Source organism: Xenopus tropicalis, chromosome 4 (assembly GCF_000004195.4).
Source record: "Xenopus tropicalis strain Nigerian chromosome 4, UCB_Xtro_10.0, whole genome shotgun sequence".
Lineage (NCBI taxonomy): Eukaryota > Metazoa > Chordata > Amphibia > Anura > Pipidae > Xenopus > Xenopus tropicalis.
In genome coordinates, this window is record NC_030680.2 from 2,418,391 (window position 1) to 2,561,381 (window position 142,991).

Here is a 142,991-nt window from a genome sequence, read left to right on the forward strand (position 1 = left end):
CCCCCCCCAGCCCAATAAATAGTGACTGTCTGTGGCACCTTACAGCCCCCCCCCCCCGGCATTCCCAGTACCCAGAGGCACAAACAGCCCCCCCAGCCCAATAAATAGTGACTGTCTGTGGCACCTTACAGCCCCCCTGGCATTCCCAGTACCCCAGAGGCACAAACAGCCCCCCCAGCCCAATAAATAGTGACTGTCTGTGGCACCTTACAGCCCCCCTGGCATTCCCAGTACCCAGAGGCACAAACAGCCCCCCCCCCAGCCCAATAAATAGTGACTGTCTGTGGCACCTTACAGCCCCCCTGGCATTCCCAGTACCCAGAGGCACAAACAGCCCCCCCCAGCCCAATAAATAGTGACTGTCTGTGGCACCTTACAGCCCCCCTGGCATTCCCAGTACCCAGAGGCACAAACAGCCCCCCCCCAGCCCAATAAATAGTGACTGTCTGTGGCACCTTACAGCCCCCCCCCCCCGGCATTCCCAGTACCCAGAGGCACAAACAGCCCCCCCAGCCCAATAAATAGTGACTGTCTGTGGCACCTTACAGCCCCCCCCCCGGCATTCCCAGTACCCAGAGGCACAAACAGCCCCCCAGCCCAATAAATAGTGACTGGCTGTGGCACCTTACAGCCCCCCACAGCCCAATAAATAGTGACTGTCTGTGGCACCTTACAGCCCCCCTGGCATTCCCAGTACCCCAGAGGCACAAACAGCCCCCCCAGCCCAATAAATAGTGACTGTCTGTGGCACCTTACAGCCCCCCTGGCATTCCCAGTACCCAGAGGCACAAACAGCCCCCCCAGCCCAATAAATAGTGACTGTCTGTGGCACCTTACAGCCCCCCTGGCATTCCCAGTACCCAGAGGCACAAACAGCCCCCCCAGCCCAATAAATAGTGACTGTCTGTGGCACCTTACAGCCCCCCCGGCATTCCCAGTACCCAGAGGCACAAACAGCCCCCCCCCAGCCCAATAAATAGTGACTGTCTGTGGCACCTTACAGCCCCCCCGGCATTCCCAGTACCCAGAGGCACAAACAGCCCCCCAGCCCAATAAATAGTGACTGTCTGTGGCACCTTACAGCCCCCCCGGCATTCCCAGTACCCAGAGGCACAAACAGCCCCCCCAGCCCAATAAATAGTGACTGTCTGTGGCACCTTACAGCCCCCCTGGCATTCCCAGTACCCAGAGGCACAAACAGACCCCCCAGCCCAATAAATAGTGACTGTCTGTGGCACCTTACAGCCCCCCTGGCATTCCCAGTACCCAGAGGCACAAACAGCCCCCCCAGCCCAATAAATAGTGACTGTCTGTGGCACCTTACAGCCCCCTGGCATTCCCAGTACCCAGAGGCACAAACAGCCCCCCCCCAGCCAATAAATAGTGACTGTCTGTGGCACCTTACAGCCCCCCTGGCATTCCCAGTACCCAGAGGCACAAACAGCCCCCCCAGCCCAATAAATAGTGACTGTCTGTGGCACCTTACAGCCCCCCCGGCATTCCCAGTACCCAGAGGCACAAACAGCCCCCCCAGCCCAATAAATAGTGACTGTCTGTGGCACCTTACAGCCCCCCCGGCATTCCCAGTACCCAGAGGCACAAACAGCCCCCCCAGCCCAATAAATAGTGACTGTCTGTGGCACCTTACAGCCCCCCTGGCATTCCCAGTACCCAGAGGCACAAACAGACCCCCCAGCCCAATAAATAGTGACTGTCTGTGGCACCTTACAGCCCCCCTGGCATTCCCAGTACCCAGAGGCACAAACAGCCCCCCCCAGCCCAATAAATAGTGACTGTCTGTGGCACCTTACAGCCCCCCTGGCATTCCCAGTACCCAGAGGCACAAACAGCCCCCCCCCAGCCCAATAAATAGTGACTGTCTGTGGCACCTTACAGCCCCCCTGGCATTCCCAGTACCCAGAGGCACAAACAGCCCCCCCAGCCCAATAAATAGTGACTGTCTGTGGCACCTTACAGCCCCCCTGGCATTCCCAGTACCCAGAGGCACAAATAGCCCCCCCAGCCCAATAAATAGTGACTGTCTGTGGCACCTTACAGCCCCCCTGGCATTCCCAGTACCCAGAGGCACAAACAGCCCCCCCCCAGCCCAATAAATAGTGACTGTCTGTGGCACTGTATAGCGTAGGGATTTAGTGCTGCCCTGTGCTTTGGTTGCCAGCAGGGGGCAGCACAATTAGAAGATAAGCAGCCTGTTATGACCCAGTGGAAATGGAGGAAGGGAAGGGTTAGGGCTGGAGAATAAAGGTCCCAGGAGGGAGGCACAAAAAGGCGTGACATGGGGCACTACGAAGGAAGGGGAATGGGGCAATTACCGAACTAGGGTCCCTGGAGATTGTGTTCATAACAAATAGAAAGGGACCCCTAGCACTGCATAACTGCCCCTTAATCCTAACAGACTAGCCTGTTTTAGCAGGGTTTGGGGGCCCAGGGCCCGGAGCGGGTTGGCTGCCTGGTATCAGTTGTATAGATATGGGCCCCAAAAATCTCTGATAGTTACTCTATAAAACTGGAGTTATTTCTGGCGCAATGGGCATATAGGAAGGGGCAGCTGTGGGACTTGTGTATGGGCATCGCCGATGGGCCTATCTGACCAAGATCTGGCCTAACATTGGGAGACCAGTGTATGAACAGAGAACAGTATAAGGCCACCTTAACTGTACTGTAAGGGGATCATAGGAAGGGGCAGTTGTAGGACGTAGTTGGCCAGCCTGAATATATTGTGTTGGCCCAGGTGCCGGCACACAGAACTTAGGAGGGGATCACCCAGCTTAGAACACTGAACGGATTTTTTTTTTTTGCCCGTTCCTTCACATCAAAGTCCAGAACCAGCACCTTGTGTGGCCAATATGCCAGTGCTCCCCATTTCGATGCAACCGAAAAGACTAACTTTGTGTTAGAGACGAGTAAATGAGGAGCAAGAGTTTCTTCTCTCTTAGGAACAAACAGATTCTGCAGAAATTGCCCCGTTCTCCAGTCCCACAATGTGACCCTCCCAGTGCCAGTCCTGCCTATGAGGAAATCCCCCCGGAGAGCTAAGTCATGGGCATATGGGTCGAATCCATCGGGATCCTGCAGGAGATTCAAGCGCTGCCCTGTTTCGACGTTCCATATTTCAGCAGCGCGGCCGCTATTTACCACTCCCAGAATGCTGTTCTTCAGAGTCATCAAAGTCGTGTAGGGCTCATTCCCAGTTATTGTGCGAGTGCGCTCTAATGTCGCCCCGTCCCAAACGCCTATGGTTCTGCCCGGGCATAGAAGGCTGACTATGTGCTTCCCATCAAACTGTACAAATGTAATGAATGCACCGGAGTGCAGACAAACAGAGCGCAGACAGGTTTCTGTCTCAGGGTCCCACATTTTCACTATATGGCACAAATCTTCACTCACCAACCTTCGGCCATTATACCAAACCCACATGACAGAAGCTTCGTGCCCCAATAGGGTGTGTAAGCACTGTCCTGCCTCAATGTCCCAAACCCGGATGGTGCGATCTGAAGAACAACTCGCTGCTCTTTGCTCATGGAGATGCACATTGTGTATGTGAGAAGTATGGCCGCCCAGCGTGTGGATACATTCCCCGCTCTCTGCATTCCATACTTTTACTGTACCATCCTCATATCCACTAACAATCATGTGATCTCTCATTTGCACTGCTGTGACACTAGCTCTGTCTCCCACAAGGGTCCTTGGACACTCGCCTGTAACTGCCGACCAGACCTTTATTATTTCATAATGTATTGTACAAACCAATTCCTTCCCATTAAACCCCACACGGTGTAGGTCGAGATAATCCCTAAGTAAATCCAGTGTGATTGTTCTGAATCTCCCTCGGTGCCAGTTGGTATCGACCCTGAGCTGATTGGTGTAAGTGCTTTTCCATGGGCGGGGCCTAGAGCCTGTAGCTGTGCTTATGTGCAGCGGCTCCTCAATCCCATCAGCCTTGCACTTTCCCTGCCACAGGCCTTCATCCTCAGCCAACTCTCTCCAGCGCTGGCAAGTCTGCGCCACCTGCAGGATATCCTTGGCATCAAGGTACGAGAGGATGCGCAATGCCAACTCATCAGGTAACCAGGAGGTACAGTCCTGGGGCTCCCCGGCTTCCATTCTGCTCTGCCTGGCACAACCCATAGTGCTTCCGGCTCACTGCCGCTCTGGGGCAATTTTAGTGCTGCTGAAAGGACGGTTGGTGCCCACGGTGATGTGATTTTACCGCTGAGCTTGTTAAATAAAGGCCCCTCAGTGTCCGACAAAAGAAATGCCAATAACAAGCTCCAAACAGAAAGTTGCCCAGGAATGGAGGCTGCTGGGAGGATACACAGGAAGTTGCCCAGGAATGGAGGCTGCTGGGAGGATACACAGGAAGTTGCCCAGGAATGGAGGCTGCTGGGAGGATACACAGAAAGTTGCCCAGGAATGGAGGCTGCTGGGAGGATACACAGGAAGTTGCTCAGGAATGGAGGCTGCTGGGAGGATACACAGAAAGTTGCCCAGGAATGGAGGCTGCTGGGAGGATACACAGGAAGTTGCTCAGGAATGGAGGCTGCTGGGAGGATACACAGAAAGTTGCCCAGGAATGGAGGCTGCTGGGAGGATACACAGAAAGTTGCCCAGGAATGGAGGCTGCTGGGAGGATACACAGAAAGTTGCCCAGGAATGGAGGCTGCTGGGAGGATAAACTAGTGGTTCCCCGGGATGAGAGCAAGTTTGAAGAAACTGAGAAACAAATTGAGAAAGAGATCAGTAGACTAACCCCACCCAGAAAGTTCCTCTGCAGCAGAGGCTGCTGGGAGAATAAACACAGGAAGTTGCCCAGGAATGGAGGCTGCTGGGAGGATAAACACAGGAAGTTGCCCAGGAATGGAGGCTGCTGGGAGGATAAACACAGGAAGTTGCCCAGGAATGGAGGCTGCTGGGAGAATAAACACAGGAAGTTGCCCAGGAATGGAGGCTGCTGGGAGGATAAACACAGGAAGTTGCCCAGGAATGGAGGCTGCTGGGAGGATAAACACAGGAAGTTGCCCAGGAATGGAGGCTGCTGGGAGAATAAACACAGGAAGTTGCCCAGGAATGGAGGCTGCTGGGAGGATAAACACAGGAAGTTGCCCAGGAATGGAGGCTGCTGGGAGAATAAACACAGGAAGGAGACATCGGGTTAATGTTGGTTCCAGCCTGGGGTCTGACAGGAGGACACACTGATATAAACACCGGACTGGGAAATGCTGAATTTGCAGACAGTCCCTAACTCTGCAGCTGTGTCCCCGCCCACTGCCTGTGAAGCCGGTAACGCCCCTTCCCTGCCGTTTCTTTCCCGGCCAACCCCAAGGAAGGGGCAGATGTGGGACAGGGGGGGCAGCTACCGAGAAGGGGCAAATGTGGGATGCAGGGGGGGGTATTTGTACTGTAGGGTATTAGGAAGGGGCAGTTAAGTTACTGGAGGGTTAAATCTTTTGAGGGGAGCCCATTGTTTCCAGGCTTACTCAGTGCTGATTGGTGGGGGGGATTTCTGTGAGGGGGGGGAATGAGAGCCTATGGGGATGAGTGGATGCGCCCCAATTCTGTGCATATACAGTAGCCGGGAATCCTGCCAACTCCCTGAGAGGCATCGGCTGCACTGTCTGTTCTACCCGCCGGCCCTGAGCATAGGGACTGTCATTCCCCCTTCCCAGGCACCATCCTGCCTGACTGGCCCACAGCCCCTCCCACACACAGCCCCTCCCACACAGCCCCTCCCACACACAGCCCCTCCCACACACATCCCACAGCCCCTCCCACACACATCCCACAGCCCCTCCCACACACAGCCCACAGCCCCTCCCACACACAGCCCACAGCCCCTCCCACACACAGCCCACAGCCCCTCCCACACAGCCCCTCCCACACACAGCCCACAGCCCCTCCCGCACACACATCCCTCCCACACACATCCCACAGCCCCTCCCACACACATCCCACAGCCCCTCCCACACACAGCCCACAGCCCCTCCCACACACATCCCACAGCCCCTCCCACACACAGCCCCTCCCACACACATCCCACAGCCCCTCCCACACACAGCCCCTCCCACACACAGCCCCTCCCACACACAGCCCACTGCCCCTCCCACACACAGCCCCTCCCACACACAGCCCCTCCCACACACATCCCACAGCCCCTCCCACACACAGCCCACAGCCCCTCATAAAGTACAGACTTTGCTGTAACAAAGAATCAGCCCCTGAATTCCCTCCCTCCCTCCCTCCCTTACTTGCTCCTTTGCCCTGTATTTTTCCCGACATTCCCCAGTTTCAGGAGATTACAGATACTATTAATAAGAATATTACAAACAGGCTCTTAGGAAGCAGTGGGAAAGGATACAGGGAAAGTACGGGGTTCCCGCGCAGGGAATGTGTAGTTACAGAAACAGCAAATAATGACACAGTTTTACCCCAATCAGAGCCTGCTGCAGGCCAGCAGTCACATGGGGCTACCCAGTAGCCAATCACAGCGCTTATTTGGCACGCCTGAACTTATTTCATGCTTGCGCGGCCCCCAACACTTTGTAAATCTGAGCTCACAAGAAAGAAAGCTTGGGGGTCCCTGGTCTAAACTAGGACTTGTTGATGCTTCTTGTTATGTATAAAGTATTCCCACTGCTTATGGCACATTATTCCCTCTTTATACAGCTGTGTGTCTTTATATGTCATTTTCAATGGTTTATAATCACATTTCTGGAATAATCAGTGTATATGTAGCCAACTGAATCACTATTGGAAGTACCGCCCCTTTAATATGATTGGCTTTGTTTCCTTTATACATACCTCCCAAATGTGCCAATTTTAACAGCTCAGGCCGCAGTCCCGGATTCTTACTGAAAAGTCCCTCATTTGCCTTTGATCTCCTGCGCTGAACTCTAAAAAGGATACAAAGTTTCTCAAACTTAATTAAATAAGTAGCTTTTGGCAGAGCCCAGAAAACTTTACAAGCAACTAATAAGCTAAATAGTTCTCTTGGGGGACACTCACAGCTTAAAGGGCAATTTAGCCTGTGACTAAGTGCCCCTGGGGGCACCAAACCCATAAAGCTATTCCTTGTGATTACTTTGAATAATGTAAAAGAAACTAGAGTTTATGTTAATCTAACAGCTGCTTATAGTTCTCTACTCATTGGGGTCCCCAGGAATGGAGGATTCTGGGAAATAAATACAGGGAGTTTAAAGGGGATACAAACCCAGCCATAACGCTGCCCCACTGCCCCCCATAGTGTTGCTATAGAAGCTGCCAGAAGACATATTTATTGATGCAAGAAAATTCACCAATGAGAATTCTGCTGAGCAAAAACATCATTATAAATGCAGAAGAACTGACCAATTCATTTCAATGCTGCCAATGCGGGCCCTAGGGAGCTGGGAAAGTTTTATTGGGCAATATTGCTTTAAGAATACAACCCTGATGTTGCTGGACTACAGCTCCCAGCATGCCTCACCCTTCATTATATGTTACATTAGTGCAGTCCAACTTCTGTGGTACCAAGGGCCTGAATTTTTCTGGCCTACGTGGGGGAGGGCCGATAATGGAAGCCAGTTTTGACCACTCCCCTTTTTAACCACACCCACTTCAAACCTCACCTATGTTGTCACAAGATTTTTAGACCATACCCACACTAATGGTGGCACCACAGGAAAATCCCAAATGGTTGGTGTAGGGATATCCCCCTTCATTCATATGTGAAAGAATTATATTGTCATATTAAGACACACCCTTAAATCCATATGGCTCCTCCTCCCCTGTGGAAAGCACAGCAACACCCAGTACATAATTACACACCTTATGGCACACACAGGCAGCATAGGGCAGGCAGAGTATGGCACACACAGGCAGCATAGGGCAGGCAGAGTATGGCACACACAGGCAGCATAGGGCAGGCAGAGTATGGCACACACAGGCAGCATAGGGCAGGCAGAGTATGGCACACACAGGCAGGGTAGGGCAGGCAGAGTATGGCACACACAGGCAGCATAGGGCAGGCAGAGTATGGCACACACAGGCAGGGTAGGGCAGGCAGAGTATGGCACACACAGGCAGCATAGGGCAGGGAGAGTATGGCACACACAGGCAGCATACGGCAGGCAGAGTATGGCACACACAGGCAGCATAGGGCAGGCAGAGTATGGCACACACAGGAAGCATAGGGCAGGCAGAGTATGGCACACACAGGCAGGGTAGGGCAGGCAGAGTATGGCACACACAGGCAGCATAGGGCAGGCAGAGTATGGCACACACAGGCAGCGTAGGGCAGGCAGAGTATGGCACACACAGGCAGCATAGGGCAGGCAGAGTATGGCACACACAGGCAGCATAGGGCAGGCAAAGTATGGCACACACAGGCAGCATAGGGCAGGCAGAGTATGGCACACACAGGCAGCATAGGGCAGGCAGTATATACAGTGACACAATGCTGGCACTGCTCCTACAGTCTGTTGGAGGTGTGAACAATGCAGGGATTAAAAGGTGAAACAGTACAGGGGATTACATGTTTACACAATACAGGGGGATTACAGCCTGAATCTAAGAGGCCAGTTAATCTCAGTACTGATACCATTTAAAGCTTACACAAAGGTAAGACACCAAAGCAGCCAGACAGGTGGGGGGCCACACAGAGGGGAGCTGCGGTCCACCAGTTGGACAGCACTGTGTCTGCAATTTAATTAAAGTTGGTTGAGAATTCTACTGCTTCATTATCTATTTTACACAGGGACCAAGTTTTACCTGCAACTTGCTTCCTTTTAAGGTTAAAACTCCCAAAATATTGCTCTATTTATAATGGGTGAGTGCAGAGGGGCTCTTTAATCTGTCCATATGGATTTTGTGGTCATAGCCTCATTGCATCCCCGCCTAATGGTTTAATAGGTATCGGTGAGCAAAACTTTCCCTTTTTTGCTATATATATATATATATATATGGACAGAGAGCCGCACACATAAGGACTTGGTAGAAAAGTGAAAAAATTTATTGAAAAAGATATATATATATATATAATACTACAGTCCAAAGTAGATGCCGCACTCACAGGACTTAGTGCAAATAAAGAAATATTTATTTGATGGAAAACACATCAAAGTTTGACGTGTTCATCAAATAAATATTTCTTTATTTGCACTAAGTCCTGTGAGTGCGGCATCTACATTGGACTGTACTATTTCTATTATACTGCACCCAGGCACACTTGGACTTGGTTAAACGTGAGTGCCTACTTGCATGCATGTTCTATATATAATACTATATATAATACACCTGGCTGATTCCTGGCTTGCAGAGAAATGCAGACTGACAATCTGCCCCTAAAGCTGCTTCATGTGCCTGCACCCAGAGTCATGGTGTTGGCCCAGGTACAGGCACACAGAGCAGATTTTGCCACAGAACTGCATAGTCAGGAATCCACCGTGTGGCACCAGCCCAAGGAGGGAACCACCCTCCTTTTTTTTCTTGCCCGTTCCTTCACATCGAAGTCCAGAACCACCACCTTTGTCCAGTTTACAAACACATAGATATGCTTTGTGTTAAAGACGAGGAAATGAGGCTCACGGTCATCTTCTCTCTTAGTAACAAACAGATTCTGCAGAAACTGCCCCGTTCTCCAGTCCCACAATGTGACCCACCCAGTGCCAGACTTGCCTATGAGGAAATCCCCCCGGAGAGCTAAGCATTTGCTTTGGATGTTGAACCCATCGGGATCCTGCAGGAGATTCAAGCGCTGCCCTGTTTCGACGTTCCATATTTCAGCAGTGCCGTCAAAATTTACCACTCCCAGAATGCTGTTCTTCAGAGTCATACTAGCGTAGGGCTCATTCCCAGTTAATGTGTGAGTGCGCTTTAATGTCTCCCCGTCCCAAACGCCTATGGTTCTGTCCGGGTGCAGAAGGCTGACTATGTGCTTCCCATCAAACTGTAACATAGCGAGTGCACCGGTGTCCAGACAAACAGAGCGCAGACAGGTTTCTGTCTCAGGGTCCCACATTTTCACTATATGACTCAAATCTTCACTCAGCAACCTTCGGCCATTATACCAAACCCACGTGACATCATCTTCGTGCCCCAATAGGGTGTGTAAGCACTGTCCTGCCTCAATGTCCCAAACCCGAATGGTGCGATCGTAGGAACAACTCGCTGCTCTTTGCTCATGGAGATGCACATGGGGCACGCAATCAGTATGGCCGCCCAGCGTGTGTATACATGCCCCGCTCTCTGCATTCCATACTTTTACTGTACCATCGTTATATCCACTAACAATCATGTGATCTCTCATTTGCACTTCTGTGACATAAACAGTATCTATGTGTTCAACAAAGGTCCTTAGACACTCGCCTGTAACTGCCGACCAGACCTTTGTTATAAGACCATTTGATAAGACTAATTCCTTCCCATTCGACCCCACAAGGTTTGAGTTGGGTAAAGAAACAAGTGAATCCAGTGTGATTGTTTTGAATCTGCCTCGGCGCCAGTTGGTATCGACCCTGAGCTGATTGGTGTAAGCGCTTTTCCAGGGACCGGATCTAAACCCTTTAGCCCTGCTCCTTGTTACCTGCAGCGGCTCCTCAATCCCATCAGCCTTGCACTTTCCCTGCCACAGGCCTTCATCCTCAGCCAACTCTCTCCAGCGCTGGCAAGTCTGCGCCACCTGCATGATATCCTTGGCATCAAGGTACGAGAGGATGCGCAATGCCAACTCATCAGGTAACCAGGAGGTACAGTCCTGGGGCTCCCCGGCTTCCATTCTGCTCTGCCTGGCACAACCCATAGTGCTTCCGGCTCACTGCCGCTCTGGGGCAATTTTAGTGCTGCTGAAAGGACGGTTGGTGCCCACGGTGATGTGATTTTACCGCTGAGCTTGTTAAATAAAGGCCCCTCAGTGTCCGACAAAAGAAATGCCAATAACAAGCTCCAAACAGAAAGTTACCCAGGAATGGAGGCTGCTGGGAGGATACACAGAAAGTTGCCCAGGAATGGAGGCTGCTGGGAGGATAAACACAGGAAGTTGCCCAGGAATGGAGGCTGCTGGGAGGACACACAGGAAGTTGCTCAGGAATGGAGGCTGCTGGGAGGATAAACACAGGAAGTTGCCCAGGAATGGAGGCTGCTGGGAGGACACACAGGAAGTTGCTCAGGAATGGAGGCTGCTGGGAGGATAAACACAGGAAGTTGCCCAGGAATGGAGGCTGCTGGGAGGATAAACACAGGAAGTTGCCCAGGAATGGAGGCTGCTGGGAGGATAAACACAGGAAGTTGCCCAGGAATGGAGGCTGCTGGGAGGATAAACACAGGAAGTTGCCCAGGAATGGAGGCTGCTGGGAGGATAAACACAGGAAGTTGCCCAGGAATGGAGGCTGCTGGGAGGATAAACACAGGAAGTTGCCCAGGAATGGAGGCTGCTGGGAGGATAAACACAGGAAGTTGCCCAGGAATGGAGGCTGCTGGGAGGACACACAGGAAGTTGCCCAGGAATGGAGGCTGCTGGGAGGATAAACTAAGGAAGTTGCCCAGGAATGGAGGCTGCTGGGAGGATAAACACAGGAAGTTGCCCAGGAATGGAGGCTGCTGGGAGGATAAACACAGGAGGTTGCCCAGGAATGGAGGCTGCTGGGAGGATAAACACAGGAAGTTGCCCAGGAATGGAGGCTGCTGGGAGGATAAACACAGGAAGTTGCCCAGGAATGGAGGCTGCTGGGAGGACACACAGGAAGTTGCCCAGGAATGGAGGCTGCTGGGAGGACACACAGGAAGTTGCCCAGGAATGGAGGCTGCTGGGAGGATAAACACAGGAAGTTGCCCAGGAATGGAGGCTGCTGGGAGGACACACAGGAAGTTGCCCAGGAATGGAGGCTGCTGGGAGGATAAACACAGGAAGTTGCCCAGGAATGGAGGGTGCTGGGAGGATACACTGAAAGTTGCCCAGGAATGGAGGCTGCTGGGAGGATACACAGGAAGTTACCCAGGAATGGAGGGTGCTGGGAGGATACACTGAAAGTTACCCAGGAATGGAGGCTGCTGGGAGGACACACAGGAAGTTGCCCAGGAATGGAGGGTGCTGGGAGGATACACTGAAAGTTGCCCAGGAATGGAGGCTGCTGGGAGGATACACAGGAAGTTACCCAGGAATGGAGGCTGCTGGGAGGACAAACTAGTGGTTCCCCGGGATGAGAGCAAGTTTGAAGAAACTGAGAAACAAATTGAGAAAGAGATCAGTAGACTAACCCCACCCAGAAAGTTCCTCTGCAGCGGAGGCTGCTGGGAGAATAAACACAGGAAGTTGCCCAGGAATGGAGGCTGCTGGGAGAATAAACACAGGAAGTTGCCCAGGAATGGAGGCTGCTGGGAGAATAAACACAGGAAGGAGACATCGGGTTAATGTTGGTTCCAGCCTGGGGTCTGACAGGAGGACGCACTGATATAAACACCGGACTGGGAAATGCTGAATTTGCAGACAGTCCCTAACTCTGCAGCTGTGTCCCCGCCCACTGCCTGTGAAGCCGGTAACGCCCCTTCCCTGCCGTTTCTTTCCCGGCCAACCCCAAGGAAGGGGCAGATGTGGGACAGGGGGGGCAGCTACCGAGAAGGGGCAAATGTGGGATGCAGGGGGGTATTTGTACTGTAGGGTATTAGGAAGGGGCAGTTAAGTTACTGGAGGGTTAAATCTTTTGAGGGGAGCCCATTGTTTCCAGGCTTACTCAGTGCTGATTGGTGGGGGGGATTCCTGTGAGGGGGGGGGGGGAATGAGAGCCTATGGGGATGAGTGGATGCGCCCCAATTCTGTGCATATACAGTAGCCGGGAATCCTGCCAACTCCCTTCTACCCGCCGGCCCTGAGCATAGGGACTGTCATTCCCCCTTCCCAGGCACCATCCTGCCTGACTGGCCCACAGCCCCTCCCACACACAGCCCACAGCCCCTCCCACACACAGCCCACAGCCCCTCCCACACACAGCCCCTCCCACACACAGCCCACAGCCCCTCCCACACACACCCCACAGCCCCTCCCACACACAGCCCCTCCCACACACAGCCCACAGCCCCTCCCACACACAGCCCCTCCCACACACAGCCCCTCCCACACACAGCCCACAGCCCCTCCCACACACAGCCCACAGCCCCTCCCCCACACAGCCTCTCCCACACACAGCCCACAGCCCCTCCCACACACATCCCACAGCCCCTCCCACACACAGCCCCTCCCACACACAGCCCACAGCCCCTCCCACACACAGCCCACAGGCCCTCCGACACACAACCCACAGCCCCTCCCACACATCCCACAGCCCCTCCCACATGCAAGAATCAGCCCCCTGAATTACCTCCCTCCCTCGTTTGCCTTGTACTTTTCCCTACATTTCCCAGTTTAGTTTGATTCAAATAATATCTTAAAAAAGCAGTAATTTTACTAACAGATCCAACTTGTAGGAAGACTAGGGAAACAGAGACCTTAGAAATGGCAAATAATCCCAAAAGGAAGGTATCGGGGGGTATACTCTCTGTATGTGGGTGCAAGGCATTCTGGGACAGATCCTTCCCTATTGATAAGTCTCCGGTACTGACAGAGAGGGACTGACCCGACTTCACATCGTTGGGGAAAAGAAGTGAGGTGGGTGTTCCATCGGGGCACAGGGCAAGCGGATTGGTCTAAACTATGACTCGTTAATGTCTCTCGTTAGGTATAATCTGTTATATAACCGTGTGTCTCTGCAAATCATTATCAATGGTTTATAATCAACTCTCTGGAATAATCAGTGTATATGTAGCCAACTGATCCTGCACGGAATCCTTATTGGAAGTACCGCCCCTTTAACGTGATTGGTTCGGCCTCCTTTATACAGTGTGTGTACAGAATGGTTATTTAGCCTGTGACTAAGTGCCCCTGGGGGCACCAAACCCATAAAGCTATTCCTTGTCATTGGAGGATTCTGGGAAATAAATACAGGGAGTTTAAAGGGGATACAAACCCAGCCATAACGCTGCCCCACTGCCCCCCATAGTGTTGCTATAGAAGCTGCCAGAAGACATATTTATTGATGCAAGAAAATTCACCAATGAGAATGCGGGCCCTAGGGAGCTGGGAAGGTTTTATTGGGCAATATTGCTTTAAGAATCCAACCCTGATGTTGCTGGACTACAGCTCCCAGCATGCCTCACCCTTCATTATATGTTACATTAGTGCTGTCCAACTTCTGTGGGACTAAGGGCTAGAATTTTTCTGGCCTACATGGGGGAGGGCCGATAATGGGAGCCAGTTTTGACCACTCCCCTTTTTAACCACACCTACTTCAAACCACACCTATGTTGTCACAAGAGCTTTTTAGACCATACCCACACTAATGGTGGCAGCACAGGAAAACCCCAAATGGTTGGTGTAGGGATATCCCCCTTCATTCATATGTGAAAGAATTATATTGTCATATTAAGACACACCCTTAAATCCATATGGCTCCTCCTCCCCTGTGGGTAGCACAGCGACACCGAGCATATAATTACACACCTTAGGGACCATTTAATGGCTATTTCCAACTGCTAACAAACTCCCAGAACTAACCCCTGCCAGGTTCACCTCCCACAGGCAGCATAGGGCAGGCAGAGTATGGTACACAGGGTCATGGGACAGGGAGAGTATGGCACACACAGGCAGCATAGAGCAAGCAGAGTATGGCACACAGGCAGCATAGGGCAAGCAGAGTATGGCACACACAGGCAGCATAGGGCAGGCAGAGTATGGCACACATAGGCAGCATAGGGCAGGCAGAGTATGGCACACACAGGCAGCATAGGGCAGGCAGAGTATGGCACACACAGGCAGCATAGGGCTGGCAGAGTATGGCACACACAGGCAGCATAGGGCAGGCAGAGTATGGCACACACAGGCAGCATAGGGCAGGCAGTACATACAGTGACACAAAGCTGGCACAGCTCCTACAGTCTGTCGGAGGTGTGAACACTGCAGGGGGTGAACAATACAGGGATTAAAAAGTGGAACAGTACAGGGGATTACATGTTTACACAATACAGGGGGATTACAGCCTGAATCTAAGAGGCCAGTTAATCTCAGTACTGATACCATTTAAAGTTTACACAAAGGAAAGACACCAAAGCAGCCAGACAGGTGGGGGGCCACACAGAGGGGAGCTGCGGTCCACCAGTTGGACAGCACTGTGTCTGCAAGTTAAGTAAAGTTGGTTGAGAATTCTACTGCTTCATTATCCATTTTACACAGGGACCAAGTTTTACCTGCAACTTGCTTCCTTTTAAGGTTAAAACTCCCAAAATATTGCTCTATTTATAATGGGTGAGTGCAGAGGGGCTCTTTAATCTGTCCATATGGATTTTGTGGTCATAGCCTCATTGCATCCCCGCCTAATGGTTTAATAGGTATCGGTGAGCAAAACTTTCCCTTTTTTGCTATATATATATATATATGGACAGAGAGCCGCACACATAAGGACTTGGTAGAAAAGTGAAAAAATTTATTGAAAAAGATATATATATATATAATACTACAGTCCAAAGTAGATGCCGCACTCACAGGACTTAGTGCAAATAAAGAAATATTTATTGGATGGAAAACACATCAAAGTTTGACGTGTTCATCAAATAAATATTTCTTTATTTGCACTAAGTCCTGTGAGTGCGGCATCTACATTGGACTGTACTATTTCTATTATACTGCACCCAGGCACACTTGGACTTGGTTAAACGTGAGTGCCTACTTGCATGCATGTTCTATATATAATACTATATATAATACACCTGGCTGATTCCTGGCTTGCACAGAAATGCAGACTGACAATCTGCCCCTAAAGCTGCTTCATGCGCCTGCACCCAGAGTCATGGTGTTGGCCCAGGTACAGGCACACAGAGCAGATTTTGCCACAGAACTGCATAGTCAGGAATCCACCATGTGGCACCAGCCCAAGGAGGGAACCACCCTCCTTTTTTTTCTTGCCCATTCCTTCACATCGAAGTCCAGAACCACCACCTTTGTCCAATTTACAAACACATAGATATGCTTTGTGCTGAAGGTGTGGAAATCAGGATCACAGTCTTCTTCTCTCTTAGGAACAAACAGATTCCGCAGAAATTTCCCGGTTCTCCAGTCCCACAATGTGATCCTCCCAGTGCCAGTCCTGCCTATGAGGAAATCCCCCTGGAGACCTAAGTCATAGGCATAATGGTCGAATCCATCGGGATCCTGCAGGACATTCAAGCGCTGCCCTGTTTCGACGTTCCATATTTCAGCAGCGTGGCCGCTATTTACCACTCCCAGAATGCTGTTCTTCAGAGTCATCACAGCAGTGTAGGTCCCAGGTATTGTGCGAGTGTGCTCTAATGTCTCCCCGTCCCAAACGGCTATGGTTTCCTCCGGGCATAGAAGGCTGACTATGTGCTTCCCATCAAAGTGTGCAAATCGTAAGTATGTACCGCAGCGCAGAGAAACAGAGCGCAGACAGGTTTCTGTCTCAGGGTCCCACGTTCTCACTATATGGCTCAAATCTTCACTCAGCAACCTTCGGCCATTATACCAAACCCACGTGACAGCAAGTTTATGCCCCAATAGGGTGTGTAAGCACTGTCCTGCCTCAATGTCCCAAACCCGGATGGTGCGATCTGAAGAACAACTCGCTGCTCTTTGCTCATGGAGATGCACATTGTGTATGTGAGAAGTATGGCCGCCCAGCGTGTGGATACATGCCCCGCTCTCTGCATTCCATACGTTTATTGTACCATCCAGATATCCAGTAACAATCATGTGATCTCTCATTTGCACTGCTGTGACACTAGCTCTGTGTCCCACAAGGGTCCTTGGACACTCGCCTGTAACTGCCGACCAGACCTTTATTATTTCCTTATGTGTAGTACAGACCAATTCCTTCCCATTAAACCCCACATGGTCTGGGTTGCGATAATCCCCAAATAAATCCACTGTGATTGTTTTGAATCTCCCTCGGCGCCAGTTGGTATCGACCCTGAGCTGATTGGTGTAAGCGCTTTTCCATGGGCGGGGCCTAGAGCCTGTAGCTGTGCTTATGTGCAGCGGCTCCTCAATCCCATCAGCCTTGCACTTTCCCTGCCACAGGCCTTCATCCTCAGCCAACTCTCTCCAGCGCTGGCAAGTCTGCGCCACCTGCAGGATATCCTTGGCATCAAGGTACGAGAGGATGCGCAATGCCAACTCATCAGGTAACCAGGAGGTACAGTCCTGGGGCTCCCCGGCTTCCATTCTGCTCTGCCTGGCACAACCCATAGTGCTTCCGGCTCACTGCCGCTCTGGGGCAATTTTAGTGCTGCTGAAAGGACGGTTGGTGCCCACGGTGATGTGATTTTACCGCTGAGCTTGTTAAATAAAGGCCCCTCAGTGTCCGACAAAAGAAATGCCAATAACAAGCTCCAAACAGAAAGTTGCCCAGGAATGGAGGCTGCTGGGAGGATACACAGAAAGTTGCCCAGGAATGGAGGCTGCTGGGAGGATACACAGGAAGTTGCCCAGGAATGGAGGCTGCTGGGAGGATACACAGGAAGTTGCCCAGGAATGGAGGCTGCTGGGAGGATACACAGGAAGTTGCCCAGGAATGGAGGCTGCTGGGAGGACAAACTAGTGGTTCCCTGGGATGAGAGCAAGTTTGAAGGAACCGAGAAACAAATTGAGAAAGAGATCAGTAGACTAACCCCACCCAGAAAGTTCCTCTGCAGTGGAGGCTGCTGGGAGAATAAACACAGGGAGGAGACACAGGGTTGGACTGGGGGGTGCAGGTGCCCCAGCCGCGTCCCCTAACCCCCCCCCCCCCAGGGCCCCCGCCTGACGTCCTCCCCGAACACGTATAAATTGAACGCGTCGGGGAGGAACAGTCAGTAGGGGGAGCGCCGGTAAGGGTCGGACTGGGCCCCCCACTGGGATTTTTCCCGGTGTCCCGGCGGCCCAGCCCGACCCTGATTGGAGAAATCGGGTTAATGTTGGTTCCAGCCTGGGGTCTGACAGGAGGACGCACTGATATAAACACCGGACTGGGAAATGCTGAATTTGCAGACAGTCCCTAACTCTGCAGCTGTGTCCCCGCCCACTGCCTGTGAAGCCGGTAACGCCCCTTCCCTGCCGTTTCTTTCCCGGCCAACCCCAAGGAAGGGGCAGATGTGGGACAGGGGGGGCAGCTACCGAGAAGGGGCAAATGTGGGGGGGGGGGAATGAGAGCCTATGGGGATGAGTGGATGCGCCCCAATTCTGTGCATATACAGTAGCCGGGAATCCTGCCAACTCCCTTCTACCCGCCGGCCCTGAGCATAGGGACTGTCATTCCCCCTTCCCAGGCACCATCCTGCCTGACTGGCCCACAGCCCCTCCCACACACAGCCCCTCCCACACACATCCCACTGCCCCTCCCACACACATCCCACTGTGCCCTCCCACACACATCCCACAGCCCCTCCCACACATCCCACTGTGCCCTCCCATAGCCCCTCCCACACACATCTCACTGTGCCCTCCCACACACATCCTACAGCCCCTCCCACCCACAGCCCACAGCCCCTCCCACCCACATCCCACAGCCCCTCCCACACCACACACATCCCACAGCCCCTCCCACACCACACCACACACATCCCACTGTGCCCTCCCACACACATCCCACTGTGTGCCCCCTCAGCCTTTTCCCTCGCAACTCCCTGCCCCCCTCAGCCTTTTCCCTCGCAACTCCCTGCCCCCCTCAGCCTTTTCCCTCGCAACTCCCTGCCCCCCTCAGCCTTTTCCCTCGCAACTCCCTGCCCCCCTCAGCCTTTTCCCTCGCAACTCCCTGCCCCCCTCAGCCTTTTCCCTCGCAACTCCCTGCCCCCCTCAGCCTTTTCCCTCGCAACTCCCTGCCCCCCTCAGCCTTTTCCCTCGCAACTCCCTGCCCCCCTCAGCCTTTTCCCTCGCAACTCCCTGCCCCCCTCAGCCTTGCTCCTTACACCAGGGATAGCAGACACTGTGCGTAGGGCAGACATTACCAGTCAGGTTACCAGTCAGGGTAGAAACTCTGTGGAGAAAAAAAGCTTTCTGTGAACTGTGCTGCAGTTCTGTACCGCCCACCATCCTGCCCCGGCCAATCATTGCCTTTCCCTCCTTTTTTCCCCCTCAGCTGGGAAGAGGCTGCACACAGAGCAGCTAGAGAGGCAGTTGGCTGGCAGACATTCCCAGCATTCTGTCTCCTGCAGTTTATCTGGCCAGTAATGTGCCCGGGGTACTACCCTGTGTATGAGTGGCACTGGGCATGGCCGCCCTACACTAGCGCCTCCCGTGTGGAACATGTAGCAAACAGTATTGTGCAGCGCTTACAGTTGCCACCTTTTCTGGGAAAAGAAAAAACAAGAAAACTCCGGCCTTACTATATTTATTTGGTTGGTTTTCCCCTAAGAACAATGGCGTCAAACAATATTTTTACTGGCCAGGTGGCATCCCTAGCAGTGTTGGAATGGCCCCCATGGCGCCTGTCATGTTCCAAGCCCAATCCATTTAATATAAATATTAGTTGCTGAGCCTGAGCGTAAGGGCAGGCCGCACTGGGCCACTCTGGTTGTGCCTCGTAAGGGCCCCTTCTTGTGAGGGCAGGGCAGGGAGGGCAAAGATATTTATTCTTTGTGGGAGCAGGAACTGAGCCCCTCGTACATCACATGGTGCTGGGAAATGCAGGGAACTCGGGGTACGAGAGTGTGTGTAGATTTACGGTTCCCCCAAAACCAATGCCAATGTTATGCAGTCCCAGACTTGACAGCAGTAGCCTTACAGCAGGAAGCCATGAGCAGCTCCCCATATAGGCAGATAACTGTATAGAGTTGCAGTAGCCTCACAGTAAGACAACAGGCTTTGGTATAATGAGGCAGAATTCATTGGGCAAACTAAGTCTGTGCACTCTCATTCATACATAGTTCAGCTCAGTGAATTTCATTTGCTGTTTTCCTGTCCAATCAAAACAGTCCTGGTGGCGCATCATATTTTTACTGAGGTGGGGAGCAAATGTGCACTTACCTTGAATCGTTCATCTAATCTGAGCAATCAGTTCCCAGGCCAGTGGCCCAAACCATTATTGTAAATAGAGGGGAGCCTATTGCTTCCTGGCTTAGATGATACCGATTGGTGGGAAAGAAGGTTGGGGCTTCCCATACATGTAAAGATTTGGGTTTTTTTGGCAACATTGCTGTTATGCCCACCTTGAGGTTTGTAATAAGGGGCTGATAATCAAATCGTAATTTCCGCTATGCAGGCCCTCGGGATGGGGATTGGGTCAATGAGCAGATTTGGTCCTTGATTTGATGGCAAAAAATCAAACCGGTCCAATCAGCGATGGGATTGGTGGATGCATCCCAAGCCTGCGTGCTGGCCTTGGGCACAGGGTGTGACACTCCGAATCATAGGAACTGTCATATCCCCCTTCCCAGACACTATACACTTTGCCCCACACTTACAGCCCCTTCCAATCATATCCCACCATGTGATGCTTGTTCCACCAATCACCGTGTCTCCAGCATTTTCTGCTTTATCAGATAAGCACAGTCTGTTAATACAATTAGTGTCTTTATGGGAATATTTAGATTTAATAATAACACAGTGAGGTCTTTCTGCCTCTCTCCAACTTGCAATTTACATTTAATTTCATCTTTCACTTAAAGGAGAACTAAGACTTACACCTTATGTTTTGGGGTTCTGTACCAGCCCAAGAACACCACAGCCCTCTACAAGTGCAAATCTGTGCCTCCAAAGATGCCCCCCCATCTTTTTTTCTGCTGATTCCCAGCACATGCTCTGGGCTGCTGGCACTTAACTGAGCTGAGGGATCCCCGCCCCCTAAGCTTAGCTCCTCCCCAGCAGCCCACTGAGCATGTGCAGTGCCACTGACAAAGGAAAGGCGGCCTAACAAGATCCAAGATGGGAATCTGATGGGGGCAATTGTTAAGACCTGGATCATCACTGTTATGGGAATGCTGCACCTAAGTGATAACTGGCAAGTGTGGGAAAGGGACACAACTCTTGGATCACAGGAAAAGGCAGAAATGAATTGTTGAGCTGTAAGAGACTGACCAATCACATGCACACAACTAGCGACATTTATTTAAGTATAAGGTGAGTGAAAGCAACGGGTTTAACCAGCAAATGGCATTTTCTGCGCATTACTCGCATAGATCAGTATTGTACTAGAGACCAGTCTATTAAAAATATATATATATATACACATTTTAAAGGTAAAAAAAAAAAATCATTTTGGCGGCCAAACTTGTGATTTACTAAACAAAGAATAAATACATTATACAATTTATACACAGAGGTGATTTACATGTTAAAACCCTAGACGTCGGTTTAACTGCGTGTTATGGATCAGAATCGCCGTGGCAATGGAAGGGCTGATACGGAAATAGTAGTCACAATATATAAAAAGACCGGTACCTACTGGGCTATTTACACGCTACTGCTGCCAATAAAATAGAATTCTCTACGGAAGGAAAGACTTTGGGATCTTTCTAAAACTTTGGTTTTATAGAAAGAAATGTTAGCGAAGACGCCAGAGTCTCTTCTACGGGTTCAGAACCGACCCGGTTAATAAAATAGCTTCTTTATTAAAGGTACGGAGAGGCCACAGCGGCCAAACAACAAACGTCTACAGACAATTGTTCATGAGTAACAAGTAGGACGTACGGCGACACATACAGCGAAATCTCGCTTACCTTCTTACGGGCGCGTAACGTCGGGCGCGAGAGCCGCCGCAGCCCCTAGATTTAAACAGAAAGGAAGGTTCTTTCGCTCATTACAAAAAAAAAAGAGAGCCCTGTATGTGGAGCAGATACAAGGCAGGCACTGTAAGGCTTGGAAGTGCTTCTTAGATGGAAACCAGGGATTATTGCGAAGCGCTCTAGCACGGAGATTGTCTCTTCCCTAAACAAATACAGCGCATACCAAAACCATGGCAGGTTCTCATGACTTGGGCACAGTAAGGTGTACGAGGTGCGGGGTAACCTGATAGGACTGAGCAGGACACAATTGTGCTTTTGGAAAGTGCAAGGAGAGTAGCACCAGTGGGTGGTGGGGGTTGCGTTGGCTTTACATGGCGCAAAGGCATCCATTTCGGTGTGGAATGGTCAGTGAGAGAGATGCCACAGCGGGGAGATAGGGCGGGTGTATAGGGCAGCACAATGCTAAGTCAGATACCAGGGATTCTGGGTAGAAATGTGGAGGCTTCCAGTTGTGGAACAGCAGATGCCCTCATAGAACGGAATAGTGGTTACCATTGTGCAGCAGATTAGTGGGACACAAGGTGGGGGGGGAAAGTGGCTTGCCCGAGCAAATGAGGTGGTTCCTAGAAAAGCACTGGAATAACATCCTCATCCAGTAGTTCCTGTAGCCAACAGGAGATGGAGGACGTCTCTAGGAAGGAACGCCCCCCCCTAGGCGTTTGCGAAATTCCATAACAAATTCTCCAGGAACGATACAAAAATAGCCTTCTAATAGGGGTAAAATCTAGAGCGTGCGATGCACAAGAACAGCTGTCGATTTCACAGGCGTTGGTCCAAAAAAGTTCTCGCTTACAAGGGCGGGGGGGGGGGGGGGCGCGAAATCTCATAAGTAGGGCACTTCGGTAAGTTTGTACCATTTAACAGTCTCCTGGTTCAAGTTAAAATCCTTCAAAGGCAAAGTTACTCCCCCGAGGAAAAAGTTCTCGCGTAAAGACTCCGCACTCAGGACACTCAGCTGCAGCTCCCGTTGCCTCAGGGTCTCCTTGTTGTACCCCGAATACACCAGCTGCAAAGGGAAAAGGGGGGACGCTCAGGTCATTTCTCTGCTAAAGGTACAAATGCCCCCCCCGGCATTACCCACAGATCTTACCATTTCATTAAAGGTCGGGTTGCAAGTTTTCCGGGAGACCTTGGTTTTGCGCTTTGATGTTTTGTGTGGGTCGGGCAGAAGGTACGTTTTCACATACGGATTTGGGTCAGTGTTGTCCTCTATGACCTGCAAGAAAAGCACCGTTACTGGTAAAATAACGGATCATTTCTATTGGATAACAATATGATTATCAGGGAAGAACCAAGTTCAGGGGTTGCTTCGTTAATTAGCCAAGTGATTTTTGGAGGATTCTGATTGGCCCAATTCTTGGAGTGCCAGGTTGAACACATAGGGGAAATATAAGCCACATTTAACCTGTGGAAGTTTAGTGGTTGAGCTCATGTCATGTGACTTGAGATCCCAGATAAGGTATCTGTAATCTGAATCTCCATACCTTAAGTCTACTAAAAAATCATTTAAACCTTAATTAAAGCCAATAGGATTGTTTTACCTCCAATAAGGATTTATTATAACTTAGTTTCCATTAATTACAAGGGACTGTTTTATTATTACAGAGAAAAGGGAATCATTTAACCATGAAATAAACCCAATAGGGCTGTTCTGCCCCCAATAAGGGGTAATTATATCTTAGTTGGGATCAAGTACAGGTACTGTTTTATTATTACAGAGAAAAGGGAATCATTTAACCATGAAATAAACCCAATAGGGCTGTTCTGCCCCCAATAAGGGGTAATTATATCTTAGTTGGGATCAAGTACAGGTACTGTTTTATTATTACAGAGAAAAGGGAATCATTTAACCATGAAATAAACCCAATAGGGCTGTTCTGCCCCCAATAAGGGGTAATTATATCTTAGTTGGGATCAAGTACAGGTACTGTTTTATTATTACAGAGAAAAGGGAATCATTTAACCATGAAATAAACCCAATAGGGCTGTTCTGCCCCCAATAAGGGGTAATTATATCTTAGTTGGGATCAAGTACAGGTACTGTTTTATTATTACAGAGAAAAGGGAATCATTTAACCATTAAATAAACCCAATAGGGCTGTTCTGCCCCAATAAGGGGTAATTATATCTTCGTTGGGATCAAGTACAGGTACTGTTTTATTATTACAGAGAAAAGGGAATCATTTAACCATTAAATAAACCCAATAGGGCTGTTCTGCCCCAATAAGGGGTAATTATATCTTCGTTGGGATCAAGTACAGGTACTGTTTTATTATTACAGAGAAAAGGGAATCATTTAACCATTAAATAAACCCAATAGGGCTGTTCTGCCCCAATAAGGGGTAATTATATCTTCGTTGGGATCAAGTACAGGTACTGTTTTATTATTACAGAGAAAAGGGAATCATTTAACCATTAAATAAACCCAATAGGGCTGTTCTGCCCCAATAAGGGGTAATTATATCTTAGTTGGAATCAAGTACAGGTACTGTTTTATTATTACAGAGAAAAGGGAATCATTTAACCATTAAATAAACCCAATAGGGCTGTTCTGCCCCCAATAAGGGGTAATTATATCTTAGTTGGGATCAAGTACAGGTACTGTTTTATTATTACAGAGAAAAGGGAATCATTTAACCATGAAATAAACCCAATAGGGCTGTTCTGCCCCCAATAAGGGGTAATTATATCTTAGTTGGGATCAAGTACAGGTACTGTTTTATTATTACAGAGAAAAGGGAATCATTTAACCATGAAATAAACCCAATAGGGCTGTTCTGCCCCCAATAAGGGGTAATTATATCTTAGTTGGGATCAAGTACAGGTACTGTTTTATTATTATAGAGAAAAGGGAATCATTTAACCATGAAATAAACCCAATAGGGCTGTTCTGCCCCCAATAAGGGGTAATTATATCTTAGTTGGGATCAAGTACAGGTACTGTTTTATTATTACAGAGAAAAGGGAATCATTTAACCATGAAATAAACCCAATAGGGCTGTTCTGCCCCCAATAAGGGGTAATTATATCTTAGTTGGGATCAAGTACAGGTACTGTTTTATTATTACAGAGAAAAGGGAATCATTTAACCATGAAATAAACCCAATAGGGCTGTTCTGCCCCCAATAAGGGGTAATTATATCTTAGTTGGGATCAAGTACAGGTACTGTTTTATTATTACAGAGAAAAGGGAATCATTTAACCATTAAATAAACCCAATAGGGCTGTTCTGCCCCAATAAGGGGTAATTATATCTTAGTTGGGATCAAGTACAGGTACTGTTTTATTATTACAGAGAAAAGGGAATCATTTAACCATGAAATAAACCCAATAGGGCTGTTCTGCCCCAATAAGGGGTAATTATATCTTAGTTGGGATCAAGTACAGGTACTGTTTTATTATTGCAGAGAAAAAGGAAATCATTTTTAAAAATTAGAAATATTTGCTTATATTAATTCTGTGGGAGATGGGCTTTCCGTAACTCAGAACTTTGTGGATAATGGGTCCCAAACCTGCACTACTATTTAACTATACTGAGGTTTCTGAGGAAACACCAGTTTTACCAATGCAACACAACAGTACGTTATATTTTCATTACTATTTACCACTTATTTTTTGCTGTTTCTTACCAAGTTCTTTATGTGCATCACCATGATAAACAAGGTGCCGTTTCTGTAGGAAACTGAAAGCTTTATTTCCCCTTCAATCCTTCCTGACGTTGGGCTCAGGGGAGGTTCATCTGTAACAAACCAAAGGCAACCAAATCAGTGGGGGCACAGGGGGCTTTCCCTACACAGAGAAGTGGCAGAATCCCCAGTAGGTCAAAAATGCTAAGTATTTAGGGTACACTGCATTACCCTTATGGTCAGTGAAGGGTTAACAGCTGGAAGATTTGGAAGTGCAAATGTTTTCTAAGCACAAAGCAATAGGAATCTTAAAGAATAAGAAGAGTAAATATAAATTCATCCCTACCGAGCGGCGCGACGATTGCATCACTTCCCTCCGATTTATCGTCTCGCAACAGCGGGTGGAAAAACGTATAAATCAGGTCGCACTGTGGGAAGAAAGTGTCAGGTTAGTGAAGTGTATTGTTACATGAACCCGGGGTGCCAGTGGAATGGTCTGCAGCTCCAGCTGCCCTATTACATTCTGTTACTGGGCCTACTTGCCCCTTGGCATTGATTACTTACAGTGGCTTATAAAGCAGTTGGCTGAAAATCTATGTAGACCGTGGCTGGATATTGTAGATTGTAAGCTCTTTTGGGCAGGGCCCTTTTCCCCTCCTGTATCGGTTACTGATTGCTTTATATGTTACTCCTTGTAGAGTGTAAGCTCTTTTGGGCAGGGCCCTTTTCCCCTCCTGTATCGGTTACTGATTGCTTTATATGTTACTCCTTGTAGAGTGTAAGCTCTTTTGGGCAGGGCCCTTTTCCCCTCCTGTATCGGTTACTGATTGCTTTATATGTTACTCCTTGTAGAGTGTAAGCTCTTTTGGGCAGGGCCCTTTTCCCCTCCTGTATCGGTTACTGATTGCTTTATATGTTACTCCTTGTAGAGTGTAAGCTCTTTTGGGCAGGGCCCTTTTCCCCTCCTGTATCGGTTACTGATTGCTTTATATGTTACTCCTTGTAGAGTGTAAGCTCTTTTGGGCAGGGCTCCCTTCCCCTCCTGTATCGGTTACTGATTGCTTTATATGTTACTCCTTGTAGAGTGTAAGCTCTTTTGGGCAGGGCTCCCTTCCCCTCCTGTATCGGTTACTGATTGCTTTATAAGTTACTCCTTGTAGAGTGTAAGCTCTTTTGGGCAGGGCTCCCTTCCCCTCCTGTATCGGTTACTGATTGCTTTATATGTTACTCCTTGTAGAGTGTAAGCTCTTTTGGGCAGGGCTCCCTTCCCCTCCTGTATCGGTTACTGATTGCTTTATATGTTACTCCTTGTAGAGTGTAAGCTCTTTTGGGCAGGGCTCCCTTCCCCTCCTGTATCGGTTACTGATTGCTTTATATGTTACTCCTTGTAGAGTGTAAGCTCTTTTGGGCAGGGCTCCCTTCCCCTCCTGTATCGGTTACTGATTGCTTTATATGTTACTCCTTGTAGAGTGTAAGCTCTTTTGGGCAGGGCTCTCTTCCCCTCCTGTATCGGTTACTGATTGCTTTATATGTTACTCCTTGTAGAGCGTAAGCTCTTTTGGGCAGGGCTCTCTTCCCCTCCTGTATCAGTTACTGATTGCTTTATATGTTACTCCTTGTAGAGTGTAAGCTCTTTGGGACAGGGCTCTCTTCCCCTCCTGTATCGGTTACTGATTGCTTTATATGTTACTCCTTGTAGAGCGTAAGCTCTTTTGGGCAGGGCTCTCTTCCCCTCCTGTATCGGTTACTGATTGCTTTATATGTTACTCCTTGTAGAGTGTAAGCTCTTTTGGGCAGGACTCTCTTCCCCTCCTGTATCGGTTACTGATTGCTTTATATGTTACTCTGTATGCCCAATGTATAAACCCACTTATTGTAGAGCGCTGTGGGGTATGTGGGCGCTTTATAAATAAATGTTGTTAATAATAATAATAATAATATTACCCTGGGGGGGTGCAATACTCCAAAGCCAAAAAGCAAAGGTACTGTATTGGCCTACTATTGTGTAACTGTGGCTTGTAATGATAGAAATAGCAATGTATATGGATTTCTGGAGCTGAAGTCCCTGTCTCTTGGCTCCAATCCCCTTAAAGGAGACATATCCTATAAAAATTAACAATGTACCAGGGAATTATACTCCTCTAGATATAGAAGGATTGTGCTTAAAAAGTTGTGTTTCTGACTGATTTATTGAGAAATTCCCCCAAAACCCCACCAGCCCCGCCCATCTGTTCCACTTCCTGCTGGCTGAATTCTCTGGATGAGCTGGGGAGCCAGCGGCACTGTAGGATAGGAACCAATCAGCAGCTAGGCCTGACCTGATAGGGAACTGAAGCCTGTCTGTGCTTGTGTGAGTGCAGGGATGTGATTGGCTCTCCCCCTCCTACTGTGCTTCTGGCAGGGACCATTAGGACACGCCCACCCCTCATGTGAAACCCAGACAGGGACCTGAGAGGATCTATAGGGAGCTCCAATAAAGGGGCCATTGTTACAGATAGGGTTAATGTTTAGCCCAAAGGGAAACCAGCACCGTATATTATTCATAATTGCCTACAAAATTAGGGTTTTCCTATTTATCCTATATGTCTCCTTTAATGTGTGTTGGGGGGGGGGTTATGGAAAGGCGTTACCTCTGCAACTTCCGGGGTGCTTCCCATCAGGCTCTGAATGTAACTGTTCAACTCCACTTTCCTTTTGGCTGCCACTTCCTTTATGTGGGTCCTGCCCAGAACCACTTTGCTTGGGAATCTAGAAACGGACAAGAGGCGGCAGAAATTCAGATTCATTTGATACTGCAAACTGGCAGTGGCTACAGGATGGCTGCTGTGCCAAGGAGTAAACAGCCTGCTGGCCAGACACTATCCCTTGGCACAAGGAAACAACATCGGCAGGAACTTACCCTGGGAGTTTCCAGAGAGGGAAGAGGATGCTGAGTTTGTTGTGCAACTCCTGGAACTCATCAAACGTGCGGAAAATGAAGGCCGAGTTATCCTGCCCCTCTCTCACCACTCGCACCACGTAGATCTGCACGAACGAACCGTTGGTAAAACAGAAAGTCATTTTGAAACGTTAAACATGCGCTGGAATGAATATCTGTTCCCCTACTGATCTGGCTGACTACGTTGAGAGTCAGTAGTAGACTGCCCTCGGCCTGCATCCTCCCAATCCCACAATTCCCTGCACACATGATGTCAATGAGGAAAGGAACATCCCAGTGCAATGCATTGTGGGTTATGTAGTTAATACATGCTGTCTGTAAACTGTAGAGAAGTTGTTACAATTTGTAACATCAATGTTTTAGTCCCTCCTCCCCTGACAGGTATTCAAATGATGCAGAAAGCTGGATTTATTCATACTTTTGAATGAACAGATTCCAGTGATAGGTATAGTAAGGGTTTCTGTGCTGTGTGGGCAGGGTTGGACCGGGCTGCCGGGACACCGGGAAAAATCCCGGTGGGCCCCAGCGGCCCAGATCCGCCCTTGCAGCGCTCCCCCTGCCCGACTGTTCCTCCCCTGACGCATTGAATTTACGTGCGCTCAGGGGAGGACCCCGGGGGGGGTAAGGGGACGCGGCCAACAGTGGCACCCCCAGTCCGACCCTGTGTGTGGGGCTCAAATTAATTTTGGTTCCCTTTTAAAATATATTAAATTCCACATTTCCTATAATAAAAAAGAACAGCAGCGACCTCTAGCGGCCTCAGCCTTTCCCCACTGCTCCCTGTGTGGGGAGAAGAGAGAATAGAAGGGATTAGACGTACATAGTACTTATCAGGGTTGTATCGCTTGTGATACGTAAAGATCGTGGCTTCCTTGATGCGGCCATCTTGTTTGAGGCTGTACGTTTTCGGGGTGAAGGACAGAATGGCCTCGTCGTTGGAAGGCAGGCCGGCAAAGCGCTGAGCCAGGTTGTGGATAAAGAAGTTAAACTTGGTGGCGACGCTCCCCAGACTCGACTCTATTAGCCTAAATGTGAATAAAACTCACAATTAGAGCTTTTATTAATTACAGAGAGAGAGACGCTTATTAATTGGGGAGACAAGAAGGAGTTCAGCGATTGGCTCTGTACCTGGTGAAGAAGATGGTGGCTTCCGTGTCGGTCGCTTGCGGCTGGAGGGCGTCGTGCACATATTTCAGATCCTGAATCCCAGTCAGCTCCGGCAATCCCGAGGGCAGCATCTAAACGAGATGAAAAGGGCATGGGGGTCAGAGTTAAAGGGGAACACACAAGTAAAACTTGATGCCAATGAGTAGAAAACCTGACGGGGCTCCTGCGTGTATACATTAAGGGGTTGTTCACCTTTGAATTAACTTTTAGTAGAGAGTGATATTCTCAAACAATTTGCAATTGGTCTTCACTGTTTATTTTGTGTGATTTTTTTTTTTAATTACAGGTATGGGATCGGTTATCCGGAAACCCGTTATCCAGAACGCTACAGGAAGGCTTTCTCCCATAGACTCCCTTTTGTGCAAATAATTCAGATTTTTAAAAATGATTCCCTTTTCTCTGTAATAATAAAACAGTACCTGTACTTGATCCCAACTAAGATATAATTACCCCTTATTGGGGCAGAACAGCCCTATTGGGTTTATTTAATGGTTAAATGATTCCCTTTTCTCTGTAATAATAAAACAGTACCTGTACTTGATCCCAACTAAGATATAATTACCCCTTATTGGGGCAGAACAGCCCTATTGGGTTTATTTAATGGTTAAATGATTCCCTTTTCTCTGTAATAATAAAACAGTACCTGTACTTGATCCCAACTAAGATATAATTACCCCTTATTGGGGGCAGAACAGCCCTATTGGGTTTATTTCATGGTTAAATGATTCCCTTTTCTCTGTAATAATAAAACAGTACCTGTACTTGATCCCAACTAAGATATAATTACCCCTTATTGGGGCAGAACAGCCCTATTGGGTTTATTTCATGGTTAAATGATTCCCTTTTCTCTGTAATAATAAAACAGTACCTGTACTTGATCCCAACTAAGATATAATTACCCCTTATTGGGGCAGAACAGCCCTATTGGGTTTATTTCATGGTTAAATTATCCCCTTTTCCCTGTAATAATAAAACAGTACCTGTACTTGATCCCAACTAAGATATAATTACCCCTTATTGGGGGCAGAACAGCCCTATTGGGTTTATTTCATGGTTAAATGATTCCCTTTTCTCTGTAATAATAAAACAGTACCTGTACTTGATCCCAACTAAGATATAATTACCCCTTATTGGGGCAGAACAGCCTTATTGGGTTTATTTAATGGTTAAATGATTCCCTTTTCTCTGTAATAATAAAACAGTACCTGTACTTGATCCCAACTAAGATATAATTACCCCTTATTGGGGCAGAACAGCCCTATTGGGTTTATTTAATGGTTAAATGATTCCCTTTTCTCTGTAATAATAAAACAGTACCTGTACTTGATCCCAACTAAGATATAATTACCCCTTATTGGGGCAGAACAGCCCTATTGGGTTTATTTAATGGTTAAATGATTCCCTTTTCTCTGTAATAATAAAACAGTACCTGTACTTGATCCCAACTAAGATATAATTACCCCTTATTGGGGGCAGAACAGCCCTATTGGGTTTATTTCATGGTTAAATGATTCCCTTTTCTCTGTAATAATAAAACAGTACCTGTACTTGATCCCAACTAAGATATAATTACCCCTTATTGGGGGCAGAACAGCCCTATTGGGTTTATTTCATGGTTAAATGATTCCCTTTTCTCTGTAATAATAAAACAGTACCTGTACTTGATCCCAACTAAGATATAATTACCCCTTATTGGGGCAGAACAGCCTTATTGGGTTTATTTAATGGTTAAATGATTCCCTTTTCTCTGTAATAATAAAACAGTACCTGTACTTGTTCCCAACTAAGATATAATTACCCCTTATTGGGGCAGAACAGCCTTATTGGGTTTATTTAATGGTTAAATGATTCCCTTTTCTCTGTAATAATAAAACAGTACCTGTACTTGATCCCAACTAAGATATAATTACCCCTTATTGGGGCAGAACAGCCCTATTGGGTTTATTTAATGGTTAAATGATTCCCTTTTCTCTGTAATAATAAAACAGTACCTGTACTTGATCCCAACTAAGATCTAATTACCCCTTATTGGGGGCAGAACAGCCCTATTGGGTTTATTTAATGGTTAAATGATTCCCTTTTCTCTGTAATAATAAAACAGTACCTGTACTTGATCCCAACTAAGATATAATTACCCCTTATTGGGGGCAGAACAGCCCTATTGGGTTTAATCAATATTTAAATGATTTTTAGTAGACTTAAGATATGGAGATCCAAATGACAGAAAGACCCATTATCCAGGAAAAACCCAGGTCCTGAGCATTCTGGATAACAGGTCCCATCAGCATCTATCTGGTTGCTAGGGTCCAAATTACCCTGGCAACCAAGAAGTGATGTGAGGAATATTAATAGAAAGATAAGTAATAAGTTATTATAACAATAAAACTGGAGCCTCACAGAGAAATAGTTTGTTGGCTTCTGGGGTCAATGACCCCCATTTGAAAGATGCAGAGAGTTGGAAGAAAAAGGCTTATAATTTAGAAACTATAATAAATAAAAAATGAAGACCAATTGAAAAGTTGCTGAGAACTGGCCATTCTAGGGCTCAGCTACATGGAACTGCCATCGGCCGTATTCAGCCATACGACTCTGCAGCTACAGGAAAGGAGACAAAAGCTGAATGGATTTAAATCTAATGTTCAGTATTTATCTAGATACAAATGATGTGATTTACATTCTAAATAGCGACAAATAAAGATATTTACCAGGGACAAAAGGTTTAGGAAAAGGCTTGTGTGTTTCCGGAGCAGGTTGTAGGCTTGGCAGCACAGATCCACAAACAGCTGGAAGCGCCGGGTGGGTTTCTCCCCCCCATTAATAACATAGGCCATGTCTGACGTCAGCACGAACGGGGCACGGTCCCTGGTGAGAACATGGAGGTAATGGGCTGAATATAAATGGTAAACAGGACTGAATATGCCTTGTACAGACCCCCATAAAACTATAGGGATTCCCCTGTACTAAGCACAATTCAGCAGGAACAGCCCCCTAAGTTTGCCCATAGCCTGTACAGAGAGATACCATAAAACTATGGCACATAGGGATTCCCCTGTACTAAGCACAATTCAGCAGGAACAGCCCCCTAAGTTTGCCCATAGCCTGTACAGAGAGATACCATAAAACTATGGCACATAGGGATTCCCCTGTACTAAGCACAATTCAGCAGGAACAGCCCCCTAAGTTTGCCCATAGCCTGTACAGAGATACCATAAAACTATGGCACATAGGGATTCCCCTGTACTAAGCACAATTCAGCAGGAACAGCCCCCTAAGTTTGCCCATAGCCTGTACAGAGAGATACCATAAAACTATGGCGCATAGGGGTTCCCCTGTACTAAGCCCAATTCAGCAGGAACAGCCCCCTAAGTTTGCCCATAGCCTGTACAGAGAGATACTATAAAACTATGGCACATAGGGATTCCCCTGTACTAAGCACAATTCAGCAGGAACAGCCCCCTAAGTTTGCCCATAGCCTGTACAGAGAGATACCATAAAACTATGGCACATAGGGATTCCCCTGTACTAAGCACAATTCAGCAGGAACAGCCCCCTAAGTTTGCCCATAGCCTGTACAGAGAGATACCATAAAACTATGGCACATAGGGATTCCCCTGTACTAAGCACAACTCAGCAGAAACAGCCCCCTAAGTTTGCCCATAGCCTGTACAGAGAGATACCATAAAACTATGGCACATAGGGATTCCCCTGTACTAAGCACAATTCAGCAGGAACAGCCCCCTAAGTTTGCCCATAGCCTGTACAGAGAGATACCATAAAACTATGGCACATAGGGATTCCCCTGTACTAAGCACAATTCAGCAGGAACAGCCCCCTAAGTTTGCCCATAGCCTGTACAGAGATACCATAAAACTATGGCACATAGGGATTCCCCTGTACTAAGCACAATTCAGCAGGAACAGCCCCCTAAGTTTGCCCATAGCCTGTACAGAGAGATACCATAAAACTATGGCGCATAGGGGTTCCCCTGTACTAAGCCCAATTCAGCAGGAACAGCCCCCTAAGTTTGCCCATAGCCTGTACAGAGAGATACTATAAAACTATGGCACATAGGGATTCCCCTGTACTAAGCACAATTCAGCAGGAACAGCCCCCTAAGTTTTGCCCATAGCCTGTACAGAGAGATACCATAAAACTATGGCACATAGGGATTCCCCTGTACTAAGCACAATTCAGCAGGAACAGCCCCCTAAGTTTGCCCATAGCCTGTACAGAGAGATACCATAAAACTATGGCACATAGGGATTCCCCTGTACTAAGCACAACTCAGCAGAAACAGCCCCCTAAGTTTGCCCATAGCCTGTACAGAGAGATACCATAAACTATGGCACATAGGGATTCCCCTGTACTAAGCACAATTCAGCAGGAACAGCCCCCTAAGTTTGCCCATAGCCTGTACAGAGAGATACCATAAAACTATGGCACATAGGGATTCCCCTGTACTAAGCACAATTCAGCAGGAACAGTCCCCTAAGTTTGCCCATAGCCTGTACAGAGAGATACCATAAAACAATGGCACATAGGGATTCCCCTGTACTAAGCCCAATTCAGCAGGAACAGCCCCCTAAGTTTGCCCATAGCCTGTACAGAGAGATACCATAAAACAATGGCACATAGGGATTCCCCTGTACTAAGCCCAATTCAGCAGGAACAGCCCCCTAAGTTTGCCCATAGCCTGTACAGAGAGATACCATAAAACTATGGCACATAGGGATTCCCCTGTACTAAGCACAATTCAGCAGGAACAGCCCCCTAAGTTTGCCCATAGCCTGTACAGAGAGATACCATAAAACTATGGCACATAGGGATTCCCCTGTACTAAGCACAATTCAGCAGGAACAGCCCCCTAAGTTTGCTCATAGCCTGTACAGAGAGATACCATAAAACTATGGCACATAGGGATTCCCCTGTACTAAGCACAATTCAGCAGGAACAGCCCCCTAAGTTTGCCCATAGCCTGTACAGAGATACCATAAAACTATGGCACATAGGGATTCCCCTGTACTAAGCACAATTCAGCAGGAACAGCCCCCTAAGTTTGCCCATAGTCTGTACAGAGAGATACCATAAAACTATGGCACATAGGGATTCCCCTGTACTAAGCACAATTCAGCAGGAACAGCCCCCTAAGTTTGCCCATAGTCTGTACAGAGAGATACCATAAAACTATGGCACATAGGGATTCCCCTGTACTAAGCACAATTCAGCAGGAACAGCCCCCTAAGTTTGCCCATAGCCTGTACAGAGAGATACCATAAAACTATGGCACATAGGGATTCCCCTGTACTAAGCACAATTCAGCAGGAACAGTCCCCTAAGTTTGCCCATAGCCTGTACAGAGAGATACCATAAAACAATGGCACATAGGGATTCCCCTGTACTAAGCCCAATTCAGCAGGAACAGCCCCCTAAGTTTGCCCATAGCCAGTACAGAGAGATACCATAAAACTATGGCACATAGGGATTCCCCTGTACTAAGCACAATTCAGCAGGAACAGCCCCCTAAGTTTGCCCATAGCCTGTACAGAGAGATACCATAAAACTATGGCACATAGGGATTCCCCTGTACTAAGCCCAATTCAGCAGGAACAGCCCCCTAAGTTTGCCCATAGCCTGTACAGAGAGATACCATAAAACTATGGCAAGAAAGGGATTCACAGTAAACCAGTCCAATTAAACATCTGACTATAATTACCTTTTAAAGCTGCCAAACATCTGAGCGTGTCCTAGAAACTTGCCAAAGTCAATATGAAACATGTGGCCCGTGGTCCTCAGCATTATGTTGTCATTATGTCGGTCACAGATCCCAAGCACGTAGGTAGCCACACAGCATCCGGCGCAGGAGTAAATGAAATTCTCAGAGGCCTGTGAGGGCAGAAAATAAATCCGTTGTTATGGGGAAACCTACCTTATAATCAACTTTAATTGTCATAATGCACCATTATCCCTAATTGTATGTATGTATATTCCTAAAATAAATTACCTCCACTTCCTCCAACTTCTACCCATCTCAATGCTAAACTACAACTCCCAGCACACATACAGTGGAACGCTGACTTACAGACGATATTGATTACTCTCCTCCAATATAAGCGTGACCAATAACACATTAAATTCATGCACATCCTGAGACCTCAGGGGGTCGAGCCGCAAAGCTAGAAGGAGACCACCAATCCTGATCATCCACTCTAGGCGCAACCTACCTTTGCATAGTCTTCTTCAGATGGGTTGTACTTCCTAAGCCATTCCGCCAGAGGTTTATCCTTGAAGGAGCCGGTCACCCCGTACTCCACCTGGATCTTTCTCAGGGTATCGGCGGAGAGAACCAGCTCCACCATACCTTAAGGATCAGAAGGGAAAATCGGTTCATGTTGGTGCCAAACTATAAAACCCTGCAATTCAGTTACATATGCTGCAAAACTATATTCCAGTAAGGTTGCACGGCATGGAAAGGGTTACGTAGCACATAAAAGCCCAAAGCAAAGTGCATAGGGATTGTAAAGATAAAATAGGAGGAAATAAAAGAATTCATTCATAATCATTCCCACCTCTGTCTCTGCCAGTGGACAAGCACTTAAACAGGACCATTCGCAGGTCCAGGCCTTCCTGTAGCCACAGCTTGTCCATAATCTTAATCATCTGCAGAGCTAACATGTCCTGCCGCAGGTCTTCTCCCACCTGAGAAAGAAACAAAAATCAAAGAAAAATGTTTAAACCGCTAGAGCAGCACCCCTAGTGGTCATATAGATTATTTCTCCCATGGCCCATACTTTGTGTAGAACCAGCCCGATATTGCCATGGAATGTTATGCCCCCACTGCTCAGTAATTACCTAAACACAAAGAGGAGGTCCATTCCTATAATCAATACCCACAAAGGGACTTTGATGATTCTGGCTGTAGGGCCGAGAACCTGAATGAACAAGGGGACAATTCCAATTCCCAGTAAGGGGTTAGTTTCCCCTATAGAACCTTCCCATGGCTCTGGGTCTGAATAAAGGTCCCCATACATGGGCTGATAGTAGCTGCTGATATGGGTCCCTTGGACCGTTTCGGAAGCTAATTGGCCCGTGTATGGGCACTCCCGATGGGCCTGCCCGACCGATATCTGGCCTGAAATCGTCCAGATCTGGATCGGGCAGGTTAGAAAATCTAGTCGGATCGGGGACCGCATCTGCTCGTTGATGTGGTTGCTGGACCGACTTTGCCTATGCCTGTCAGGGCCAAACAATCGAATTACCCCGGATTCTCCCAATATAGCCCACCCGTAGGTGGGGGATATTGGGAGTAGATCCGCTCGCAAATCCCCCAGGGCCAAACGATCGAATTACCCTGGATTCTCCCGATATCGCCCACCCGTAGGTGGGGGATATCAGGAGAAGATCCGCTCGCTTGGCAACATCGCCAAGCGAGCGGATCTGCCCGTGTATGGGGACCTTTACTGTGTGCCCCACTTCGTGAATTCCCCTGCACCCAGGGATGGGGTAGAGGGTTTTTTTTATTACCTTGAACATGGAGTTAATCTCCTCCCCTAAAGGATCTGCATTGACCATTGTCACTTTGAGAGGAACGGCATTAGAGCTGAAGAAGGAACAGGCCTGTAGGGAATAAAATCAGACAGAGTTGCACCAGAGCTGCACAGAATGCAAATCCCACTGCTTCCTTACATTTAAGGGTGAAGACACAATCTATTCCTTCAAAAAGTAGGAATAAATACCATTTTTATATGCTGAAATCCAGCTGCAAAACAGTTCTTCTCTTTCTGGATCATTTGAAATCCTGGCAGCTTACAGACAGCCTGCAGGAACTACGTAACCCACAATGCATTGCACTGCGATGTTTCTTTCCTTATTGACATCACGTGTGCAGCAGGGGATTGTGGGACTGGGAGGATGCAGGCTGAAATCCCCTGCCATAGACAATACTGAGAATTGCCTCTGCTAAAACACACGTAGAGACAGTTATCAGTAAATGGTCAACATTGTCTGTCTCTGTAGCTGCTACTAGTAGCTCTGTGTGTCTTCACCCTTAAGGTCTTGGTCACTTGGGCCAAGAGAACCACACAACCGGCCCTATGTCCCATACTGAATATATGAAATGACCCATTTACAGCAGAAGCCTACCTTAATGTTCAGTTCTTTGGCTACCAGGCTAGGGCTCAGAGGCAGGCGACACTTGGTTTTCCTGAACAGGAGTTGGACTCGCTCCATTCCTTCCTGAAGAACAACCTGGAGACACAAATCAGGAGTCAGGTGACTGGGCCCAAAACTGTACAGCTAATTGGGCATAATGTAGCAATGACATGTAGTGTACTTATTGTTCCAAGGTCACATGCTGTTATATCCCTAAGGGTGAAGACACACAGAGCTACTAGTAGCAGCTACTTTTTCATGGCTACTAAACTCCAGAAAATCCCCTGCCATAGACAATACTGAGAATTGCCTCTGCTAAACACATGTAGAGACAGTTATCAGTAAATGATCAGCACGGTCTTGTTTAGTAGCCAGAACAAGTAGCTGCTACTAGTAGCTCTGTGTGTCTTCACCCTTAATCTGAATTTCCTCCAACACTAAAGGTCCCCCATACACCATAAGATCTGCTCATTTGGCAATGTTTTCAAGCGAGCGGATCTTCTCCCGATATCCCCCACCTACGGGTGGGCGATATCGGGAGAATCCAGGGTAATTCGATCATTTGGCCCTGGGGCCAAACGATTGAATTATAGCTTCAGGTATAGGAAAAGTCGGTCCAGGTACTGTATCAAAGAGCCGATGCGGTTCCCGATCCGACTAGATTTTCTAACCTGCCCGATCGAGATCTGGACGATTTGAGGCCAGATATCGGTTGGGCAGGCCTGTCGGGATTAGGCAGATTAGCTACTATCGGCCCGTGTATGGGGACCTTTAGTCCTAAACAGAAATAAAGGACACTAACAAAAGAGAGAAGATCCTACCTGTCGGGCTGAGCCACTGGCTTGCCGTACTTTTTCTGCCACAACACCCAGAAGTTGTGTGAGTCGGGTCTGCTTCTCCAGCTCCTCTCTCAGGCCCTTCCCGCACACTGACAGGAGGGCTCCGAGGATGCGCTCGTATCTAGTGCCGAAATAGGGATCATTCAACGAGTCTTTCAGTAGCCTGGAACAGTGACGGTCCAATCAGTTTGGGGCACTGCGGCACTCGCTCCCATGATAAATCCATTACAATAACCAAATACATTCATCCGAAGCTGCGCCAACTTACCAGTACAAGTAATGGGTGATCCGAATGTTCCCCAGAGCTCGAGTTAACAGGAATCTCACTAAGGAATTATCCAGATAAAGTTCATATTTTAAAGCCTGAAAGACAGGAAAGAGACATTACAGGACACACTGAATGAATACAGTTACACAAAGGTTGGAAAATGGTTATTACCTGTACAAACTGCGGCAGGAAATCCACCAACTCGTCGTCGCTTAAACCCTCTTCCACCCATTTTACCGCCACTGTGCGAACTTCCTGGTCAGAGAACCTAAAGGGCAACAAATCCAAGTGATCTTAGTGCAAATGTAACTAAAGGTCCCCACACACCATAAGATCCGCTCGTTTGGCGATGTCGGCAAGGATTCCCAAAAAGTGATTGTTATGCCGATTGCTTCCTTTGTACCTCACCTGGAATCCAGCAGCTCCAGGGCACTCACTGCAGTCATTGGTGGCCATTCGTGGATCAGGGCGTAGATATCGCTCAAATAGGCTACGTCCCAATTTGGAGCACTAGCCAAGATTTTTGGAAGGCTGTTCCGGTGCTCGAGGCAATAGTAACGCTTCTCCCATAAAAATGCTTTCTCCTCCTTAGATAACCTGCAGGGAATAATTATATGCAACATGTGAGTGGGAAGCACTGGGGCTGCAAGGAGTCAGAACCAGCAGTGCAGAGAAGGGAAAGGGACAGACACAGTGACAGTTACACATAACTATAAACCCAGTGAGAATGAGGAATGAATGGATATTGGGGAGTTGTATCAGGAGTCAGAACCAGCAGTGCAGGGAAGGGAAAGGGACAGACACAGTGACAGTTACACATAACTATAAACCCAGTGAGAATGAGGAATGAATGGATATTGGGGAGTTGTATCAGGAGTCAGAACCAGCAGTGCAGGGAAGGGAAAGGGACAGACAAAGTGACAGTTACACATAACTATAAACCCAGTGAGAATGAGGAATGAATGGGTATTGGGGAGTTGTATCAGGAGTCAGAACCAGCAGTGCAGGGAAGGGAAAGGGACAGACACAGTGACAGTTACACATAACTATAAACCCAGTGAGAATGAGGAATGAATGGGTATTGGGGAGTTGTATCAGGAGTCAGAACCAGCAGTGCAGGGAAGGGAAAGGGACAGACACAGTGACAGTTACACATAACTATAAACCCAGTGAGAATGAGGAATGAATGGGTATTGGGGAGTTGTATCAGGAGTCAGAACCAGCAGTGCAGGGAAGGGAAAGGGACAGACAAAGTGACAGTTACACATAACTATAAACCCAGTGAGAATGAGGAATGAATGGGTATTGGGGAGTTGTATCAGGAGTCAGAACCAGCAGTGCAGGGAAGGGAAAGGGACAGACAAAGTGACAGTTACACATAACTATAAACCCAGTGAGAATGAGGAATGAATGGGTATTGGGGAGTTGTATCAGGAGTCAGAACCAGCAGTGCAGGGAAGGGAAAGGGACAGGCACAGTGACAGTTACACATAACTATAAACCCAGTGAGAATGAGGGATGAATGGATATTGGGGAGTTGTATCAGGAGTCAGAACCAGCAGTGCAGGGAAGGGAAAGGGACAGACACAGTGACAGTTACACATAACTATAAACCCAGTGAGAATGAAAAAAAAAAAAAAAAAAAAAAATAATGGAATAAATGACATTTTCTTGCATTAGACATTATTATGGGCTCTCCATTATCAGTTACTCTCTCTCCCACTGAACCTAATATAAGGGGTATTTTGGCAGTTACGTACCCAAATGCTGACTCTTTAGCGAGGAGAGAGAGGAGCCGGCTCTTGGCGTCTTTATCCAGTGACTCGATGCTCTGCCAAGCACAGCTCTTGGTCGGATGGGGTGGGATGTACACAATGTCGAAGGCAGGTAAGGGGAAGTCAACCTTAATAAAATGAAAGGTATCAGAATAGCACTCAATAGTAAGAAATCCAAGTCCGGCTTGGGACTCCTCCAGTTACATGGGAGTAGGAGAAACAATAGGTTAGCTGAAAGCAGTTCTAATGTGTAGCGCTGGCTGAAAGCTCAGACTCAGGCACACTTTACTGCTGCGCTGCAAGTTGGAGTGATATCCCCCCCCCCCTCACCCCCAGCAGCCGATCAGCAGAACAATGGGAAGGGAGCAAGATAGCAGCTCCCAGTAGGTATCAGAATAGCACTCAATAGTAAGAAATCCAAGTCCGGCTTGGGACTCCTCCAGTTACATGGGAGTAGGAGAAACAATAGGTTAGCTGAAAGCAGTTCTAATGTGTAGCGCTGGCTGAAAGCTCAGACTCAGGCACACTTTACTGCTGCGCTGCAAATTGGAGTGATATCCCCCCCCCCCTCTCCCCCACAGCAGCCGATCAGCAGAACAATGGGAAGGGAGCAAGATAGCAGCTCCCAGTAGGTATCAGAATAGCACTCAATAGTAAGAAATCCAAGTCCAGCTTGGGACTCCTCCAGTTACATTGGAGTAGGAGAAACAATAGGTTAGCTGAAAGCAGTTCTAATGTGTAGCGCTGGCTGAAAGCTCAGACTCAGGCACAAGGCGCTGAGATGGCCCCTACACACCAATATTACAGCTACAAATACATTTGTTGGTTGAAGAATAAAAGGTTAAATTGCAGAGTGAATTATTTGCTGTGTAACAGTGTCATTTAGAGATAAAATGTGCCACATAAAACCATGACAGTATCCCTTTAAGAGAAAATGCCGTAAGGGTAGGAGCTGCCATACACATCACAGCATGAACATGCAGAGGTCACATAAAGTACCTGTAAAACAATTCTCTGCATTTGATTGGTCTTTCTAGTGGTGCCAGCAGGGGCGGGGCCTGTATGGAATGATGTCCAGAGGTGTAAAAGCTTGGTCCCACCTATCAGCATCCTGCAAACAGAAGAAACATCACAAGGGTCACATTTTCAATTACCAACATTTATTTGTATATAAACTCAAATGAAATCCCTACAGGGAGCCTCCATAGGCACAGAGCAGGCAGAACTCAGAGACATAGGAAAATCCACTTGCAGCAGCGCATTTACAATCCAGCAGGGGGCGCACTGAGCATTCGGAACTTGGCGAACGCAGCAGCAAAACAACCACGGAACTGGGGAGAATAATGAGCTGGAAGTCACCAGACCCTACGGCTCATTTCCCTCTGGCCCAGATTTACGTGCTACAGAGCAGCAGCAACAAAGCGAATAAAGGTACAAGGCCTGGCCGGGGCTGAGACTCCAATCACTGAAGGAAATCTACAGGGGAAGCCAACTACATTTAAAGGGCCACTACCCTGGATTATTTAGAAAACAGCACAAGGCTGCGAATATAAAAAGGGAAACCACACATGCGCTTTGTATATATGAGCCCATTTAAAGGAACAGTAACCCCAAAAAATGAAAGTTTTTTTTTTTTTAAAGTGATTAAAACATAATGCACCATTGTTGTGCGTTTTACTCAGAAACCCTACTATAGTCTATATAAACAAAGCTGCTGTGTAGCCCTGGGGCTGGATATAAAGAGCACAGGGCACATAGCAGATAACCGATAAGCTCTGTAGAATTCAGTGGGAATCTATGCATCTTATCTGTTGTCTGCTATGTGCCCTGTGCTCTTTATATCCAGCCCCCGGGGTTAACAGCAGCTTTGTTTATTATATAGACCAGTGGTCCCCAACCAGTGGCTCGGGGGGAACATGTTGCTCCCCAACCCTTTGGATGTTGCTCCCAGCGGCCTCAAAGTAGGTGGCCATTTTTGAATTTCTGGCTTGGGGGCAAGTTTTGGTTGCATAAAACCCAGTGTAAAGCCAAACAGATCTTTCTATAGGCTGCCAATCCACATAGGGGCTGCCAAATAGCCAATTATAGCTCTTATTTGCACCCCAGGAACTTTTTCCATGCTTGCGTTGCTCCCCAACACTTTTTCCATTTGAATGTGGCTCACGAGTATAAAAGGTTGGGGATCCCTGATACAGACTATAGTAGGGTTCTGAAGCAAATGCACAGCTTTTACCAATGCAGGGCAACAGTACCTCATATTAATTGCATTGATACAGTTACATTTTTTGGTGTTACTGTTCCTTTAAAATTTAATAAGGCCTCATTGAAAGGATAAGTTGGCCACTTGAGTGACTTCATCATCATCATCATCATCATATGGCTACTTTAACCAACCATAGTGCAAATAATAAAAGAAGGTACAAATCACTGGGTGGGGGGGGGGGAATGTTAGGCACCCCCAATGATCGTAATCGCTTACTTTTTTTACCCCTGGCTGATACAGAAAACTGCCCCCCCTTAACATTCCCTGGGCAGAAAAACCCACAGGTACAAGTTCTACTGAATTTTAAATGGAAGAGTGAATGTAAAACTGTATTTATATGTAGGTGACAGATTAGCCATCTGTCCCCACTCATCCCCTTCCCTCATATTGATCCCCTATACAATCGCTTGCTTCTAAGCACATAAATAACAGCTGGGGGGGGGATACGGATAGAGAGACAATGGAAGGGTCTGTGGCTGGGAAGAAGCTGCACATTATCCCTGCCAGTGCGTCTGGGGGTGGGGGCCCCTGCCCATGGCTGCTTTTATTAATGGATAAACACTGGAGACTGCTGGTTACTGGCACTTACAGCTATACACGCCTGGAGCCTAAAGACCCATCTACAGTCGGGCCGAGAGCTCAGGTCACCGCCGTGACATTCATATCTGGAGTGCTTCGCAAGGTGGAAGGAAATCCTGGGTGCCAGATCCATTTCATCGGAATGAGAGATTTGCCACACACTTGGGGCTCCCAAACCCCGACTGGATCAGTGCCGCGTGGGCACGTGGCTGTAACACTTACCGTCTGAACGTGAAGAGGGGTAAGGAGACCCGGCCGAGCATCTCGGGCCCCTTCCTCTGCTTGTTGGCATCTGGCGACCCCCCGCTGTTAGGATTTAATATCCCATAAAGCGTGAGCTGGAGAATAGACTCCAAAGGCAGCTGTGAAATCTGGATGGGGAATATGATCCTGCGTAAAAAGGGGAGAAACGAAATCTTGCTTATTCAGCACTTCTGTCTCCATTCCAGCCTGGCAGGCTAAGCAACACTTCCTAATTTTGTGCAAAAGTAGTATATGGACACACAATTAACTGTAGTTACAAATGTGAACACATTAAATGGGTGAGGCCTGGGTGCTCACTGGGAGAAGCAGGTGGGGCCTGGGTGCTCACTGGGAGAAGCAGGTGGGGCCTGGGTGCTCACTGGGAGAAGCAGGTGGGGCCTGGGTGCTCACTGGGAGAAGCAGGTGGGGCCTGGGTGCTCACTGGGAGAAGCAGGTGAGGCCTGGGTGCTCACTGGGAGAAGCAGGTGAGGCCTGGGTGCTCACTGGGAGAAGCAGGTGGGGCCTGGGTGCTCACTGGGAGAAGCAGGTGGGGCCTGGGTGCTCACTGGGAGAAGCAGGTGGGGCCTGGGTGCTCACTGGGAGAAGCAGGTGGGGCCTGGGTGCTCACTGGGAGAAGCAGGTGGGGCCTGGGTGCTCACTGGGAGAAGCAGGTGGGGCCTGGGTGCTCACTGGGAGAAGCAGGTGAGGCCTGGGTGCTCACTGGGAGAAGCAGGTGAGGCCTGGGTGCTCACTGGGAGAAGCAGGTGAGGCCTGGGTGCTCACTGGGAGAAGCAGGTGAGGCCTGGGTGCTCACTGGGAGAAGCAGGTGAGGCCTGGGTGCTCACTGGGAGAAGCAGGTGAGGCCTGGGTGCTCACTGGGAGAAGCAGGTGGGGCCTGGGTGCTCGCTGGGAGACAAAGCTAAGGCCTGGGTGCTCACTGGGAGACAAAGCTAAGGCCTGGGTGCTCACTGGGAGACAAAGCTAAGGCCTGGGTGCTCACTGGGAGAAGCAGGTAAGGCCTGAATAACATTTCTGAGTGATGCCTCATGCTAATGCTGTCCCCCTTGCAGGAATACTCATGGCCCCCGTTACAGAATCAGGCCAATCCAACAGGCTGCGACACAAGGATTTCTCCTACAGGTTACTGAAATAGAATATACTTTGAGTCAAGCATCACCCTCATTAATTAACAACCCTCATTAACCACTGCAGCACATGTTTCCATAGGCACAAACAGGGAGCAGCTGGCAGAGGCCTAGAGATGGGCAAAGTACAAATCAGAGCAAACACAGTGTATTCCTACCAGCAGCTACATGAGAAATTGCCCCCCGGTACTTACAGCTCATCCCACTTCACCAGGTAAAAGAAGCTTTTGTATGTTCCCACTTTTTTGGACTGAACTGGCTTAAATTTGTCCTTTCCGTTGTGAATTAGTGAACAGACCAGGTAGTATTTTTCAAAGCTGGAAAAAAGCAACACAGTACAATATAATATAAAAAGTCAAAACCCAGAACTCTTTAAGAATAAATTCAGAAAATACCAAAAATGAGTATCAATGATACGCTCTGTTTGTGTCCAGACTGCCTTAATTATACAGTTAGATGGACCGGCACTTTCTCTGGGCACAACATTCCCTGCACAGGTATCGGACCCGTTATCCAGAAAGGTCCAAATTATGGGAAGGCCATCTCCCACAGACTGCACTTTAATCAAATAATACAAATTTTAAAATAATATTCCCCTTTTCTCTGTAATAATAAAACAGTACCTGTACTTGATCCCAACTAAGATATAATTACCCCTTATTGGGGCAGAACAGCCCTATTGGGTTTATTTAATGGTTAAATGATTCCCTTTTCTCTGTAATAATAAAACAGTACCTGTACTTGATCCCAACTAAGATATAATTACCCCTTATTGGGGCAGAACAGCCCTATTGGGTTTATTTCATGGTTAAATGATTCCCTTTTCTCTGTAATAATAAAAGAGTACCTGTACTTGATCCCAACTAAGATATAATTACCCCTTATTGGGGGCAGAACAGCCCTATTGGGTTTATTTCATGGTTAAATGATTCCCTTTTCTCTGTAATAATAAAACAGTACCTGTACTTGATCCCAACTAAGATATAATTACCCCTTATTGGGGGCAGAACAGCCCTATTGGGTTTATTTAATGGTTAAATGATTCCCTTTTCTCTGTAATAATAAAACAGTACCTGTACTTGATCCCAACTAAGATATAATTACCCCTTATTGGGGGCAGAACAGCCCTATTGGGTTTATTTAATGGTTAAATGATTCCCTTTTCTCTGTAATAATAAAACAGTACCTGTACTTGATCCCAACTAAGATATAATTACCCCTTATTGGGGCAGAACAGCCCTATTGGGTTTATTTCATGGTTAAATGATTCCCTTTTCTCTGTAATAATAAAACAGTACCTGTACTTGATCCCAACTAAGATATAATTACCCCTTATTGAGGGCAGAACAGTCCTTATGAGGCAGTAAAGAAACCCTGGCACAAAGGGAGAGGTAGTGAAGAGACCAGGCATAAAGAGACTGGCAGGAATGAGACTGCAGCACAAAGAGACTGCCAGTACTCACACCAGGCCTTAGTACAAAGACAAACAGACAGGCTCTTACCAGGACACCCAACCAGTGGGGATTCCATGGGCAGCGAATATGGTGAACTGGAGATGGTCAGGGGAGGTTCGAGCTTCCTTAAGGGGCCGGCCACCTGGGGGGGCAGTGGCTGCGCTGTTTCCAGAGCTGAAGTGAAGCTGGAGCAGGTTATGGAGGTCTGTAGTCAGCAGGGCTAATGTTTCCTGTAAGGGGCTGTCACTCTGCCTGGCACCTACAAACAAAAACATGGAAATGCTTGCAAAGGATTGTGGGTCGTGAAGCATTTTATCACGACATTGGCTTGTAGTACTTACTATCTGGGGAACGATGGTCGGACAAATTCGTGGGTGAAGCCTAAAAACGAGACATTCAATTCAGTTTCATGTAATAAATTATAGAAGAGACTGTGACGGACACACGCTCAGCCATGAAACTAGTCGGGGTCATTGTGATTCTCACCATCAAAGTGCCTAATGAGCAGTAGGGTTAAAGGGGTCGTTCACCTTTAAATAAATTATTGCATGATGTAGACACTGGTATTCTGAGACAATTTGCAATTGGTCTTTATTTTTTGGTGGTTTTCCCCAGTTATTTAGCTTTCCGTTCAGCAGGTCGCCAGTTTGGGATTTCAGCAGTTATATGGTTGCTATGGTCGTATCTACCAAAGCAACCAGGCAGTGGTTTGAATGAGAGGCAGGCATATGAATAGGAGAGGGACTGAATAGGAAGTTCAAGTAATAAAAAGTAAAAAATAACTGTGACATTGAAGCCTCACAGAGCAATTGTTAATTGGCTGCCGGGGTCAGTGACCCCAATTTGAAAAACTGGGAAAAAAAAAAAAAAGGCAGAAGAAAAATACAAAATAATTCAAAAACTATAAAAAAATAAATAAATAAAAAATAATGCAGTCCAATGTGAAGTTGCTAGGAACGGGACATTCTATGACATACCAAAAGTTAAACAATATCTAGTTCACCTTGAAGTTATTATGTCAGAAAATGTACTATTCCTAGCAACTTCTACAGTTTATAATTATGTCCCGCCTTCTTCTAAATCTCTCTAGCTTTCACATGGGGGGGTCACTGACCCCGGCAGCCAAACATCTATTGCTCTACGATGCTACAATGCTATTGTTATTGGTACTTATTACATATCTTTCTATTCGGCCCCTTACCTCTTCATATTCCAGTCTCTCATTCACACCGCTGCCTGGTTGTTAAGGTAAACAAGATCCTAGCAACCAGATAGCTGGGGTAAAAGAAACAAATTAGCAGATAGCTGTCTGACAAGGAATAGGAATAAAGGGGAGATCTGCCACAGGGCTGGTAACTACATTAATCCCTGCTCTTGCCATCCTCACATTCTGATTGGAGGATGAGCTCTGCCCCCTACAAGCACCGGTATAGTTACCTCTATGCTGCGGCTGCGGGGAAGATTGACAGCTCTGCGCAGCTTCTTCACCGACTCGGTAATGGCCGGAGTTTCCACGCTCCCCACCGTCTTGCAGATGCTCCGCACCACTTTGATCAGCTGCTCCACCAGGCGGTACGGATTGCTCTGGAAACAGACAGTAACACAATAAATTTATTTTACCCGCCGGGGGGGGTGGGAACACAGGACCAAAAACATCATATTTCCATGTATGAGAAGATTAAAAGAGAGAGACATTACCTCGTGCTTAAGGCACACACTGACTTGCTCGTGGTACGTGTCCAGCAGCTCCTCGATGCTCTGCCTGTTACAATACAAACACAGAGGTTCCATGTTATAGAATGGCCAATTCTGAGCAACTTTGCAATTGGTCTTCATTATTTATTTTTTATAGTTTTTGAATTATTTGCCTTCTTCTTCTGCCTCTTTGCAGCTTTCAATAGGGGGTCACTGACCCCGGCAGCTTTGTGAAACTACAGTTTAATAGTTATTGTTACTTTTTATTTACTTATTTTTTTATTCAGCCCCTCCCCTAGTCATATATCAGTCTTCCATTCAAACCACACCCTGGTCACTAAGGTAATTTCTATCCTAGCAACCAAATAGCTGCTGAAACTCCAAACCGGAGAGCTGCTGAACTAAAACTAAAATAATTAGAAAACTACGAATAATAAAAAATGAAGACCAATTGCAAAATGTCTCAGAATATTACTCTCTACATCATACTAAAAAGTTACTTCACTTTTAAGTTCATTCTTAGACAGGAAACCATTTAAAAGGAAATGTTAAACCACCATAAAATTCCCCGGCTTATTCCCCTACGACCAAAACATTAATCACAAGAGAGCTCACCAATGAGAATGCTGCTTACAGCACTGTGTGACAGCCATCTTGCGGTTATCTTAAAGGGGTTGTCGACCTTTGATTCAACTATGCTGTAGAAATGGATATTCTGAGACCAGTTTGCAATTAGTACTGATTTTATGATTATTTATGGGTTTTTGAATCATTTAGATTTATGCTCACAGATCTCCAGTTTGGGATTTCAGCAGCTATCTGGTTGCTAGAGTCCAAGCTACCCTAGCAACCAGGCAGTGGAGACTGGATGAAGAGAGAAAAAAAATAGAAAGAGAAGTAACAAAAAGCAACAATAACGATAAAACTGCAGCGATAGTTTTTTTTAGTTGCCGGGGTTTGAGAGCTGAAAGAATCAGAAGTGGGAAAATAGCAAAAAATTAGAAACAAATGAACCAATGGAAAGCTGCTAATAATTGTCCATTCTGCAACTTACTAAAATACACTGCTGTTCAGTTGCTTTAGTTGTTTTCTATCTATCCGTGATAGAAAAAGCAGGGGTAATTTATCAATATTGGGCAAAACTGCCCGTGGGCAGTAACCAATCAAATTGTTGCTTTCATTGTTTTACCTGCGACTGGCTGGAAAAAGCAAACCACTGATTGGTTGCTATGGGTTACTGCCCATTTTGTCCAGTATTGATAAACGACCCTTACTGTGTCAGTAAGTAACAAAGAACCTGGCCCCAGGGGTACACAAATCAGCTGGGATTCTCATTGGAGGGATATTTTGCATTTTAATGGAGCCCCGGACTCTTTCACTGTTTTCATTACCTTGTAATTGGCTCTTTGAAAGGCCTATCGACCACAGCCAGATGTTTGTTAAGGTCAACTGGAGAAGCGTCATCTTCAGCCTGCAAATATATAGTTATGCTCAGTAACATCCCCGTGTCCCAATAAAATACACTTAAATATGTCATTAATACAAAGCACTGTCGCCCGGTTGGCTGAATTTCTTTCTACCTCTATTGGTGAATGGGTTACGGCATGGAGACTCACCGTTCGGGCCAGGTCTCGGCTCACGGTGCCGTGGCACAGCAGCTGCAGGCGGATTTCCGTGTCCCACTTGCGGCACAGCTGGATATACTCATGGCTCCCCAGGCAGTGCTTGCTGTTGGGATAAAGGCACCATACTAATCAACAGAACGTACTTCTCTCCATTACCAGCAACTTTTCAGTTGGTCTTTAATATTTATTTTAAATTATTAGTATAAGCAGGGAGTGAGCGGGATTCAAACTCACTGATGGAAGCTTAAATGTAGAAGGAAAGAAAGTCTGTAACTCAAGTACATAGTAACATAGTAAGTTGGGTTGAAAAAAGACATACGTCCATCACGTTCAACCATAATGCCTATATATAACCTGCCTAACTACTAGTAAGAGGGTGGAAGTAAGATGCTGCCATAGTGCCAAGTCTGTGATGGCAGTGGGTGGGACTAGAACACTATGATAGAAGCGTACAGGGGGAGGGGCAAGGAGTCTGTGACTCAAGCAGTGGGTGGGACTAGAACACCATGATGGAAGCATACAGGGGGAGGGGCAAGGAGTCTGACTCAAGCAGTGGGTGGGACTAGAACACCATGATGGAAGCGTACAGGGGGAGGGGCAAGGAGTCTGTGACTCAAGCAGTGGGTGGGACTAGAACACCATGATGGAAGCGTACAGGGGGAGGGGCAGGGAGTTGGACTCAAGCAGTGGGTGGGACTAGAACATCATGATGGAAGCTTGCAGGGAGTCTGTAACTCAAGTAGTGGGTGGGACTAGAACGCCAATGGCAGCTAAAGTGGGAGGGGCAGGGTGTAAACTAATTTAGTGGGTGGGACTAGAACACTCTGATGGAAGCTTACAGGGGGAGGGGCAGGGAGTCTAACCCAAACAGTGGGTGGGACAAGAACGCTGATAAAAGCTAATGGGGGAAGGGCAGTGTGTCAACTCATTTAGTGGGTGGGGCTAGAACACTGATGGAAGCTTAAGTGGGAGGGGCAGGGTGTCAACTCATTCAGTGGGTGGAACTAGAACACTCTGATGGAAGCTTACAGGGGGAGGGGCAGGGAGTCTAACCCAAACAGTAGGTGGGACAAGAACGCTGATGAAAGCTAATGGGGGAAGGGCAGTGTGTCAACTCATTTAGTGGGTGGGGCTAGAACACTGATGGAAGCTTAAGTGGGAGGGGCAGGGTGTCAACTCATTCAGTGGGTGGAACTAGAACACTCTGATGGAAGCTTACAGGGGGAGGGGCAGGGAGTCTAACCCAAACAGTGGGTGGGACAAGAACGCTGATGAAAGCTAATGGGGGAGGGGCAGTGTGTCAACTCATTTAGTGGGTGGGGCTAATACACTGATGGAAGCTTAAGTGGGAGTAGCAGGGTATCAACTCATTTAGTGGGTGGGACTAGAAAACTGATGGAAGCTCAAGTGGGAGGGGCAGAATGTGAACTCATTTAGTGGGTGGGACTAGAACACTGATTGAAGTTTACAGGGCAAGGAGTCTAACTCAAGCAGTGGGTGAGACTAGAATATTCTGATGGAAGCTTACAGTGGGAGGGGCAGGGAGTCTGTAACTCAAGCAGTGGGTGGGACTAGAACACTATGATGGCAGCTTACAGAGGGAGGGGCAGGGAGTCTGTAACTCAAGCAGTGGGTGGGACAAGAACACTCTGATGGAAGCTTACAGGGGAGGGGCAGGGTGTCTGTAACTCAAGCAGTGGGTGGGACTAGAACACTATGAAGGCAGCTTACAGTGGGAAGGGCAGGGAGTCTGTAACTCAAGCAGTGGGTGGGACTAGAACACTCTGATGGAAGTTTACAGTGGGAGGGGCAGGGAGTCTGTAACTCTAGCTGAGGATGGGACAAGAACACTCTGATGGAAGCTTACAGGGGAGGGGCAGGGAGTCTGTAACTCAAGCAGTGGGTGGGACAAGAACACTCTGATGGAAGTTTACAGTGGGAGGGGCAGGGAGTCTGTAACTCTAGCTGAGGATGGGACAAGAACACTCTGATGGAAGTTTACAGTGGGAGGGGCAGGGAGTCTGTAACTCTAGCTGAGGATGGGACAAGAACACTCTGATGGAAGTTTACAGTGGGAGGGGCAGGGAGTCTGTAACTCTAGCTGAGGATGGGACAAGAACACTCTGATGGAAGTTTACAGTGGGAGGGGCAGGGAGTCTGTAACTCTAGCTGAGGATGGGACAAGAACACTCTGATGAAGACTAAAGGAATTTAAATAGTTAAACTGAGAAGTTATATGAGGCATGAAATAAATAATGTCTCTGAACACAAAACACAATGTTCTGTAGCCGCTATTATTGTGCTTACTTCTGCAAAACCTCCTCTTGCCCGCACACTTTCAGGATGTAACTCTCAATGTCCACTTGGCTCAGGTCATCATGGACCCAGCACAGCGCCTGCATTATTATCAGCTCCACCGGAGAACTTACTGTGCAAACAAACAAGATAAAGAATAACAGATCTATTAGGTAACAGAGTATCAGAGACACATAAACAGGAAGGGTGCTAATGATTGCCGGGGTTAGTCCTCTCCTTATTAAATGTACCGTGGGGTTAATGAGTGTTGGAAACAACAGCAGGGGGCACGTTAGCTAGTTTGTCTGCCTTTCTCTCTTGCTTCACAACGATTTAAGGTTGATGGGCCCACATAGTGAGGTAAGCTGCCCATACACGGTAAAATCCGCTTGGCGAGATCACCACGTGAGCAGATCTTCTCCCGATATCCCCACCTAATTCAATCAATCGAATTAAAACTACGGGTATAGGCACCGTTGCTTCAGGGACTGCATCAACGAGTCAATGTGGTCCCCGATCCGACGGTAAAATCAAACCTGGCCAATTTCAAGCCAGATGTTGGTCAGGGAGGCCTGTCGTTCATGCCCATACAGGGGCAGATGAGCTGCCGAATCCGCTAAAGGTCCCCATACAAGGGACCTATATAGGCAGCTTATCGGCCCGTGTAGGGGCAGAAACGAGGGGCCTGCCCGACCGATATCTGGCCTGAAATTGGTCAGATATCAATCGGCCAGGTTAGAAAATTCAGTCGGATCAGGGACGATGCAGTCCCCGAACTGACAGCCCCACTGCCGCCAATATAATTAGCCTACACGCTCCCCGATATCGCCCACCCGTAGGTGGGGATATCGGGTGAAGATCCGCTCGCTTGGCGATCTCCCCAAGCGAGTGAATCTTAACGTGTATGGGGACCTTAAGGGACCGACATCAGCAGCTAGAACCTTATATAGCCACCTTTAGTTGCCCACAACAGATCTCTGCTACTAAAAGATGGCCATACAAGGTCCGATTTCAGCTGTCGATATTGATCCTTTAGACCGATTGAGCAGCTTCTCTGCCTGTGTATGGGCACCAACAACGGGCCTCTCCAACTGACATCTGGCTTGAAATCGGGCAGATCACAATCGAGCAGGTTTGATTTTTCTGTTGGATCGGGGACTGCATCAGCTCGTGGATGTAGCCCCCAAAACCAACAGTGCCTATGCCGCCCTTGTAATTGAATTAGCCCAATATCGCCCATCTATAGGTGGGCAAATGGGGAGAAGATCTGCTCACTTTGCGACCTGGCCAAACGAGTGGATCTTACAGTGTATGGCCACCTTAACCTCTCCAAAATGCCTTTCCAGCCGCAACAACAGGAGTCGCCGGTGGAAAGACCTACGCATTGCTTTGGCTTCCTAAAGTCGCACAAAGTTGCTTACAGAAGTGATGCGTAGGCCTTTCCATCAACGACTGCTATTGTTGCCGGTGGAAAGGCATTTGGGAGCTGTTACACGCTCCGTGGCCAAATGGAAAGCAGTTGATAAATAACAGACAAAAAAAAAAGATTAACTCACCATCACATGTAAAAGTTACAGGTTGCTGAAATCCTTCGATTTCTATGGAGACCTTAACGTTGGCGATCTCCGCGCTCAGGTTCCGCTGCAGCATCACGGGGCTCAGGACAAAGCCGGGGTTGGTCTGCAAACGGCTACTGGGGAACTTCTTCCTGAGCCTGGGGGAGTCAAATAGGGGGGAAATAAGTCTGGGGTTAGAACCTGTTTCTTTTTGCTTTACTGCTAAGCCAACAAGTGATCTATCCTCCTTTATGATTGGCTGCTGCAGGGTGCTTTTGTTTTATGGGAAGCGGGGAGGTTAGAGAGAGACGGGTGTATTTAATAGTCCCCATACATGGGCCGATATGGGTCCCATAGACAGATTCGGCAGCTGATCGGCCCGTGTATCGGCACTCCCGACGGGCCTGCCCAACCAATATCTGGCCTGAAATCGACCAGGTAAAGGGGCAGGTTAAAAAATCTAGTCGGATTGGGGGCCACATCAGCTCGATGATGTGGTCCCTCAACCGACTTTGCCTATACCCGTCGTTATAATTCGATCTTTTGGCCCCAGGGCCAAACGATCTAATTAGCCTGGATTCTCCCGATATCGCCCACCCGTAGGTGGGCGAGATCCGCTCGCTTGGTGACATTGCCAAGCAAGCAGATCTTAAGGTGTATGGGGACCTTTAGAGATACAGGAAATATCTCACAATTCTGCTTTGTATCCTACATAACAAGCAGTTGGTGTAAATGTCACTATTCCTGCTCTATTTACATGCGGGTTTCCATAGAGCGATGCACTTTAATAGACACCCCCCGGGCACTTTCCATGACAGTATCCCTGTACAGATAAACATCTCGGCACAATGACTCGATAATGATGGGACCTGGCAGGGTGCAAATAGCTGCTTGCCACGTAAGGGCCACATGAGGCCGGCGTATCCAAACAGGGCCCAACTGATGCAACTTTCATGCAACAGAATCAGGCTAAAGAGAAAATGGCCAAGACGTGGGATATCAATAGCAATTGCCGCCTTCGCCCAATAAAAACAACAAGAGGTTTTTATGTCTCATAAGACACGCGGAGAGATCAATTTCCCTTTATCTGCCGGAGAGGCCTGTGAGTGATTCCTATTGGTGGGAGGGAGAGATAAGAACAGGACAGACCAAACTAATCAAGGGGAAAAAAATGAAATATATGAGATTGGAAGCTTAGGCGTGACAGAATATATGCTTATTAACCCTTTGAAACAAAACCCCATTGCTTAACCCAAACACATCCCAGTAATTCTTCACTGGGGTTTTCTGGGGGATACAACCGAAGGGAGGCCAAAGAAAGGGGGCTATACAGGGGCAGATTTTAGCTGCTGATTTGGGTCCTTTTTACCAATTCGGCTCGTGTATGGGAACCCCCAACACAGATCTGGCCTGAAATCATCCATATCGGGTTTGATTTTTCCGTCGGATCAGGGATCACATAGTTGATGTGGTCCCCAATCAGACAGCGCCTATGCCCACCCGAGCAAATTAGAACAATATCGACCACCTTTAGGTGGGCATATCAGGAGAAGATCCGCTCCCTTGTCAAACAAGCAAATCTTCCCATATATAGCCCCCTTAATGGTTAAAGGTCCCCATACACATTGAGATTCGCTTCGCTCGATCGAATTATATTGGCGGCAATGGGGCAGTTGTTTCAGGACCGCATTAACGAGCTGTTGCGGTCCCCGATCCAAATTCATTTTCTAACCTGGCCAATTTCAGGCCAGATATTGGTCGGTCAGGCCCCTCGTTTCTGGCCCCTACACGGGCCGATAAGCTACAATCGGCCCGTGTATGGGGACCTTAAGGGCTCTGGCACACGGGGAGATTAGTCGCCCGCGGCAAAACTCCCTGTTCGCGACTAATCTCCCCGAGTTGCCTACCCCTGCCATCCCACCGGCGAACATGTAAGTCGCCGGTGGGATGGCAGACGCGGCGGGGTGATTTGCGCAAAACAGGGAGTTTTGTCGCGGGTGACTAATCTCCCCCGTGTGCCAGAGCCCTAAGACACACGGAGCTACTTGTCACAGCTACTAAAACAGACAATGCTGATCATTTACTGATATACGTAGATGTCTCTACGTGTGTTTAGCAGAGGCAATTCTTAGTATTGTCTGCATTTAGTAGCTGTGAAAAGTAGCTGCTACTATGTGGCTCTGTGTGTCTTCACCCTAGGTAAGGTATATATGATTATAGCTGTCTGACCATCACTACATCTGCCCCACCTTATGAACATTCCCTTACCCGGGGCATGTGTATTACTGCTGGACAATGCATTGTGGGTAACCGCAGTGCTAGCGAATAGAAAGGGCCACCCGGGAGCTCTGTGGCTCGCCATTGTTCTGTTGCTCTAAGAGGGTGAAATACAATTGGAGATGTTTTTCTATTATACATGGTGGCTCTTCCCAGCATCCGAGACAGTGTGAGAATCTGTACTGCTGCGGAGAGCAGTGGGAATGGCAAATTTACATTACAGCAATGGCGCAACGGCACAAAGTGAATGGAAAAGATATGAATCAGGCAGGTGATGTGGGTTTTATGATGACACTTCTGTGCGTAATCCGGAGTCCAAGTGCCCTCGTGCCCGGAAACCCAGTGACTCACACAGACTGTAGGAGATTACAATGAAAGAGTAAGCCTCCGTCACATCATTCAAGTGCCCGCGAGGAGGCAATTGTATCAGTAATGACCAAATCCGTAGCCCACTAGCCAATGTGTGAGCCCAAAACAAGCCCTGCCTGATCAATGCGCCATAGGGACTTGTATAGGTGCCAGTAGAGCTGCGAGGAAGATCCAGTTGGGCAAGGACGGCATTGGGCTATATGTGACTGCAATAAGGTCTTTGTGGAGCAGTATTTCCATGCAACAGGGCCCATTCTAATTACCACCAATCACAAATATATATAAATATGTGTAACAGATGGATCTATTTCATATAATGTTGGGATGTGCAGTTCAACTTGACTCGATTCAACCTTCCTATCAACCCCACGAAACCCCAATCTCTGTGTGTTGGAGTTTGTAACATTGTTTTACAAGAGCACAGGATCCTGAACCTACCGGGGGAACGTGAAACACTTCCCTGCTTTCAAGATAAAAAGGCAAATAATTGGGATTTCGCAACCTGCAAAATCACGAGAAATCCTAAGTGTGACGGCACAATGTCAGGAAATGTGCGACTCCGAGGAATGAGAAGGGCAGGAAATCCACTTATCGGGGAACATTGCACAATCGCTCACCGTCAGGCTTCCAGCGGCTTCTGATTCATGGAAGGAGGACTTGGTGTGGCCCCATTCTAATTTCATATTTCTACACAATTTGTGAGACAATGCGGCAGAAGCCGGCTAATTAACAGACCGATGATTTAAAGGAGAAGTAAAGGTAAAAAAATCACAAAATGTGCACCCCCACTAGTGATTTTTACTGTTCCTTCTCCTTTTAGGCTTCTGCTACATTGTTTCAAGAGACAAAACCAACAGTGCAAAAAGGGACAGACTAATAAACACATAGGGCCTGATTCACTAAAGGGCGATAAAACGTGCGCTATTTTTATTGTGCGATAAAATTTTTACCGCGGCTTAATTTTGGCGATTTTTTGCACGATTCACTATAAGCATACTTGCGCTTTTTTACGCGCGATATTGCATGCGTTATTTAACTCACGAAAGACTATTTCAATGCGGTATTTGCTGGTACATGCGCTAAATTACGCGAATAATCGCCGCATATGAATGGTAGCATAGAAATAGTGTATAAAAATTGTTGCCGCATATAAATGGTGTATATAAATATTAGCCACATATAAATGGTATCATATAAATAGTAGATGCTTATAAATAGTAGCATATAAATGGTAGCATATAAATAGTAGCATATAAATAGTAGATGCTTATAAATAGTAGCATATAAATAGTAGCCACTAGTGATGAGCGAATGTGTTCTGGTTTCTTTAGTGAAAAATTAGCAAATCTTTCGAAAGATCCACGAAACGGCAAAAATGTTGTGCGGGCAAAAAAATTGTTGCCCGTGACTATTATTTTTTGACACTTGTATCAATTTTTGGATGTGCGGTGAATTTTTGTGTGGCAAATTTTTTCATGCGTTTTGCCATTGGCCGATTGTTTTGCGAAACGCATGAAAAAATCCGCCGCGAAAAAATTCAACGCACGTCCAAAACTTTGCTGCGAATCCATGCCTGGCGAAGCATTTCATCACTTGTAGCCAAATAGAAATAGTCGCGCAAATGAACACACGCCATGTTAGCCATACACGCCAATACTTGCAGAAAATTACTGTATTAAAAATGAACATTTCGCTGCAAACTGGCGGCTGCGTCACTCTGGGGGAAACACAGACTGAATAAATAACACTGTAAGCCCATATTTTATTGCAAAAAATCATTTACTGTACTTTTCTATAATTTTTCGCCTGCCTGTAGTAGGTGTTAATTTTCGCATAGCCGAATGCGATATTTAGCGCGCAAAAGTAATAGTGAATCATGCGATCGTATTCTTTTCAGCGCGGAAATTAACGCAAAACGGTAAAACTAGCGCGAGAAATAACCCAATGCGAAAATGGCGATTTTTCGCACGCGATAATACTATGGTGAATCGCGCGCAAATTATTTTGCGTTTTTTAACGCAAAAAAGCGTGCGATATTTTTTATCGCACTTTAGTGAATCAGGCCCGTGAGGTTCTATAAGACTTGATGTGAAGACAACATAAGGGAAGGGTATAGTTTGCCTTTAATTGCCAGAAGCATTACTGATTAACGGCGAGAGATTCCGCAGGCTACTGATAAAATAAAAATCCAGCGAGCAAGACGCTGCCTGTCGAAGAAACGTAATCTTCGGGCATGAAATATTCAGCAAGTTGAGTGCTGGCACATCAGACGGGGCATCTCGGGAGTCTTATCAGGAAGAACTCACATTGCTCTTAGCAGCCTCTTCCCATTTATCGTGTTTATTGCTCGGCTGCTCAGAGATACTCAGTGATACTACATTTTGCCACAGTCACGGCTCTTATTGCAGCTCTGCTTTTCCAAAATGGTCAGTTTACTATTGCCCTGAGCTGTGCAGGGGAGCCCTGGCCAACAGGCGAAGACGCACGGAGCTACTTAGTAGCAGCAATTTGTCACGGCTACTAAACGCCAGAAAATCCTGAGAATTGCCTCTGCTAAAACACACGTAGAGTAGTAAATAATCAACACTGTCTATGTCTGTATCTGCAAAAAGTAGCTGCTACTAGTAGCTCTGTGTGTCTTCACCCTAAATGCCAGAAAATCCCCTGCCAAAGACAATATGTCTATGACAGAGACAATAATCAGTAAATGTTCAGCATTGGTTATTTCTGTAGACGTGACAAGTAGGTGCTACTAGTAGCTCCGTGTGTCTTCACCCTAAGGGTGAAGACACACTGAGCTACTAGTAGCAGCCACTTTTTCTCGGCTACAGAAATAGTCAATGCTGATCATTTACTGATAATTGTCACGGCTACTAAACTACAGGAAATCCCCTGCCATAGACAACACTGAGAATTGCCTCTGCTAAAACACACAGAGACAATTATCAGTAAATGATCAGCATTGACTATTTCTGTAGCTGTGAAAAAGTAGCTGCTACTAGTAGCTCAGTGTGTCTTCCCCCTTAGGACTGTGACAGACGGGGAGATTAGTCGCCTAGTTGGTTACAAATCTCCCTTGTCGCGGGCGACTAATCTTCCCGAAATGCCATCCCACCGGCTAGAATGTAAATCTAGCCGGCGGGATGGCATTTAGTCACCCCGCAACTTATCTCCCCGTCCCAGCCCTAAATACACTCCTAGATAAACGTAATAACCAGGGACAGTGGAACTGCCCGCAGACACCGCGTTACTCGCTTACTTTGCAACTTCTTGGCAAAAAGCAGCAACTTCTTCGTCGTCTGCTTCTAATTCCTTCAGCAGCGAGTTCTCTGCCGGAACCCTGGTCCCACTGTCTTTCTGCAACAGAACAAGAATCAGAGAGAAATATTTACAACTGGCATTTATTATTTATGTTTTTTTAATTATTTCACAACTCTCCAGGTTGGAATTTCAGCACTTATCTGGTTGCTAGGGTTCGATATACCTTAACAACCAGGGAGTGGTTAGAAAAATAAGTCATACAAAGTAACAATAACTATGGGTATCCTCACACAGCAATAGTTTTTTGGCTGCTGGGGTCAGTGACCCCCATGTGGAATTTCAGCAGCTATCTGGTTGCTAGGGTCTTGTTTACCTTAGCAACCAGTCAGTGGTTTGAATAAGAGAGTGTAATATGAATACGACGGGGCCCTGCTTAGAAAGATAAGGAATAAAATGTAACTATAATAATAAAATTGTAAGCTCACAGTGCAATAGTTTTTGCCTGCTGGGGTCAGTTACCCCCATGTGGAATTTCAGCAGCTATCTGGTTGCTAGGGTCTTGTTTACCTGGCAGTAGTTTGAGTAAGAGAGTGTAATATGAATACGCTGGGGCCCTGATTAGAAAGATATGGAATAAAATGTAACAATAATAAAATTGTAAGCTCACTGTGCAATAGTTTTTGGCTGCTGGGGTCGGTGACCCCCATGTGGAATTTCAGCAGCTATCTGGTTGCTATGGTCTTGTTTACCTTAGCAACCAGGCAGTAGTTTGAATAAGAGAGTGTAATATGAATACGCTGGGGCCCTGATTAGAAAGATAAGGAATAAAATGTAACAATAATAAAATTGTAAGCTCACAGTGCAATAGTTTTTGGCTGCTGGGGTCGGTGACCCCCATTTGAAAGCTGCAAAGAGTCAAATAATTAAAAAAAATAATTACAAAAAATATATTTATATAAAATAATAAATACCAATTCCAAAATTGCTAGGAAAAGGACATTCTATAGTTAACTTAAAGGGGAACAGCACAGATTCAAAGGGGCAGTTCACCTTTAAATTCATTTTTAGCAAGACCCCCCATCAGCCAATGAAAGGACTGCTCTGTGAGGCTACAATTTGGATACTTTAGCTCAGTTCCTTTCCTATTCTTCTTCTAGTCTCTCATTCCCACAACTGCCCAGTTGCTAAGGTAAATCTAAGCCCTAGCAACCAGGCAGTTGCTCAAATTACCAAGTGGAAAGAGTATATAAATGGGATGAAGCAGATTGTCCCCAGTGCTGCTACCATTCATATAGGCACGTACAGAGGTTTCAGGCACAAACACGTGTTATTTACGTGATAGCGCCCCCTATAAACAAGAGCAGGCAGACGTGTGGGGAAAGTGCAGCAAAGGGTAAATACACTTTAATGCACATCCCTCAGATTCCTCAGAAAGTGCTCATTCTTATTATTCCCATTGCCAAGAGCTCTTGCCCACGCGCGGCTGTGATTTAGTGTAGTGAAGGGGTCACAGTCGGCCTGGGAAGCAGCACTTTGCAGCGGGGGGGGGGGGGGGGGGGGGGGGGGGGGGGGGGGGGGGGATGAGCGTGTGTGATGCCCAACTGGGGGGTCCCACAGTCATTCTGCTGCCTCGTCTACTTAAACACAGCGGGGTCCATGCTGAGAAGCCCCCGCTGATCTGTTACTGGGTATTAAGCTGCGGTGCCGCTCTGTAAGCGGATCCAGTTCTACCCCCAAGGGGGGTGCAAGAGAGAAGCCCCCATGGTGCGATCTGTGCCGCAGATATATACTGGAATAACTGTTTAATAAAGCCCCGTCTCAGATGGGGGGGGGGGGATCAGCTTTCAGGCCGAGTGTAACACAAGCCCCGACTGCACTTACAGCAGGAGAATTCCCTTCCAAATGAGCCTTTATAGGAATAAGATAAACACTGAATGAAAATACTTTTATATAAAAGGCAGCTGCTTCCCAACCTCACTGGCATATGGTCCTACATTCTTTCCACAGTCGCACTCATTTGCTTTTAAATATGCAGACTGTTATGGTTACTGTGCAGCCTGAAGCCCCTGCAGAGCGACGTACGGCCCTGGGATGCTTTAAACAAAATGTATTTTTATATATTCAAAGGAAAATAGGACTGCAACTGTAGGGGGTTAAAGATTTAAAGGGCCGATGTACTCAATATTTTATAAAAGAACTGTCCTTAGTAACTGGAATAAGCATTTTGTTACAGCTTTATGCTATTAGAAGACTGTTCCTGCTGGACTTTGCTTAGTACAGGGGAATCCCTATGTGCCATAGTTTTATGGTATCTCTCTGTACAGGCTATGAGCAAACTTAGGGGGCTGTTCCTGCTGAATTGTGCTTAGTACAGGGGAATCCCTATGTGCCATAGTTTTATGGTATCTCTCTGTACAGGCTATGAGCAAACTTAGGGGGCTGTTCCTGCTGAATTGTGCTTAGTACAGGGGAAACCCTATGTGCCATAGTTTTATGATATCTCTCTGTACAGGCTATGAGCAAACTTAGGGGGCTGTTCCTGCTGAATTGTGCTTAGTACAGGGGAATCCCTATGTGCCATAGTTTTATGGTATCTCTCTGTACAGGCTATGAGCAAACTTAGGGGGCTGTTCCTGCTGAATTGTGCTTAGTACAGGGGAATCCCTATGTGCCATAGTTTTATGGTATCTCTCTGTACAGGCTATGAGCAAACTTAGGGGGCTGTTCCTGCTGAATTGTGCTTAGTACAGGGGAATCCCTATCACAATATCAGAACAACACCCCAGTACAACACCCCGTTAGGAAACAACATAACGACTATGTCAGGGTGAAACAGTGAGTAACTCACCTGCGGTTGGTCCCACTTCTGCTGTAAATGGGTAGGTCGGATGTTAAGGGAAAGGCTTCTAGTAACAGTGGCTCCAGAAGGTTTGCCGTTAAGTTTCTTTTCGGGGCTACTATATTTTATGGGTTTTTCCTCCAGCAGAACCGCATCCCAGGGATCCTTGACTTTGGAATCACTAGGAGACGCCCCAATCCCCTGCGCATGATTGGAGGAGTCTGTGCTATCCACCTTGGGTTTGCTGAGAGGATCAAGATCCAGCCAATCAAATTTATTGATGCTGTCTGCGTCGTCTGCCCCCTGCACCGTAGGGGAGGTGCTCTCGGATTTGGCCGCGTCGGCCTCCGCGCTCGACCTCCCGTTCTTTACGAACTCGGAAGTGCTGGCGATTTTATCAAACAGCTTGGCCATGTCCGGAGAGACTGTATTGGAGTAGCTGGACAGGTTCCCTCGGGGCTGAAAGGGGGCCCTTGCCGCCATCTGATAGGATACGTACTGCGAGCCAGTTGGGAGGCTGAGATAGACCGGATCGTGGCGCCGAATGGCCGGGACGCTGGCGTTGTACCCATTCTGGAAAGGATGAGCGCATTTGGGGTACGATGCAGAGAAGCTTGGCAATAAGTTCACAGTTCCAGTTCCCTGGATTCCGGGGGCCCACTGGCTCCTCTGGAAGGAAGGCTGGCCATAAAACTGTGGGGAGGCCCGTGGGTTGGCTACTGGCGCCTGGGATATGGCTAGAGGCTTCCTTTGATCAAAGTGATCATCCAACAGCAGCCTCTCCATCTCCGCGTCTGTCAGTTTCTCCACGTCGATCCCCAGGAAAGTCTCCGCGTTGTTCTTCTTCTTAGCGTCGGACTCCGGGAACACCATGAGGTCGGGCTCCTGTCTGCCCGAAGCCGGGGGCTTTTGCCGGCCCTGCATGAAGGCGCCCCCCTGGCCTCTACCTTGCCTCCGGTCTTTGCGCAGCTTTGCTAAGGCCTCCGCTTCCATTTGCAGCGCCTCCTCTTTGTCGACCTCTTTAGGTCTCGTCGCCCCCGCGGATGAGGATACGGACTGTCTGAAGCCATTGCTGCTGGATATATAGGCCATGCTGGGCGGGACACGACCATCGACAAGCTGCCGGGACTTTCAGATCATCACTGGATCTAATGGGGGAGAAATTAAAGGCAATATTAAGATATATTCTATAAATGCATTCTCTATATACAAATGACAGGAAGCAGAACTCTCACTTCCCCCTGACACACCGGCACTAACATGGTGTATAACTATATAAGGGGACCATAAACTATGAGGTGGGAGCATTTGTTCCCCCCAGGGAGTCCCCCACCCAAACGGAACCTACTCCTGTTACTGTAAATGATGTTTGCTGGGTTTGTGAGCCCCCCCCGGGGCAGGTACCCTCGGCCTCCTCCTTAATTATTTGGTGTTTTGAATACGGGTAGAGAAGCCGTGGCCACCCAGCACCAATAAATGACCCTCAGAAAGAAAAGGGTTAATGGGAGAGTCTGGCGAGTATAATGCAGTCGAATAAATAGGCAACAGTTGCGTCTCCCGTCGGGGCTGTTGGATGCAGCACAATAAAGGCACAGATGTTACACATTGCATCAGTAACTTTAATTAAGCAAATGTCTCCATATGTCAGTGCCATAAGTTACGCAGAATGAAGGAGCAGATAATCGCATTTGTAACGTCTGTTCATGTGATAGAGCCAGCCAAGCAAAGGGTTAATGTACCTCAATAGCGTCTCACAACCAGCTGATCTCTGAATGTGTTAATGGTTTTATCATTATCTCCCAGTAGAACCAGCCTTACTAAGGGTCAATGGCTGTATCTCCCTGTGGGACCAGTCAAACCAAGGGTTAATAGCTGTATCTCCCCATAGAACCAGCCTTACTAAGGGTTAATGACTATATCTCCCAGTAGAGCCAGTCAGACCAAGGGTCAATGGCTGTATCTCCCTGTAGAACCAGCCTTACTAAGGGTTAATGGCTATATCTCCCTGTGTGACCAGTCAGACCAAGGGTTAATGGCTGTATCTCCCCGTAGAACCAGCCTTACTAAGGGTTAATGGCTATATCTCCCCGTAGAACCAGCCCTACTAAGGGTTAATGGCTGTATCTCCCTGTAGAACCAGCCCTACTAAGGGTTAATGGCTATATCTCCCCGTAGAACCAGCCCTACTAAGGGTTAATGGCTATATCTCCCCGTAGAACCAGCCCTACTAAGGGTTAATGGCTATATCTCCCCGTAGAACCAGCCCTACTAAGGGTTAATGGCTATATCTCCCCGTAGAACCAGCCTTACTAAGGGTTAATGGCTGTATCTCCCTGCGGGGCCTGTCAGACCAAGGGTTAATAGCTGTACCCCCTACTCCAGGCTGTTGCTGTGCGGAAGGCAAAGCTGCAGGTGAGGAGCGTCAGGCTACAGGCTGTTTCACCCAGTAAGACAGGTACCTGACAGCTAAGCCCCGCCTCCTCCCCACCTGTCCCTTTAGAAATACGCCATAACAGCGCAGGGGTTCAGGGGCTGTTCCCTTGCCCAACAGGGCTACTAGCCATTCTATAACTAATAGTTAACCCCTTTAATAGCATTTAGATTTTTTTAAATGTAATGCTAATTTTTACCAACTTTTTAATTAGTCTTTGCAATTTGTTTTTCATAGTTTTTGAATTATTTGCCTTCTGACTATTTCCACCTTTCAAATGGGGGTCACTGACCCCGGCAGCCAAACTCTATTGCTCTGTGAGGCTCCAGTTTTATTACTTATTTTTCTATTCATGCCCCTCCCCTGTTCATTCAAACCACTCCCTGGTTGCTAAGGTAAGTCGGATCCTAGCAACCAAATAGCTGCTGAAACTCCAAGCTGAAGAGCTGCCGAAAAAAAAATTAAAAAATTTAAAAAAAAAACTACAAATAATAAAAAAAGAAGACCAATTGCAAATTGGCTCAGAATATCACTCTCTACATCATACGAAGAGTTAACTCAAAGGGGAACAAACCCTTTACCAAATTAAAATGGACCCATGTTCTGCATCTGCTGATAGTATCCGTTAGAAGCAGGGGCCCCAGGGCAAATAAAATACTGTGGGGCAAGAAAAACAAGTGACGGCTATCCACCCCATGGGGCAGGCCACATTTAGATCACTAGGTGCTGTTTGCACTACAATTCCCAGCAGTCCCAGGGGGCTGACAGTGACAGCAACACAAGCTCATAGAGCAGCAATGTTGCATCCAATCAACACTCTGGGGGCCGTAACACAGCATGATGGGAGTTGTAGTTCAGAGACAGCCAGTCTGGGGGAGTCTATTCCTGAGCCCTATGCCTCCTCTTCCATGCAGGCAATGGAACCTTCCTACGGGGACCAATCACCATCCCACGGGGGGGGGGGGGAAGCACCGGCGCTCAGCGTTGGGGGCTGCTGAGTATTTTCCAACGGGAAATGGTTTAAATAACCACATAAAACGCACGCAATGAAATCGCTGCCAGACGCTACTAACTAGGCCTCAGTAGGAGAGCCATACTGGTATGGAATTAAAGGGCAACTATAACCTCACAATTACACAGGAACACCTGGGGGACCATTTATGACCAAAGCATCCATTGCTATGACATCACTTCCCTTGGCTGCCAGGCCACGCCCCTAATTGGCTTCTTTGTTGCTGAATCTGCAGATACAAATGTCAATCCCATATGGAAAGTAACAAGTTAAAGGGCAAGTATCCTCCAGACACAGCGGCCATAATATAATCAGTAACATGAGCAATAACATCCCATGCAGTTTATTATTTATAGGAGTTTATACCGGTTTATTCAGTAAGGAGGGAACGCAGCAACAATGAAGATGACGGCCCATTTACATTTGCAGCACTGCTGCCTGGGGAGGCCTTATTCAGTTATGAGAGAGAGGGAAGAACAAAAAATACACTGAACTTTTAATAAATATTTATAAACGTGATACGGGAAATAATGTTATTAAAAGGATACTGCCCCTGTGTAACATTAAAGGGACACTGCCCCCCCCCCCCCAGGAGGCAGGAAGGCACTCCCCCCAGCGGGGGCATGAATGGCAGCTGAATACCCCCCATTGCTGGAGATAGGGGTTTGGGAAAGGGGCAGCGTTACAATGGGCTTCTGTCTTTTTTTTTCAGTTTAATTAACCATGTAATTATGCAATTTGCACTTGCGGAGCAGGGCCCTCCCACTTCCCTCCTAATCACTCACTAATTACAGAGGGAATCACACGGGGGGGGGGCTCCCAACAGTCTCACTGAAAAGGGGGAGTCACAAACCAACCAATTTATGTTATAATAAGGAATAAACTATAATACAGCAGTTATACTACCTTACATTGTCCCTCCGCCCCCCTACAGTAACATTGTCTCTCTGCCCCGCCCCCCTACTGTAACATTGTCTCTCTGCCCCGCCCCCCTACTGTAACATTGTCTCTCTGCCCCGCCCCCTACTGTAACATTGTCTCTCTGCCCCGCCCCCTACTGTAACATTGTCTCTCTGCCCCGCCCCCTACTGTAACATTGTCTCTCTGCCCCGCCCCCTACTGTAACATTGTCTCTCTGCCCCGCCCCCTACTGTAACATTGTCTCTCTGCCCCGCCCCCCTACTGTAACATTGTCTCTCTGCCCGCCCCCCTACTGTAACATTGTCTCTCTGCCCCGCCCCCCTACTGTAACATTGTCTCTCTGCCCCGCCCCCCTACTGTAACATTGTCTCTCTGCCCCGCCCCCTACTGTAACATTGTCTCTCTGCCCCGCCCCCTACTGTAACATTGTCTCTCTGCCCCGCCCCCCTACTGTAACATTGTCTCTCTGCCCCGCCCCCCTACTGTAACATTGTCTCTCTGCCCCGCCCCCCTACTGTAACATTGTCCCTCTGCCCCGCCCCCCCACTGTAACATTGTCCCTCTGCCCCGCCCCCCCACTGTAACATTGTCCCTCTGCCCCGCCCCCCACTGTACATTGTGTCTCTGCCGCCTCCCCCTACTGTACATTGTTCCTTACTGTACAGGACCCTTCTGACCCCACCCCCTACTGTACAGGACCCTTCTGGCCCCACCCCCTACCGTACAGGAAATTCTGGCCCCACCCCCCTACCGTACAGGACCTTCTGGCCCCACCCCCCTACCGTACAGGACCTTCTGGCCCCACCCCCCTACCATACAGGACCCTTCTGGCCCCACCCCCTACCATACAGAACCCTTCTGGCCCCTCCCCATGCACATAAGAAATGGAAGGGCATGAATTCTGCTGCCGTTCCCACAAGTCAAAGCTGTAATTATTACAATTATTGCACTGTGTTTGAGACTATTTGCGATTAGTCTTCATTTTTTATTATTTGTAGTTTTTTAGTTATTTCATTTTCAGTTAAGGAGCTCTCCAGTTTTGAGTTTCAGCAGCTATCTGGTTGCTATGGTCCAAATTACCTTAGCAACCAGGGAGTGATTTGGATGCGAGACGGATGTATGAATAGGGGAGGGGCTGAATACTAAAGAGAGTTTCAAAAAGTAATAACAATAAAACTGGAGCCTCACAGAGCAATAGGGTTTGGCTGCCGGGGTCAGTGACCCCCATTTGAAAGCTGCAAAGAGTCAGAAGAAGGCAAATAATTAAAAAAACTATAACAAATAAATAATGAAGACCAATTGCAAAGTTGCTTAGAATTGGCCATTCCATAACATACGTTAAGTGAGTGCCCAGCGTTACTGTGGGGAGAATAGACCCGGGGGGGCACAACCCTAGTAGATCCCAAGTCCGACTCGTTAGGTCACTTGTATTTCTACAGATATTACTAACGAGTGTGACATTGTGTTTGGCCTGGGCACGTAACAACCCCCAAGGCCTCTTATATGTAACAACAACAACACGGCAAGGCCTCCCTTACAGAATGGACACAAGATTCATCACAAACACACACACAGCCACTAAAGGAAACAATATGGCAGCTCCCTCCCATACAGAGGGGAACGAGCAGAGATGTAGGTTTCAGTGAGGGGCACTTTCCAATAAAACCCTCTTGATGTTGGGGGGGGGGGGTTGTTTTACAGGGAACCTCTTGTCTGTGTGAGAGGAAACCCAAGTGATAAATAACAATAATAAAGCCTTTAGCAGGAGAACAAACACCCCCTGTGTGTGGCTACAGGAAATGCCTGAGAGTGTGCCGCTTCCCACCCAACTTGCCACCGGTCACACAGGGCATCGGCCCCACAAACAGACTGCTACTGTCCCCCCCCCCAGGTCCCACCAACCTCTCCCATGGGGACCCCTTCAGCAGCATTCCTGAGCCCCAACATCAGCGCCATGTTTGTATTTCCCTGTCGCCCCCACGGCTCCCACCGTGTATAATAAACACGGATACCCCTAATTACTGTATTGAGCCCCCGTCCCTGGGGTGTCACCAAAAACAGCAAATAAGCACTCACCCCAAATCCCCCCCTAACTGGCCTTCAGGCTGGGCCCCCTTAGCCCATAACAAGGTTACAGATATATAGAAACATTGGGGTAACAGTCACCCCACTATAGTTCCAGGGGTACCCAGGGCACAAATAAGCACTCACCCCAAATCCCCCCCTAACTGGCCTTCAGGCTGGGCCCCCTTAGCCCATAACAAGGTTACAGATATATAGAAACATTGGGGTAACAGTCACCCCGCTATAGTTCCAGGGGTACCCAGGGCACAAATAAGCACTCACCCCAAATCCCCCCCTAACTGGCCTTCAGGCTGGGCCCCCTTAGCCCATAACAAGGTTACAGATATATAGAAACATTGGGGTAACAGTCACCCCGCTATAGTTCCAGGGGTACCCAGGACACAAATAAGCACTCACCCCAAATCCCCCCCTAACTGGCCTTCAGGCTGGGCCCCCTTAGCCCATAACAAGGTTACAGATATATAGAAACATTGGGGTAACAGTCACCCCGCTATAGTTCCAGGGGTACCCAGGGCACAAATAAGCACTCACCCCAAATCCCCCCCTAACTGGCCTTCAGGCTGGGCCCCCTTAGCCCATAACAAGGTTACAGATATATAGAAACATTGGGGTAACAGTCACCCCGCTATAGTTCCAGGGGTACCCAGGGCACAAATAAGCACTCACCCCAAATCCCCCCTAACTGGCCTTCAGGCTGGGCCCCCTTAGCCCATAACAAGGTTACAGATATATAGAAACATTGGGGTAACAGTCACCCCGCTATAGTTCCAGGGGTACCCAGGGCACAAATAAGCACTCACCCCAAATCCCCCCCTAACTGGCCTTCAGGCTGGGCCCCCTTAGCCCATAACAAGGTTACAGATATATAGAAACATTGGGGTAACAGTCACCCCGCTATAGTTCCAGGGGTACCCAGGGCACAAATAAGCACCCACCCAAATCCCCCCCTAACTGGCCTTCAGGCTGGGCCCCCTTAGCCCATAACAAGGTTACAGATATATAGAAACATTGGGGTAACAGTCACCCCACTATAGTTCCAGGGGTACCCAGGGCACAAATAAGCCCTCACCCCAAATCCCCCCCTAACTGGCCTTCAGGCTGGGCCCCCTTAGCCCATAACAAGGTTACAGATATATAGAAACATTGGGGTAACAGTCACCCCACTATAGTTCCAGGGGTACCCAGGGCACAAATAAGCCCTCACCCCAAATCCCCCCCTAACTGGCCTTCAGGCTGGGCCCCCTTAGCCCATAACAAGGTTACAGATATATAGAAACATTGGGGTAACAGTCACCCCGCTATAGTTCCAGGGGTACCCAGGGCACAAATAAGCCCTCACCCCAAATCCCCCCCTAACTGGCCTTCAGGCTGGGCCCCCTTAGCCCATAACAAGGTTACAGATATATAGAAACATTGGGGTAACAGTCACCCCGCTATAGTTCCAGGGGTACCCAGGGCACAAATAAGCACTCACGCCAAATCCCCCCCTAACTGGCCGTCAGGCTGGGCCCCCTTAGCCCATAACAAGGTTACAGATATATAGAAACATTGGGGTAACAGTCACCCCGCTATAGTTCCAGGGGTACCCAGGGCACAAGCACTCACCCCAAATCCCCCCCTAACTGGCCTTCAGGCTGGGCCCCCTTAGCCCATAACAAGGTTACAGATATATAGAAACATTGGGGTAACAGTCACCCCGCTATAGTTCCAGGGGTACCCAGGGCACAAATAAGCACCCCAAATCCCCCCCTAACTGGCCTTCAGGCTGGGCCCCCTTAGCCCATAACAAGGTTACAGATATATAGAAACATTGGGGTAACAGTCACCCCGCTATAGTTCCAGGGGTACCCAGGGCACAAATAAGCACTCACCCCAAATCCCCCCCTAACTGGCCTTCAGGCTGGGCCCCCTTAGCCCATAACAAGGTTACAGATATATAGAAACATTGGGGTAACAGTCACCCCGCTCTGCACGAGACATGTGGGGGATGAGACATGCGGGGAATGTGTGCAACTACAACACTCCGCGCTCACACAGGAATGCTAACAATACAGGTCAGACAGCGAGGGGTAAAGCCCAAGAGTCTGAGTGAGAGAAGAAATAAAGAGAGAGGAAGACGCGCTCAGTAGATTCTCAGTTATTGCCCCAGTTTGTGCCACAGGTCATTTATAAAGAATGAACAGATTTGCAACTGGGCAGTAACCCGTGGCAACCAATCAGGTATTTGCTTTTTACTTCTCAACTTGCAGCTGGGTGAAATAGGCTAATCACTGACTGGTTGCTATTGGTTACTGCCCAGTCTTTATAAATGACCCCCACAGACAGAAGAGACGGGGCAGAACGGTCCCTTTAGAGGGGGTATCTGAGCAGAATGGCTGCACCCCGAGAGCCCAGGGATCACGGGGTTAATATTCTATGGCGCGGGAAGCATGCAGACTGCAGGGAGTCGCAGTCAGGGCGCATTTATATGAATATTGTATACTGAAAGGCTTGGTTAACTTTCAGTTTATTATAGAATGGCCTTGTTTAAACCATTGCCTGGTTGTTAGGGTCAAAAAGACCCTAGCAACCAGATAGACGATAAAATCCCAAATGGAGAGAAGCTGAACAAAAATCTAAATAACGAACAAACCATAAAAAGTGAAAATAATGGTCTCAGCACATGAATGTCTACAGCATATTAGAAATGAATTTAAAGGGGAACTAGCCCTTTAACTCTGGAAAGTTATTTTGGGGCGAATTCTGGCACCAACCTGCCCCACGCACTTTCAGCTATCAGCAAACTCTACAGAGAACTGAAAGCGCTGAATGTAAATAGCGAGAGATAACCCCGGGCAGGCCAGACAGCTCATTGCAGCGCCATAAAGCAGCACTGCAGTGCCAACACGAGCCCTACACGGGCACACACTGGCACCTTGGCCAAGTGACTCCCCGACCAACACCCAGATGGGGAAAACTGCCAATGGGCAGTAACCCATGGCAGCCAATCAAATTGCTGCATGCACTGTTCTACCTGCAGCTGGCTGACAAAAAGCAAATTACTGATTGGTCGCTTATTTGCCCAGTGCTGATAAATGAGCCCCACTGCGTGCCCTTTGCAGCCATGAAGGCCTTTCCCTGAATGTCGCTGCAGACTAAACGTCTATGCCATGGCCCCCCCAACAGATCCAGCCGAGGCTACGACTGGTCGCCCATTTGGCCCACTCCATAAAGAACAAGGAGAACTATTCTCAGCCGGAGCAACACAACACCAGTGATACAGGCCTTAAAGGGGCGGTACGCCTTTCAGATAACTTTTAGCAAGTTAAAAATGTACTCTTCCTAGCAGCTTTGCAATTGGTCATCATGATTTAATTTTAAATTGTCTTCATCATCTACACCCTCTTCATCTTTTAATTGGGGGTCACTGACCCTGGCAGTCAACAAACTATCTGCTCTTTGGGGCTACAATTTTATTGTTACTTATTATTCCTCATCTTTCTATTTAGGCCCCTCTCTATTTATATTTCAGTCTCTCGTTTATACCACTGCTTGCTAAGGTAAACAAGACCCTAGCAACCAGATAGCTGCTAAACAAAAAAGCAAAATAAATTAAAAAACTACAAACTCTGCAGCTTAAGTTTTAGCAGCTATTGGGTTGCTAGGGTCCAAATTACCTAGGCAACCAGGGAGTGGTTTGAATGAGAGACAGGTATATGAATAGGGGAGGGGCTGAATAGATAGATAAGGAATAAAAAGTAACAATAACAATAAAACTGGGGCCTCAAAGAGCAATAGGTTTTGGCTGCCGGGGTCAGTGACCCCCATTGGAAAGCTGCAAAGAGCTATACGAAGGGAAACAGTTAAAAAACTTTAAAAAAAATAAATAATGAAGACCAATTGAAAAGTTGCTTAGAATAGTCCGTTGTATAACATACTAAAAGTTGACTAAATGGTGAACCTCCCCTTTAAAGGGAAAGAGGGGGTCTAAACGTTTGGCCCAGTGATCCCCAAGCGCTGCAGCTGAAGGGTTAATGGGTCCGGCAGAGACAGGGCAATTCCTTGGCAGGGGCTAATTGTTACCATGTGAATATCTGAATGGCTTCCCAGGGCAGACAAGGGCAGTCCCAGCATCCCAGGCTCCTTCCATTCAGCGACGGGCGACGCTCTATGCACACAAACCAGCCAGGGGCTGAGGGGGCAAATCTTTTACTGCCCCCCCCCCCCATTGTAAGAAGCCCCTGAGAGTCTGTAAGGCATCACGGCCGGGACATTTCCCAGAAACATTCCTGTCGGGAACTTGGCACCGGCCTGAAACTATTTGCAGAATCCCTATTTTAAGAAGCCCCCTCCGACCCCCCCAGCTGAATGCTTAATTGCCAGCAGCTCTGTTATGCAGATTCAGGAAAGGAGCCTGGGGGGGGGGGCGGGCAAGATCTGCCCAGGGAACCAGGGGACAATGAGTGTGTTACACATTAATGGCAGACTGCTGTCTCTGCAACTCTGTAGCTTCAACTGTAAGCAACATCTGCCCCCCCCCTAACCCAGCAAGGGTGTCCCGCTCATCCAGCAAGGGTCCCCCACCCCATTAAGGGTGCTCAGATCTGCAGCCCCGGGGGATACTTTCACCCCCCCCAATCCAACCCCCCCACCCCAGCAAGGGCCCTCCCCCCCTCACTCAGCAAGGGCGCCCCCCACTCACCCACCCAGCAAGGGTCCCCCCCACTCACCCCATTAAGGGTGCTCAGCTCTGCAGCCCCGGGGGATCCTTTCACCCCCCATCCAACCCCCCCACCCCAGCAAGGGCCCCCCCTCACTCAAACACCCAGCAAGGGTCCCCCCCCACCCAGCAAAGGTCCCCCACCCACCCAGCAAAGGGTCCCCCCCCCGCTCACCCACCCAGCAAGGGTCCCCCCCCCGCTCACCCACCCAGCAAGGGTCCTCCCCCCGCTCACCCACCCAGCAAGGGTCCCCCCCCCGCTCACCCACCCAGCAAGGGTCCCCCCCCCGCTCACCCACCCAGCAAGGGTCCCCCCCGCTCACCCACCCAGCAAGGGTCCCCCCCCCCGCTCACCCACCCAGCAAGGGTCCCACCCCCCGCTCACCCACCCAGCAAGGGTCCCACCCCCCGCTCACCCACCCAGCAAGGGTCCCACCCCCCGCTCACCCACCCAGCAAGGGTCCACCCCCCGCTCACCCACCCAGCAAGGGTCCACCCCCCGCTCAGCAAGGGTCCACCCCCCGCTCACCCACCCAGCAAGGGTCCACCCCCCGCTCACCCACCCAGCAAGGGTCCACCCCCCGCTCACCCACCCAGCAAGGGTCCCCCCCCCGCTCACCCACCCAGCAAGGGTCCCCCCCCCGCTCACCCACCCAAGGGTCCCCCACCCCATTAAGGGTGCTCAGATCTGCAGCCCCGGGGGATACTTTCACCCCCCCCAATCCAACCCCCCCACCCCAGCAAGGGCCCTCCCCCCCTCACTCAGCAAGGGCGCCCCCCACTCACCCACCCAGCAAGGGTCCCCCCCACTCACCCCATTAAGGGTGCTCAGCTCTGCAGCCCCGGGGGATCCTTTCACCCCCCCATCCAACCCCCCCACCCCAGCAAGGGCCCCCCCCTCACTCAAACACCCAGCAAGGGTCCCCCCCCACCCAGCAAAGGTCCCCCACCCACCCAGCAAAGGGTCCCCCCCCGCTCACCCACCCAGCAAGGGTCCCCCCCCCGCTCACCCACCCAGCAAGGGTCCTCCCCCCGCTCACCCACCCAGCAAGGGTCCCCCCCCGCTCACCCACCCAGCAAGGGTCCACCCCCCGCTCACCCACCCAGCAAGGGTCCACCCCCCACCCAGCAAGGGTCCACCCCCCGCTCACCCACCCAGCAAGGGTCCACCCCCCGCTCACCCACCCAGCAAGGGTCCACCCCCCGCTCACCCACCCAGCAAAGGTCCCCCCCCCGCTCACCCACCCAGCAAGGGTCCCCCCCCCGCTCACCCCACCCAGCAAGGGTCCCCCCCCCGCTCACCCACCCAGCAAGGGTCCCCCCCACTCACCCACCCAGCAAGGGTCCCCCCCACTCATCCACCCAGCAAGAGTCCCCCCCCTCATCCCAGCAAGGGTCCCCCCCCCCCCCCCCCGCAAGGGTCCCCCCCCCCCCCCCGCAAGGGTCCCCCCGCTCATCCCAGCAAGGGTGCTCAGCTCTGCAGCCCCGGGGGATCCTTCCCCCCCCCCCCCCCCCCCCCCCCCCCCCCAATCCAATCAAAGTGGCAGAGAGGAGGCCGAGCAGCCGATAGGAAATACAAACAGTCCTTGAAGCGACCAAAACATTTGCAGTTTAATCTCTGTCCCATTATCTGGTTCTGTGCTGTTTGGGTCAGACTGCGAGTTACAGGCCAACTAACAGGGCTGAGGTGCAACGGGAAATGTGTCCCACCAGGGGACGTTCCAACAGAAGCCACTGTGCCAGGGCAGGAAGCGAGACACGGGCCCCTGGGAGAGACAGTGGGGACTGAATGTGGCTTCTGGGAAATATCTAATGTTCTGAAAATGTTACAGACTCTTATATGTGGGGAAAGTATTTCCTGGTACTCATGTGACTGTCTCTACTTCCTGTGCATGGGGGAGTGTATTTCCTGGTACCCATGTGACTGTCTCTACTTCCTGTGCATGGGGGAGTGTATTTCCTGGTACCCATGTGACTGTCTCTACTTCCTGTGCATGGGGGAGTGTATTTCCTGGTACCCATGTGACTGTCTCTACTTCCTGTGCACGGGGGAGTGTATTTCCTGGTACCCATGTGACTGTCTCTACTTCCTGTGCACGGGGGAGTGTATTTGTGACACACAGGGCAGTGAGGGGAAGCAGCTCTCACCTCGGCTCCTGGATCAGCGGTTCTGTAGGTTCTATCACTGACAGGGGCCCATTCTGCACTCTCTCTGCATCCGCATCTTCCTGAATAAGAGGAAAAGAAATCTCTTCAGTCTCTTTCTCTACAGCGACCGCTGAACTGAAACTCTCTGTCTTTGCCCTCTGTCCCCTCAGTGCCCCCCCTGCACATAATCTCTCCTCCCATCAGTCTGTCCCTGCTTCCCCCTCTCCCCCCAGTCTGTGCCCCAATTACCCTCTCCCCCCAGTCTGTGCCCCAATAACCCTCTCCCCCCAGTCTGTGCCCCCTCTCCCCCCGTCTGTGCCCCCTCTCCCCCAGTCTGCGCCCCCTCTCCCCCAGTCTGCGCCCCCTCTCCCCCAGTCTGCGCCCCCTCCTACCCCACTCCCCCCAGACTGCGCCCCCTCCTACCCCTCTCCCCCCAGTCTGCGCCCCCTCCTACCCCACTCTGCGCCCCTCTCCCCCCAGTCTGTGCCCCAATAACCCTCTCCCCCCAGTCTGTACCCCTCCTGCCCCTCTCCCCCCAGTCTGTGCCCCCTCCTGCCCCTCTCCCCCCAGTCTGTGCCCCCTCCTGCCCCTCTCCCCCCAGTCTGTGCCCCCTCCTGCCCCTCTCCCCCCAGTCTGTGCCCCAATAACCCTCTCCCCCCAGTCTGTGCCCCCTCCTGCCCCTCTCCCCCCAGTCTGTGCCCCAATAACCCTCTCCCCCCAGTCTGTGCCCCTCCTGCCCCTCTCCCCCCAGTCTGTGCCCCAATAACCCTCTCCCCCCAGTCTGTGCCCCTCCTGCCCCTCTTCCCCCAGTCTGTGCCCCAAAAACCCTCTCCCCCCAGTCTGTGCCCCCTCCTACCCCTCTCCCCCCAGTCTGTGCCCCCTCCTGCCCCTCTGCCCCCAGTCTGTGCCCCCTCCTGCCCCTCTCCCCCCAGTCTGTGCCCCCTCCTGCCCCTCTCCCCCCAGTCTATGCCCCAATAACCCTCTCCCCCCAGTCTGTGCCCCCTCCTACCCCTCTCCCCCCAGTCTGTGCCCCCTCCTACCCCTCTGCCCCCAGTCTGTGCCCCCTCCTGCCCCTCTCCCCCCAGTCTGTGCCCCCTCCTGCCCCTCTCCCCCCAGTCTGCGCCCCCTCCTGCCCCTCTCCCCCCAGTCTGCGCCCCCTCCTGCCCCTCTCCCCCCAGTCTGCGCCCCCTCCTGCCCCTCTCCCCCAGTCTGCGCCCCCTCCTGCCCCTCTGCCCCCAGTCTGCGCCCCCTCCTGCCCCTCTCCCCCCAGTCTGCGCCCCCTCCTGCCCCTCTCCCCCCAGTCTGCGCCCCCTCCTGCCCCTCTCCCCCCAGTCTGCGCCCCTCCTGCCCCTCTCCCCCCAGTCTGCGCCCCCTCCTGCCCCTCTCCCCCCAGTCTGCGCCCCCTCCTGCCCCTCTGCCCCCAGTCTGCGCCCCCTCCTGCCCCTCTCCCCCAGTCTGCGCCCCCTCCTGCCCCTCTGCCCCCAGTCTGCGCCCCCTCCTGCCCCTCTCCCCCCAGTCTGCGCCCCTCCTGCCCCTCTCCCCCCAGTCTGTGCCCCTCTCCCCCCAGTCTGTGCCCCTCTCCCCCCAGTCTGTGCCCCCTCCTGCCCCTCTCCCCCCAGTCTGTGCCCCCTCCTGCCCCTCTCCCCCCAGTCTGTGCCCCTCCTGCCCCTCTCCCCCCAGTCTGTGCCCCCTCCTGCCCCTCTCCCCCCAGTCTGCGGCCCCTCCTGCCCCCCCTCCCCCCAGTCTGTGCCCCTCTCCCCCCAGTCTGTGCCCCTCTCCCCCAGTCTGTGCCCCCTCCTGCCCCTCTCCCCCCAGTCTGTGCCCCTCCTGCCCCTCTCCCCCCAGTCTGTGCCCCCTCCTGCCCCTCTCCCCCCAGTCTGTGCCCCTCCTGCCCCTCTCCCCCCAGTCTGTGCCCCTCCTGCCCCTCTCCCCCCAGTCTGTGCCCCCTCCTGCCCCTCTCCCCCCAGTCTGTGCCCCCTCCTGCCCCTCTCCCCCCAGTCTGTGCCCCTCCTGCCCCTCTCCCCCCAGTCTGTGCCCCTCCTGCCCCTCTCCCCCCAGTCTGTGTTCCTTTAGAAAGACCCTCCGGGGTCCGTACCCTGTGAGCCGTGCCTCTCCCCCCGGTACCTCCCCCCGTTGCTCCCGGTACCTCGGTGCGTCCCGCTGACAGACTCAGTTCCCGGCAGGAAATCGGGCGCGCTCCCGTTAGGCCGGAAGAAAAGCGCACGCACAGATATCGCTGCTGAGCTTTGCGCCCCCTGCCGGCCATTCCCTGGCAGCACAAGAAACTGGATCCGGCGGAACGCATGGGGCGCTGCTGCCCCCTAGTGACCATTTTGTGAGAATATTCTGACTTCCATTACTTTATAGCGGCCTGTAAATACGCTGTGGGTCTCAGCTCCGGACACGTTTGTGATACAACAGCCCCGCCCCCGCCCCGCCCCCTCAGCTCATAATAATGTTACTTTATCTAAATGTAGGTTTGCCCCAAGGGGTAATAACTGGGGCTTATTCCGGTCTCTGGTTCTGACCCGATACAATGTAGCAGTTTGGCTTCAGGTCAGAACCAGCAGTGCAGAGAATATAAATAGTTAAACGGTTTGAGTTATTCCCTGTAACCTGTGTGGCTCCGCCCCCAGACTGTAAGCTCCTGGGCCTAGGGACTCCCTGGGAATACTCAGCGCAATGTACTCAGCGAGGGGAGCGGAATTCTCACTCAGGGAGAAAAACAAACTTCTCTGGTGAGGAATTTTCCATCACTCGGAGACTTCGACCCCCGACTGGAACTGGAACTGGAACTGGAACTGTGGTGCCAAATACCCCCCCCCCCCCCCGTAACCTTCCTGCCTCTGTTACTGGGTCAGGAACCCGGAGCCTCTACCGTCTCATCTGTTTGTGTCCCAGAGAGAATGAAAGGAATTCTGTCTTATAGAATAGGGATCTCTCCATATTAATCATTGCCCCCCATTTGTCTCTCTACCCCCCGAACCCCCTTTCCCTTCCCCTCTCTCCTTCTGTCTCTCATCCCCTCTCCTTTCCTTTTCTATTCCCCCCCCCAACTGTTTGGCCTTACTCCCCCCCATCCTCCCTCTTCTCCCCCCTTCTATATTTCCCCTCTCCCCCCATTTGTCTCTCTACTCCCCGAACCCCCTTTCCCTTCCCCTCTCTCCTTCTGTCTCTCATCCCCTCTCCTTTCCTTTTCTATTCCCCCCCCCCAACTGTTTGGCCTTACTCCCCCCCATCCTCCCTCTTCTCCCCCCTTCTATATTTCCCCTCTCCCCCCATTTGTCTCTCTACTCCCCGAACCCCCTTTCCCTTCCCCTCTCTCCTTCTGTCTCTCATCCCCTCTCCTTTCCTTTTCTATTCCCCCCCCAACTGTTTGGCCTTACTCCCCCCCATCCTCCCTCTTCTCCCCCCTTCTATATTTCCCCTCTCCCCCCATTTGTCTCTCTACTCCCCGAACCCCCTTTCCCTTCCCCTCTCCCCCCATTTGTCTCTCTACTCCCCGAACCCCCTTTCCCTTCCCCTCTCCCCCCATTTGTCTCTCTACTCCCCGAACCCCCTTTCCCTTCCCCTCTCCCCCCATTTGTCTCTCTACTCCCCGAACCCCCTTTCCCTTCCCCTCTCTCCTTCTGTCTCTCATCCCCTCTCCTTTCCTTTTCTATTGCCTAAAAACATAATTATAGATGCAAGGAAATTCACCAATGAGAACTATACTGACTAAAAATCTCATTATAGATGCAGAAGAAGTGACCAATGAGAATGCTGATTCCCTGTGTCAGGCCCCTTGCTGGTACCTTACATATAGAGATAATGATGGCATTTTCCCGTCATTATATGGCACAGGAATCAGACATGGGGATAAAGGGACAGACTTGTTCAGTGCTGGGAAACTGTGCTTATTGCTCCCAACTCCAATTGCAGGAACAGAGAACAGGGAGCCGGATTTACTCACATCAGCTGGGATTCTCATTGGGGGATTCTTTTGCATTTCTGCCAATGCGGGCCCTAGGGAGCTGGGAATGTTTTATTGGGCAATATTGCTTTAAGAATCCAACCCTGATGTTGCTGGACTACAGCTCCCAGCATGCCTCACCCTTCACTATACGTTACATTACTGTGGGAGTTGTAGTTCAGTAACAGCCCAGTAAGGCTCAGGGGGCGGGGCCGGTAGGAGTCAGGTTGAAGTCTCTCAGCAGCGCAGGCTCCGCCCCTCCGGCATTACACGCAGGGGATTGGCTGACTGACTGACGGAAAGTTTCAGCTTTTGGCCAATTTCAGTAATAACAAAACTATCGCTGCGCAGTCACATGATCTAATAACCCCTGAGGGATAATACAGGGAGTAGGGAAGCAGAAGAGCTTACAATCTAACTGAAGCCCAGGTGCCATTAGCCCTACAGTAAGTTACGGAACCCGATGGGTCGGTTTGGGAGGTGTAAGAGGGTTCTGGGAGTTGCAGTTCTGTGAGGGCTCCCACCTTGCTGCCGCCTCATATCAATCCCCTCTCACTCGCTCTCACACTAACTCCGCTCCGTACGGTGCAGCTGAACCTGATAGCGCAGCCAGCCAATCGCTGGTCACCGCGCACTGATAGCCGGGGATCCACCGGCCAATGGGAAAGAAGAATCTGCCCAGTTTTGCTATGGTAACCGGGACTCCGGCGGCCTCTGTCAAGTGAAGGGGGCGGGATCCAAAGATGGAAGTGGGCGGGGCAGGTGACTGAACAGGAGGAGGAGTCGCTCGGAGAGCAAAGGAGAAGCAGCAGCGCCGGCACTGAGGGACCATGGGAACCGGGCAGGTACGGGCTGTGTCATACACCTACCTACTGTACCGTGTGTGTATACCGTCTGTACCGTGTGTGTATACTGTGTCTATATACTGTCTGTACTGTGTGTGTATACTGTGTCTATATACTGTCTGTACTGTGTATATACTCTCAGTACTGTGTATATACTGTCTGTACTGTGTATATACTCTCTGTACCGTGTATATACTGTCTGTACTGTGTATATACTCTCTGTACCGTGTATATACTGTCTGTACTGTGTATATACTCTCTGTACCGTGTATATACTGTCTGTACTGTGTATATACTGTCTGCACTGTGTATATACTGTCTGCACTGTGTATATACTCTCTGTACCGTGTATATACTGTCTGTACTGTGTATATACTCTCTGTACCGTGTATATACTGTCTGTACTGTGTATATACTGTCTGCACTGTGTATATACTGTCTGCACTGTGTATATACTGTCTGTACTGTGTATATACTCTCTGTACCGTGTATATACTGTCTGTACCATGTATATACTGTCTGTACTGTGTATATACTCTCAGTACTGTGTATATACTGTCTGTACCGTGTATATACTGTCTGTACCGTGTATATACTGTCTGTACTGTGTATATACTCTCTGTACTGTGTATATACTCTCTGTACCGTGTATATACTGTCTGTACTGTGTATATACTGTCTGCACTGTGTATATACTGTCTGCACTGTGTATATACTGTCTGCACTGTGTATATACTCTCTGTACTGTGTATATACTGTCTGTACTGTGTATATACTGTCTGTACCGTGTATATACTGTCTGTACTGTGTATATACTGTCTGTACTGTGTATATACTCTCTGTACTGTGTATATACTCTCTGTACCGTGTATATACTCTCTGTACTGTGTATATACTCTCTGTACTGTGTATATACTCTCTGTACTGTGTATATACTCTCTGTACTGTGTATATACTGTCTGTACTGTGTATATACTGTCTGTACTGTGTATATACTGTCTGTACCGTGTATATACTCTCTGTACCGTGTATATACTCTCTGTACCGTGTATATACTCTCTGTACCGTGTATATACTGTCTGTACCGTGTATATACTCTCTGTACCGTGTATATACTCTCTGTACCGTGTATATACTCTCTGTACCGTGTATATACTCTCTGTACCGTGTATATACTCTCTGTACCGTGTATATACTCTCTGTACCGTGTATATACTCTCTGTACCGTGTATATACTCTCTGTACCGTGTATATACTCTCTGTACCGTGTATATACTCTCTGTACCGTGTATATACTCTCTGTACCGTGTATATACTCTCTGTACCGTGTATATACTCTCTGTACCGTGTATATACTCTCTGCACTGTGTATATACTCTCTGCACTGTGTATATACTCTCTGTACTGTGTATATACTGCCTGTACTGTGTATATACTCTCTGTACTGTGTCTATATACTCTCTGTACTGTGTATATACTGCCTGTACTGTGTATATACTCTCTGTACTGTGTATATACTGTCTGTACTGTGTATATACTGTCTGTACTGTGTATATACTGTCTGTACTGTGTATATACTCTCTGTACCGTGTATATACTCTCTGTACTGTCTATATACTCTCTGTACTGTGTATATACTGCCTGTACTGTGTATATACTCTCTGTACTGTGTCTATATACTCTCTGTACTGTGTATATACTGCCTGTACTGTGTATATACTCTCTGTACTGTGTATATACTGCCTGTACTGTGTATATACTCTCTGTACTGTGTCTATATACTCTCTGTACTGTGTATATACTGCCTGTACTGTGTATATACTCTCTGTACTGTGTATATACTGTCTGTACTGTGTATATACTGTCTGTACCGTGTATATACTGTCTGTACTGTGTATATACTCTCTGTACTGTCTATATACTGTCTGTACTGTGTATATACTGTCTGTACTGTGTATATACTCTCTGTACTGTGTATATACTCTCTGTACTGTCTATATACTCTCTGTACTGTCTATATACTGTCTGTACCGTCTATATACTGTCTGTACCGTCTATATACTGTCTGTACCGTCTATATACTGTCTGTACCGTGTATATACTCTCTGTACCGTGTATATACTCTCTGTACCGTGTATATACTCTCTGTACCGTGTATATACTCTCTGTACCGTGTATATACTCTCTGTACCGTGTATATACTCTCTGTACCGTGTATATACTGTCTGTACCGTGTATATACTGTCTGTACCGTGTATATACTCTCTGTACCGTGTATATACTCTCTGTACTGTCTATATACTGTCTGTACTGTCTATATACTCTCTGCACTGTGTATATACTGCCTGCACTGTGTATATACTGCCTGCACTGTGTATATACTGCCTGCACTGTGTATATATTGTCTGTACTGTGTATGTACTGCCTGCATTGTGTATGTACTGTCTGTACTGTGTATGTACTGCCCCCCTGCACCATGTTTGTGCCCCCCCGCACCGTGTATGTGCCCCCCCGCACCGTGTGGAGCAGGCTGTAACGTATCTGTCACTTTCCCATATGGACCTTCTCCCTCCTCCCATAGGGAATAATGGGGGCTGCGTTGGGGCCGAGCTGCGGTTCTGTATTGGGAAGGAGAATGGGACAGGGTGGGCAGTTGCTGTGGGGCAGAAGTTCTGCACTATGCTGCTTAGCTGGCATCTATGGGCACAATGCATTGTGGGTAAAAATACATGTCTGTCACACAGCAAAGGGGAAGGAATTAAATGGGAATGGTCCATAAGGGGCGCTAAGTGGGGTCATTCCAAGCCGCACTTTGTACCCCCCCAATGAGCTCATCAGTGGCATTTGCCCCACGCAGCCAATAACCCCCCCCCCCTCCCAAAGATAAAACCCGGAGCTGCCAAAGGGCAGGAGGTTGTTTGACAAACACAAATAGTTATTATAACCTTTACTGGGGGTAACACGATCCCTGGCGCATCTGCCCCAATCTGCCCCCCCCCCAACCCCCCCAGCAAGATCCAAATCCTGGAAACCAGTTTAACCTCTCCTGCCCCGGGGCAAGAAGAACTGCCTCTCACTGCCACCCTGCCGGGTTTTTGGGAAATGTCGTTTGATGTGTAACATTGTATCGTGTCATTTTGGCAACAAAACATACTAAGCAGGGTTAGTTACCCTTTATCTGAGAGGCTCATTTATATCCTCAGCACTGCTGCCTGGAGAGGCCCTTCAGCAGGGGCCACACTGACAGCCCAGTGAGTATGACACACAGTGACAGATCCCAGGGGCCACACTGACAGCCCAATGAGAATGACACAGAGAGACAGATCCCAGGGGCCACACTGACAGCCCAATGAGAATGACACAGAGAGACAGATCCCAGGGGCCACACTGACAGCCCAATGAGAATGACACAGAGAGACAGATCCCAGGGGCCACACTGACCTCCCAATGAGAATGACACAGACAGATCCCAGGGGCCACACCGACAGCCTAATGAGAATGACACACAGTGACAGATCCCAGGGGCCACACTGACAGCCCAATGAGTATGACACAGAGTGACAGATCCCAGGGGCCACACTGACAGCCCAATGATCCTGACACAGGAGAGACAGATCCCAGGGGCCACACTGACAGCCCAGTGATCCTGACACAGGAGAGACAGGTCCCATAGGCCACACTGACAGCCCAATGAGTATGACACAGAGAGACAGATCCCAGGGGCCACACTGACAGCCCAGTGATCCTGACACAGGAGAGACAGGTCCCATAGGCCACACTGACAGCCCAGTGATCCTGACACAGGAGAGATAGATCCCAGGGGCCACACTGACAGCCCAATGAGTATGACACAGAGTGACAGATCCCAGGGGCCACACTGACAGCCCAATGAGTGACACAGGAGAGACAGCTCAGGGTTGGAAGGCGGCCAATATTGGCCAATAAAATAAATGCCACCCAAGTTTAATTAGAGCAGTGACGTGGGGTAATTAGATATCAGAATGGCGTTGGGCAGAGGACGCACAGAACAGAATGACTCATTTCTATTCACCCCACCCCTGGGGGCAATTGTGATGCCTCCCCTGCCCTTACAGAACTGCCGGCTGGAGCTGCTTGGGGCAGACTTACCTAGGAGCCTGGGGGGGAGCAAATAAAAGCAGGAATGAGAGTGGGGCAGGTTGGGTGTTGGAGCTGCTGAGGGCAGATACCCCTGGGGCAATAGGGTGATGCAGAGAAGCAAATAACACGCAGCTCTGGGCTTCAGGGCACACGGAGCTCAGTCACATGTGATTAACCCCTTCACTGCCCACCCATCTCACTGCCTCTGCCTATCTCTCCAGTTCTCCCAACTAAATCAGTCTGGGGGTCACTTTGGTTAAAGGGTAACTGACCCTGCTGTGTGTCCTGTAAGAGGCTCTGGCTCTAACCCGCAGTGTGTATCTGGAATCCCTGCCATAAATTGAGGCAGCGCTGCTGTTTGTGCCAGAGAGGAAGACAACTGACCCCGCCCCTGAGCAGCGTATATACGTATCCCTTGTATTGGTTCCTATTTCTGTAATAGGTCGGTGTACTGTCTCTTTTAATGGCACCACGGGGGTTAAACCAAGGGAGTCGTTTGTCTCCGGGCCCTAACGTGTGTGTGTCCCCCTGCAGGTACGATGGGGGAGGATGTCACTCATTTGCTCTTCGCTTCTCCTGCTCACGTCATTGGCTGCTGTAAGCGCCGTCCCCATCGATAAGGACAAGGCGAAAGTGAAGGTGGAGCCAATGGAAGAGGAGCAAAAATCCCAATCAGCAGTGAGTAAATGTATTGCCCCCGTGCCCCCCAGTACCCCTGCCTGTGCCACAGTGCCCCCCCAGCACCCCTGCCTGTGCCACAGTGCCCCCCCAGCACCCCTGCCCTCCTGCACCTCACTGCCCCCCCAGTACCCCTTCCTGCGCCTCACTGCTCCCCAGTACCCCTGCCTGCGCCTCACTGCCCCCCAGTACCCCTGCCTGCGCCTCACTGCCCCTCAGTACCCCTGCCTGCGCCTCACTGCCCCCAGTACCCCTGCCTGCGCCTCACTGCCCCCCAGTACCCCTGCCTGCGCCTCACTGCCCCCCAGTACCCCTTCCTGCGCCTCACTGCTCCCCAGTACCCCTGCCTGCGCCTCACTGCTCCCCAGTACCCCTGCCTGCGCCTCACTGCCCCCCAGTACCCCTTCCTGCGCCTCACTGCTCCCCAGTACCCCTGCCTGCGCCTCACTGCCCCCCAGTACCCCTGCCTGTGCCTCACTGCCCCCCAGTACCCCTGCCTGTGCCACAGTGCCCCCCCAGCACCCCTGCCCTCCTGCACCTCACTGCTCCCCCCAGTACCCCTTCCTGCACCTCACTGCTCCCCAGTACCCCTGCCTGCGCCTCACTGCCCCCAGTACCCCTGCCTGCGCCTCACTGCCCCCCAGTACCCCTGCCTGCGCCTCACTGCCCCCCAGCACCCCTGCCCCCCAGTACCCCTGCCTGCGCCTCACTGCCCCCCAGTACCCCTGCCTGCGCCTCACTGCCCCCCAGTACCCCTGCCTGCGCCTCACTGCCCCCCAGTACCCCTGCCTGCGCCTCACTGCCCCCCAGTACCCCTGCCTGCGCCTCACTGCCCCCAGCACCCCTGCCTGCGCCTCACTGCCCCCCAGCACCCCTGCCTGCGCCTCACTGCCCCCCAGCACCCCTGCCCCCCAGTACCCCTGCCTGCGCCTCACTGCCCCCCAGTACCCCTGCCTGCGCCTCACTGCCCCCCAGTACCCCTGCCTGCGCCTCACTGCCCCCCAGTACCCCTGCCTGCGCCTCACTGCCCCCAGCACCCCTGCCTGCGCCTCACTGCCCCCCAGCACCCCTGCCTGCGCCTCACTGCCCCCCAGCACCCCTGCCTGCGCCTCACTGCCCCCCAGTACCCCTGCCTGCGCCTCACTGCCCCCCAGCACCCCTGCCTGCGCCTCACTGCCCCCCAGTACCCTTGCCTGCGCCTCACTGCCCCCAGCACCCCTGCCTGCGCCTCACTGCCCCCCAGTACCCCTGCCTGCGCCTCACTGCCCCCCAGTACCCTTGCCTGCGCCTCACTGCCCCCCAGTACCCCTGCCTGCGCCTCACTGCCCCCCAGTACCCCTGCCTGCGCCTCACTGCCCCCCAGTACCCCTGCCTGCGCCTCACTGCCCCCAGCACCCCTGCCTGCGCCTCACTGCCCCCCAGCACCCCTGCCTGCGCCTCACTGCCCCCCAGCACCCCTGCCTGCGCCTCACTGCCCCCCAGTACCCCTGCCTGCGCCTCACTGCCCCCCAGCACCCCTGCCTGCGCCTCACTGCCCCCCAGTACCCTTGCCTGCGCCTCACTGCCCCCAGTACCCCTGCCTGCGCCTCACTGCCCCCCAGTACCCTTGCCTGCGCCTCACTGCCCCCCAGCACCCCTGCCCTCCTGCACCTCACTGCCCCCCAGTACCCCTGCCCTCCTGCACCTCACTGCCCCCCAGTACCCCTCTCTGTGCCACAGTGCCCCCCAGTTCCCCTGCCTGGGCCAGTACATCTTGCTTGACCCAAATCAGACTCGGCTCGGGGCCCCTGATTAGAGCCACACAGTATTTCTGTTCTGCTGCTTTTCACTTTAGAATAAAAGCTGCTAGTTAGTTGCTAGGCTCACTCACCCTAGCAACCATGAATCTGACTGCCAGAATGAAGGAAGAACAGAAGACAAACAGTGACATGAAGTGTAATAGTGAGGGGGCTCCCGGGACTCCCCTCTGTAACTCCCACTAAAATCTAATAGACGGGCTCACTTCCCCTTTAATCAGGTAACCGAGTCCGTGGATAAAGCCGTTTCCATGTTCCGAGCTCTGATCTCTCCGGAGTCGCGTCGGCGGGAGGAGCAGCAAATGGAAAAGCAATTAGTGATCCCCGAGCGCCTCTAAATGAAATGCCACATCCATTAGCCGCTAATTAACCCCCCCCCCCCCCATTCAGGTCACATGGGAGGCTCCACCTGTCCCTCTCCAACTGCCTCTGTTTCTGGCTCAGTTTATTCCATACTCCCTTGGTGTTGCCCTAACTGCCCCTGTAATGGCAACTCAGCCCTCTGGCGCCCCCTGCAGTCCCCACTCAGCCCTCTGGCGCCCCCTGCAGTCCCCACTCAGCCCTCTGGCGCCCCCTGCAGTCCCCACTCAGCCCTCGGGCGCCCCCTGCAGTCCCCACTCGGCCCTCGGGCGCCCCCTGCAGTCCCCACTCGGCCCTCTGGCGCCCCCTGCAGTCCCCACTCGGGCCTCTGGCGCCCCCTGCAGTCCCCACTCGGGCCTCTGGCGCCCCCTGCAGTCCCCACTCGGGCCTCTGGCGCCCCCTGCAGTCCCCACTCGGCCCTCTGGCGCCCCCTGCAGTCCCCACTCGGCCCTCGGGCGCCCCCTGCAGTCCCCACTCAGCCCTCTGGAGCCCCCACTCAGCCCTCCGGCGCCCCCTGCAGTCCCCACTCGGCCCTCCGGCGCCCCCTGCAGTCCCCACTCGGCCCTCCGGCGCCCCCTGCAGTCCCCACTCGGCTCTCTGGCGCCCCCTGCAGTCCCCACTCGGCCCTCTGGCGCCCCCTGCAGTCCCCACTCGGCCCTCTGGCGCCCCCTGCAGTCCCCACTCGGCCCTCTGGCGCCCCCTGCAGTCCCCACTCGGCCCTCTGGCGCCCCCTGCAGTCCCCACTCGGCCCTCTGGCGCCCCCTGCAGTCCCCACTCGGCCCTCTGGCGCCCCCTGCAGTCCCCACTCGGCCCTCTGGCGCCCCCTGCAGTCCCCACTCGGCCCTCTGGCGCCCCCTGCAGTCCCCACTCAGCCCTCTGGCGCCCCCTGCAGTCCCCACTCAGCCCTCTGGCGCCCCCTGCAGTCCCCACTCATTGCTGTTCTCCTCCCCAGGACACTGGACTTTTTTATGACCGATATCTCAGGGAAGTGGTGGAAGTTCTGGAAACCGACAGACATTTCCGCGAGAAGCTCCAGACGGCGGATATTGAAGATATCAAGGTTGGTGTCGGGAAGGGCGTAGTGCAACTGGACCTCTCAGCCTCTCCCAGAGGATGCTGGGAATAGTGTGACATCACTATAGTGATACTTTGGTATTAATGACTTTCTTTTCTACTTCCTTCCTGTTTTCCTGCGACTCCGCCCCCCCCATTGACCACCAGAGCGGGAAGATCAGTAAAGAACTGGACCTAGTGAGCCACCATATCCGCACCAAGCTGGACGAACTGAAGAGGCAAGAGGTGGCCCGACTGCGCATGTTGATCCGCGCCAAGATGGACCAAGGGGACGGTAAGAGCCGCTCCTTCCTACACGTCTGAGGGTTGGGCTTTATGGTTCTACGGATCAGTTGCCCTCAGGGCTCTGCGGTTCTATGGATCAGTTGCCCTCAGGGCTCTGCGGTTCTATGGATCAGTTGCCCTCAGGGCTCTGCGGTTCTATGGATCAGTTGCCCTCAGGGCTCTGCGGTTCTATGGATCAGTTGCCCTCAGGGCTCTGCGGTTCTATGGATCAGTTGCCCTCAGGGCTCTGCGGTTCTATGGATCAGTTGCCCTCAGGGCTCTGCGGTTCTATGGATCAGTTGCCCTCAGGGCTCTGCGGTTCTATGGATCAGTTGCCCTCAGGGCTCTGCGGTTCTATGGATCAGTTGCCCACAGGGCTCTGCGGTTCTGTGGATCAGTTGCCCTCAGGGCTATTTGGATCAGTTGCCCTCAGGGCTATTTGGATCAGTTGCCCTCAGGGCTATTTGGATCAGTTGCCCACAGGGCTATTTGAATCAGTTGCCCTCAGGGCTATTTGGATCAGTTGCCCGCAGGGCTATTTGAATCAGTTGCCCACAGTTAATGCCAGTGATGGATGAGCAGGAGCGTGGGTGCCAGAAACCGACCCGTAGTCTCCGTCTCAGAGATCACTCGTAAGGAGGCCTGGAAGGGACACGGCTAAACATGGGGGCCACTGATCCAGTAGCCCTTCTACACCAGGTTTGGGGCAACTTTGGGGTAAGTGGCACAGGCTGAGTGGCAGAGACGGGGTCCCCTGGTGCCCGTGGGCCGGTATATGTATATATATATATATATGTAGGGGTAAGTTTGTGCCCCACGGCCCCCGCTGATGGTTTTGGATGGGGCTGATGTTATTGTTGTACAACAGACCCAGAGCTGGGGGTAAATACAGTTGCCCTGTGCCGGGGGGGGGGGGGGATGTTTGTCTCTGTTAGTAATTAGTAAGTGTAACCCCGACACTCCCCCTACCTGTGCCCCCCCCCAGCACTGACCCCCCGTCTCGCTGCCGTTACAGATACGGGGATGGATCACCGGGCGCTGCTCAGGCAGTTTGAGCATCTGAATCAGAACAACCCGCACTCATTCGAACCCCAGGACTTGGACCTGCTGATCAGAACTGTGAGTCTGACACGTGTATTGGGGTGTCCAATCCCCAGTGAGAGTGGGGGGGGGGTATGAGGGCCAATCCCCAGTGAGAGTGGGGACGGGGGGGGGGGGGGTATGAGGGCCAATCCCCAGTGAGAGTGGGGACGGGGGGGGGGGTATGAGGGCCAATCCTCAGTGAGAGTGGGGACGGGGGGGTATGAGGGCCAATCCTCAGTGAGAGTGGGGACAGTGAGAGTGGGGACGGGGGTTATGAGGGCCAATCCCCAGTGAGAGTGGGGACGGGGGGGGGGTATGAGGGCCAATCCTCAGTGAGAGTGGGGACGGGGGGGGTATGAGGGCCAATCCTCAGTGAGAGTGGGGACGGGGGGGTATGAGGGCCAATCCCCAGTGAGAGTGGGGACGGGGGGGTATGAGGGCCAATCCCCAGTGAGAGTGGGGACGGGGGGGGGTATGAGGGCCAATCCCCAGTGAGAGTGGGGACGGGGGGGGTATGAGGGCCAATCCTCAGTGAGAGTGGGGACGGGGGGGGGGGTATGAGGGCCAATCCTCAGTGAGAGTGGGGACGGGGGGGTATGAGGGCCAATCCTCAGTGAGAGTGGGGGCGGGGGGGGGTATGAGGGCCAATCCCCAGTGAGAGTGCGGACGGGGGGGGTATGAGGGCCAATCCTCAGTGAGAGTGGGGACGGGGGGGGGGGTATGAGGGCCAATCCTCAGTGAGAGTGGGGACGGGGGGGTATGAGGGCCAATCCTCAGTGAGAGTGGGGACGGGGGGGTATGAGGGCCAATCCTCAGTGAGAGTGGGGGCGGGGGGGGTATGAGGGCCAATCCCCAGTGAGAGTGCGGACGGGGGGGGGTATGAGGGCCAATCCCCAGTGAGAGTGGGGACGGGGGGGTATGAGGGCCAATCCCCAGTGAGAGTGGGGACGAGGGGGGGGGTATAATCCAGCCTGCGTTGCTTCTGTATATTTGTTTCCCTGATAGAGAGTTAATGTAGATTATAGTGCGGTCGCTCAGCCCCCTCCTGTGGACAAAATAGGAACTGCAAATGTGACAGTCACAGCTGTCAGTGGGTTTCAGTAGTCGGAACCAGCGGTGCCGCTTACATTCTTGCACTTCTCTGTCTCCAGGCAACAAAGGATCTGGAAAATTACGACAAAACGCGCCACGATGAGTTTAAACGCTACGAAATGATGAAGGAGCACGAGAGGCGCGAGTATCTGAAGACACTGGATGAGGAGAAGAGGAAAGAGGAGGAAGAGAAATACGAGGAGATGAAGAAAAAGCACAGGGAGCACCCGAAAATTAATCACCCTGTGAGTGTCTGTTGGGCTACAGGGAATGCTGGGAACTGTCTCAGTCTGCAACTTCCTGTAGAGTTTTGTTTAGGCCACGCCCTTCCTGCCAGCCCCTTATATTTTATTTGTGCTGTTTTTCATAATAAAGTTATTGCTTTCTCTGGTGTAACGACTGCGAGAATTAACTGAACCATTTTACAGGGGAGCAAAGACCAATTAAAGGAGGTTTGGGAGGAGACGGACGGACTCGATCCCACAGACTTTGACCCCAAGACTTTCTTCAAACTTCATGGTAAGTTACAGTATATTCCACTCCTCTCGGTACAGGGTATGAGCAAACTTAGGGGGCTGTTCCTGCTGAATTGTGCTTAGTACAGGGGAATCCCTATGTGCCATAGTTTTATGGTATCTCTCTGTACAGGCTATGAGCAAACTCAGGGGGCTGTTCCTGCTGAATTGTGCTTAGTACAGGGGAATCCCTATGTGCCATAGTTTTATAGTATCTCTCTGTACAGGCTATGGGCAAACTTAGGGGGCTGTTCCTGCTGAATTGTGCTTAGTACAGGAAAAACCCTATGTGCCATAGTTTTATGGTATCTCTCTGTACAGGCTATGGGCAAACTTAGGGGGCTGTTCCTGCTGAATTGTGCTTAGTACAGGGGAATCTCTATGTGCCATAGTTTTATGGTATCTCTCTGTACAGGCTATGAGCAAACTTAGGGGGCTGTTCCTGCTGAATTGTGCTTAGTACAGGGGAATCCCTATGTGCCATAGTGTTATGGTATCTCTCTGTACAGGCTATGAGCAAACTTAGGGGGCTGTTCCTGCTGAATTGTGCTTAGTACATCCCTCCTATGATGGTGGGGCATTGCTAGTAACTGTAGTCACAGGCCGTTGGCTCCTCCTAGTAGAACATCTATACAACTAAACACACAGAATGATATTAAAGTGCAATTCAATCACGTTACAGATACAAACAGTGATGGATTCATTGATGAGCAGGAACTGGAGGCTCTGTTTACCAAAGAGGTAAGGAAGCTTTTGGGGAGTAGGGGATGGGCGGAGCTATTGTAGGGATTTGAATTATGATCTTCAGGCAGTTGCACCCGAGAGGCTGAAGTTGAAGGTTAAAGTACAGTAGGACAAGATGGAGACAGTAGGACAAGATGGAGACAGTAGGGCAAGATGGGGACAGTAGGGCAAGATGGAGACAGTAGGGCAAGATGGAGACAGTAGGGCAAGATGGAGACAGTAGGGCAAGATGGAGACAGTAGGGCAAGATGGAGACAGTAGGGCAAGATGGAGACAGTAGGGCAAGATGGAGACAGTAGGGCAAGATGGAGACAGTAGGGCAAGATGGAGACAGTAGGGCAAGATGGAGACAGTAGGGCAAGATGGAGACAGTAGGACAAGATGGAGACAGTAATACAAGATGGAGACAGTAGGGCAAGATGGAGACAGTAGGACAAGATGGAGACAGTAGGACAAGATGGAGACAGTAGGACAAGATGGAGACAGTAGGGCAAGATGGAGACAAGTAGGGCAAGATGGAGACAAGTAGGGCAAGATGGGGACAGTAGGGCAAGAGGGAGACAGTAGGGCAAGAGGGAGACAGTAGGGCAAGAGGGAGACAGTAGGGCAAGATGGAGACAGTAGGGCAAGAGGGAGACAGTAGGGCAAGATGGAGACAGTAGGGCAAGATGGAGACAGTAGGGCAAGATGGAGACAGTAGGGCAAGATGGGGACAGTAGGGCAAGAGGGAGACAGTAGGGCAAGAGGGAGACAGTAGGGCAAGAGGGAGACAGTAGGGCAAGAGGGAGACAGTAGGGCAAGATGGAGACAGTAGGGCAAGATGGAGACAGTAGGGCAAGATGGAGACAGTAGGGCAAGATGGAGACAGTAGGGCAAGATGGAGACAGTAGGGCAAGATGGAGACAGTAGGGCAAGATGGGGACAGTAGGGCAAGATGGAGACAGTAGGGCAAGATGGAGACAGTAGGGCAAGATGGAGACAGTAGGGCAAGATGGAGACAGTAGGGCAAGATGGAGACAGTAGGGCAAGATGGAGATTGTAACGGTTTATATATATATATAGTTCTTAACTAACCTGTAGCCGTTCAGTCCAGATTAGGGGCAGATTAGGGGCAGATCAGGGGTAGATCAGGGGTAGATCAGGGGCAGATTAGGGGCAGATTAGGGGCAGATTAGGGGCAGATTAGGGGCAGATTAGGGGCAGATTAGGGGCAGATTAGGGGCAGATCAGGGGCAGATCAGGGGTAGATCAGGGGTAGATCAGGGGTAGATCAGGGGCAGATTAGGGGCAGATTAGGGGCAGATCAGGGGCAGATCAGGGGCCCTGCGGCAGCTCTGAGGGGTTGGCACAATGTGGGTGCCTCTGGCATTGCCCTGAGCTGTTCCTGCTGTTCCTGCCGTACACACACACATATATATCCGCTATAGGCTGTAGCGCAGGGCCCATGGAAGCAGTGAATGCTGGGAGTTTTCTCGTTCTGTGTTGCAGTTGGAGAAAGTCTATGATCCCAACAATGAGGAGGATGACATGGTGGAGATGGAGGAGGAGCGGCTGCGGATGAGGGAGCACGTAATGACAGAGGTAAGGGGGTGGGGTAATAAGTAACGGAGGGGTAATTAGCCAATAGTTACCCAAGATCAGCTGATGCAGGACGTTCCTGATTATCCCAGCAGGCAGCAGCGGCCGGAGTCTCTCAAGCTGTGAATTTCCCAGCATGCCTTTAAAGCCGATCAGTGTTTTTATGGCAAGGGGGTGTAGCACTAGCCTTATGGGGGGGATAGGGGTAAGCAGCTCGGGGGGGTATATTGGTACTTATCCCGGCCCCCCAAACCCCCAGAGCAGAGATTCCCTAGCCGCCCCTTGGTGTGACTGCCCTGTTGCCCCCCAGGTGGATCTGAACAGGGACCGGCTCATCGACCTGCAGGAGTTCATTAGGGCCACGGAGAAGAGGGAGTTCCTGGAGCCCGACGGCTGGGAGGTAATTGGAAGTGTCAGTGGCAAATCTGCCCCTTATAGGTCTGTGGGGTAAGGAATGGGGGCTTTCCTTTAACCCATTTCCTCCTCCTCACCCCCTGCTTCCTCTTCTATCCAATTCATTTCCTGCTCCCTATTTCCTGTCCTTCAGCTTCCTCATCCCCATTTCCTCCTCAGTCCACTTCCTGTCCCTCTGCTTCCATGTTCATTAAGTCAATTTCCTCCTTCTCATTTACCCCACCCATTTCCTTGTTTCACTCACCCTCGCTCTTTATCCCCCCAGTTCCATATTCAGCCCCCCCTTTCCCCCCATTACTTTTATTTTCACTTCCTACTTACAGTTTGAACCATTTCCTGTGTTGTTAGAGTTTTATTCCGGCTCCTTCCTCTCCTGCTGTTTTTTACTTCCTTTTCTGTTCTACTTCGTGGTCCTTTCCAGGATACTTCCTTTCCCTTCTCCCCACCCCTTTCTTTCTGTTTTATTTCCTGTTTACTTAAAGGTTCATTCTGGTGACTTCCTCTGCTCCCTACTTCCTTTTATACCCCCTTTCTCCCTTTTCCATTTTCATTCAGCCAATCCCCCCCCTTCCTGCTTCCTCATTCGTTCATCTACTTCCTGTTCCTTTGACGCCTACCAACTTAAAGGTTGTTTACCTTTGAGTTAATGTTTAGTATGATGTAGAGAATTGGTCCAAGAATTGGTCTTCATGTTTTGTTATTTGTAGTTTTCTTTACTTATTTCACTTTTTCTGCTTACCTTACCCATAATTCCTCTCTCATCACTTCCTTTTCCTCTCTCATCACTTCCTCTTCCTCTCTCACCACTTCCTTTTCCTCTCTCACCACTTTCTTTTCCTCTCTCATCACTTCCTCTTCCTCTCTCACCACTTCCTTTTCCTCTCTCATCACTTCCTCTTCCTCTCTCACCACTTCCTTTTCCTCTCTCACCACTTTCCTCTCTCATCATTTCCTCTTCCTCTCTCACCACTTCCTTTTCCTCTCTCATCACTTTCTCACCACTTCCTTTTCCTCTCTCATCACTTTCTCACCACTTCCTTTTCCTCTCTCATCACTTCCTCTTCCTCTCTCACCACTTCCTTTTCCTCTCTCATCACTTCCTCTCTCACCACTTCCTTTTCCTCTCTCATCACTTCCTTTTCCTCTCTCATCACTTCCTCTTCCTCTCTCACCACTTCCTTTTCCTCTCTCACCACTTTCCTCTCTCATCATTTCCTCTTCCTCTCTCACCACTTCCTTTTCCTCTCTCATCACTTTCTCACCACTTCCTTTTCCTCTCTCATCACTTTCTCACCACTTCCTTTTCCTCTCTCATCACTTCCTCTTCCTCTCTCACCACTTCCTTTTCCTCTCTCATCACTTCCTCTCTCACCACTTCCTTTTCCTCTCTCATCACTTCCTTTTCCTCTCTCATCACTTCCTCTTCCTCTCTCACCACTTCCTTTTCCTCTCTCACCACTTTCTCTTCGTCTCTTACCACTTCCGTCTTCTCTCTCATCACTTCCTCATCCTCTCTCACTACTTCCTTTTCCTCTCTCATCACTTCCTCTCTCACCACTTCCTTTTCCTCTCTCATCACTTCCTCTTCCTCTCTCACCACTTCCTTTTCCTCTCTCACCACTTCCTCTTCCTCTCTCATCACTTCCTCTTCCTCTCTCATCACTTCCTCTTCCTCTCTCACCACTTTCTCTTCCTCTCTTACCACTTCCTTTTCCTCTCTCATCACTTCCTCATCCTCTCTCACCACTTCCTTTTCCTCTCTCATCACTTCCTCTTCCTCTCTATTTCCTTTTCCTCTCTCATCACTTCCTCTCCCTCTCACCACTTCCTCTCCCTCTCACCACTTCCTCTCCCTCTTACCACTTCCTCTCCCTCTTACCACTTCCTCTCCCTCTCACCACTTCCTCTTCCTCTCTCATCACTTCCTCTCTCGCCACTTCCTTTTCGGCTGATTTTTTTAATGCAAATTACTATATTTTACCTTTCTCTTCCCCTCCGGGTCAGCAATTCCCAATCACTAGTTCACCGGCTGCTCCAAAACAACTCCCAGAATCCTCTGCAAACCCTATGTCACACCCATCTGGCACTGAATTATGGGAGTTTGGGACATCATTTCTCTTTAGGACCCATTCAGCACAAGCAGTTTATTCTCCATTTCAATCAACCCCCTTTGAGCTTCTCTGGGTATAAATACAGTGAGTGGGATTCCTGGCAGTGGGTAGTACTTACTGAGATCTGTTCCTGGCAGACGGTGGCCGATCAGCCGATTTACACTGAGGAGGAACTGCAGGAGTTTGAGAAGCAGATTCTTCAGCAGGAGGAGGAGCTAAAGAGGAAAGCGGATGAGTTGTACCGACAGCGGGAGGATCTGCAGAAACAGCACGAGTACATCCAGGCCCAGAAACAGGAGCTGCAGCAGGTGAAACCCCCCATAGGCACCCCCAGTCTGTAACTGCCCCGCCCATCTGTCCTCTCTCATCAACAGCTTGTTATATGTTGCCTGTCACTAATATACCTTACGGTTCCTGCTGAATTGTGCTTAGTACAGGGGAATCCCTATGTGCCATAGTTTTATGGTATCTCTCTGTACAGGCTATGAGCAAACTTAGGGGGCTGTTCCTGCTGAATTGTGCTTAGTACAGGGGAATCCCTATGTGCCATAGTTTTATGGTATCTCTCTGTACAGGCTATGGGCAAACTTAGGGGGCTGTTCCTGCTGAATTGTGCTTAGTACAGGGGAATCCCTATGTGCCATAGTTTTATGGTATATCTCTGTACAGGCTATGGGCAAACTTAGGGGGCTGTTCCTGCTGAATTGTTCTTATTACAGGGGAATCCCTATGTGCCATAGTTTTATGGTATCTCTCTGTACAGGCTATGGGCAAACTTAGGGGGCTGTTCCTGCTGAATTGTGCTTAGTACAGGGGAATCCCTATGTGCCATAGTTTTATGGTATCTCTCTGTACAGGCTATGGGCAAACTTAGGGGGCTGTTCCTGCTGAATTGTGCTTAGTACAGGGGAATCCCTATGTGCCATAGTTTTATGGTATCTCTCTGTACAGGCTATGGGCAAACTTAGGGGGCTGTTCCTGCTAAGTTATTCCTAAAACGTTTTTTTTGGCTTCATGTTTGGGGGCTATTACTGGAGAGCAGGGTAACAATAGCTGAGAATTTGCCCTTTATCTACAGGTGGTGCAACAAATGGAACAGAAGAAACTGGAGCAGCAACAGCCTGTGCCGCCGGCCGTACCGGATGCCAACTTCCAGCAAGGTCTGTAACATGTAGAACCGGTGCAATAGGGGCCCCCCTCCCCCGTAACCATTACCCCTGTGTGTGACTGGGGCAGTTAAGCAGGAACAGACTTGGCCCTGAATAAAAGTCTCCCTTTCTTTTGCAGGTGGCGACCAGGCCGTCCATCTTGGATCCCAGCAGCCTCTGCCCCCCGGGCACCTCCCAGAAGCGGGCGTTCCACAGAGCCACCCAGTCCCATAATCTGCCTCCTCTAAATATTTATCATTTTATTTTTTTTTTGTCTTGTTTTCCAAAAAAAATTCCAGCCCCTCCTTCTCTTCTATACGAGACAAACGGACTCGGACGCGGGGCCCTCGGATTCGCCAAGCGCCATTTTGGCGTTTGGAGAAAAGAGAAGTCCCAGCCCGCTGCCTGATCTCTGGGACTGGACGCTGAAGCTGCCATATTGGTTGTGGGAAAGGAAAGCCATATTCTTCCCACCGACAGAGTCTGCATCGTGGATGTTGTATTGTTGGACCAAACCAAGTGGGAAGGGGTTGAACTGATTCATTTCTAATTGCCCCGCCCCCTTTTGTCGTCGTGGGTTTGTTTGTTATTGTTGAGTCCAAATAAAGTACAAACTAATACTCTATCTGTGCCCACCCGCGGGGTGGGGGTGCCAATGTTGCCTAATCACTTGCCTTTTGATAGTTTATGGGGGGTTCTATGTAACCGCCCCCCCCCAAAGAATACACTGTGCCGATAAGGAACATTTTACCCCGTGTTGTTGCCCCCAGAGACCCTCTATGTCTGTATGTGGCCAGGAAGAGGTTAAGCTGCTCGAAGTTGCACTTGTTGCCCCCCCCCAGCCACGTCCCCAGCGCGGGGGGGTAACTCTCACTGTACTTTCCCCTTTGCCATTTTGTCTTTTAATTGTAGAATTCTCTTTCTTATCAGAAAATGTTACTTTTACTTCCTGTGCGAGAGAAATGTGATTTATAGAATCCTGCCCAATAAATATACCCCTCTTTGCACCCCCCGCCTTTGTCTTTGTTCTTGGGGCAACGTGTCCTGCGTCAAGGTTCTAGGTTCCACATATTTACCTGGTTTGAGTCTCGTCCGGGTCTATGTGACTGTTCTAAGTTCCACGTATTCAGATACAGTCACTTCATGATAGATGTGGTTGTTCTAGGTTCAACACGTGCACCTGAATTGGGTATAATGTCCTTTTCTGATCTGAGTGGGTGTTCTAGTTTCAACGTGTCCCTTTCCTGAGCTGAGTGGGTGTTCTAGTTCAGTGGTTCTCAACCTTCCTAATGCCGCGACCCTTTAATACAGTTGCTCATATTGTGGTGACCCCCAACCATAGAGGAGCAGTGTCTCGGTTCCTAAGACCATTGGAAATATGTGTTTTCCAATGGTCTTAGGCGACCCCTGTGATAGGGACGTTCAACCCCCAAAAGGGTCCTGACCCACAGGTTGAGAACCGCTGTTCTAGTTTCAACGTGTTCCTTTCCTGAGCTGAGTGGATGTTCTAGGTTCAACATGTTCTTTTCCTGGTCTGAGTGGAAGTTCTAGGTTTCATATATGCTGATCAGGTTTGTATGCTGATCTTGGTCTGTGTAGATGTTCTAGGTTCAACATATTGGGGGTCATTTATAAAGACTGGGCAGTAACTGTACGCGAGAGGAGTGACGTTTGTGTGTGCGAGAGCGGGCCGGGGGGACGTTTGTGTGTGCGAGAGCGGGCCGGGGGGACGTTTGTGTGTGCGAGAGCGGGCCGGGGGGACGTTTGTGTGTGCGAGAGCGGGCCGGGGGGACGTTTCTGTGTGCGAGAGCGGGCCGGGGGGACGTTTGTGTGTGCGAGAGCGGGCCGGGGGGACGTTTGTGTGTGCGAGAGCGGGCCGGGGGGACGTTCTGTGTGCGAGAGCGGGCCGGGGGGACGTTTCTGTGTGCGAGAGCGGGCCGGGGGGACGTTTCTGTGTGCGAGAGCGGGCCGGGGGGACGTTTCTGTGTGCGAGAGCGGGCCGGGGGGACGTTTCTGTGTGCGAGAGCGGGCCGGGGGGACGTTTGTGTGTGCGAGAGCGGGCCGGGGGGACGTTTCTGTGTGCGAGAGCGGGCCGGGGGGACGTTTCTGTGTGCGAGAGCGGGCCGGGGGGACGTTTGTGTGTGCGAGAGCGGGCCGGGGGGACGTTTGTGTGTGCGAGAGCGGGCCGGGGGGACGTTTGTGTGTGCGAGAGCGGGCCGGGGGGACGTTTCTGTGTGCGAGAGCGGGCCGGGGGGACGTTTCTGTGTGCGAGAGCGGGCCGGGGGGACGTTTCTGTGTGCGAGAGCGGGCCGGGGGGACGTTTGTGTGTGCGAGAGCGGGCCGGGGGGACGTTTCTGTGTGCGAGAGCGGGCCGGGGGGACGTTTCTGTGTGCGAGAGCGGGCCGGGGGGACGTTTCTGTGTGCGAGAGCGGGCCGGGGGGACGTTTCTGTGTGCGAGAGCGGGCCGGGGGGACGTTTCTGTGTGCGAGAGCGGGCCGGGGGGACGTTTCGGTGACATTTCTGTACGTGAGAGCGGGCCGGGGGGACGTTTCTGTGTGCGAGAGCGGGCCGGGGGGACGTTTCTGTGTGCGAGAGCGGGCCGGGGGGATGTTTCTGTGTGCGAGAGCGGGCCGGGGGGACGTTTCTGTGTGCGAGAGCGGGCCGGGGGGACGTTTCTGTGTGCGAGAGCGGGCCGGGGGACGTTTCGGGTGACATTTCTGTATGTGAGAGCGGGCCGGGGGGACGTTTCTGTGTGTGAGAGCGGGTCGGGGGGACGTTTCCTGTGTGCGAGAGCGGGCCGGGGGACGTTTCGGGTGACATTTCTGTATGTGAGAGCGGGCCGGGGGGACGTTTCTGTGTGCGAGAGCGGGCCGGGCTGACGTTTCTGTGTGCGAGAGCGGGCCGGGGGGACATTTCTGTATGTGAGAGCGGGCCGGGGGGACGTTTCTGTATGTGAGAGCGGGCCGGGGGGACGTTTCTGTGTGCGAGAGCGGGCCGGGGGGACGTTTCTGTGTGCGAGAGCGGGCCGGGGGGACGTTTCTGTGTGCGAGAGCGGGCCGGGGGGGCGTTTCTGTATGTGAGAGCGGGCCGGGGGGGGACGTTTCTGTGTGCGAGAGCGGGCCGGGGGGACGTTTCTGTATGTGAGAGCGGGCCGGGGGGACGTTTTCTGTGTGCGAGAGCGGGCCGGGGGGACGTTTCTGTGTGCGAGAGCGGGCCGGGGGGACGTTTCTGTGTGCGAGAGCGGGCCGGGGGGACGTTTCTGTGTGCGAGAGCGGGTCGGGGGGGACGTTTCGGGTGACATTTCTGTATGTGAGAGCGGGCCGGGGGGACGTTTCTGTATGCGAGAGCGGGCCGGGGGGACGTTTCTGTGTGCGAGAGCGGGCCGGGGGGACGTTTCTGTGTGCGAGAGCGGGCCGGGGGGACGTTTCTGTATGTGAGAGCGGGCCGGGGGGACGTTTCTGTGTGCGAGAGCGGGCCGGGGGACGTTTTCTGTGTGCGAGAGCGGGCCGGGGTGACGTTTCTGTGTGCGAGAGCGGGCCGGGGGGACGTTTCTGTGTGCGAGAGCGGGCCGGGGGGACGTTTCTGTGTGCGAGAGTGGGCCGGGGTGACGTTTCTGTGTGCGAGAGCGGCCGGGGGGACGTTTCTGTGTGCGAGAGCGGGCCGGGGGGACGTTTCTGTACGTGAGAGCGGGCCGGGGGGGACGTTTCTGTGCGCGAGAGCGGGCCGGGGTGACGTTTGTGTGTGCGAGAGCGGGCCGGGGGGACGTTTCTGTGTGCGAGAGCGGGCCGGAGGGACGTTTCTGTGTGCGAGAGCGGGCCGGGGGGACGTTTCTGTGTGCGAGAGCGGGCCGGGGGACGTTTCTGTGTGCGAGAGCGGGCCGGGGGGACGTTTCTGTGTGCGAGAGCGGGCCGGGGTGACGTTTCTGTGTGCGAGAGCGGGCCGGGGGGACGTTTCGGGTGACATTTCTGTATGTGAGAGCGGGCCGGGGGGACGTTTCTGTATGTGAGAGCGGGCCGGGGGGACGTTTCTGTGTGCGAGAGCGGGCCGGGGGGACGTTTCTGTGTGCGAGAGCGGGCTGGGGGGACGTTTCTGTGTGCGAGAGCGGGCCGGGGGACGTTTCGGGTGACATTTCTGTATGTGAGAGCGGGCCGGGGGGACGTTTCTGTGTGCGAGAGCGGGTCGGGGGGACGTTTCTGTGTGCGAGAGCGGGCCGGGGGACGTTTCGGGTGACATTTCTGTATGTGAGAGCGGGCCGGGGGGACGTTTCTGTGTGCGAGAGCGGGCCGGGCTGACGTTTCTGTGTGCGAGAGCGGGCCGGGGGGACATTTCTGTATGTGAGAGCGGGCCGGGGGGACGTTTCTGTATGTGAGAGCGGGCCGGGGGGACGTTTCTGTGTGCGAGAGCGGGCCGGGGGGACGTTTCTGTGTGCGAGAGCGGGCCGGGGGGATGTTTCTGTGTGCGAGAGCGGGCCGGGGGGGCGTTTCTGTATGTGAGAGCGGGCCGGGGGGACGTTTCTGTGTGCGAGAGCGGGCCGGGGGGACGTTTCTGTATGAGAGAGCGGGCCGGGGGGACGTTTCTGTGTGCGAGAGCGGGCCGGGGGGACGTTTCTGTGTGCGAGAGCGGGCCGGGGGGACGTTTCTGTGTGCGAGAGCGGGCCGGGGTGACGTTTCTGTGTGCGAGAGCGGGTCGGGGGGACGTTTCGGGTGACATTTCTGTATGTGAGAGCGGGCCGGGGGGACGTTTCTGTATGTGAGAGCGGGGCCGGGGGGACATTTCTGTGTGCGAGAGCGGGCCGGGGGGACGTTTCTGTGTGCGAGAGCGGGCCGGGGGGACGTTTCTGTGTGCGAGAGCGGGCCGGGGGGACGTTTCTGTGTGCGAGAGCGGGCCGGGGTGACGTTTCTGTGTGCGAGAGCGGGCCGGGGGGACGTTTCTGTGTGCGAGAGCGGGCCGGGGGGACGTTTCTGTGTGCGAGAGTGGGCCGGGGTGACGTTTCTGTGTGCGAGAGCGGGCCGGGGGGACGTTTCTGTGTGCGAGAGCGGGCCGGGGGGACGTTTCTGTACGTGAGAGCGGGCCGGGGGGACGTTTCTGTGCGCGAGAGCGGGCCGGGGTGACGTTTGTGTGTGCGAGAGCGGGCCGGGGGGACGTTTCTGTGTGCGAGAGCGGGCCGGGGGGACGTTTCTGTGTGCGAGAGCGGGCCGGGGGGACGTTTCTGTGTGCGAGAGCGGGCCGGGGGGACGTTTCTGTGTGCGAGAGCGGGCCGGGGGGACGTTTCTGTGTGCGAGAGCGGGCCGGGGGGACGTTTCTGTGTGCGAGAGCGGGCCGGGGTGACGTTTCTGTGTGCGAGAGCGGGCCGGGGGGACGTTTCGGGTGACATTTCTGTATGTGAGAGCGGGCCGGGGGGACGTTTCTGTATGTGAGAGCGGGCCGGGGGGACGTTTCTGTGTGCGAGAGCGGGCCGGGGGGACGTTTCTGTGTGCGAGAGCGGGCTGGGGGGACGTTTCTGTGTGCGAGAGCGGGCCGGGGGACGTTTCGGGTGACATTTCTGTATGTGAGAGCGGGCCGGGGGGACGTTTCTGTGTGCGAGAGCGGGTCGGGGGGACGTTTCTGTGTGCGAGAGCGGGCCGGGGGACGTTTCGGGTGACATTTCTGTATGTGAGAGCGGGCCGGGGGGACGTTTCTGTGTGCGAGAGCGGGCCGGGCTGACGTTTCTGTGTGCGAGAGCGGGCCGGGGGGACATTTCTGTATGTGAGAGCGGGCCGGGGGGACGTTTCTGTATGTGAGAGCGGGCCGGGGGGACGTTTCTGTGTGCGAGAGCGGGCCGGGGGGACGTTTCTGTGTGCGAGAGCGGGCCGGGGGGATGTTTCTGTGTGCGAGAGCGGGCCGGGGGGGCGTTTCTGTATGTGAGAGCGGGCCGGGGGGACGTTTCTGTGTGCGAGAGCGGGCCGGGGGGACGTTTCTGTATGTGAGAGCGGGCCGGGGGGACGTTTCTGTGTGCGAGAGCGGGCCGGGGGGACGTTTCTGTGTGCGAGAGCGGGCCGGGGGGACGTTTCTGTGTGCGAGAGCGGGCCGGGGTGACGTTTCTGTGTGCGAGAGCGGGTCGGGGGGACGTTTCGGGTGACATTTCTGTATGTGAGAGCGGGCCGGGGGGACGTTTCTGTATGTGAGAGCGGGCCGGGGGGACATTTCTGTGTGCGAGAGCGGGCCGGGGGGACGTTTCTGTATGCGAGAGCGGGCCGGGGGGACGTTTCTGTGTGCGAGAGCGGGCCGGGGGGACGTTTCGGGTGACATTTCTGTGTGCGAGAGCGGGCCGGGGGGACGTTTCTGTGTGCGAGAGCGGGCCGGGGGGGACGTTTCTGTGTGCGAGAGCAGGCCGGGGGGACGTTTCGGGTGACATTTCTGTGTGCGAGAGCGGGCCGGGGGGACGTTTCTGTGTGCGAGAGCGGGCCGGGGGGACATTTCTGTGTGCGAGAGCGGGCCGGGGGGACGTTTCTGTGTGTGAGAGCGGGCCGGGGGGACATTTCTGTGTGCGAGAGCGGGCCGGGGGGACGTTTCTGTGTGTGAGAGCGGGCCGGGGTGACGTTTCTGTGTGCGAGAGCGGGTCGGGGGGACGTTTCTGTGTGCGAGAGCGGGTCGGGGTGACGTTTCTGTGTGCGAGAGCGGGCCGGGGGGACGTTTCTGTGTGTGAGAGCGGGCCGGGGTGACGTTTCTGTGTGTGAGAGCGGGCCGGGGTGACGTTTCTGTGTGCGAGAGCAGGCCGGGGGGACGTTTCGGGTGACATTTCTGTGTGCGAGAGCGGGCCGGGGGGACGTTTCTGTGTGCGAGAGCGGGCCGGGGGGACATTTCTGTGTGCGAGAGCGGGCCGGGGGGACGTTTCTGTGTGCGAGAGCGGGCCGGGGGGACATTTCTGTGTGCGAGAGCGGGCCGGGGGGACGTTTCTGTGTGTGAGAGCGGGCCGGGGTGACGTTTCTGTGTGCGAGAGCGGGTCGGGGGGACGTTTCTGTGTGCGAGAGCGGGCCGGGGGGACGTTTCTGTGTGCGAGAGCGGGCCGGGGGGATGTTTCATGTTTTTCACGTTGTATCAATAAACAATCCCTAAGTTTTTTATCATACGGAACCAGTCCCAGGGCCCAACTGAGCGGTACCGGATCATTAGAACAATTCAGCGAGTGGCGCTTCGGGGAAACGCGTTCGTATGATTATTCCGCTCTCTGCCAGGCGCTTGTGTTCCTCAAAGAGCATTTTGATCAATTATACACAGTGTCGCCCTCCCGGGGAGGGAAGAGCAGGGGAGTCGCTACAAAGGGAACCTCTGTCTGTGGGAGAGGGATTCTGGGAGCCATCATTATGTATTGTACCGCTCTGTCATCCCTGGGCTACTTACCCTTTATTCTACTTACCTCCTACTTACAGCACTTCAGGCATTCTGAGAAACCAAACTAAAAATCCTATCTGATCCCCCCATTGTAAGCAGCAGTCCTGCCCTGCTTTATGGCTGAGATTCTAGCTATCTGTATAACAGAGCATTCTGTCACAGTGGCACAGATCCTATCTGATCCCCCCATTGTAAGCAGCAGTCCTGCCCTGCTTTATGGCTGAGATTCTAGCTATCTGTATAACAGAACATTCTGTCACAGTGGCACAGATCCTATCTGATCCCCCCATTGTAAGCAGCAGTCCTGCCCTGCTTTATGGCTGAGATTCTAGCTATCTGTATAACAGAGCATTCTGTCACAGTGGCACAGATCCTATCTGATCCCCCCCCCATTGTAAGCAGCAGTCCTGCCCTGCTTTATGGCTGAGATTCTAGCTATCTGTATAACAGAGCATTCTGTCACAGTGGCACAGATCCTATCTGATCCCCCCCATTGTAAGCAGCAGTCCTGCCCTGCTTTATGGCTGAGATTCTAGCTATCTGTATAACAGAGCATTCTGTCACAGTGGCACAGATCCTATCCCCCCCATTGTAAGCAGCAGTCCTGCCCTGCTTTATGGCTGAGATTCTAGCTATCTGTATAACAGAGCATTCTGTCACAGTGGCACAGATCCTATCTGATCCCCCCATTGTAAGCAGCAGTCCTGCCCTGCTTTATGGCTGAGATTCTAGCTATCTGTATAACAGAGCATTCTGTCACAGTGGCACAGATCCTATCTGATCCCCCCCCCATTGTAAGCAGCAGTCCTGCCCTGCTTTATGGCTGAGATTCTAGCTATCTGTATAACAGAGCATTCTGTCACAGTGGCACAGACCCTATCTGATCCCCCCCATTGTAAGCAGCAGTCCTGCCCTGCTTTATGGCTGAGATTCTAGCTATCTGTATAACAGAGCATTCTGTCACAGTGGCACAGATCCTATCTGATCCCCCCATTGTAAGCAGCAGTCCTGCCCTGCTTTATGGCTGAGATTCTAGCTATCTGTATAACAGAGCATTCTGTCACAGTGGCACAGATCCTATCCGATCCCCCATTGTAAGCAGCAGTCCTGCCCTGCTTTATGGCTGAGATTCTAGCTATCTGTATAACAGAGCATTCTGTCACAGTGGCACAGATCCTATCTGATCCCCCCATTGTAAGCAGCAGTCCTGCCCTGCTTTATGGCTGAGATTCTAGCTATCTGTATAACAGAGCATTCTGTCACAGTAGCACAGATCCTATCTGATCCCCCCCATTGTAAGCAGCAGTCCTGCCCTGCTTTATGGCTGAGATTCTAGCTATCTGTATAACAGAGCATTCTGTCACAGTGGCACAGATCCTATCTGACCCCCCCCCCCATTGTAAGCAGCAGTCCTGCCCTGCTTTATGGCTGAGATTCTAGCTATCTGTATAACAGAGTTTTGGAAGAGGGAATAAGTACTAAGTGCAGCAAAGTGCAACTCTGGAGTTAAAAAGCAACGGGCGCCACAGACGGTTGCGCATTCAGCCCATAATAACGAATGCAGGGGCTCATTTTTCTCGGCTCAGACGCGAGGAGCCGGGCTCAGTACAAAGCGAGAGGCAAATGTGCGCACATCACAGTACCTGCAATTCTGTTTGAACAGCCGTATTGATTGGCTCTGACCCTTCTCCGCTTCTTTCTCTATTATTTGAAAAAGGTGCGTCGGAGCGAGGATCAACCAAATCGACGCGCAATGAACTTTCCCTGCAAGTCGGGCGCCGATCCCTCCAGTTCAAAGGCTGGAAGAGAAAATTTAAAGGGCATTTTTAATACATTGGCTGTTGAGGCTTTCGGAGTGATAAGCGCGGGGAATGTTAAACCGCCGGCAGGGAGACAACAAGGATGCCGAGATATTGTACCGTTCTGCCCCTCTGGGGCTCATACAGCCCGCCTGGGACTCCTGCCCAATACACTAGGGGTAGTTATGGGCATCAGTGGTTTGGCCCACGTGAGTCGGCCGATCCTTGTGCCGATAGGGCCACAGATTTGGTCTGAGATCGGACCCATTGCAGGACATTCTTAAAGAGATACTAAACCCAACCAACTGGTTCCCTCCAATCCTAGTAACCTCCGACCTGTCTCTCTGCTCCCGTTAATCCCCAAACTACTCGAGCGCCTAGTTTCCTACTGACCGACCTGTCTCTCTGCTCCGGTTCATCTCCAAACTACTCGAGCGCCTAGTTTCCTACTGACCGACCTATCTCTCTGCTCCCGTTAATCCCCAAACTACTCGAGCGCCTAGTTTCCTACTGACCGACCTGTCTCTCTGCTCCCGTTCATCTCCAAACTACTCGAGCGCCTAGTTTCCTACTGACCGACCTATCTCTCTGCTCCCGTTAATCCCCAAACTACTCGAGCGCCTAGTTTCCTACTGACCGACCTGTCTCTCTGCTCCCGTTCATCTCCAAACTACTCGAGCGCCTAGTTTCCTACTGACCGACCTATCTCTCTGCTCCGGTTCATCTCCAAACTACTCGAGCGCCTAGTTTCCTACTGACCGACCTATCTCTCTGCTCCCGTTCATCTCCAAACTACTCGAGCGCCTAGTTTCCTACTGACCGACCTGTCTCTCTGCTCCCGTTCATCTCCAAACTACTCGAGCGCCTAGTTTCCTACTGACCGACCTATCTCTCTGCTCCCGTTCATCTCCAAACTACTCGAGCGCCTAGTTTCCTACTGACCGACCTGTCTCTCTGCTCCCGTTCATCTCCAAACTACTCGAGCGCCTAGTTTCCTACTGACCGACCTATCTCTCTGCTCCCGTTACTCTCCAAACTACTCGAGCGCCTAGTTTCCTACTGACCGACCTATCTCTCTGCTCCCGTTCATCTCCAAACTACTCGAGCGCCTAGTTTCCTACTGACCGACCTATCTCTCTGCTCCGGTTCATCTCCAAACTACTCGAGCGCCTAGTTTCCTACTGACCGACCTATCTCTCTGCTCCCGTTCATCCCAAACTACTCGAGCGCCTAGTTTACAACTGACTGACGCTATTCCTCTCTGACAATAACCTGCTGGACCAATGAGAATGCTGATTCCCTGTGTCAGGCCCCTTGCTGGTACCTTACATATAGAGATAATGATGGCATTTTCCCTTCATTATAGATGCAAGAGAAGTGACCAATGAGAATGCTGATTCCCTGTGTCAGGCCCCTTGCTGGTACCTTACATATAGAGATAATGATGGCATTTTCCCGTTATTATATGGCACAGGAATCAGACATGGGGATAAAGGGACAGACTTGTTCAGTGCTGGGAAACTGTGCTTATTGCTCCCAACTCCAATTGCAGGAACAGAGAACAGGGAGCCGGATTTACTCACATCAGCTGGGATTCTCATTGGGGGATTCTTTTGCATTTCTGCCAATGCGGGCCCTAGAGAGCTGGGAAAGTTTTATTGGGCAATATTGCTTTAAGAATACAACCCTGATGTTGCTGGACTACAGATCCCAGCATGCCTCACTCTTCATTATATATAGATTTGTAGTCCGGCAACAGCTGAGTAACGTTGGGTTGAGCCGCGCTGTGCCGCAGGGTTTAGTTTCCCTTTATATCATCAGTCTGATGTTGAGACTTCACATAAGGGACAATTTGATGCACCCAACACCTCAAAGTTGAACCCCATTTTTTTTTTTTAATGAACCACTCGGCCTCTGAGAACATAACCCTATTATTATAAGGGGCTGTTACTCCAGGGTTGGGGTAGCCTTGTCCGTGCCAGAATCTGACCAACTACCGTCCCCATAGGAACTGGCCCTTTAGTTACTATACCCATTCGGACATTTGTGCCGTACAGAAACAAACAAACAAACAAATATATATATATATATATATATATATATATATATATATATATATATATATATATATATATAAAAGCACCGTCGCTACATTTACCCATAAATCAGTATTTCAATTGTCAGAAGTTTTTCCAAACAAACGAGAATATGCAAAGGTCCCGTTAATGCGGCGTCGCAGTCACCATGATATTTAGGCCGTCGGTGCAACATTGTTACTATAACAGGTTAATGATTTACACAGAACATGTTCCCTGCAATGGTTAAATGGGTTTTCTCACTAAGACAAATGCAATTCTCAGCAGCATTCCAACTGACACTTTGTTCTACCCTGAAGCCGGCAGGTGAGTACCCGACAGGCGGGAGCAGCCCCAGGGATAAGGCAATAAAAGTGATTGGGGGCGGAGCTTTTCTTCTCTCTGTAACAAGTTTGCCCCCCACTCATCTGGCCTAGTAACCAGTCTGCAAACTGGGGAACCTCCTAAAGTGGGAAGATGTATTTATTTATTATTATATTCTGTACAGAGAAATCCCATAACACTATGGCACATAGAGATTCCCCTGTACTAAGCACAATTAAGCAGGAACAGCCCCCTAAGTTTGCTCATAGCCTGTACAGAGAGATACCATAAAACTATGGTACATAGGGATTCCCCTGTACTAAGCACAATTCAGCAGGAACAGCCCCCTAAGTTTACCCATAGCCTGTACAGAGAGATACCATAAAACTATGGCACATAGGGATTCCCCTGTACTAAGCACAATTCAGCAGGAACAGCCCCCTAAGTTTGCTCATAGCCTGTACAGAGAGATACCATAAAACTATGGCACATAGGGATTCCCCTGTACTAAGCACAAGTCAGCAGGAACAGCCCCCTAAGTTTACCCATAGCCTGTACAGAGAGATACCATAAAACTATGGCACATAGGGATTCCCCTGTACTAAGCACAAGTCAGCAGGAACAGCCCCCTAAGTTTACCCATAGCCTGTACAGAGAGATACCATAAAACTATGGCACATAGGGATTCCCCTGTACTAAGCACAATTCAGCAGGAACAGCCCCCTAAGTTTACCCATAGCCTGTACAGAGAGATACCATAAAACTATGGCACATAGGGATTCCCCTGTACTAAGCACAATTCAGCAGGAACAGCCCCCTAAGTTTGCTCATAGCCTGTACAGAGAGATACCATAAAACTATGGCACATAGGGGTTCCCCTGTACTAAGCACAATTCAGCAGGAACAGCCCCCTAAGTTTGCTCATAGCCTGTACAGAGAGATACCATAAAACTATGGCACATAGGGATTCCCCTGTACTAAGCACAATTCAGCAGGAACAGCCCCCTAAGTTTACCCATAGCCTGTACAGAGAGATACCATAAAACTATGGCACATAGGGATTCCCCTGTACTAAGCACAATTCAGCAGGAACAGCCCCCTAAGTTTGCTCATAGCCTGTACAGAGAGATACCATAAAACTATGGCACATAGGGATTCCCCTGTACTAAGCACAATTCAGCAGGAACAGCCCCCTAAGTTTGCTCATAGCCTGTACAGAGAGATACCATAGAAGAAAAAAAAAAATCAGTGAGAATGAAAGGATAGAGGATAGAACATTTGTCTAGACCTGAATATTGTTTAAAAAAAAACACAAAGCAACACTAGGATACATTCCCCTGTAACACAAAGAAAACCAACAATAAATATATTTAACAGCAGTAATAACAAAAGAAACTCAACACAAGAGGTTTTTCATCCTTTAAAAAAATAGGCATTTTCCCCACAACTTACAAGAATGTCAAAAAAATACACACACGCCAGAGTCCGTTTGCTTAACACTAAAGGATCCATAACGAGATTATCATCACCTGACCTCTCTTAACCCCTTCAGCACAAGCATTTACTCAAATATCCCCGTTGCGGCAGCACGGAGCGGGGTGGGCTTTCCTGCAGCGCCGAAATTTCCTTCACTTTGATATTTGCTCTCCTTTCAAATGGACCAACTGCAGGACTGAGAGGAGAAGTCTATGGGGGACAGAGGTGAGTTTGAGCCTGAGGGAAGGTGCCGGTGACAGGAGCGCGCTCTGTAGACAGTGGCCTGACCCATATTCCGGGGATTAACCCTTTCCGCGTTAGGAGCCGGTTGACTTGACAAACAGCATTTTGTAGTTGCTCTTGGGATCTTTGCTGTCCGGAATGTCCTTGTCACTTTGTTCCGTTGGTTTGCGCTTGTGTGCGGTGTCGTCGTCTGACGCAGAGTCGCTGTCGCTCTCCTCCTCCTCTTCCTCCTCACTGGAGACCTCACTGCTGGACTCTGATTCGCTCTCTGTTTTGGGAGGGTGCTCAGGGGGGGGCGGTGGTGCTTTCTCTTCTGCGGTTTCACTCTGGGGAAAAAATAATATTGTTAATATCATATTTTTAAAGTACAGGTATGATTCCCTTTTCTCTGTAATAATAAAACATATCTTAGTTGGGATCAAGTACAGGTACTGTTTTATTATTACAGAGAAAAGGGAATAATTTAACCATTAAATAAACCCAATAGGGCTGTTCTGCCCCAATAAGGGGTAATTATATCTTAGTTGGGATCAAGTACAGGTACTGTTTTATTATTACAGAGAAAAGGGAATCATTTAACCATTAAATAAACCCAATAGGGCTGTTCTGCCCCAATAAGGGGTAATTATATCTTAGTTGGGATCAAGTACAGGTACTGTTTTATTATTACAGAGAAAAGGGAATCATTTAACCATTAAATAAACCCAATAGGGCTGTTCTGCCCCAATAAGGGGTAATTATATCTTAGTTGGGATCAAGTACAGGTACTGTTTTATTATTACAGAGAAAAGGGAATCATTTAACCATGAAATAAACCCAATAGGGCTGTTCTGCCCCCAATAAGGGGTAATTATATCTTAGTTGGGATCAAGTACAGGTACTAATTACCCCTTATTGGGGGCAGAACAGCCCTATTGGGTTTATTTAATGGTTAAATGATTCCCTTTTCTCTGCAATAATAAAACAGTACCTGTACTTGATCCCAACTAAGATATAATTACCCCTTATTGGGGGCAGAACAGCCCTATTGGGTTTATTTAATGGTTAAATGATTCCCTTTTCTCTGTAATAATAAAACAGTACCTGTACTTGATCCCAACTAAGATATAATTACCCCTTATTGGGGGCAGAACAGCCCTATTGGGTTTATTTCATGGTTAAATGATTCCCTTTTCTCTGTAATAATAAAACAGTACCTGTACTTGATCCCAACTAAGATATAATTACCCCTTATTGGGGGCAGAACAGCCCTATTGGGTTTATTTCATGGTTAAATGATTCCCTTTTCTCTGTAATAATAAAACAGTACCTGTACTTGATCCCAACTAAGATATAATTACCCCTTATTGGGGCAGAACAGCCCTATTTGGGTTTATTTAGCAGACTTAAGTTATAGAGATCCAATTTACAAAAAGACTCCGTATCCGGAAAATCCCAGGTTCCGAGCATTCTGGATACCAGGTCCCATACAGTACCAACATATCACACAGCTCTGTACAACAGGGTTCATACATTAAACAGATTAACCCCCCCCGCCCCATATTGGACATTGTATGTAAAGAAGGAAAATGCAAACAGGCCCTGGCCCTTGGGTGCCTTATTATAAATGGGTGCCCCATATTTCCATTGCAATATACCTCACTAAATCCAAGGCCACAGTGTCTCCGGTTCCGACCCGATAGGGAGCTGTCCATGCTCTGCTGATACTGGTGCTCAAGCTCATCGCTTATTTTCTGATCCTCTGCCCCTGGAAGGGAACAATCTCTGGTTAAATTCCATTCGACACAGAACTGTTCCTACTCTGTGAGACACTGCGCTGACCCACCGTGGGACAGAACCTGCGCCCAGCCTCGGTACCGACCCGAAACTGAATGTTTAGCAGTGATGGAAACCCAATAAGCTGAATAATAACATAAAGGCGCTGGTGCTTATTATGCCACAATTAGGCCCAATGCCGGTATCAGGGACCGGGTCCAGATTCATTAATGATTTAAAATCAAAAACAGGAAATTGAGATAATACCAATATATAAAACTTAGGGGGGGGGGGTTGAACAGACCCTCAGATTCCCCCCCCCCCCCTCATGGGAGGTCGACCCGTCCCCCAACACAAACTCACCTGAGCGGAAATGGGATGTGGATTTATGGTCTCCGATCACCAGGCGCCCAGTGTGTTCTTTCTACGAGCGGAAACAGAACTGGGTTAATAAGTCTCACAGGGGCACAGGTACTGAGCAGGTTCAATTGATGTAACTTATGTACTGGAAATATTTACTGGGGGGTATCTGTAGCTGTAATATTGGTGTGTAGGCGCCATCTCAGTGCCTTGTGCCTGAGTCTGAGCTTTCAGCCAGCGCTACACATTAGAACTGCTTTCAGCTAACCTATTGTTTCTCCTACTCCCATGTAACTGGAGGAGTCCCAAGCCGGACTTGGATTTCTTACTATTGACTGCTATTCTGATACCTACTGGGAGCTGCTATCTTGCTCCCTTCCCATTGTTCTGCTGATCGACTGCTGGGGGCGAGGGGGGGGGGGGGATATCACTCCAACTTGCAGCGCAGCAGTAAAGTGAGACTGAAGTTTATCAGAGCACAGGTCACATAGCTGTGGCACCCTGGGAAATGAAGAATATGGCTAGCCCCATGGGATTACAAAGCAGGATTCTGTGGGGAGAAGCTCTATTAACTGATGGGTTTTGTCATATAAAGAAACCAGAAAGAGAGATCCAGAGATTATTCCCACACAAAACCTACAGATTTCACTCACCTTCCCGGCTCCCATCAGCCGCAGGAATTTCTGCTTTCTTTCCTCATTCCCCAGATCTGCTTGTTCCCAGCTCCCACATCCGGCCTGTAACACAGGGGCACATCCATAAGGGAAACACTATGGCACCCCCTACCCATATGTATAAATACAAATATACAGAGAAGGAATGTTCTGGGCACACAATAAGTTGTACCCCCATACTGTACTGTCTAAGGGAAACACTATGGCACCCCCTACCCATATGTATAAATACAAATATACAGAGAAGGAATGTTCTGGGCACACAATAAGCTGTACCCCCATACTGTACTGTCTAAGGGAAACACTATGGCACCTCCTACCCATATGTATAAATACAAATATACAGAGAAGGAATGTTCTGGGCACACAATAAGCTGTACCCCCATACTGTACTGTCTAAGGGAAACACTATGGCACCCCCTACCCATATGTATAAATACAAATATACAGAGAGGGAATGTTCTGGGCACACAATAAGCTGTACCCCCATACTGTACTGTCTAAGGGAAACACTATGGCACCCCCTACCCATATGTATAAATACAAATATACAGAGAGGGAATGTTCTGGGCACACAATAAGCTGTACCCCCATACTGTACTGTCTAAGGGAAACACTATGGCACCTCCTACCCATATGTATAAATACAAATATACAGAGAAGGAATGTTCTGGGCACACAATAAGCTGTACCCCCATATTGTACTGTCTAAGGGAAACACTATGGCACCCCCTACCCATATGTATAAATACAAATAAACAGAGAGGGAATGTTCTGGGCACACAATAAGCTGTACCCCCATACTGTACTGTCTAAGGGAAACACTATGGCACCCCCTACCCATATGTATAAATACAAATAGACAGAGAAGGAATGTTCTGGGCACACAATAAGCTGTACCCCCATACTGTACTGTCTAAGGGAAACACTATGGCACCCCATATGTAATACAAATATACAGAGAGGGAATGTTCTGGGCACACAATAAGCTGTACCCCCATACTGTACTGTCTAAGGGAAACACTATGGCACCTCCTACCCATATGTATAAATACAAATATACAGAGAAAAAATGTTCTGGGCACACAATAAGCTGTACCCCCATACTGTACTGTCTAAGGGAAACACTATGGCACCCCCTACCCATATGTATAAATACAAATAGACAGAGAAGGAATGTTCTGGGCACACAATAAGCTGTACCCCCATACTGTACTGTCTAAGGGAAACACTATGGCACCCCCTACCCATATGTATAAATACAAATATACAGAGAAGGAATGTTCTGGGCACACAATAAGCTGTACCCCCATACTGTACTAAGGGAAACACTATGGCACCCCCTACCCATATGTATAAATACAAATATACAGAGAAGGAATGCTCTGGGCACACAATAAGCTGTACCATATTACTGTACTGTCTAAGGGAAACACTATGGCACCCCCTACCCATATGTATAAATACAAATATACAGAGAAGGAATGCTCTGGGCACACAATAAGCTGTACCATATTACTGTACTGTCTAAGGGAAACACTATGGCACCCCCTACCCATATGTATAAATACAAATATACAGAGAGGGAATGTTCTGGGCACACAATAAGCTGTACCCCCATACTGTACTGTCTAAGGGAAACACTATGGCACCCCCTACCCATATGTATAAATACAAATATACAGAGAGGGAATGTTCTGGGCACACAATAAGCTGTACCCCCATACTGTACTGTCTAAGGGAAACACTATGGCACCCCCTACCCATATGTATAAATACAAATATACAGAGAGGGAATGTTCTGGGCACACAATAAGCTGTACCCCCATACTGTACTGTCTAAGGGAAACACTATGGCACCCCCTACCCATATGTAATACAAATATACAGAGAGGGAATGTTCTGGGCACACAATAAGCTGTACCCCCATACTGTACTGTCTAAGGGAAACACTATGGCACCCCCTACCCATATGTATAAATACAAATATACAGAGAAGGAATGCTCTGGGCACACAATAAGCTGTACCATATTACTGTACTGTCTAAGGGAAACACTATGGCACCTCCTACCCATATGTATAAATACAAATATACAGAGAAGGAATGTTCTGGGCACACAATAAGCTGTACCCCCATACTGTACTGTCTCAGGGAAACACTATGGCACCTCCTACCCATATGTATAAATACAAATATACAGAGAAGGAATGCTCTGGGCACACAATAAGCTGTACCATATTACTGTACTGTCTAAGGGAAACACTATGGCACCCCCTACCCATATGTATAAATACAAATATACAGAGAAGGAATGTTCTGGGCACACAATAAGCTGTACCCCCATACTGTACTGTCTAAGGGAAACACTATGGCACCCCCTACCCATATGTATAAATACAAATATACAGAGAAGGAATGTTCTGGGCACACAATAAGCTGTACCCCCATACTGTACTGTCTCAGGGAAACACTATGGCACCTCCTACCCATATGTATAAATACAAATATACAGAGAAGGAATGCTCTGGGCACACAATAAGCTGTACCATATTACTGTACTGTCTAAGGGAAACACTATGGCACCTCCTACCCATATGTATAAATACAAATATACAGAGAAAAAATGTTCTGGGCACACAATAAGCTGTACCCCCATACTGTACTGTCTAAGGGAAACACTATGGCACCCCCTACCCATATGTATAAATACAAATATACAGAGAAGGAATGTTCTGGGCACACAATAAGCTGTACCCCCATACTGTACTGTCTAAGGGAAACACTATGGCACCCCCTACCCATATGTATAAATACAAATATACAGAGAAGGAATGTTCTGGGCACACAATAAGCTGTACCCCCATACTGTACTGTCTAAGGGAAACACTATGGCACCTCCTACCCATATGTATAAATACAAATATACAGAGAAGGAATGTTCTGGGCACACAATAAGCTGTACCCCCATACTGTACTGTCTAAGGGAAACACTATGGCACCCCCTACCCATATGTATAAATACAAATATACAGAGAAGGAATGCTCTGGGCACACAATAAGCTGTACCATATTACTGTACTGTCTAAGGGAAACACTATGGCACCTCCTACCCATATGTATAAATACAAATATACAGAGAGGGAATGTTCTGGGCACACAATAAGCTGTACCCCCATACTGTACTGTCTAAGGGAAACACTATGGCACCCCCTACCCATATGTATAAATACAAATATACAGAGAGGGAATGTTCTGGGCACACAATAAGCTGTACCCCCATACTGTACTGTCTAAGGGAAACACTATGGCACCCCCTACCCATATGTATAAATACAAATATACAGAGAAGGAATGTTCTGGGCACACAATAAGCTGTACCCCCATACTGTACTGTCTAAGGGAAACACTATGGCACCTCCTACCCATATGTATAAATACAAATATACAGAGAAGGAATGTTCTGGGCACACAATAAGCTGTACCCCCATACTGTACTGTCTAAGGGAAACACTATGGCACCCCCTACCCATATGTATAAATACAAATATACAGAGAAGGAATGTTCTGGGCACACAATAAGCTGTACCCCCATACTGTACTGTCTAAGGGAAACACTATGGCACCCCCTACCCATATGTATAAATACAAATATACAGAGAAGGAATGCTCTGGGCACACAATAAGCTGTACCATATTACTGTACTGTCTAAGGGAAACACTATGGCACCTCCTACCCATATGTATAAATACAAATATACAGAGAGGGAATGTTCTGGGCACACAATAAGCTGTACCCCCATACTGTACTGTCTAAGGGAAACACTATGGCACCCCCTACCCATATGTATAAATACAAATATACAGAGAAGGAATGTTCTGGGCACACAATAAGCTGTACCCCCATACTGTACTGTCTAAGGGAAACACTATGGCACCTCCTACCCATATGTATAAATACAAATATACAGAGAAGGAATGTTCTGGGCACACAATAAGCTGTACCCCCATACTGTACTGTCTAAGGGAAACACTATGGCACCCCCTACCCATATGTATAAATACAAATATACAGAGAAGGAATGTTCTGGGCACACAATAAGCTGTACCCCCATACTGTACTGTCTAAGGGAAACACTATGGCACCCCCTACCCATATGTATAAATACAAATATACAGAGAGGGAATGAATAGAAGTGAATATAGGGAGAAGGAGTGAGTGTATGAGGGTTAGTGTCAGGCCCATGTTACCGGGAGGCGGGGGGGGGGGGGGGGGGGGAATAAGGGGAATCAGGCCGGACAGCCCCGGGTTCGGATAAAGAGGCCGCGGAGGGGTTGCGCTTCCCGCCCGGACTTTACCTCCTCCTCCCGCCTGGCGGCCGGTCTCTTGCTGCCCCGCTGGTGCTTCTCTTCCCGAGCGCTCATGTCTCCGGTTCTCACAGCGCGACCCGCCGAACTCCGCTCCACCGACACTGTTTCCTGTTTCCGCTGCGCACCGGAAGTGAAATCCTCCTCAGCGAAGGGGCGGCGCATGCGCACAGTAACGTCTAGTGAGGGAGTGAGGGCGGGACTGGGGCTGTGGGACGGTGTAGAGTGAGGCAGCTGGGGGGCACATAATTACTGTGGGGGGGAGCAGCAGGGGGCACATAATTACTGTGGAGGGGGGGAGCAGGGGGGCACATAATTACTGTGGGGGGGGGAGCAGCAGGGGGCACATAATTACTGTGGGGGGGGGAGCAGCAGGGGGCACATAATTACTGTGGGGGGGGGGAGCAGCAGGGGGCACATAATTACTGTGAGGGGGAGCAGCAGGGGGCACATAATTACTGTGGGGGGGGAGCAGCAGGGGGCACATAATTACTGTGGGGGGGGAGCAGCAGGAGGGCACATAATTACTGTGGGGGGGGGAGCAGGGGGGCACATAATTACTGTGGGGGGGGGAGCAGCAGGAGGGCACATAATTACTGTGGGGGGGGAGCAGCAGGGGGCAGATAATTACTGTGGGGGGGGAGCAGCAGGAGGGCACATAATTACTGTGGGGGGGAGCAGCAGGGGGCACATAATTACTGTGGAGGGGGGGAGCAGGGGGGCACATAATTACTGTGAGGGGGAGCAGCAGGGGGCACATAATTACTGTGGGGGGGGAGCAGCAGGAGGGCACATAATTACTGTGAGGGGGAGCAGCAGGGGGCACATAATTACTGTGGAGGGGGGGAGCAGGGTGGCAGATAATTACTGTGGGGGGGGAGCAGCAGGGGGCACATAATTACTGTGGGGGGGGGGAGCAGGGGGGCACATAATTACTGTGAGGGGGAGCAGCAGGGGGCACATAATTACTGTGGGGGGGGAGCAGCAGGAGGGCACATAATTACTGTGAGGGGGAGCAGCAGGGGGCACATAATTACTGTGGAGGGGGGGAGCAGGGTGGCAGATAATTACTGTGGGGGGGGAGCAGCAGGGGGCACATAATTACTGTGGGGGGGGGGAGCAGCAGGGGGCACATAATTACTGTGGGGGGGGAGCAGCAGGGGGCACATAATTACTGTGGAGGGGGGGGAGCAGGGTGGCAGATAATTACTGTGGGGGGGGGAGCAGCAGGGGGCACATAATTACTGTGGAGGGGGGAGCAGTAGGGGGCACATAATTACTGTGGAGGGGGGGAGCAGGGTGGCAGATAATTACTGTGGGGGGGGGGGAGCAGCAGGGGGCACATAATTACTGTGGGGGGGGGAGCAGCAGGGGGCACATAATTACTGTGGAGGGGAGCAGCAGGGGGCACATAATTACTGTGGAGGGGGGGAGCAGGGTGGCAGATAATTACTGTGGGGGGGGGAGCAGCAGGGGGCACATAATTACTGTGGGGGGGGGAGCAGCAGGGGGCACATAATTACTGTGGGGGGGGGGGAGCAGCAGGGGGCACATAATTACTGTGGAGGGGGGGGAGCAGGGTGGCAGATAATTACTGTGGGGGGGGGAGCAGCAGGGGGCACATAATTACTGTGGGGGGGGAGCAGCAGGGGGCACATAATTACTGTGGAGGGGGGGAGCAGGGGTGGCAGATAATTACTGTGGGGGGGGGAGCAGCAGGGGGCACATAATTACTGTGGGGGGGGGAGCAGCAGGGGGCACATAATTACTGTGGGGGGGGGGAGCAGCAGGGGGCACATAATTACTGTGGAGGGGGGGAGCAGGGTGGCAGATAATTACTGTGGGGGGGGGAGCAGCAGGGGGCACATAATTACTGTGGAGGGGGGAGCAGCAGGGGGCACATAATTACTGTGGAGGGGGAGCAGGGTGGCAGATAATTACTGTGGGGGGGGGAGCAGCAGGGGGCACATAATTACTGTGGGGGGGGAGCAGCAGGGGGCACATAATTACTGTGGGGGGGGAGCAGCAGGGGGCACATAATTACTGTGGAGGGGGGGAGCAGGGTGGCAGATAATTACTGTGGGGGGGGGAGCAGCAGGGGGCACATAATTACTGTGGGGGGGGGAGCAGCAGGGGGCACATAATTACTGTGAGGGGGAGCAGCAGGGGGCACATAATTACTGTGGGGGGGGAGCAGCAGGGGGCACATAATTACTGTGGGGGGGGAGCAGCAGGAGGGCACATAATTACTGTGGGGGGGGGAGCAGGGGGGCACATAATTACTGTGGGGGGGGGAGCAGCAGGAGGGCACATAATTACTGTGGGGGGGGAGCAGCAGGGGGCACATAATTACTGTGGGGGGGAGCAGCAGGGGGCAGATAATTACTGTGGGGGGGGAGCAGCAGGAGGGCACATAATTACTGTGGGGGGGAGCAGCAGGGGGCACATAATTACTGTGGAGGGGGGGAGCAGGGGGGCACATAATTACTGTGAGGGGGAGCAGCAGGGGGCACATAATTACTGTGAGGGGGAGCAGCAGGGGGCACATAATTACTGTGGAGGGGGGGAGCAGGGTGGCAGATAATTACTGTGGGGGGGGGAGCAGCAGGGGGCACATAATTACTGTGGGGGGGGGGAGCAGCAGGGGGCACATAATTACTGTGGGGGGGGGAGCAGCAGGGGGCACATAATTACTGTGGAGGGGGGGGAGCAGGGTGGCAGATAATTACTGTGGGGGGGGAGCAGCAGGGGGCACATAATTACTGTGGAGGGGGGAGCAGTAGGGGGCACATAATTACTGTGGAGGGGGGAGCAGGGTGGCAGATAATTACTGTGGGGGGGGGGAGCAGCAGGGGGCACATAATTACTGTGGGGGGGGGAGCAGCAGGGGGCACATAATTACTGTGGAGGGGAGCAGCAGGGGGCACATAATTACTGTGGGGGGGAGCAGCAGGGGGCACATAATTACTGTGGAGGGGGGAGCAGCAGGGGGCACATAATTACTGTGGAGGGGAGCAGCAGGGGGCACATAATTACTGTGGGGGGGAGCAGCAGGGGGCACATAATTACTGTGGAGGGGGGGAGCAGGGGGGCACATAATTACTGTGGGGGGGGGAGCAGCAGGGGGCACATAATTACTGTGGGGGGGGGAGCAGCAGGGGGCACATAATTACTGTGGGGGGGGGAGCAGCAGGGGGCACATAATTACTGTGAGGGGGAGCAGCAGGGGGCACATAATTACTGTGGGGGGGGAGCAGCAGGGGGCACATAATTACTGTGGGGGGGGAGCAGCAGGAGGGCACATAATTACTGTGGGGGGGGGAGCAGGGGGGCACATAATTACTGTGGGGGGGGAGCAGCAGGAGGGCACATAATTACTGTGGGGGGGGAGCAGCAGGGGGCACATAATTACTGTGGGGGGGAGCAGCAGGGGGCAGATAATTACTGTGGGGGGGGAGCAGCAGGAGGGCACATAATTACTGTGGGGGGGAGCAGCAGGGGGCACATAATTACTGTGGAGGGGGGGAGCAGGGGGGCACATAATTACTGTGAGGGGGAGCAGCAGGGGGCACATAATTACTGTGAGGGGGAGCAGCAGGGGGCACATAATTACTGTGGAGGGGGGGAGCAGGGTGGCAGATAATTACTGTGGGGGGGGGAGCAGCAGGGGGCACATAATTACTGTGGGGGGGGGGAGCAGCAGGGGGCACATAATTACTGTGGGGGGGGGAGCAGCAGGGGGCACATAATTACTGTGGAGGGGGGGGAGCAGGGTGGCAGATAATTACTGTGGGGGGGGGAGCAGCAGGGGGCACATAATTACTGTGGAGGGGGGAGCAGTAGGGGGCACATAATTACTGTGGAGGGGGGGAGCAGGGTGGCAGATAATTACTGTGGGGGGGGGAGCAGCAGGGGGCACATAATTACTGTGGGGGGGGAGCAGCAGGGGGCACATAATTACTGTGGAGGGGAGCAGCAGGGGGCACATAATTACTGTGGAGGGGGGGAGCAGGGTGGCAGATAATTACTGTGGGGGGGGGAGCAGCAGGGGGCACATAATTACTGTGGGGGGGGGAGCAGCAGGGGGCACATAATTACTGTGGGGGGGGGGAGCAGCAGGGGGCACATAATTACTGTGGAGGGGGGGGAGCAGGGTGGCAGATAATTACTGTGGGGGGGGGGAGCAGCAGGGGGCACATAATTACTGTGGGGGGGGAGCAGCAGGGGGCACATAATTACTGTGGGGGGGGAGCAGCAGGGGGCACATAATTACTGTGGAGGGGGGGAGCAGGGTGGCAGATAATTACTGTGGGGGGGGAGCAGCAGGGGGCACATAATTACTGTGGGGGGGGGAGCAGCAGGGGGCACATAATTACTGTGGGGGGGGGGAGCAGCAGGGGGCACATAATTACTGTGGAGGGGGGGGAGCAGGGTGGCAGATAATTACTGTGGGGGGGGAGCAGCAGGGGGCACATAATTACTGTGGAGGGGGGAGCAGCAGGGGGCACATAATTACTGTGGAGGGGGGGAGCAGGGTGGCAGATAATTACTGTGGGGGGGGAGCAGCAGGGGGCACATAATTACTGTGGGGGGGGGAGCAGCAGGGGGCACATAATTACTGTGGGGGGGGAGCAGCAGGGGGCACATAATTACTGTGGAGGGGGGGAGCAGGGTGGCAGATAATTACTGTGGGGGGGGGAGCAGCAGGGGGCACATAATTACTGTGGGGGGGGGGGAGCAGCAGGGGGCACATAATTACTGTGGGGGGGGGGAGCAGCAGGGGGCACATAATTACTGTGGAGGGGGGGGAGCAGGGTGGCAGATAATTACTGTGGGGGGGGGGAGCAGCAGGGGGCACATAATTACTGTGGGGGGGGGAGCAGCAGGGGGCACATAATTACTGTGGAGGGGGGGGAGCAGGGTGGCAGATAATTACTGTGGGGGGGAGCAGCAGGGGCAACGCCCCAACTTTAAATAACCCAGCTCCCCTGCTTTCCCCCAGTTCCCGCCTGCTGCCTAACGGCCCGAGAATCAAATGTTTCTCTTTTCAATGCTGCACCCGATCTTATCAAACATGGCAAGAAGGGATCTGTGTATGTTGCAAAGTATTGTATAGCAAAGGCCTGCCGAGCAGACTGGGGGTGCCATACAGACTGGGGGTGCCATACAGACTGGGGGTGCCATACACAGCCTGTTTATTATAGTGAGACACAAACTCTGAGCTCAGTGTCAGTCACTTTGCAAATCAGCATGCCTGGGAAGGAACATAGTGTTTGTGCAGAGGTTCCCCTGTACATGTTGTTCTGCCTATACACCTACTGGCACAGTTTGGCCTCTCCCCGTGTGTAATGCACACACACCCCCATGCAACTGCTTCATAAACACTTTGTGAGAAGTGATTGGTTTATATCCCCACAACTAAAGCCAATAATGCTCTGTACATTGGGGAGACTATAAGGTGCATATACGAGTCACTATATTATATAAAGAGAAATCTTCGTAATGTGGGGGTTCACCAAAGAGACTATTTTGTATAAACAAAGTGATTGGAGCTTTTGGCACAGTTTAAGGTTCCATTGACTTTGCTTTGGGCACAATAACTTTTTGTAATTTTTGTCCCCTATGGGGGAGGGGTTTATGGTGCTTTCACCTTTAATGTAAGTGATAGAATCGACCTGTTTTTATGTTTAATTAAGAATATAATGCATATACAGTGGTGTGAAAAACTATTTGCCCCCTTCCTGATTTCTTATTCTTTTGCATGTTTGTCACACAAAATGTTTCTGATCATCAAACACATGTAACTATTAGTCAAAGATAACACAAGTAAACACAAAATGCAGTTTTTAAATGAGGGTTTTTATAATTTAGGGAGAAAAAAAATCCAAACCTACATGGCCCTGTGTGAAAAAGTAATTGCCCCCTGAACCTAATAACTGGTTGGGCCACCCTTAGCAGCAATAACTGCAATCAAGCGTTTGCGATAACTTGCAACGAGTCTTTTACAGCGCTCTGGAGGAATTTTGGCCCACTCATCTTTGCAGAATTGTTGTAATTCAGCTTTATTTGAGGGTTTTCTAGCATGAACCGCCTTTTTAAGGTCATGCCACAACATCTCAATAGGATTCAGGTCAGGACTGTGACTAGGCCACTCCAAAGTCTTCATTTTGTTTTTCTTCAGCCATTCAGAGGTGGATTTGCTGGTGTGTTTTGGGTCATTGTCCTGCTGCAGCACCCAAGATCGCTTCAGCTTGAGTTGACGAACAGATGGCCGGACATTCTCCTTCAGGATTTTTTGGTAGACAGTAGAATTCATGGTTCCATCTATCACAGCAAGCCTTCCAGGTCCTGAAGCAGCAAAACAACCCCAGACCATCACACTACCACCACCATATTTTACTGTTGGTATGATGTTCTTTTTCTGAAATGCTGTGTTACTTTTACGCCAGATGTAACGGGACACTCACCTTCCAAAATGTTCAACTTTTGTCTCGTCGGTCCACAAGGTATTTTCCCAAAAGTCTTGGCAATCATTGAGATGTTTTTTAGCAAAATTGAGACAAGCCATAATGTTCTTTTTGCTTAAAAGTGGTTTGCGCCTTGGAAATCTGCCATGCAGGCCGTTTTTGCCCAGTCTCTTTCTTATGGTGGAGTCGTAAACACTGACCTTAATTGAGGCAAGTGAGGCCTGCAGTTCTTTAGATGTTGTCCTGGGGTCTTTTGTGGCCTCTCGGATGAGTTGTCTCTGCGCTCTTGGGGTAATTTTGGTCGGCCGGCCACTCCTGGGAAGGTTCACCACTGTTCCATGTTTTTGCCATTTGTGGATAATGGCTCTCACTGTGGTTCGCTGGAGTCCCAAAGCTTTAGAAATGGCTTTATAACCTTTACCAGACTGATAGATCTCAATTACTTTTGTTCTCATTTGTTCCTCAATTTCTTTGGATCTTGGCATGATGTGTAGCTTTTGAGGTGCTTTTGGTCTACTTCTCTGTGTCAGGTAGCTCCTATTTAAGTGATTTCTTGATTGAAACAGGTGTGGCAGTAATCAGGCCTGGGGGTGACTACAGAAATTGATATTGAAATTGAAAATTGAAATTGATAAACCACAGTTAAGTTATTTTTTAACAAGGGGGGCAATCACTTTTTCACACAGGGCCATGTAGATTTGGAGTTTTTTTTCTCCCTTAATAACGTAAACCTTCATTTAAAAACTGCATTTTGTGTTCAATTATGTTATCTTTGACTAATAGTTAATGGTTTTTGATGATCAGAAACATTTAAGTGTGACAAACATGCAAAAGAATAAGAAATCAGGAAGGGGGCAAATAGTTTTTCACACCACTGTAAATAACTGGGCTGAATTCAGTGTCTGTAAGTTCTGCCGGTGTTTCTATCCTGTGTAACAAGGGGAAAAGAAAAGTCACACAATAAGGATTCAGCTAAAGTCTCGCCCCAAGCTCAAAGTGCCAGAGCAGGACTGTGATTGGTTGGCCTGTATGCATGTTTAATAGGGAACAGGCAGAGCTAAACATTTCTGGCCATATTCTTTTTTTAGTCTTTAGTTTCCCTTTAACGTTACAGCGCAGGGTGCGGTGCCAAATCCCTAGAGCAGCGAGTACAATTGCACATTCCCTCCAGGCCAAACTCCATGGAGCTGAGGCAGGGCCTGCTGGGAAGGGAGGGAGTTATGGGGGAGCAAAGGGGGGGCCATAAGGAATGTTGCTGTGATTATATCAGTGAATTTGTTATGGTCACATTGAGTTGTTTATTTCAGGAGAAATCCAGCCATATCTTCCTCTCCAAGGTGGAGAATTTAGAGAAGGGGGTAAAATGCAACTCCTTCTATAGGAAACGTCAATATGGCCGTACCCCCCCGACAGAGCTGTGCAATGGGGCCGGCATCATTTGCATATGCAAATCAGCATGCCTGGGAAGGTATATAGTTTGGGATAAAGGGTCTCTCCCTAATCTTTCTGTGAGGCACAACAACCCTTGTGCCTTTTGGCTTGGGCAAATGGGTTAAAGGGGCTCACCCTAGCCATAGTGCGATGGTTCCCAATGATTCTTGCACCTTTGTGCCTTTTGGCCTAGGGGTCTTGGGATAAAGGGGCTCTCCCTAGCCAGAGTGCGATGGTTCCCAATGACTCTTGCACCTTTGTGCCTTTTGGCCTAGGGGTCTTGGGATAAAGGGGCTCACCCTAGCCAGAGTGCGATGGTTCCCAATGATTCTTGCACCTTTGTGCCTTTTGGCCTAGGGGTCTTGGGATAAAGGGGCTCTCCCTAGCCAGAGTGCGATGGTTCCCAATGATTCTTGCACCTTTGTGCCTTTTGGCCTTTTGGCCTAGGGGTCTTGGGATAAAGGGGCTCTCCCTAGCCAGAGTGCGATGGTTCCCAATGACTCTTGCACCTTTGTGCCTTTTGGCCTAGGGGTCTTGGGATAAAGGGGCTCACCCTAAAGATAAGTCCAAAGTAAAAAAAAGAAGAAATAAAATGAGTGTATAGAGATGCTGGGGTCTTGTATTGATTCCATAAGCAGCAGGGGGGTGTAGTACAAGGAATAAGGTTTCATCTAAAGCTGGGGTGCGCTCTGTTGGGGTTCCTTTTAATGAGATAAGGGGCCGGTTTATGGGTCTCTATTTTTTTAAGCCTCCAGCACAGCACAGCTCAACCAAACGTTACTCAGCTGTTGCCGGACTACAAATCCCAGAATAATGTAACATATAAGGTGAGGCATGCTGGGAGCTGTAGTCCAGCAACATCAGGGTTGTATTCTTAAAGCAATATTGCCTGTGCCATATAATGAAGGGAGAAAATGCCATAATTATCTCTATATATAAGGTACCAGCAAGGGGCCTGACACAGTGCTGGGAATCAGCATTCTCATTGGTCTGTTCTTCTGCATTTATAATGAGGTTATTTATCAGTAGAATTCTCATTGGACAGATCGTTCATCCGGATCAGACCTGCGGTATTGCCAGGATTGCAGATAGCTTTGCTCTCATTAGGGACACGGTTCACTACATCAAGGATCGCCGTGTACACGCGGCCCTGGTCAGTCTTGATCAGGAAAAAGCCTTTGATTGGGTGTCCCACGTCTTTATGAACAAGGTCCTGCGTAGGTTTGGGCTGGGTGAAAAGTTTTGTTCTTATATCAGTCTAATGTACCGTGATATTTTCAGTTTGGTGCTGGTCAACGGCTGGAAAACTGACCCCTTCCCTGTCCTCTCTGGGGTCAGACAAGGCTGCCCTCTTTCACCTCTTCTTTTTGTTTGTCGCATAGAGCTCTTCGTCCGAGTGCATCCGACGGAATCCAGAGATCAGAGGGATCACCGCACCAGGACCTGCCAGATCCCGGATCAAGTGCTCGCTGTACATGGACGACGTGACCATCTTCTGTGCTGACCAGCCGTCAGTGAGAGCGCTCGTCCAGACCTGTGAGGACTTCAGCAAAGCTTCAGGAGCCAAAGTCAACTGCGGGAAGTCAGAGACCCTCCTCTTCGGAGACTGGAACCTGACTTCTGACAACGTCCCCTTCTTCATCAAAGCCGACTTCATCAAGATCATCGGAGTCTGGTTTGGCGGTGAGGGCGCTGCCCTGAAGTGCTGGGAGGAGAGAATGGCAAAGGTCAGACAAAAGATTGGCCTCTGGAGCCTCAGAGACCTCACCATTGAAGGGAAGACACTGGTGCTGCGGAATGAGATTCTTCCTGTCCTGCAGTACATGGCCCAAGCATGGCCTCCGCTGGCTACGGTCTGCAGGGCCATCACAAGGGCAGTCTTCAACTTCATCTGGGGCTCCAAGATGGACAGAGTAAAGCGGTCAGTTATGTACAAGGCCCCCTGCAAAGGTGGAAAAGGAGTTCCAGATATCCCCACCCTGCTGAGGAGTTTCTTCGTATGTAACTGCATCCGCCAGACGATCACAGGCAAAGAAAAGGACAACAGCTGAGTAACGTTGGGTTGAGCCGCGCTGTGCAGCAGGGTTTAGATAAAAGCGGCTCGATTGCGCAGATAAAAAGAATGGGGGACAAGGGGCAGCCTTGTTTAACCCCCGACTTTAAAAACACTTTCTGGGTTAAAAAATCTAAGGATAAAACAGCCAGATTAAGATTTCTTTCATTGCAGTACCAAATGACGTCTCTTATAATATTAAGGGATTCTGTGCTTCTTCCCGGTACCCCACACACCTGGTCCGGATGAATTAAAACAGATAAAAAAAGGTTTGAACCGTAAGGAGATCAGCTTAGCCATAACTTTATAATCTACATTAAGCAGAGTGATGGGTCTGTAGTTTTCTAGCTTCTCCTTATCACCTTTTATATCCCCCTTCTCCAGGAGGGAGGAAACACATCAGTTAAAAAGGCCTCTTTAAATATTAAAAAAAAAATTCTCTGATCCACCAAAAATCACTTTTAATCAGAGGATCACCCCACAAGACACAAGGAATAGCTCTTGCCCAATAGCAGTATGGGACTTTAATCCCAAAGCCGAGCCAGGGGGGTACCAGAATCTAGGGAGCAAACCAAAAACCTCTCAATCTCCTTCAGGGCCTATGGCAAAAGCTGCCCACCTGGCGACTGCAACCCCTTATCCTCAGAATCACTCACCGCCCAATAGCAACAAGGGACTTCAGTCTCCAAAGAGACAATGCCCCAAGACCAAGCGGTGAGGGTTCCTGGATATGTTTTGGCTAACCTCTCCAATAGGCAGCTACACTTGAGCTTAACCAAAATTCCGAGAAGTGATCTGTGCAAGTTGGAAAGTAAAGAATTGCATAACAAAGATCAGCTGAGCAGCCTGGGGGTGCCATCAGGGTCGGACTGGGGGGTGCAGGGCCCACCGGGGCTCCCGCCCCAGGGGCCCTGCAGGTGCCCCAGCCGCGTCCCCTAAACCACCCCGAAGGGCCCCCGCCTGACGTCCTCCCCGAGCGCGTATAAATTGAACGCGTCGGGGAGGAACAGTCAGTAGCGGGGAGCGCCGGCAAAGGCCGGACTGGGCCGCTGGGGCCCACTAGGGCCGGGGCCCACCGGGATTTTTCCCGGTGTCCCGGCGGCCCAGTCCGACCCTGGGTGCCATACAGACTGGGGGTTCCATACACAGCCTATTTATTATAGTGAGAGCACAAACTCTGAGCTCAGTGTCAGTCACTTTGCATCCTGGGAAGGAACATAGTGTTTGTGCAGAGGTTCCCCTGTACATGTTGTTCTGCCTATACACCTACTGGCACAGTTTGGCCTCTCCCCGTGTGTAATGCACACACACCCCCATGCAACTGCTTCATAAACACTTTGTGAGAAGTGATTGGTTTATATCCCCACAACTAAAGCCAATAATGCTCTGTACATTGGGGAGACTATAAGGTGCATAAATCACTATATTATATACAGAGAGACCTTTGTAATATGGAGCTCCACCAAAGAGACTGTTATGTATAAACAAAGTGATTGGAGCTTTTGGCACAGTTTAAGGTTCCATTGACTTTGCTTTGGGCACAATAAGTTTTTATTATTTTTGTTGCCTATGTGGGAGGGGTATATGGTGCTTTCACCTTTAATATAAGTGATAGAATCGACCTGTTTTTATGTTTAATTAAGAATATAATGCATATAAATAACTGAGCTGAATTCAGTGTCTGTAAGTGCTGCCGGTGTTTCTATCCTGTGTAACAAGGGGGAAAGAAAAGTCACACAATAAGGATTCAGCTAAAGTCTCGCCCCAAGCTCAAAGTGCCAGACAGGACTGTGATTGGTTGGCCTGTATGCATGTTTAAGAGGGAACAGGCAGAGCTAAACATTTCTAGCCATATTCTTTTTTTAGGCTTTAGTTTCCCTTTAACGTTACAGCGCAGGGTGCGGTGCCAAATCACTGGAGCAGCGAGTACAATTGCACATTCCCTCCAGGCCAAACTCCATGGAGCTGAGGCAGGGCCTGCTGGGAAGGGAGGGAGTTATGGGGGAGCAAAGGGGGGGCCATAAGGAATGTTGCTGTGATTATATCAGTGAATTTGTTATGGTCACATTGAGTTGTTTATTTCAGGAGAAATCCAGCCATATCTTCCTCTCCAAGGTGGAGAATTTAGAGAAGGGGGTAAAATGCAACTCCTTCTATAGGAAATGTCAATATGGCCGTACCCCCCTGACAGAGCTGTGCAATGGTTTCCCTGTACATAGCATGGGGTTTTGCCTATAGACCTTCTGGCACAGTTTGGCTTTTCCCAATGGTGAAGGGACTGGGCACAAATCTACATCCCTTAGTTTGGGATAAAGGGTCTCTCCCTAATCTTTCTGTGAGGCACAACAACCCTTGTGCCTTTTGGCTTGGGCAAATGGGATAAAGGGGCTTACCCTAGCCAGAGTGCGATGGTTCCCAATGACTCTTGCACCTTTGTGCCTTTTGGCCTAGGGGTTGTGGGATAAAGGGGCTCACCATAGCCAGAGTGCGATGGTTCCCAATGACTCTTGCACCTTTGTGCCTTTTGGCCTAGGGGTCTTGGGATAAAGGGGCTCTCCCTAGCCAGAGTGCGATGGTTCCCAATGACCCTTGCACCTTAGTGCCTTTTGGCCTAGGGGTCTTGGGATAAAGGGGCTCACCCTAGCCGTAGTGCGATGGTTCCCAATGACCCTTGCACCTTTGTGCCTTTTGGCCTAGGGGTCTTGGGATAAAGGGGCTCTCCCTAGCCAGAGTGCGATGGTTCCCAATGATACTTGCACCTTTGTGCCTTTTGGCCTAGGGGTCTTGGGATAAAGGGGCTCTCCCTATGCAGAGTGCGATGGTTCCCAATGACTCTTGCACCTTTTGGCCTAGGGGTCTTGGGATAAAGGGGCTCTCCCTAGCCAGAGTACGATGGTGCCCAATGACCCTTGCACCTTTTGGCCTAGGGGTCTTGGGATAAAGGGGCTCTCCCTAGCCAGTGTACGATGGTTCCCAATGACCCTTGTGCCTTTTGGCCTAGGGGTCTTGGGATAAAGGGGCTCACCCTAGCCAGAGTGCGACGGTTCCCAATGACCCTTGCACCTTAGTACCTTTTGGCCTGGGGGTCAGGAATAAAGTTCTGCCTGTGTTTCTATCCTTTGTACCAAGGTGGAAAGAAAAGCCACACAATAAGGATTCAGCTAAAGTCTCGCCCCAAGTGCCGGACAGGACTGTGATTGGTTGGCCTGTATGCATGTTTAATAGGAAACAGGCAGAGCTAAACATTTCTTGCCATATTCTTTTTTTAGTCTTTAGTTTCCCTTTAACGTTACAGCGCAGGGTGCGGTGCCAAATCCCTAGAGCAGCGAGTACAATTGCACATTCCCTCCAGGCCAAACTCCATGGAGCTGAGGCAGGGCCTGCTGGGAAGGGAGGGAGTTATGGGGGAGCAAAGGGGGGGCCATAAGGAATGTTGCTGTGATTATATCAGTGAATTTGTTATGGTCACATTGAGTTGTTTATTTGAGGAGAAATCCAGCCATATCTTCCTCTCCAAGGTGGAGAATTTAGAGAAGGGGGTAAAATGCAACTCCTTCTATAGGAAACGTCAATATGGCCGTACCCCCCCGACAGAGCTGTGCAATGGGGCCGGCATCATTTGCATATGCAAATCAGCATGCCTGGAAAGGTATATAGTTTAGGATAAAGGGTCTCTCCCTAATCTTTTTGTGAGGCACAACAACCCTTGTGCCTTTTGGCTTGGGCAAATGGGTTAAAGGGGCTCACCCTAGCCATAGTGCGACTGTTCCCGATGGCCCTTGCGCCCTTGCGCCCTTGCGCCCTTGCGCCCTTGCGCCCTTGCGCCCTTGCGCCCTTGCGCCCTTGCGCCTTTTGGCCTTTTGGCCTAGGGGTCTTGGGATAAAGGGGCTCACCCTAGCCAGAGTACGATGGTTCCCAATGACCCTTGCACCTTTGTGCCTTTTGGCCTAGGGGTCTTGGGATAAAGGGGCTCTCCCTAGCCAGAGTACGATGGTTCCCAATGACCCTTGCACCTTTGCGCCTTTTGGCCTAGGGGTCTTGGGGTCTTGGGATAAAGGGGCTCACCCTAGCCATAGTGCGATGGTTCCCAATGACCCTTGTGCCTTTTGGCCTAGGGGTCTTGTGATAAAGGGGCTCTCCCTAGCCAGAGTGCGATGGTTCCCAATGACCCTTGCACCTTAGTACCTTTTGGCCTAGGGGTCTTGGGATAAAGGGGCTCTCCCTAGCCAGAGTGCGATGGTTCCCAATGACCCTTGTGCCTTTTGGCCTAGGGGTCTTGGGATAAAGGGGCTCACCCTAGCCAGAGTACGATGGTTCCCAATGACCCTTGCACCTTTTGGCCTAGGGGTCTTGGGATAAAGGGGCTCACCCTAGCCAGAGTACGATGGTTCCCAATGACCCTTGCACCTTTGTGCCTTTTGGCCTAGGGGTCTTGGGATAAAGGGGCTCACCCTAGCCATAGTGCGATGGTTCCCAATGACCCTTGTGCCTTTTGGCCTAGGGGTCTTGGGATAAAGGGTCTCTCCCTAATCTTTCTGTGAGGCACAACAACCCTTGTGCCTTTTGGCTTGGGCAAATGGGTTAAAGGGGCTCACCCTAGCCATAGTGCGACTGTTCCCGATGGCCCTTGCGCCCTTGCGCCTTTTGGCCTAGGGGTCTTGGGATAAAGGGGCTCACCCTAGCCATAGTGCGATGGTTCCCAATGACCCTTGTGCCTTTTGGCCTAGGGGTCTTGGGATAAAGGGGCTCTCCCTAGCCAGAGTACGATGGTTCCCAATGACCCTTGCACCTTTGTGCCTTTTGGCCTAGGGGTCTTGGGATAAAGGGGCTCTCCCTAGCCAGAGTACGATGGTTCCCAATGACCCTTGCACCTTTGCGCCTTTTGGCCTAGGGGTCTTGGGATAAAGGGGCTCACCCTAGCCAGAGTGCGATGGTTCCCAATGACCCTTGTGCCTTTTGGCCTAGGGGTCTTGGGATAAAGGGGCTCTCCCTAGCCAGAGTGCGATGGTTCCCAATGACCCTTGCACCTTTGTGCCTTTTGGCCTAGGGGTCTTGGGATAAAGGGGCTCACCCTAGCCAGAGTGCGATGGTTCCCAATGACCCTTGTGCCTTTTGGCCTAGGGGTCTTGGGATAAAGGGGCTCACCCTAGCCAGAGTACGATGGTTCCCAATGACCCTTGCACCTTTTGGCCTAGGGGTCTTGGGATAAAGGGGCTCTCCCTAGCCAGAGTACGATGGTTCCCAATGACCCTTGCACCTTTGTGCCTTTTGGCCTAGGGGTCTTGGGATAAAGGGGCTCACCCTAGCCGTAGTGCAATGGTTCCCAATGACTCTTGCACCTTAGTGCCTTTTGGCCTAGGGGTCTTGGGATAAAGGGGCTCACCCTAGCCGTAGTGCAATGGTTCCCAATGACTCTTGCACCTTAGTGCCTTTTGGCCTAGGGGTCTTGGGATAAAGGGGCTCTCCCTAGCCAGAGTGCGATGGTTCCCAATGACTCTTGCACCTTAGTGCCTTTTGGCCTAGGGGTCTTGGGATAAAGGGGCTCTCCCTAAAGATAAGTCCAAAGAAATTAAAGAAGAAATAAAATGAGTGTATAGAGTTGTTGGGGTCTTGTATTGATTCCATAAGCAGCAGGGGGGTGTAGTACAAGGAATAAGGTTTCATCTAAAGCTGGGGTGTGCTCTGTTGGGGTTCCTTTTAATGAGATAAGGGGCCGGTTTATGCGTCTCTATTTTATTTACCCTGCGGCACAGCGCGGCTCAACCAAACGTTACTCAGCTGCTGCCGGACTACAAATCCCAGAATAATGTAACATATAATGAAGGGTGAGGCATGCTGGGAGCTGTAGTCCAGCAACATCAGGGTTGTATTCTTAAAGCAATATTGCCCAATAAAACATTCCCAGCTCTCTAGGGCCCGCATTGGCAGCATTGAAATGCAAAAGAATCCTCCAATGAGAATCCCAGCTGATGTGAGTAAATCCGGCTCCCTGTTCTCTGTTCCTGCAATTGGAGTTGGGAGCAATAAGCACAGTTTCCCAGCACTGAACAAGTCTGTCCCTTTATCCCCATGTCTGATTCCTGTGCCATATAATGACGGGAAAATGCCATCATTATCTCTATATGTAAGGTACCAGCAAGGGGCCTGACACAGGGAATCAGCATTCTCATTGGTCACTTCTCCTGCATCTATAATGAAGTTATTTATCAGTAGAATTCTCATTGGGGAATTTTCTTGCATCTATAATTATATTTTTTGTCAACTTCTATAGCAAAACTGCGCAGTGGGACAGCGTTGCATTGGGTTTACATAGACATTGATATTCTGAGACAATTTGCAACTGATTTTCATTTTTTATTTTGTTTAGCGGCTCTCAAGTTTGGAATTTCATCTGGTTTCTATGTTTTTATTTACCTTAGCAACCCAGCAGTGATTTGACACTGCAATATGAACAGGAGAGGGACAAAATAGAAAAATAAGGAACAAAAAGCAACAATAATAATGCAATTGTAGCCTCACAAAACAATCATTTTGTGGCTGTCAGGGTCAGTGACCCCCATTTGAAAATTGGAAAGCTGTAGAAGAGAAAGGCAGATGATTTAAAAACTATAAAAATATATAAATAATGGAGACCAATTGCAAAGGAATAGGACATTCAATAACATGCTACTTTAAATCTGCCAATTAAAAAGAATATTATCCTCTATAGATACGGAACCAACAGTATAATTGGGAGATCGTTAGCCCCCCGCCCTGGGTCAGTCCCAGTCCCACTTACTGTTACACTGGGGGTAACGTATAGCAAGGAGCCAGGAAGAACATGGGGCAGAACCCCAAGCCTATTCAAGATATACCCTGGGGCCTTTCAGCTATACAGAGGTACAAACACCCCCCCCAGCCCAATAAATAGTGACTGTCTGTGGCACCTTACAGCCCCCTGGCATTCCCAGTACCCAGAGGCACAAACAGCCCCCCCCCCCCAGCCCAATAAATAGTGACTGTCTGTGGCACCTTACAGCCCCCCTGGCATTCCCAGTACCCAGAGGCACAAACAGCCCCCCCAGCCCAATAAATAGTGACTGTCTGTGGCACCTTACAGCCCCCCCGGCATTCCCAGTACCCAGAGGCACAAACAGCCCCCCCCAACCCAATAAATTTTTGTGACCACACCCACTAAATACCTTTCCCATTTGACTAAATTTGGCAGGTCATTTAAAGTTTGAGCACATTCCTGGGGGCAAAGTCCCAATCCCTAGTTATCTGGACGGCTATAAGGGGTCCTTAATGTAATGGGAAGTAAGTCCCTTGTTCCTGGGTCATAGCATGACCTTCTGCAGTTCCACAGTTTGGCCATAGGGTGGCACTGTGGTGTAGTATAAAAGGCTGAGCAGCCGTAAGGCTGGGGCCATTTTGTGAAGCTCTTTGCCTGAGCAAGCAGATGGGGAGATACTGTGGAATCTGGGGGTAGGTAGGCCCGGGCAGAATAGGCAGCTCCTGTTATAGGTCACACTAGGAGTGACAGACAGGGCTAGTGAGCAGCTTCTGGCTCCGACAGGGATTATAATCCCGGGTATAATACTGCCCAGAGTAGGGGTAACAGACCTAGGGTTAGATAGTGATCATCTAGGTTCCACTGGAAGCTGGGAGTTAACCCATTGTGTCCTGCGGGGAGAGAGTCATTGTGACCATTTGTTGTAAGTACTGTCTGTTCTGTGAGTTGCTACTACCTACCTACACTGTGCTGTAATTACTCCTTAGTGGCTGTGTAAATAAACAGTTCATTGTTCAACGTTAAGAACCACTGGCGCCCATTTACTGAGAGATACAGTAACACAACTACCCGGCCTCCATATCCAGCGAGGGGTCCCCCTGAGGGGTACAGTCTCATTCCGGGTGAAATAAGGTTTGTGATAAACAGAAGGGTTCATTTACCATATTGTTACAATAGCAAGAAGTATATGCCAATAGCTGCAGGGTTCCTCTAGTGACCCCCAATGCAACATGTGCAGCTTTGTATAAGTTCTGGTGGGGAGCAAAGAATATGGGCGGGTACATTGTTGGTGAAAAAATTGCCTTATGTGAATTCAGCTAATTGGAAGGATTGTGGGGTAACTCACTAATGTTGCTGGGGAGGGGGTCTCATTCATTTATGTGCTATCAGTTTTTATCAAATTTAACAGTCACCCCGCTATAGTTCCAGGGGTACCCAGGGCACAAATAAGCACTCACCCCAAATCCCCCCCTAACTGGCCTTCAGGCTGGGCCCCCTTAGCCCATAACAAGGTTACAGATATATAGAAACATTGGGGTAACAGTCACCCCGCTATAGTTCCAGGGGTACCCAGGGCACAAATAAGCACTCACCCCAAATCCCCCCCTAACTGGCCTTCAGGCTGGGCCCCCTTAGCCCATAACAAGGTTACAGATATATAGAAACATTGGGGTAACAGTCACCCCGCTATAGTTCCAGGGGTACCCAGGGCACAAATAAGCACTCACCCCAAATCCCCCCCTAACTGGCCTTCAGGCTGGGCCCCCTTAGCCCATAACAAGGTTACAGATATATAGAAACATTGGGGTAACAGTCACCCCGCTATAGTTCCAGGGGTACCCAGGGCACAAATAAGCACTCACCCCAAATCCCCCGTAACTGGCCTTCAGGCTGGGCCCCCTTAGCCCATAACAAGGTTACAGATATATAGAAACATTGGGGTAACAGTCACCCCGCTATAGTTCCAGGGGTACCCAGGGCACAAATAAGCACTCACCCCAAATCCCCCCCTAACTGGCCTTCAGGCTGGGCCCCCTTAGCCCATAACAAGGTTACAGATATATAGAAACATTGGGGTAACAGTCACCCCGCTATAGTTCCAGGGGTACCCAGGGCACATATAAGCACTCACCCCAAATCCCCCCCTAACTGGCCTTCAGGCTGGGCCCCCTTAGCCCATAACAAGGTTACAGATATATAGAAACATTGGGGTAACAGTCACCCCGCTATAGTTCCAGGGGTACCCAGGGCACAAATAAGCACTCACCCCAAATCCCCCCCTAACTGGCCTTCAGGCTGGGCCCCCTTAGCCCATAACAAGGTTACAGATATATAGAAACATTGGGGTAACAGTCACCCCGCTATAGTTCCAGGGGTACCCAGGGCACAAATAAGCACTCACCCCAAATCCCCCCCTAACTGGCCTTCAGGCTGGGCCCCCTTAGCCCATAACAAGGTTACAGATATATAGAAACATTGGGGTAACAGTCACCCCCCTATAGTTCCAGGGGTACCCAGGGCACAAATAAGCACTCACCCCAAATCCCCCCCTAACTGGCCTTCAGGCTGGGCCCCCTTAGCCCATAACAAGGTTACACATATATAGAAACATTGGGGTAACAGTCACCCTGCTATAGTTCCAGGGGTACCCAGGGCACAAATAAGCACTCACCCCAAATCCCCCCCTAACTGGCCTTCAGGCTGGGCCCCCTTAGCCCATAACAAGGTTACAGATATGTAGAAACATTCCTTTACTGTATGAGTCCCACCGGCCCTGCTGGGAGGCTGTTCCCTGTACCTACCCCCTTTCTGTAAGGTCGCCTTACTTTGAACACTATACCCCATACAAATAGCCTTCTCTAAAAAGTTTCTGGTTTATTAAAGGGCAACATATACCCAGAGAAAAGTTTTCCTGATATATATAATAATTGTACTTTATATACCAGTGTCTCAGGGTCCAGGGAAACCCAGCGGCAAATTCGTAACTTATGGTACAAGATTCCCCTTAACATCCAGCAGGGGGTGCTCTAAGCATTCGGATCTCTGGAAACTCAGTACTGAGAGTCTGACCCAGCGCTTTGTTATATAAAGGAATGTTGCACTCGAGATTTCCACTAACCTGAGGGTTAAAGACAAATTGCATTTAAATCAATTATATTTATTAGTTTTATAACAAAATATGTTTATTCTTTATCTCTTCCTGCTGTAGGTGCCCCCCAGCCCCCCAGCCCCCCAACATCAGGGCTCAGCTGAGTCTTGGTAGTTATTTAATTCAGAAGTTATTCACTTTATTGTTATTATCTACTAAGGGGGCCCAGCCTGAAGGCCAGTTAGGGGGGGATTTGGGGTGAGTGCTTATTTGTGCCCTGGGTACCCCTGGAACTATAGCGGGGTGACTGTTACCCCAATGTTTCTATATATCTGTAACCTTGTTATGGGCTAAGGGGGCCCAGCCTGAAGGCCAGTTAGGGGGGGATTTGGGGTGAGTGCTTATTTGTGCCCTGGGTACCCCTGGAACTATAGCGGGGTGACTGTTACCCCAATGTTTCTATATATCTGTAACCTTGTTATGGGCTAAGGGGGCCCAGCCTGAAGGCCAGTTAGGGGGGGATTTGGGGTGAGTGCTTATTTGTGCCCTGGGTACCCCTGGAACTATAGCGGGGTGACTGTTACCCCAATGTTTCTATATATCTGTAACCTTGTTATGGGCTAAGGGGGCCCAGCCTGAAGGCCAGTTAGGGGGGGATTTGGGGTGAGTGCTTATTTGTGCCCTGGGTTGGAATGCTGACTGTCAGCGCTCACTGCCCCCCGTCCCCCTGACACGTGCCGTTCCTCGGGCCCTGACAATGCCTCTATTCGAGTCCTTTAATGGAGCCGCTGGATATTTGGGAGAAGTGCTCCTGTGTAATGTTAGTACTTAGGTGCCTTTCTCCCACATGACTAAGGGGCTTTGTTGGCTCAATAGTTCTATGTGCATTCAGCGCCTCCGACAGACCCTCCAGAACAGACTCTGCCAAATGTAAGAATACAGGAGGTGAATTCACCTTTCCCTGCCGAGTCTCCCCGAGAAGAAAGGCCCGTCTGTGCCTCGCACTTTGAAGCCGGAGCTGTTAAACCGTACAGAATATTTCCCTCAATAAATCATTATAAGAAACTAAGGTACAATTATCCCCGTGCGAGGGAACTATTCCAAACACTCATTCATGTGGTTCCGCGCCTTCTCCTGCTCTCCCTCTGTCCTCTCTTTCCCTTCCCTCCTGTCTCTAACGCTCTCTCCCCCTCTCTTTCTCTCACACACTCTCTCTGTACTATTATAATATATTATATCTCTCTATATTAATATATATTGGGACAGAGACAGGGGAAAGTGTTGGAAGGGTTACTGCCTGCCCTGCTCTCATTTCCCTACAGAAATAGGGGTTGGTAGCACTAGGTAGGTACCTAATATATAGGGGCAGAGACAGGGGAAAGTGTTGGAAGGGTTACTGCCTGCCCTGCTCTCATTTCCCTACAGAAATAGGGGTTGGTAGCACTAGGTAGGTACCTAATATATAGGGGCAGAGACAGGGGAAAGTGTTGGAAGGGTTACTGCCTGCCCTGCTCTCATTTCCCTACAGAAATAGGGGTTGGTAGCACTAGGTAGGTACCTAATATATAGGGGCAGAGACAGGGGAAAGTGTTGGAAGGGTTACTGCCTGCTCTGCTCTCATTTCCCTACAGAAATAGGGGTTGGTAGCACTAGGTAGGTACCTAATATATAGGGGCAGAGACAGGGGAAAGTGTTGGAAGGGTTACTGCCTGCCCTGCTCTCATTTCCCTACAGAAATAGGGGTTGGTAGCACTAGGTAGGTACCTAATATATAGGGGCAGAGACAGGGGAAAGTGTTGGAAGGGTTACTGCCTGCCCTGCTCTCATTTCCCTACAGAAATAGGGGTTGGTAGCACTAGGTAGGTACCTAATATATAGGGGCAGAGACAGGGGAAAGTGTTGGAAGGGTTACTGCCTGCCCTGCTCTCATTTCCCTACAGAAATAGGGGTTGGTAGCACTAGGTAGGTACCTAATATATAGGGGCAGAGACAGGGGAAAGTGTTGGAAGGGTTACTGCCTGCCCTGCTCTCATTTCCCTACAGAAATAGGGGTTGGTAGCACTAGGTAGGTACCTAATATATAGGGGCAGAGACAGGGGAAAGTGTTGGAAGGGTTACTGCCTGCCCTGCTCTCATTTCCCTACAGAAATAGGGGTTGGTAGCACTAGGTAGGTACCTAATATATAGGGGCAGAGAGAGGGGAAAGTGTTGGAAGGGTTACTGCCTGCCCTGCTCTCATTTCCCTACAGAAATAGGGGTTGGTAGCACTAGGTAGGTACCTAATATATAGGGGCAGAGACAGGGGAAAGTGTTGGAAGGGTTACTGCCTGCCCTGCTCTCATTTCCCTACAGAAATAGGGGTTGGTAGCACTAGGTAGGTACCTAATATTTAGGGGCAGAGACAGGGGAAAGTGTTGGAAGGGTTACTGCCTGCCCTGCTTTCATTTCCCTACAGAAATAGGGGTTGGTAGCACTAGGTAGGTACCTAATATATAGGGGCAGAGACAGGGGAAAGTGTTGGAAGGGTTACTGCCTGCCCTGCTCTCATTTCCCTACAGAAATAGGGGTTGGTAGCACTAGGTAGGTACCTAATATATAGGGGCAGAGACAGGGGAAAGTGTTGGAAGGGTTACTGCCTGCTCTGCTCTCATTTCCCTACAGAAATAGGGGTTGGTAGCACTAGGTAGGTACCTAATATATAGGGGCAGAGACAGGGGAAAGTGTTGGAAGGGTTACTGCCTGCCCTGCTCTCATTTCCCTACAGAAATAGGGGTTGGTAGCACTAGGTAGGTACCTAATATATAGGGGCAGAGACAGGGGAAAGTGTTGGAAGGGTTACTGCCTGCCCTGCTCTCATTTCCCTACAGAAATAGGGGTTGGTAGCACTAGGTAGGTACCTAATATATAGGGGCAGAGACAGGGGAAAGTGTTGGAAGGGTTACTGCCTGCCCTGCTCTCATTTCCCTACAGAAATAGGGGTTGGTAGCACTAGGTAGGTACCTAATATATAGGGGCAGAGACAGGGGAAAGTGTTGGAAGGGTTACTGCCTGCCCTGCTCTCATTTCCCTACAGAAATAGGGGTTGGTAGCACTAGGTAGGTACCTAATATATAGGGGCAGAGACAGGGGAAAGTGTTGGAAGGGTTACTGCCTGCCCTGCTCTCATTTCCCTACAGAAATAGGGGTTGGTAGCACTAGGTAGGTACCTAATATATAGGGGCAGAGAGAGGGGAAAGTGTTGGAAGGGTTACTGCCTGCCCTGCTCTCATTTCCCTACAGAAATAGGGGTTGGTAGCACTAGGTAGGTACCTAATATATAGGGGCAGAGACAGGGGAAAGTGTTGGAAGGGTTACTGCCTGCCCTGCTCTCATTTCCCTACAGAAATAGGGGTTGGTAGCACTAGGTAGGTACCTAATATTTAGGGGCAGAGACAGGGGAAAGTGTTGGAAGGGTTACTGCCTGCCCTGCTTTCATTTCCCTACAGAAATAGGGGTTGGTAGCACTAGGTAGGTACCTAATATATAGGGGCAGAGACAGGGGAAAGTGTTGGAAGGGTTACTGCCTGCCCTGCTCTCATTTCCCTACAGAAATAGGGGTTGGTAGCACTAGGTAGGTACCTAATATATAGGGGCAGAGACAGGGGAAAGTGTTGGAAGGGTTACTGCCTGCTCTGCTCTCATTTCCCTACAGAAATAGGGGTTGGTAGCACTAGGTAGGTACCTAATATATAGGGGCAGAGACAGGGGAAAGTGTTGGAAGGGTTACTGCCTGCCCTGCTCTCATTTCCCTACAGAAATAGGGGTTGGTAGCACTAGGTAGGTACCTAATATACAAATGGAGGAGAGGAGTTTTAAACACCAGCAAAGGAGGGGGTTCTTAATGGTATTTTCAGCAGAAAATGGCGCTGCTTATCTTTCTCTGGAGCAATATATATATACAACTGCCCGTGGGGTAAGGCTCTTGGCACACAAGGTACTTGGGCCACTGCTGCCATTAGCCTTAAACCTGTTGGACTTGTGCATTTGTGCCGCACTCCAACCCAACTGGCAGACTGGATGGGAGGTTTGCTGGTGCTGCCATGGTGCAACCATCTGACTCTCTCTGTGGTTGGAGTGGCACGAGGCTCATGTTGTGGGGAATTATTTGTTATTCGGACAAGTCCACAGTTGTTTTGGCTCCATTCAATGTGGTTTCCTCAGCCTGGGTCAGTGGTTGGACTGGAGGTGCCAGAAACAACAGAGGGGAACAGTAAGGACTGGGCACCTGCTATTCCCTCCTCATCCAGAAGGTGGAGCTTTAGCTGTTCCCTGTGCCATACTCAATAGGCCAGAATTCCTGCATTGTCATTGTCGGGCAAATGATATTGTACATCAGTCAGGGACCCCACTGGCCCCCCTATACTCCTGCACCCCTAAACCTTGGGGATAATGATCTGTATCTCACACATATATTGTACATCAGTCAGGGACCCCACTGGCCCCCCTATACTCCTGCACCCCCAAACCCTGGGGATAATGATCTGTATCTCACACATATATTGTACATCAGTCAGGGACCCCACTGGCCCCCCTATACTCCTGCACCCCCAAACCTTGGGGATAATGATCTGTATCTCACACATATATTGTACATCAGTCAGGGACCCCACTGGCCCCCCTATACTCCTGCACCCCAAACCTTGGGGATAATGATCTGTATCTCACACATATATTGTACATCAGTCAGGGACCCCACTGGCCCCCCTATACTCCTGCACCCCCAAACCTTGGGGATAATGATCTGTATCTCACACATATATTGTACATCAGTCAGGGACCCCACTGGCCCCCCTATACTCCTGCACCCCCAAACCTTGGGGATAATGATCTGTATCTCACACATATATTGTACATCAGTCAGGGACCCCCACTGGCCCCCCTATACTCCTGCACCCCCAAACCTTGGGGATAATGATCTGTATCTCACACATATATTGATATTGTACATCAGTCAGGGACCTCACTGGCCCCCCTATACTCCTGCACCCCCAAACCTTGGGGATAATGATCTGTATCTCACACATATATTGTACATCAGTCAGGGACCCCACTGGCCCCCCTATACTCCTGCACCCCCAAACCTTGGGGATAATGATCTGTATCTCACACATATATTGTACATCAGTCAGGGACCCCACTGGCCCCCCTATACTCCTGCACCCCCAAACCTTGGGGATAATGATCTGTATCTCACACATATATTGTACATCAGTCAGGGGCCCCACTGGCCCCCCTATACTCCTGCACCCCCAAACCTTGGGGATAATGATCTGTATCTCACACATATATTGTACATCAGTCAGGGACCCCACTTGCCCCCCTATACTCCTGCACCCCCAAACCTTGGGGATAATGATCTGTATCTCACACATATATTGTACATCAGTCAGGGACCCCACTGGCCCCCCTATACTCCTGCACCCCCAAACCTTGGGGATAATGATCTGTATCTCACACATATATTGATATTGTAC

General features: G+C 50.3%; 5 protein-coding genes across 8 annotated transcripts; 1 reads left to right on the forward strand and 4 right to left on the reverse strand.

Annotated features, from left to right (window-relative positions):
* Window positions 1–2,380: 2,380 nt before the first annotated feature.
* LOC108644489 (F-box/WD repeat-containing protein 7) lies at window positions 2,381–11,031 on the reverse strand. Of its 2 annotated transcripts, XM_031900372.1 has the most exons (2): window positions 10,607–11,031; window positions 2,381–3,960 (listed from the first exon to the last, which is right to left on the reverse strand). In XM_031900372.1, the coding sequence occupies exons 1-2, from the start codon at window positions 10,793–10,795 to the stop codon at window positions 2,770–2,772; spliced, it is 1,380 nt and encodes a 459-aa protein (XP_031756232.1). In that variant the 5' UTR covers window positions 10,796–11,031; the 3' UTR covers window positions 2,381–2,769. The 2 variants fall into 2 exon arrangements, with proteins under 2 accessions (XP_031756232.1, XP_017945065.2); XM_018089576.2 differs by lacking the exon at window positions 10,607–11,031 and having other exon boundaries at window positions 2,755–4,373.
* A 4,629-nt stretch (window positions 11,032–15,660) lies between these two features.
* LOC101734139 (F-box/WD repeat-containing protein 7) lies at window positions 15,661–17,504 on the reverse strand. Its single transcript, XM_012962074.2, has one exon. The coding sequence runs from the start codon at window positions 17,279–17,281 to the stop codon at window positions 15,923–15,925; it is 1,359 nt and encodes a 452-aa protein (XP_012817528.2). The 5' UTR covers window positions 17,282–17,504; the 3' UTR covers window positions 15,661–15,922.
* Window positions 17,505–21,093: 3,589 nt separating this feature from the next.
* pik3c2a (phosphatidylinositol-4-phosphate 3-kinase catalytic subunit type 2 alpha) lies at window positions 21,094–77,702 on the reverse strand. 2 transcript variants are annotated; one of them, XM_031899719.1, is made up of 34 exons: window positions 77,597–77,702; window positions 75,451–75,530; window positions 62,164–63,302; window positions 59,314–59,411; window positions 53,409–53,566; window positions 51,865–51,985; window positions 49,549–49,660; window positions 49,324–49,403; window positions 47,936–47,999; window positions 47,675–47,821; window positions 46,579–46,618; window positions 46,286–46,496; window positions 44,978–45,100; window positions 43,618–43,785; window positions 41,553–41,664; window positions 40,539–40,681; window positions 39,187–39,375; window positions 38,950–39,046; window positions 38,779–38,873; window positions 38,493–38,673; window positions 37,663–37,767; window positions 37,045–37,137; window positions 36,090–36,219; window positions 35,745–35,881; window positions 35,237–35,406; window positions 32,229–32,385; window positions 29,485–29,594; window positions 29,177–29,381; window positions 28,318–28,442; window positions 28,049–28,166; window positions 25,765–25,846; window positions 25,422–25,531; window positions 22,883–23,008; window positions 21,094–22,798 (listed from the first exon to the last, which is right to left on the reverse strand). In XM_031899719.1, exons 3-34 carry the CDS (start codon window positions 63,244–63,246, stop codon window positions 22,616–22,618), a joined length of 5,073 nt encoding a protein of 1,690 aa, XP_031755579.1. In that variant the 5' UTR covers window positions 63,247–63,302; window positions 75,451–75,530; window positions 77,597–77,702; the 3' UTR covers window positions 21,094–22,615.
* A 1,988-nt stretch (window positions 77,703–79,690) lies between these two features.
* Window positions 79,691–98,233, forward strand: nucb2 (nucleobindin 2). 2 transcript variants are annotated; one of them, XM_031900064.1, is made up of 13 exons: window positions 79,691–80,247; window positions 84,901–85,044; window positions 88,153–88,260; window positions 88,422–88,548; window positions 89,554–89,657; window positions 90,773–90,958; window positions 91,142–91,232; window positions 91,911–91,969; window positions 93,461–93,553; window positions 93,861–93,950; window positions 96,213–96,383; window positions 97,154–97,235; window positions 97,363–98,233. In XM_031900064.1, the coding sequence occupies exons 1-13, from the start codon at window positions 80,233–80,235 to the stop codon at window positions 97,455–97,457; spliced, it is 1,365 nt and encodes a 454-aa protein (XP_031755924.1). In that variant the 5' UTR covers window positions 79,691–80,232; the 3' UTR covers window positions 97,458–98,233.
* Window positions 98,234–110,199: 11,966 nt separating this feature from the next.
* Window positions 110,200–117,760, reverse strand: c11orf58 (chromosome 11 open reading frame 58). Its single transcript, NM_001016674.2, is given in 5 exon segments — window positions 110,200–110,837; window positions 112,149–112,258; window positions 112,630–112,690; window positions 113,280–113,363; window positions 117,659–117,760. Coding segments are annotated over 5 exon segments (573 nt in total). The 5' UTR covers window positions 117,725–117,760; the 3' UTR covers window positions 110,200–110,585.
* Window positions 117,761–142,991: the final 25,231 nt, after the last annotated feature.

Coding starts and splice junctions, on each gene's coding strand:
- LOC108644489 (XM_031900372.1), bottom strand. CDS start 10,795: ATGGGTTGTGCCAGGCAGAGCAGAATGGAAGCCGGGGAGCCCCAGGAC. Junction 3,961..10,606: donor TGTGGCAGGGAAAGTGCAAG/GCTGATGGGATT, acceptor GGAAAGTGCAAG/GCTGATGGGATTGAGGAGCC.
- LOC101734139 (XM_012962074.2), bottom strand. CDS start 17,281: ATGGGTTGTGCCAGGCAGAGCAGAATGGAAGCCGGGGAGCCCCAGGAC.
- pik3c2a (XM_031899719.1), bottom strand. CDS start 63,246: ATGGCCTATATATCCAGCAGCAATGGCTTCAGACAGTCCGTATCCTCA. Junction 40,682..41,552: donor TGCAGAGAATTGTTTTACAG/GTACTTTATGTG, acceptor CATTTTATTAAG/GTTGACTTCCCCTTACCTGC. Junction 39,376..40,538: donor GCTAAAGAGTCAGCATTTGG/GTACGTAACTGC, acceptor TATTCCCTGCAG/GTTATCTAAGGAGGAGAAAG.
- nucb2 (XM_031900064.1), top strand. Junction 88,549..89,553: donor CAAGATGGACCAAGGGGACG/GTAAGAGCCGCT, acceptor CTGCCGTTACAG/ATACGGGGATGGATCACCGG. Junction 97,236..97,362: donor GGATGCCAACTTCCAGCAAG/GTCTGTAACATG, acceptor TTTCTTTTGCAG/GTGGCGACCAGGCCGTCCAT.